The sequence below is a fragment of the Nomascus leucogenys genome, chromosome 10 (genome assembly GCF_006542625.1).
Source record: "Nomascus leucogenys isolate Asia chromosome 10, Asia_NLE_v1, whole genome shotgun sequence".
Classification (NCBI taxonomy): domain Eukaryota; kingdom Metazoa; phylum Chordata; class Mammalia; order Primates; family Hylobatidae; genus Nomascus; species Nomascus leucogenys.
The window spans coordinates 52,354,016-52,481,914 of record NC_044390.1 but is presented as its reverse complement, the minus strand read 5'-3'; the positions used below and the strand labels follow the sequence as shown (position 1 = coordinate 52,481,914).

The 127,899-nt window shown below is 55.9% G+C and overlaps 2 protein-coding genes across 5 annotated transcripts; one reads left to right on the top strand and one right to left on the bottom strand.

Annotated features, from left to right (window-relative positions):
* Positions 1-11,133: 11,133 nt before the first annotated feature.
* CRTC1 (CREB regulated transcription coactivator 1) lies at positions 11,134-110,786 on the top strand. 4 transcript variants are annotated; one of them, XM_030820380.1, is made up of 15 exons: positions 11,162-11,345; positions 71,045-71,161; positions 72,247-72,294; positions 73,954-74,091; positions 75,185-75,246; positions 77,892-77,986; positions 81,712-81,797; positions 87,763-87,803; positions 88,247-88,467; positions 93,626-93,750; positions 96,811-97,119; positions 99,866-99,970; positions 103,342-103,428; positions 104,084-104,264; positions 105,628-110,786. In XM_030820380.1, the coding sequence occupies exons 1-15, from the start codon at positions 11,220-11,222 to the stop codon at positions 105,837-105,839; spliced, it is 1,953 nt and encodes a 650-aa protein (XP_030676240.1). In that variant the 5' UTR covers positions 11,162-11,219; the 3' UTR covers positions 105,840-110,786. The 4 variants fall into 4 exon arrangements, with proteins under 4 accessions (XP_030676241.1, XP_030676243.1, XP_030676242.1 ...); XM_030820381.1 differs by lacking the exon at positions 72,247-72,294 and having other exon boundaries at positions 11,134-11,345; XM_030820382.1 differs by lacking the exon at positions 103,342-103,428 and having other exon boundaries at positions 11,160-11,345.
* Positions 110,787-111,241: 455 nt separating this feature from the next.
* On the bottom strand, positions 111,242-119,713 carry COMP (cartilage oligomeric matrix protein). The gene is made up of 19 exons (XM_030820379.1): positions 119,590-119,713; positions 119,249-119,334; positions 118,961-119,012; positions 118,345-118,517; positions 117,540-117,677; positions 117,222-117,296; positions 116,975-117,133; positions 116,793-116,897; positions 116,595-116,702; positions 115,916-116,075; positions 114,970-115,088; positions 114,677-114,729; positions 114,403-114,584; positions 114,110-114,288; positions 113,935-113,983; positions 113,355-113,551; positions 112,645-112,817; positions 111,523-111,662; positions 111,242-111,430 (listed from the first exon to the last, which is right to left on the bottom strand). Exons 1-19 carry the CDS (start codon positions 119,666-119,668, stop codon positions 111,384-111,386), a joined length of 2,274 nt encoding a protein of 757 aa, XP_030676239.1. The 5' UTR covers positions 119,669-119,713; the 3' UTR covers positions 111,242-111,383.
* Between the last annotated feature and the right edge of the window lie 8,186 nt (positions 119,714-127,899).

The window sequence follows — 127,899 nt, the reverse complement described above, 5'->3', positions numbered from 1 at the left end:
CTCGGGGCACCCAGCCATGGATCTCAGCAGCCTGGCGCCTAACACAGAGCCTGGCACAGACGGAGCATAGCTCGAATGTTTGCTGCACAAAGGAGAGGTGCTGGGGCGGGAAGGTGAGGGCAGCTTTCTTCACACTAGCAGCCGTGGGCACCTTCTGTGTGCAAACCCCGGGGAAAGGAGGGCACTAAGCCGTGCTCCACCCCCAGCAAGGCCCCTGCTTCATTCTTGTCTTCCTGTTGCTCTCATTCTGGTGGCCAGCCGGGCAGCCATTCCTTCCTCCTTACCATCAGATCCCTGATTTGATGCCAGCAGCAACATGCCCAGCCTCCGGAGTTAAAATTCAGCTGAGCCGTTCTTGGCAATGCCTTTTGTCGTGGTTGTTTGCAATCTGGGCATGTTTCCCAGCTCTGGCCAGCAAGCTTGAAGGGGTCGGGTGTTTCTGGACAAGGGAGAGAGAGGCCTTGTTGCCCCCTTCCCTCCCTTACTGCTTCTTATGAGGACACAATGCCAGGGGCTTCTGCAGCCATCTTGTGGCCAGGAGGAGCAAGTTAAGAGAGCACACTCAGGCTGGGCACAGTGGCTCATGCCTGTAATCCTAGAGCTTTAGGAGGCCGAGGCAGGAGGATCGCTTGAGTCCAAGAGTTCAAGACCAGCCCTGAGTGACATAGTGAGAACTTACATCTACAAAAAAAAAAAAAAAAAAAAAAAAAGCTGGTCAGTGTGGCACACGCCTGTAGTCCCAGCTACTCCGGGAGGCTGAAGTGGGAGGATCACCTGAGCCCAGGAGTTCTAGGCTGCAAGGAGCTGTGAGTGCACCACTGCACTCCAGCCTGTTTTTCTGAGCCTGGTTTTCCAGCCTTCTCATCACTTCTGTGAGCTACCAACCAATTTTTTTTTTTTTTTTTTTTTTTTTGAGACGGAGTCTACTCTGTTGCCCAGGCTGGAGTGTAATGGCACCATCTCAGTTCACTGCAACCTCTGCCTCCTGGGTTCAAGGGATTCTCTTGCCTCAGCCTCCTGAGTAGCTGGGATTACAGGTGCAGGCCAACTCCTGGCTAATTTTTGTATTTTTGGTACAGACGAGGTTTTGCCATGTTGGCCAGGCTGGTCTTGAACTCCTGACCTCAAGTGATCTGCCCATCTTGGTCTATCAAAGTGTTGGGATTACAGGCATGAGCCACCACGCCTGGCTTTTTTTTTTTTTTTTTTTTTTTTAATAGAGACAGAGTCTCACTATGTTGTCTGGGCTGGTTTTGAACTCCTGGGCTCAAGCAACACTCCTGCCTTGGCCTCCCTAAGTGCCAGGATTATAGGCATGAGCCATCGTACCTAGCCAACCAACCAGTTTTGCAATACACACATTGGCTATTGAAATTGTCCAGGCCAGATGCAGCGGCTCATGCCTGTAATCCCAGCACTTTGGGAGGCTGAGGCAGGCAGATCACTTGAGGTCAGGAGTTCAAGACCAGCCTGGCCAACATGATGAAACCCTGCCTCTACTAAAAATACAAAAATTAGCCAGGTGTGGTGATTCATCCCAGCTACTCGGGAGGCTGAGGCAGGAGAATTGCTTGAACCTGGGAGGTGGAGGTTGCAGTGAGCCAAGATTGTACCACTGCACTCAAGCCCGGGCAAGAGAGCAAGACTCCATCTAAAAAAAAAAATTTAAGTAAATAAATTATCTAGAGTCAGTTTCTGTTGCTTACAAGTAAAAACCCTGACATGAGATGGGAATACTCCAGCATCTGCCACATTTACATTATAATTTTGGAACTGTTTGGTGACAATCTGGCCATTAGTGTTTTCTGCAGTGCAGACATTATTTCTCATAACAAGGAGACTGGAGGTCAGAGGTGCCGGGATGTTATGACTGGTGGCCCATGATTTCTGGGAGGGGGCACGACTATGCATCTCTCTTTTTTTCTTTCTTTCTTTCTTTTTTTTTTGGTTTAGAGACTGTATTCCTAGCACGTTGGGAGGCTGAGGCAGGCAGATCTCTTGAGCTCAGGAGTTGGAGACCAGCAACACAGCAAAACCCCGTCTCTACAAAAAATAGAACAATTAGCCTGGTATAGTGGCATGCACCTGTAGTCCCAGCTACACAGGAGGGTGAGGTGAGGATAGCTTGAGCCCCGGAGATCAAGGCTGCAGTGAGCTGTGATTGTGCCACTGCACTCCAGCCTGGGTAACAGAGTGAGACCTTGTCTCCAAAAAAAAAAAAAAAAAAAAAAGAAAGAAAGAAAAACAAAGAAAAAGAAAAAAGTAAACAAGGGAACCAAAGGGGTGAGGCAGCTAGACCTTCAGCTGAAATTATGCCAGAGGACGATCCTGCCACCACTGCAGAATCCAGACGCCTCCGTTGGCACTGCCATCTGCCCTGGGCACTCAGCCACAGCTGCCCCTAGAAAACAGATGGCCCTGCCCTGATGCTGTTTCTCTGTAGCACTTGTGCCTGCATGGAAACATCCCGGAGGCCCAGCCAGTATCCCACGCCATTCCCCAGCTGTCCCAGAAGTGGTGAAAGTGAGTACATTCGTGTGTATTAGTCAGCCACTGCTGTGCAACAAACACCCCCAAGTCTCAATGGCATACAACAATAAGCGTTTGTTTTTCACATGTCTGTGAGTCAGCAGAGGTGGTGTCTGCTCTAGGCTGGCCTCGGCTGGGCAGCTCTGCTTCCAGGTGCAAGGATGCAGTGTGGCCCAGAGGCCCTGCTCCACGGGTCCAGCAGCTAGCCAGGGCACATTTTCCTCCTGCAGGTGTCTGAGGACAAGTGGAATCACGTGAGGCCTCATAGGGTCTCAATTCGGGACTCACACACTATCACATCTGCCCATAAGTCTTTTTTTTTTTTTTTTTTTTTTTGAGATGGAGTCTCGCTCTGTCGCCCAGGCTGTAGTACAGTGGCACAATCATGGTTCACTGCAGCCTTGACCTCCTGGGCTCAAGTGATACTCCCACCTTAGCCTCCTGACTAGCTAGAACTATACGCTCATGCCACCAAGAGCAGCTTATTTATTTATTTATTTATTTGAGACTGAGTCTCGCTCTGTCACCCGGGCTGGAGTGCAGTGGCGCAATTTCGGCTCACAGCAACCTCCACCTCCCAGGATCAAGCGATTCTCTTGCCTTAGCCTCTCAAGTAGCTGGGATTACAGGTATGTGCCACCACGCCTGGCTAATTTTTGTATTTTTAGTAGAGACGGGGTTTCGCTTTGTTGGCCAGGCTGGTCTCGAACTCCTGGCCTCAAGTGATCCACCTGCCTCGGCCTCCCAAAGTGCTGGGATTACAGGCGTGAGCCACTATGCCTGACCTGCCCATAAGTCTTTGGCCAAGCAAATGACATGGCTGAGCCCCACATCCGGAATGGGGAAGTGTCTTCCACCTGGAAGGAAGAACTGTAGAGGGCAGGGACGCAGGAATAGGTAGGAACCGGGGCTAATAGTTCGATGGGTCACCCTTGGCTTGGGGGCCTCTCTTGTTAGCAGGATGACCAACTTCCCTCTGTGGGGGGACTCCCCAAACTTGGATGGGGACCCTGATGCTGGCAACCATAAAGAAAAGCCCGTTCTGCATCTCCTTAGCAGCCACTGCCCCCTGGAGGTTGAGGTATCCCTCTCTTTTTTTTGGTTTCTTTCAGGTGAGTGGGGGCTGTGAGTGCCCCAGGCTCTTGGACAGCAGAATGTGGGGAGGTCAGTGGGGCCTTGGCTAAGTTTCAGGGCATGGACACTGTAGGTGTCCCTGGGAGCATGCCCCAGTCTCTCTATGTTGCCCGGGCTGGTTTCAAACTCCTGAGCTCAAGCAGTCCTCCTGCCTCTGCCTCCCAAAGTGCTGAGAATATAGGCACAAGCCAATGCATCCAGCCAACCAACCAGTTTTCCAACACACACTTCAGCTATCTACCCCTCAGCGCAAGAGGCTGGGTCCCTAGACTTGAGCCCTGGGTCCCCCGCCTGCCCAGTTCCAGCCTCTCACTACCCTCCTTGGCGGCCCACCCCATCCCACCCTCCACCCACCACTCAAGCCTGGGTGGGAGGACGAGGGGCCTGGGTCCTCCTGTAACCTTATCGTAAGGAGGGGCATTGCTGGCTTCTCTTGGGTCCTTTCCCTCTCTCTTCATGATCAGACCCGGCTTTTGCTTTGCCCTTTAAAAACTCTGTGCGATGAGAGCCTCTTTTGGAAGTCAAAGACAGACCAGGATTGTTTTCCTCTTTGCCTCTCAGCTCCAATGGCCCTAATTCACCTCCACACGACGTGGGTACCCCAAATCGACTAAGATCCCATATAAGGAAGAGCTGAGAAGCAAAGCATGAAAACTAACATCGCGAAGTAGCATTTTGCTTTCCTAACAGTTGCTGAGTGCTTGGATGAAGCAGGCACTGAGCTAAGTGCTTTCCATGTGTTATCTGTTTAATCTTTCCAAGAGCCTGCTATGAGGAGCACCACTGTCCACATTTAGCAGAGGAGGGCAGTGAGGCTCAGAGAGGTGAAGACAGTTTTCCATTGTCACACAGCTTGACAACTGATAAGTGTTGGACCCCACAGAAATGCTCAACAGTTTCTTGATCTCCCGGGTCAAGCGATTCTCCTTCCTCAGCCTCCCAAGTAGCTGGGTTTACAGGCATGCGCCACCACGCCCAGTTAATGTTTTTTTGCATTTTTAGTAGAGACGGGGTTTCACCATGTTGGCCAGGCTGGTCTCAAACTCCTGACCTCAGGTGATCCGCCCGCCTCAGTCCCCCAAAGTGCTGACATTACAGGTGTGGAGGTGGAGGTTGCAGTGAGCCAAGTTCACGCCACTGCACTCCAGCCTGAGTGACAGAGCAAGACTCTGTCTTTAAAACACACAGACGAATGAACAAAAACACGTAAGAAATCATGTGTGTCTGTGCCCTTTCCACATTCCACAGGCACACAGGGAACTCTGGCCTGGCCCTGGCCTCTTTGGGAAAGATGAACATAATCTCAGCTCAATCTACAAGGGATCAGATGAGACTGCACAAACAGCTGCCTTCAGAGAGTGGAATGATTCTGGGTCATGGGAAGAGACACTGGAGGTCCACTTCAGCTAGACCCTTCAGGAGGGTCTCTCAGAGCAGAGGCCTGCAAGTCGAGAAGGAGCCAGCCACGAAAGCATCTTGGAGGAGCGCAATCCAGGCAGAGGGAACAGCGAAGAGGCCCACGTGGCTGGAGCGAGAGCCGAGCTGAGCATAAGCATGTGGAGCCGCCGGGAGGAGGGTATTTTTTTTTTTTTTTTTTTGAGATAGAGTCTCAAATAAAGGCTGAAGTGCAATGGTGCGATCTCGGCTCACTGCAACCTCCACCTGCCGGGTTCAAGCGATTCTCCTGCCTCAGCCTCCCAAGTAGCTGGGATTACAGGCACCTGCCATCATGCCCAGCTAATTTTTGTATTTTTTTTTTTAAGAGATGGGGTTTCACCATGTTGGCCAGGCTGGTCTTGAATTCCTGACCTCAGGTGACCCACCCACCTCTGCCTCCCAAAGTGTTGGGATTACAGGCATGAGCCACTGCGCCAAGCCTTTAGATTTTTTTTTTTTTTAAAGTGCAATGGGAGTGTGGGATCTGCCCTGCTTTGCAAAGCCCGCAGGGCTGCTGTGAGGAGCAGTGTTGGACCACACTGGGTGGCAGCAACTTCCTTTGATGAAGGAAGAAAGTTAAAACCTCAGGGTTGGATTCTGCCCGGGTCACTGGACACTGAAGCCTTGCCCTTCTCAGGGCTGGGGGTCAGTGGAGCAAGAAGGGGGGCTTGGGCTGCTGTCTGGCCATTGCACAATGAGCGGGCTGGCTGCTTCCTCTGACTCATCACCAGGGTTTAGGATGGATCAAGTTTCACGCCAGGCGGGCCGCGGGGTGAATGGGGGTGAGTAGGAAGAGCAGCAGACTTACTTCTGCACATGCCCAGGATGGCTCCTTGCTGTAACCCCTGCTAGTCCCCAAAATCTTTTCTCTTCCATCTTCCTGTGTCTGGAAACTGGCTTAGTGCAGATATATGTAAGTGATCAGGGTAAATGGCATTTATGGAGCACCTCTTAGGAGCGAGACACATATTAACATATGTTAACATACTAACATATTAACGTATGTTGACACATATTAATTTCATTTAAAGCCTACAGGGCCAGGTGCGGTGGCTCACGCCTATAATCCCAGCACTTTGCGAAGCCGAGCCAAGAGGATCACTTGAGGTCAGGAGTTCGAAAGCAACCTGGCCAACATGGCAAAACCCCGTCTCTACTAAAAATACAAAAATTAGCCGGGTGTGGTGGCCTATACCTGTAGTCACAGCTACTCAGGGGGCTGAGGCAGGAAAATCGCTTGAGCCTAGGAGGTGAAGGCTGCAGTGAGCCGAGATCTCGCCACTGCACGCCAGCCTGGGCGACAGAGCGAAACTCCATCTCAAAAAAAAAGAAAAAATTAGCTAGGCGTCGTGGTACACACCTGCAATCTCAGCTACTCCGGAGGCTGAAGTAGGAGAAGAATTGCTTGAACCCAGGAGGCGGAGGTTGCAGTGAGTGGAGATTGCAACACTGCATTCCAGCTTGGGTAACAGAGTGAAACTATGTCTCAAAAAAGAAAAAAAAAAAGATACATGTACTTGATTAGGGTAAGTGGCATCAATTATGGAGCACTTCTTAGAAGTAAGGCAGTTGACACTTATTAACTTCATTTATTTTTATTTATTTATTTATTTTTTTTTGAGATGGAGTTTCACTTTTGTTGCCCAGGCTGGAGTGCAATGGCACGATCTTGGACATGCCCAGCTAATATTGTACTTTTAGTAGAGACGGGGTTTCTCCATGTTGGTCAGGCTGGTCTCAAACTCCTGACCTCAGGTGAGCTGCCCGCCTCGGCCTCCCAAAGTGCTGGGATTACAGGCGTGAGCCACCACACCCGGCTAACTTCATTTAAAGCCTACAAAACTCAGTGTGTGGAAGCAGCTGAGGTCGGCTGTGAGGCCTGAGTTTTGGTGCATAAGTTGCTAGGGCAGCTGCTGTCCCTGCTCTCTGTCTTTATTTCTTCTCTGACCTCACAGGATGCTGTCAAGAACTAGAAGCCGGTTGGGCGTGGTGGCTCACGCCTATAATCCCAGCACTTTGGGATGCCAAGGCGGGAGTATCATCTGAGGTCAGGAGTTTGAGACCAGCCTGGCCAACATGGTGAAATCCCGTCTCTACTAAAAATACAAAAATTAGCTGGGCATAGTGGCACACGCTTGTAGTCCCAGCTACTCTGGAGGCTGATGCAGGAGAATCACTTGAACCTGGGAGGTGGAGGTTGCAGTGAGCCAAGATCGTACCACTGCACTCTAGCCTGGGAGACCTAGCAAGACTCTGTTTAAAAAAAAAAAAAAAAAAGAACTAGAAGCCACATATGTAGCGGGCCCAGTCTCGCATTGGACTCACAGAAGCTGCAGTCTCGGTCAGAACCAGGAACAGAAAAAGGACTTGAAATAGATTTAGGCAGGCCAGGCACGGTGGTGCACACCTGTAATCTCAGCACTTTGGGAGGCTGAGGGGGGCAGATCACTTGAGCCCAGGAGTTTGAGACCAGCCTGAACAACAGGATGAATCCTGTCTCTACAAAAATCACAAAACATTAGCCAGGCATGATGGTGCACACCTGTAGTCCCAGCTACCTGGAAGGCTGAGGTGGGGGGATCACCTGAGCCTAAGGGTTGGGGCTTCAGTGAGCATGATCATGCCACTGCACTCCAGCCTGGGCAACGAAGTGAGACCCTGTCTGAAAAAACAAACAAACAAACAAGAAAACAAATAGACAAGCACAAAAGGGAATAAATTTTTGGCCTACATAACTGAAAAGGCAGGTGAGTCTAGCTTCAGGAATGGCTGGATCCAGAAGCTCAGGCTGGAGTACAGTAGTGTGATCTCGGCTCACTGCAACCTCTGCCTCCTGGGTTCAAGCTGTTCTCCTACCTCAGCCTCCCAAGTAGCTGGGATTAGAGGCATGTGCCACCATGCCTGGCTAATTTTGTATTTTTAGTAGAGATAGGGTTTCACTATGTTGGTCAGGCTGGTCTCAAGCTCCTGACCTCAAGTGATCCACCCACCTTGGCCTCCCAAAGTGCTGGGATTACAGTTGTGAGCCACTGTGCCAGGCCTGGCTCTGTTTTCCTCTGTGTGGGTCCACTCTTTTGGCCCAGCTGAACAAATCTTTAGTTTTTTTTGAGACAAAGTCTCCCTCTGTTGCCCAGGCTAGAGTGAAGTGGTGCTATGTTGGCTCACTGCAACCTCCACCTCCTGGGTTCAAGTGATTTTCCTGCCTCAGCCTCCGGAGTAGCTGGAATTACAGGCGTGTGCCACCACGTCTGGCTAACTTTTTTTGTATTTTTAGTCGAGACGGGGTTTCATCATGTTGACCAGTCTGGTCTCAAACTCCTGACCTCAGATGATCTGCCCGCCTCTGCCTCCAAAAGTGTAGGGATTACAGTCATGACCCAGTGCCGAGCCTGTTTGGTTTTTTTTGTTTGTTTTTGTTTTTTGTTTTTTTTTTTGAGACAGGGTCTTGCTCTGTCACCCAGGCTGGAGTGCAGTGGCATTATCATAGCTCACTGCAGCCTCCATCTCCTAGGCTCAAGCAATCCTCCTGTCTCAGCCTCCTCAGTAGCTGGGATTATAAGCAGGCACCACCACGCCCAGGTAATTTTTAAATTTTTAGTAGAGATTAAATCTCGCTATGTTGCCCAGGCTGGTCTCGAGCTCCTGGGCTCAATGATCCTCCTGCCTCGGCCTCCCAAGTGCTGGGATTACAGGCATGAGCCACAATACCCAGCCTGGCTTGAACCAATCTTGATGGCCAGCACAATGGGCTATGCTGATTGGCCAAGACTTCCACCTTAGGGAGGGGTGTTTGTGTGGTGGGAGAGTGGTGAGACCAGCCATTCACATCTCACAGACTGAAAGTCAGAACCAGTGTTCCCCAAATAAGGGTTGTTGACACTAAAAAGTTGAGGGAGTGGGGTTGGGGGACGGAATATGCTTGTTAGGCAAAAAGTATAGGAGTTTTACCAAAGTGCGCAAAATCATATCAAGAAGGAAGATGGCTGGGCACGGTGGCTCATGTCTGTAATCCCAGCACTTTGGGAGGCCGAGGCAGGCGTATCACCTGAGGTCAGAAGTTCAAGACCAGCCTGGCCGACATGGTGAAACCCTGTCTCTACTAAAAATACAAAAATTAGCCGGGTGTGGTGGTGGGTGCCTGTAATTCCAGCTACTTGGGAGGCTGAGGCAGGAGAATCACTTGAACCCCAGAGGCAGAGGTTGCAGTGAGCTGAGTCTGTGCCACTGCACTCCAGCCTGGGCCACACAGACTCCGTCTCAAAAAAAAAAAATCCCATAAAAATTAGCTGGGCATCATGGTGCACGCCTGTAATCCCAGCTACTTGGGAGGCTGAGGTAGGAGAATCGCTTGAACCTGAGAGGCGGAGATTGCAGTGAGCCAAGGTCGCGCCACTGCACTCCAGCCTGGGCCACAGAGTGAGACTCTGTCTCAAAACAAAGATAAAGTAGGGCAGTGGCAATGTCCAAGGCATTCCAAATGAAAATTGATATATATATATTTAACATGGCCATTTTATTACCTGTTGTAAAGCATGAATCAAAGCATGTTTGGAAGATGTCAGCATCCCCTCCAGCCATCCTCAGTCCAATAAAAGGTGTGCTTGTTGTGCCATTAGAGCCACCATGAATTCCCCCAGCTGACCTTCCTAGCTTCCACCCAGCCCATGCTCTGAAATCCCTGCAGCCTTCTGAATATAAACTTTCAATATTGGTGGTTGGGGGTCCCTCTCTTGAGGGAGGGAGGGTTAGAGTCCCTCCTGCTTCCCTGGCTTACCACCCTGCTATCGGGGAGTCTCTGCTCCTTCCTTCACTGCTGAGTCTTGATGGGATTTCTGGACCCTTCTGTTAGCACCTTGTTGCAAAATAGAGATCCTTGAACAAGACTGGACTGGACAAGTATGCAGAGGGAAGGCTGAAGCTCTGTAACTCCAGTTCTTTGGGCTCAGGTATCCAGAGAATAGCAATATGCCCATTGCAAGGGAATGGGAAAAAATAGTCGTTGGCTAGACATGGTGGCTCACACCTGTAATCCCAGCACTTAGGGAGGGCAAGGCGGGTGGATGACCTGAGGTCAGGAGTTCAAGACCAGCCTGGCCAACATGGTCTTTAGTCTCTACTAAAAATACAAAAATTAGCTGGGCGTGGTGGCGCATGCCCATAATCCTAGCTACTGGAGAGGCTGAGGCGGGAGAATGGCTTGAACCCGGGAGGAGGAGGTTGCAGTGAGCCGAGATCGCACCACTGCATTCCAGTCTGGGTGACAAGGGCAAAACTCAGTCTCAAGGAAAAAAAAAAAAAAAAAGAAAGTCGTTAAGGGCAACAGCTAGGTTTATGGACTGAGGGGTCTGATGGCAGGGTTCAGGTCTTAGCTAAGCTAACTTTCTGCCTCCCTGTCTGTGGTAGCTGCAGGAGCCTCCCTCCCTAATGTCGTTCTGTGGCTGGCCACTGGTCTTATTTACCGCATCACATTTACCTCCATCTGAAAAGTTCTTGGTTATTTGTGTGCTATGTCTGCCCCTTCTCTGACTGTACACTCCATAAGGGCAGGGATCACCTCTGCTTGTTCACGCCTGTACCCCAGTTTGCCTGGCACATAGTAGGTGCTCAGTAAATATTCCTTGAATGAATGAATGCATGAGTGACCAACGCCCTAGTCTGTTTTCAGAGCTCTTAGTCCAAACCCAGGTTCAACCTTGGGGTGCTACCAATCCTTGGGGGGGTGCCTGGCCCCACCCTTGTGAATTGGGAGGATGTGGGTCAGGCCGTCTCCCTCTTGGGGGCTCCAGTGCCCTAGCCGATCCGCGGTCCTTGTCCAACAGCCAGGCGGCCGCTGTCCAGCGTGCCAGGAGGCGGATCACTGCGCCGGCGCTGAAATTTCCACTCGCGCCCCACTGCCCTTCCCGCGGGCCCCGAGCGCGCGCCGGGGCGCGCGCATGCGCCTTCGCCCCCGCGCCGCGCGCCGCTCCCGTGCGCCTGCGCCGCGCTCACGACCGCCGGCGCGCCTGCGCACTGCTTGCCGCCCGTGGGCCCAGCCGGCGCTTGCGCGGTGGCACGGGCGAGTGGGGGGGCGAGGAGGTGGAGGAGGAGGAGGAGGAGGAGGAGGAGGTGGCGGCGAGAAGATGGCGACTTCGAACAATCCGCGGAAATTCAGCGAGAAGATCGCGCTGCACAATCAGAAGCAGGCGGAGGAGACGGCGGCCTTCGAGGAGGTCATGAAGGACCTGAGCCTGACGCGGGCCGCGCGGGTAAGGGGGCTGCCCGCGCCGACCCTTCAGGGCCGGCGGAGGGAGGGAGGGGGCGCGTGTCCGGCGCGTGCACGGGGCGGGGTGGGGGGGGCGCGGCGGGGGCGGGGCGCGCGCGGCGGGGGCGGGGCTTGGCACGGCCCGAGGGGGACAGGTGTCCCCACGCCCCGGCCGTCGTGGGCGGGACAGGTGACCCCACATCATCCATACCTGATGGGGTACAGGTGCCCCCACATCCCTGCTCCTCGGAGGAGACAGGGGCCTCTACATCATTACTACTAGGAGGGAACAGGTGCCAGTACCTCGTCGTTACCTGACAGGGGACAGGTGTCCCTACATCATTGTTACCCGAGGGGGACAGGTGCCCCACATTATTACTACCTGGAAAGAATAGGTGCCCCCGCATCATTGCTACCTGGGGGGCAGGATGACACAGATGTATGAACTGGGTGCTGCTTGCAAGCACCATTGGTAGCTGGGGGTGAGGGTGCAAGTGCCCCTGCATCCTTGCTACCTAGGAGGGACAGATGCCCTCCCATTCTTGCTACCTGAGGGGGACCAGTGTCTCTACGTCATGGTTACCTGTGCCTTTACTCCCTGGGTGTCGGGGGAGGAACAGATGTCCCCACTTGCAGAGCTGAGGTGGGACAGGGATCTCTCCCTCTTGGACAGCTGAGGGAATGGTCAGATCCTGTCCCCCAGGGGGTCCAGAGGGGGGCCAAGAAGGCAGATTGTGCTCAGTCCTGGAACTTGGAGTGGAGACAGCTGCCCCTTCTCCATGTAGCCCATATGGTGGGGACCAGGTGATGTTCCTCCCAGTGGAACAGGGGACGCTGACCACAGCCCCTGCCCTCTCAGGACCAGGGCAGAGGGCCAGGTCTGCCTCAGGTGGCTGGGCGCATTTGGTGTGCAGGGGCAGGCCAGGTTCTGCTAGGCTCCTGGCTGGCAGAGCAGATACCCTGCAAATCTCACCTGGGAAGTTGCTGTGGGCCGGGAGCAGGGGCTTGATTGGGGCTGGTGTCTGAGCACGGCAAGGCACCCGAGTTCCTCAGGCCTCAGTTTCTTCCCTTGTCAGGCATTCTAGCAAGACATTCCTCTTGGGTCAGGGTGGTGAGCACACTTTGCAAAGGTGATGCTGAATCTCCACTTTGTTCTTGCAGTGTGATGAGACCTCTCTCCTGCATCCTGGGGCCTTGGGTAGGGTTTGGGTGGGCTTTGCAGATGCTCATATCCCTGGTTTCCGGATTCGGCCACTGATGTGACTGGCTCAGGTGGACTTAACCCTCAGTCTCTGATTCCTCAGGTAGCACTTTCAGGTTGCGTTACTTTGTAACTAGTTGTTTGTTTCTCTGAGAAATTGTGACCTTATAGACTAGGATTTGTGTCTTCATTTCTGTGTTGGTAATGATTGGGAGCTCGCTGTCAGCCAGGTACTGCTTTAGGCATGCTCGGTGAGTGTGCCACATCTGTCCTCCCAGCTCCAAGCAGCTACATTCTTGCTCAGGATGTATGTAGAGAAAGAGATGGCTGGTGAATGAATGAATGAAAAAAAAAATAAGAAAATGGCCAGGCGCAGTGGCTCATGCCTGTAATCCCAGCACTTTGGAAGGCTGAGGCAGCGGATGACCTGAGGTCAGGAGTTCGAGACCAGCCTGGCCAACGTGGTGAAACCCCGTCTCTACTAAAAATATAAAAATTAGCCGGGCGTGATGGTAGGTACCTGTAATCCCAGCTACTGGGGAGGTTGAGGCGGGAGAATCACTTGAACCTGGGAGGTGGAGGTTGCAGTGAGCCGAGATCACGCCACTGTACTCCAGCCTGGGTGACAAGAGTGAAACTCCATTTCAAAAAAAGAAAATAAGAAGAAAGTGTGCAACTTGAGCATCCTTCCACATGAGTGTCCCCGACATATCAGGGCTTCTGAGGCAGGAGTGGCCACTTCTTTTTGTCTCCAGCACATGGTGTGTGCTGGCGTGCAGTTGTTGTCAAATGTTTGCAGTGTGACCGGAAGAAAGGGGTCACAGTAGGTTCATGGGTGTCATTCTGATTAGAAGTCCAGTTTCTGCGTGGGATTGGAAATAGATTATTGTTGTTGAAAACATCTCTTTAAAATAATAGCTTTATTGAGATATGATTCACACATCATACAATTTACTTGTTTAAAGTGTACAGTTTGGTGGTTTTTAGTATATTCACAGAGTTGTGCAACCACCCCTATTTTGTAATTCCAGAACATTTTTTATCCACCCAGGAAGAAACCCCGTCCCCATTAACAGTCACTCCCCATTCCCCCTCCCCTACCCCCTGGCAAGCACTAAGCTGTCTTCTGTCTCTGTGGGTTTTCCTATTCTGGGCATTTTATATAAATGGAATCACACAACACGTGGCCTTTTGTGACTGGCATCTTTCACTCAGCATCATATTTTCGAGGTTCATCTCTGTAGTATCATGGATCAGTGCTTCGTTCCTTTTTACGGTCAAGTAATATTCCGTTGTATGGATATGTTGTATTTGTTTATCCATTCATCGATCAATGAATTTAGAAAAATTCTGAGGCCAGGTGCAGTGGCTCACGTTGTAATCCCAGCACTTTGGGAGGCCGAGGTGAGTGAATGACCTGAGGTCAGGAGTTGGAGACCAGCCTGGCCAACATGGTGAAACCTGTCTACTAAAAATACAAAAATTAGTCGGGTGTGGTGGCACGTGCCTGTAATCCCATCTACTCGGGAGGCTTAGACAGAAGAATTGCTTGAACCTGGGAGGTGGAGGTTGCAGTGAGCTGAGATTGTGTCACTATACTCCAGCCTGGGCAACAGAGTGAGACTCCATCTCAAAAACAAAAACAAAAACAAAAAAGATTCTGAAGATATGCAGGTAGCAGTTATTTCAGCCCTGGAAACCATTTCCCATCTTCTTCATCACCTGGGGTCAGGGGAGCATGGGCTCTGGGCAGAGGCGAGCTCACACTAGATTTTTAGACACAAAGCATTGTTCTCCTTCTGGGGCAGGGGGTGATTCTGCCCCCTAGGGGACACTTGGTGGTGTCTGGAGACATTTTGGGTCATCATGATTAGGGGGTGCTCCTAGCATCTGGTGGGTGGAGGCTGGGATGCTGCCCAACCCCTTACAGTACACAGGATGGCCCCATCGTGTGGAATAATCTGGCCCCAGGTGTTGGCAGTGCCAAGACTGAGAAACTTTTTTTTTTTTTTGGAGATAGACTCTTGCTCTGTTGCTCAGGCTGGAGTGCAGTGGCGCAATCTTGGCTCACTGCAACCTCTGCCACCCGGGTTCAAGTGATTCTCCTGCCTCAGCCTCCCGAGTAGCTGGGATTACAGGCATCTGCCACCATGCCCGGCTAAGTTTTGTATTTGTAGCAGAGATGGGGTTTGTAGTAGAGACAGTGTTGGCCAGGCTGGTCTCGAACTCCTGACCTCAGGTCATCCGGCCACCTCAGCCTCCCAAATTGCTGGGATTACAGGCGTGAGCCACTGTGCCCAGCCAAGGCTGAGAAACTTTTGATTAGAGGTGTTAACAGTGAGGTGGGCCAGGGTGTGAGTTTTGCACCTGGTCAGGTAGAGTTCCATCCTTTGCACCCACCTGTATGGCTGTGCCATCTCTGGCAGGCTACGGCGAGGGTGAGCAAGCTTATTCCCAGCTTGACTGGCCACTGCACAGTCCAAGTGGCATGTCCGCCATGCCCAGAGCAGATGAATGAACCTATATGATGCGGGCTTCCCTCCTGCAGCCATGGCGCGCTGCCCCCCTTACTGTAGACAGCAGGGGTTTGGCCACACCTGCAGCCAGGTGAGGCATGGTCCGGTCGGCACCTGCTCTTCTCCTGTGAATTCCAAAGGACAGCATGTCACTCATGCGTGTCTGTTCACAGTTGCCGGTGGTGATGGCACCTGAGGTGTCTTGCTGCTGTGGAAGGCCAGTCAGCAGATGTTTGGCTAGAAGACAGGGACCTCGCCAGGGCACAAGCACTGAAGGGTCAGGGGACAGGGCGTAAAATCAGGAGGCTGTTTGCAGGTCTTGGGGCGGAAGGGTGGGTGTGTGGGCATTCCCTCCCATTCTTAGGCTTGGGTCAGCGTGACAGGCAGGGAAAACTATGGCGCTCTGCTGTGTGACACTGGATGGGTTTCTCAACCCCTCTGGGCCGTAGAATCCTGACTTGTAAAGTTGGGGCAGCGCGTTCATTCCATCAAATGACAATTTTCATTGTCTGGCATGTCTCAAGAGACTGTGGGGTTCTGGGGCTCCTGCAGTGTACAGGGCATATGGGGCTGTGTTCTTGGGGAGCCAGCATGGTTTTAGGGGGGTCAGGAGAGCATCGATGCGTCCGAATGAAGCAGATGCCCTCAGAAGGTGGCACACGCTGGGAGAGAAGTGGCACAGCCACGTGCTAGGAGTGGCTGGGACAGGGGTGACACAGCATCCCCAGAGAGCAGGGAAGAGCACTTCAGATCGGGGACAGGCACAGTCAGAGCCTTGTGGTGGGAAGGACTTGGTGAGTTTGAGAATGGGAGGAAAGCAGGGAGGAGGGCAGGTGAGGCTGCAGGAAGGAGCTTGGCTCTCCCCTGAGGGAGGGGCCTGGGAAGCCTCCCTGCTTGTTTTGTTTGTTTGTTTGTTTGTTTGTTTGTTCGAGAAGGAGCCCCCCGCCGTCGCCCAGGCTGGAGTGCAGTGGCGCGATCTTGGCTCACTGCAACCTCTGCCTCCCACGTTCAAGCGATTCTCCTGCCTCAGCCTCCCGAGTATCTGGGATTACATGCATGCACCACCATGCCCGAGTAATTTTGTATTTTTAGTGGAGATGGGGTTTCTCCATGTTGGTCAGGCTGGTCTCGAACTCCCGACCTCAGGTGATCTGCCCACCTCAGCCTCCCGGAATGCTGGGATTACAGGCGTGAGCCACGGCGCCTGGCCCCGCTTGTTTTTGTAACAGCTTTATTGAGATGTCATTTCCATGGCATTCCACCACTCAGTGGCTTTTAGTATATTCACATTTGCACAGCCAACACCCGTCAACTTGAGAACATTTCATACCCCTAGAAGGAGACCCTGTCCCCAACAACAGTTACTTCCGATTCCCCCTTGCCCAGCCCCTGGCAGCCACAAATCTGCTTTGCTTTCTTTCTTTTTTTTTTTGGAGACAGAGTCTCAACTCTGTCACCCAGTCTGGAGTGTAGTGGCACGATCTCAGCTCATTGCAGTCTCTGCCTCCCGGGTGCGAGTGATTCTCCTGCCTCAGCCTCCTGAGTAGCTGGGATTACAGGCAGGTGCCACCACACCTGGCTAATTTTTGTATTTTTTAGTAGAGACAGGATTTTGCCATGTTGGGCAGGCTGGTCTCGAACTCCTGACCTCAAGTGATTCACCCACCTCGGCCTCCAAAGTGCTGCGATTGCAGGCGTGAGCCACCACACCTGGTCTACTAATCTGCTTTCTGTCTCTATGGATTTGCCTGTTCTGGACATTTCATATCAACAGAATCCTACACAATGAGGCGAATCCTACACCACGAAGCCTTTTGTGTCTGCCTTCTTCTACTTAGCATAGTGTCTTCAAGCCTCTAACTTGGATCAGTGCTTCATTTCTTTCTTTCTTTTCTTTTTCTTTCTTTCTTTTTTTTTTTTTTTTTTTTTTTTGAGACAGAGTCTTGCTCTGTCTCCCAGGCTGGAGTGTAGTAGCACAATCATGGCTCACTGCAACCTCTGCCTTCTGGGTTCAAGCGATTCTCCTGCCTCAGCCTCCTGAGTAGCTGGGATTACAGGTGCCCACCACCACACCCTGCTAAATTTTGTATTTTTAGTACAGATGTGGTTTCTCCTTGTTGGCCAGGCTGGTCTTGAACTCCTGACCTCAGGTGATCTGCCCACCTTGGCCTCCCAAAATGCTGAGATTACAGGCGTGCCCGGCCTTCATTTATTTCTTAAAATTGGTGGCATGGACAGACGTAGTGGCTCATGCCTGTAACCCCAGCACTTTGGGAGGCCAAGGAGGTGGGCGGATCACCTGAGGTTGGGAGTTCGAGACCAACCTGGATAACATGGTGGTCCATCTCTACTAAAAATACAAAAATTAGCTGGGTGTGGTGGCACACACCTGTAATCCTAGCTACTTGGGAGGCTGAGGCAGAGAATTGCTTGATCCCGGTAGGCGGAGGTTGCAGTGAGCCGAGATTATGCCACTGCACTCCAGCCTGGGCGACAGAGTGAGACACCATCTCAAAAAAAAAAATTGATGGCTATATATATATGTAACATAACATTTACCATTTCGACCTTTTTTAAGTATAAAATTCAGTGGCATTAAGTATATTCCCAGAGTGGTGCGCTGTCACCGGCATGGCTCAGTAATAGTTCATGTCACATTCCATGGTGTGGGTCTACCCTGTTTTGTCCATTCATCTGGCCATGAACACGGGTTGTTTCCACCTTTGGCTGTCATGAATCACGCTGCTGTTGGCATCTTTGTCCACGTTTTTGGGTGGATGTATGTCTTCATTTCTCAGAGCATGTGCTGGGGAGTGGAGTTGCTGGGTCCTCTGGTAACACTCCATTTATCCATTTGAGGATGCCGTGTGTCTTAGGAGGATAGCTGTGGCTGTGAGTGGGATGGGTGTGGTGTGAGCAGCTGCTGCAGGTGTCCAGATCAGGGGGAATGATGGCTGGAGCAAGGGGGTGACAGAGCGGGTGGATTTGGTGGCATTTCTGCAGCAGAGCCACCCAGATGTGCTGGAGGATTGGATGTTGGGGGTGAGGAGAAGGGAAGGGGGCGTGTCGCCTGTTTGCCAGGGGTTCAGGACATTGGGGATTCCTCCTATGACTGATCATTGACGACCTGAGACAGCAACACCTGGGCCAGAAAAAGTACCCAGGCAAGACAGTCACGGTGGCACGGCCAGGGCTGAAGGAGGGCACTCTCCTGCTGTTACCTGCTGTGAAGCTGGAGTAAAACAGGCCCCTGGGCTGCAGGCACAGTGCAGTGGTGGCTCAGGTTAGCTGAGTGTGGAGCCCGCCCCCCAGTCCTGGCTTTGGCGCCGTTTGTTTCTGTGCTGGCTGCTTCAGCTGTCTGCTGCCATCTGCAGCCTCCGTATACAGGCAGGACTCCCTGAGCTGCTCCCTGAACAGAAGGTGGGGCAAGCCGCCCTCATCCTCATCACTTCCCCGGCCCCTCCAAAAACCTAAGCTGTCTCAGTACTCCCCAGGTTGTGAGCTGCACGCCCTGCAGCAGGCTGAATGGTGGCCCTTAAAAAACATCTGCTCACCTTCTAGCCCTGTAACCTGTGAATTGGACCTTAGTTGGAAAAAGGTTTCTGTAGATGTCATTAAGGTAAAGATCTGGAGATGAGATCGTCCTGGGGGGGTGGCCCTAAATCCAGTGACTGGTATCCTTATGAAGAGTGGGCCACGGCTGGGCTCAGTGGCTCACTCCTATAATCCCAGCACTTTGGGAGGCTGGGGTGGCCGGATCACAAGGTCAGGAGATTGAGGCCATCCTGCCTAACATGGTGAAACCCCGTCTCTACTAAAAATACAAAAAAATTAGCTGGGCGTGGTGGCAGGCACCTGTAGTCCCAGCTACTCGGGAGGCTGAGGCAGGAGAATGGCATGAACCTGGGAGGCAGAGTTTGCAGTGAGCCGAGATCACGCCACTGTGCTCGAGCCTGGGTGACAGAGTGAGACTCTGTCTCAAAAAAAAAAAAAAAAAAAAAAAAAGAAGAGTGGGCCAGGAGTGGCAATGCACGCCTTTAATCCCAGAGTTTTTGGAGGCCGAGGCAGGAGGATTGTTTGAGCCCAGGAGTTTGAGGTTACAGTGAATTATGATCACTCCAGCCTGGGTGACAGAGTGAGATCCTGTCTCAAAAAAAAAAAAAAGAAAAAGAAAAAGATGGAGGGGGACCAGGCACAGTGGCTCATGAGAGGCTGACATGGGACGATAACTTGAAGCCAGGAGTTTGAGAACAGCCTGGGCCACAAAGTGAGCTCATCTCTACGAAAAAAAATTTTTTTTTAATTAGCCGGGTGTGGTGGCATGCACCTGTAGTCCCAGCTTGGGAGGGTGAAGCGGGAGGATCGCTTGAGCCCAAGAGTTAAGGCTGTGGTGAGCCGTGATTGTACCACTGCACTCCAGCTGGGGTGAAAGAGTGAGACCCTAGGCTGGGCACAGTGGCTCACGCCTGTAATCCCAGCACTTTGGGAGGCTGAGGCGGGTGGATCACGAGGTCAGGAGATCGAGACCATCCTGGCTAACATGGTGAAACCCCGTCTCTACTAAAAATACAAAAAAATTAGCCAGGCGTGGTGATGGGTGCCTGTAGTCCCAGCTACTCCAGAGGCTGAGGCAGGAGAATGGCGTGAACCCAGCAGGTGGAGCTTGCAGTGAGTCGAGATCATGCTACTGCACTCCAGCCTGGGCGACAGAGCGAGACTCTGTCTCAAAAAAAAAAAAAAAGAGTGAGACCCTTTTCTCCAAAAAAAACAAGAAGAGAGACAAGAAAGAACACAGAGACACAGGGGAGAGGACCATGTGACAATGGAGGCAGAGATTGGAGCAATGTGGTCACAAGCCAAGGAACGCCCAGAGCCCCCAGAAGCTGGAAGGGATAGGAAGGGTCTTCCCCTAGAGCCTCTAGAGGAAGCATGGGCCTGCCAGTGCCTTTTTTTTTTTTTTTTTTGAGATGGAGTCTCACTCTGTCGCCCATGTTGGAGTGCAGTGATGTGATCTCAGCCCACTGCAACCTCCTCCTCCCGTGTTCAAGCGATCCTCCTGCCTCAGCCTCCCGAGTAACTGGGATTACAGGCTCCTGCCACCACGCCTGGGTAATTTTTGTATTTTCAGTAGAGATGGGTTTCATCCTATTGGCCAGGCTGATCTCGAACTCCTGACCTCAAATGATCCACCTGCCTCGGCCTCCCAATGTGCTGGGATTTACAGGTGTGAGCCACTGCGCTCGTCTTCCCCACCCCACTCTTAGGACACAGTCCAAACCCAAACACTGAGCTCCTACACTCCGACCCCAACCCTGTGGTCCTGATCCTCCACCCCAGGCCCTGCTCCTGCTGTCTCCCTCTGTCTCATCCAGTGTAGAGCAAGGGCCCCTGCTCTTAAAAAGGGCTGAATGAAGGGTCCACTCTGGGCCTCGGTGGTAACCCCACACAGAACCTGCGGAGCCAGCTAGAGCCGCTGGACTTATGCATCTGCAAGTGGCCACAGCCCTGTCCTGATGTGAAGTCCACAAGGTTACCTGGTACTATAGGCTCTGTCACGCCCGGGGGTCCTTGCCACTGGCTGAAGTCACAAATGACCACAAAGTGAGGGGCATGAAAAACAGAAATTAATTCCGTCACCGTCATCAATATGACGAAACCCCGTCTCTACTAAAAATACAAAAATTAGCTGGGCATGGTGGCATGCGCCTGTAATCCCAGCTACTCAGGAGGCTGAGACAGGAGAATTGCTTGAACTTGGGAGGTGGAGGTTGCCGTGAGCAGAGATCGTGCCATTGCACTCCAGCCTGGGCAACAAGAGTGAAACTCGTATCAAAAAAAAAAAAAAAAAAAAAGAAGAAGAAGTAGTGGTTAGGGTGTGCAGCGACCAGGTCCACCTGCTCTGGGGAATCTGGGAGGGCTTCCTGGACCCTCAGGGTGTGTGAAACCAGGGGCTGCAGGGCTGGGTGAGGAGCAGATGTCCCTGGCTCAGGAACAGGCGTGGCACTTGTGGCTCTGCAGTTAGAAATCCATTTTTCTGGGCCAGGCGCGGTGGCTCACGCCTGTAATCCCAGCACTTTGGGAGGCCGAGGTGGGTGGATCACAAGGTCAAGAGATAGAGACCATCCTGGCAAACATGGTGAAACCCTGTCTCTACTAAAAATACAAAAAATTAACCAGGCTTGGTGGCAAGTGCCTGTAGTCCCAGCTACTCAGGAGGCTGAGACAGGAGAATCGCTTGAACCTGGGAGGTGGAGGTTGCAGTGAGCCAAGATGGTGCCACTGCACTCCAGCCTGGGTGGCAGAGCGAGACTCCATCTCAAAAAAAAAAAAAAAAAAAGAAATTCATTTTTCGGCTGGGTATGGTAGCTCACGCCTGTAATCCTAGTATTTTGGGAGGCCGAGGTGGGCAGATCACGAGGTCAAGAGATCGAGACCACCGTGGGCAACATAGTGAAACCCTGTCTTTACTAAAAATACAAAAATTAGCCAGGCGTGGTGGTGTGCACCTGTAGTCCCAGCTACTTGGGAGGGTGAGGCAAGAGAATCGCTTGAACCAGGGTGGTGGAGGTTGCAGTGAGCCGAGATTGCGCCACTGTACTCCAGCCTGGGTGACAGAGTGAGACTCTGTCTCAAAAAAAAAAAAAAAAAAAAATTCATTTTTCATGGCTGCCAGCACCTACCACCAAACGTGCAATCAAGACGGGTTTTACCAAGGAGCTTAACTCTTTTTTTTTTTTTTTTTTTTTGAAACAGAGTTTTGCTCTGTGCCCAGGCTAGAGTGCAGTGGTGCGATCTCAGCTCACTGCAGGCTCCACCTCCTAGGTTCGTGCCATTCTCCTGCCTCAGCCTCCTGAGTAGCTGGGACTACAGGCGCCCGCCACCACGCCCGGCTACTTTTTTTTGTATTTTTAGTAGAGACAGGGTTTCACCATGTTCGCCAGGATAGTCTTGATCTGATCTTGTGATCTACCCGCCTCGGCCTCCCAAAGTGCTGGGATTACAGGCGTGAGCCACCACGCCGGGCCCGCTTAACTCTTACTGTTTGCAGGCACACTGATGTACTCTGTTTTGTTCTAATAGGAAAATTAGCCTGGGCCGGGTGGGCACAGTGGCTCACACCTGTCATCCCAGCGCTTTGGGAGGCCAAGGCAGGTGGACCACCTGAGGTCAGGAGTTCGAGCCAGCCTGGCCAACATGGTAAAACCCTGTCTCTACTAAAATACAAAAATTAGCTGGGCATGGTGGTGGGCACCTGTAACCCCAGCTATTCTGGAGGCTGAGGCAGGAGAATCGCTTGAACCTGAAAGGCAGAGGTTGCAGTGAGCTGAGATTGCACCACTGCACTCCCCAGCCTGGGTAACAGAGCAAGACTCCATCTCAGAAAAAAAAAAAAAAAAAAAAATTAGGCTGGCATGGTGGCTCATGCCTGTGGTCCCGGCTACTTGGGAGGCTGAGGAGAGAGAGAGGTTCTCTTGAGCCTAGGAGCTTGAGGCTGCAGTGAACTATGATCGCGTCACTTCACTCCAGCCTGGCCGACAGAGAGACTCCATCTCAAAAAACAAAAAAGAAGAAGAAACAAAGAAGAAAAAAATAAAAAGTACCAGTTGGGACCCACTGAATTGATGACTTACTAATCCAGAGCTCTGTAAGCTACGTCTCTTTATTTTATTAGAACATGGGCACAACCATTTATTCATTTTCTGTGGCTGCTTTTGTGGGACAACAGCATAGTCCCATGCAACAGAGATCATGAGGTCCACTGTGGCTTTGACCTTCTGGGCTCTAGTGATCCTCCCACCCCAGCCCCCTGAGTAGCTGGGACCACATGTGTTAGCCACCATGCCCGGCTAATTTTTTTATTTTTTGTAGAAACAGGATCTTCTCCCTGTGTTGTCCAGGCTGGTCTCAAACTCCTGTGCTCAAGCAGTTGTCCCATCTTGGCCTCCCAGAGTGTTGGGATTACAGGTGTGAGTCACTGCGCCAGGCGCATCTGGCCCTTCACAGAAGGGATTGGCTGGCCTCTGGGACTCCCACACAGTTTGAAACCCACTGACCTCAAGTGTTAAGGAAGATCAGCTGCAGGGGCTGGGGGTGGTTAGCAAGGAGAGTGAGGTTGGCGGCAGTTCTCCCACTTTCAGCGACTTCTTTTTTTTTTTTTTTTTTGAGAGAGGGAGTCTTGCTCCTGTAAGATCTTGGCTCACTGCAACCTCTGCCTCCTGGGTTCAAGTGATTCTCCCGCTTCAGCCTCCCAAGTAGCAGAGACTGTAGGCACGTGCCACCACGCCCGGCCAATTTTTGTATTTTTAGTAGAGATGAGGTTTCACCATGTTGGCCAGGCTGCTCTCCAACTCCTGACATCAAGTGATCTGCCCACCTCGGCCTCCTAAAGTGCTGGGATCACAGGCATGAGCCACCGCGCCCAGCTAATTTTTGTATTTTCGGTGGAGATGGGGGTTTCGCCATGTTTGCCCGGCTGGTCTCGAACTCCTGGTCTCGAGATCCGCCCGCCGTGGCCTCCCAAAGTGCTGGGATTACAGATGTGAGCCACTGTGCCCAGCCTGGGGATTTCTTTTTTTAAATGGGACTCCGTAAAATGCCATATGGACAGCATGAGTGGAGTCTGCCCTGGGGAGAGACTGGCCTGAACCCAGGGTCAGGGAAACATCAAAATCCACAGATTATTCCGTGCAGAGTAGGGGGCTCACTTGGGGCCGATTCTGCCCCCAGGGGCATTTGGCAACTTTTGGGGACATTTATGGTTGTCACGACGGGGGATGGGGTGCTACTGGCATCCAGTGGGCAGAGACTGAGGATACTGGTCAACACTACAGTACACACGGCCGGGCGCAGTGGCTCACGCCTGTAATCCCAGCACTTTGGGAGGCTGAGACGGGCGGATCACGAGGTCAGGAGATCGAGCCCATCCTGGCTAACACGGTGAAACCCCATCTCTACTAAAAATACGGAAAATTGGCTGGGCGTGGTGGCGGGCGCCTGTGGTCCCAGCTACTCGGGAGGGTGAGGCAGGAGAATGGCGTGAACCCGGGAGGCGGAGCTTGCAGTGAGCTGAGATTGTGTCACTGCACTCCAGCCTGGGCGACAAAGCAAGACTCCATCTCAAAAAAAAAAAACACTACAGTACACAGCACGGCCCCCACCACGGGGAATTATCCAGCCCTAAGTGTCAGCAGTGTCACAGTCCAGAAGCCCTGGTGTCAGGCCCTGTGTGTGCCGGGAGCATGCAGGTGCAGAGGGGTGGGTGGAGGCTGCTGGCTACATGAGATGCAAACCTGGATCCTGCAGTACATGACTGCCCCAGGCAGCTGGTGGTATCCTCCCGGGTTTACAGAGTGGGAGACAGGCCCGGAGAGCGAATGTCATAGAGCGCTAGAGTGGAGAGGCTGCCATCTGACCCAGGTTGGACTAACCCCGCAGCTTGTGTGTTTTTGCCGTGTCACGGAGTTCTGGGAGTTAGCCGACTGGTCAGGGTGGGGCAGGGCGGTTCAGGCTGCTGGAAGCCTGTGTGCCGAGGAAGTGGCCCTCAGAGCAGGTACAACAGTGGGTAGAGGGCCTGGAGCCAGGCCCTGCCATATGGAGCCATGGAAGGTTCTAGTGGGATGGCAATGTGAGTGACAGTGGGGGTCCAGGGAGTGGCAGGAACTGGCCTTGCTAGAATCCATGTATTTGTGCACAGTGGATTGTTGCAGTAACTCATGAGAAAGGGCCTGTTGCCTGCTCCCTGGCACAGATGAGAAATTGAGGCACAGGAGATCACATGGCTGAAGGTGGGAGGAGGAGCTGGGACTTGAACCTGTGTCTGACTCCAAGGCCCATGTGGAGGACCTTGTTGTACGCCGAGCCTCAGTTCATGTTCATCTGTTCAGAAGCATAGAGGTCGTCCCTGGTTTTTCTCAACCTAAACATTCCTTGTGTTTGTCCCAGTGCATGTACTGGGAGAGTGGGGGCCTCTCCAAGGTGCCTGCCTGGGAATGGCCTCACCTGTGTGTCCCTGAGCCCCCTGCAGTAGGGAGGAGGGCGAGCAGCTGGAGGTGTGCCACTCACGGAGGAAGACTCGGGGCATTTAGGAGGTGATGGTGACAGGGATTATTGGGAGGGTGGGTGGAGGACTCCCAGGCTGCAGCGTGGGAACCAGAATCACAGGGGAGGGGTGGGGGGTAGGAGAGTCCTGCTTCACCTTGGAGCTCATGGGATAGAACAGACCCCCACTTTATTTCTGGTTGGGGTATGTCTCTGACCTCCAACAGGTCCTGCGTGGCCCCTGGGTGGAGGTGGATGCCCTGTTCTTCTGGGTGTGGCTGTGGTGCCAGCAGCTGGATGGGGGTCCAGGTGTGTAAATAAGGAAGTGCCACGCGCCTCGAGGGCCAGGGATGCCCGAGAGCCAATGTTTATTATTTGCCAACTGGAAGCGAAGCGTGGCTGGGGCCTCCTCCTTGGGGTTCTTGCACTTGGTGGGATTCAGAAGCACTTGGCACTGGGGGGAGCAGCCCCATCGGTGCCCAGCCAGGGCCACACGGTCAGCCTCAGCCCCCACCTCACTTCTTTCTGGGCGAATTTAGACCTGGGAGGCCTCTTTTTTTTTTGGAGTGCTGTGGTGCAATCTTGGCTCAGCAACCTCTGCCTCTCGTGTTCAAGCGATTCTCCTGCCTCAGCCTCCTGAATAGCTGGGATTACAAGTGTACACCGCCATACCTGGCTAATTTTTGCATTTTTGGTAGAGATGGGGTTTCACCATGTTGGCCAGGCTGGTCTCCAACTCTTGACCTCAAGTAATTCTCCCTCCTTGGCCTCCCAAAATGCTGGGATTACAGGCATGAGCCAATGTGCTTGGCCCAACCTGGGAGGCCCTGCTGTCTTTGGTGAAGTAGGGGTCACAGTGGTCTCTGCCTCATTGGATCATGGTGAGATGTGAATGCGAAGGCATCTGGTGTATCTGGAATGGGGCCTGGCATAGATGCTCACTGTGTGCTCACTGCTGCCAAGATGCTGGAGGTGTGGCTGCTGTGGACACATGGTGTACTCAGTTGGCACTGGGCAGGCATTTGGCAGGCATCCAACAGGTGCTTGACGGGGACACAGCAGGCCTGCAAGAGGCACTTCGTGCCCACACAAGGAAACATTTAGCAGATGTTCAGTAGGTGCTCAGTAGATGCTCAGCAGGCACACAGTGTGTACTCAGCTGGTGTTCAACAGGCTAATGGTATGTACTCAGCTGGTGCTCAGCAGGCTCACAGTGTGTGTTCTGCAGGCGCTCAGCAGGCACACGGTGTGTTCTGCAGTGTGTACTCAGCAGGTGCTCAGCAGGCACATGGTGTATACTCAGCAGGTGCTCAGCAGGTGCACAGTTTGTGTTCTGCAGGCGCTCAGCAGGCGCAGCATGTACTCAGCAGGCGCTCAGTGGGCACTCAGCAGGCACACAGTGTATACTCAGCAAGTGCTTAGCAGGTGCACAGTGTGTACTCAGCAGGCACTCAGCAGGCACAGTGTGTACTCAGCAAGTGCTTAGCAGGTGCAGTGTGTACCCAGCAGGCGCTCAGCAGGCACAGTGTGTACTCAGCAGGTGCTCAGCAGGTGCACAGTGTGTAACCAGCAGGCGCTTGGCAGGCACAGTGTGTACTCAGCAGGTGCTCAGCAGGCGCACAGTGTGTACTCAGCAGGTGCTTAGCAGGCACACAGTTTGTACTCAGCAGGCGCAGTGTGTACTCAGCAGACACTCAGCAGGCACACACACAGTGTTTACTCAGCAAGTGCTTAGCAGATGCACAGTGTGTACTCAGCAGGCACTCAGCAGGCACAGTGTGTACTCAGCAGGCGCTCAGCAGGCACACAGTGCATACTCAGCAGGCTCAGCAGCCAGTGTTCCAGGCGCTCAGCAGGCACACAGTGCATACTCAGCAGGCGCTCAGCAGGCACACAGTGCGTACTCAGCAGGCGCTCAGCAGGCCACAGTGCGTACTCAGCAGCGCCAGGCACAGTGTGTACTCAGCAGGCACTCAGCAGGTGCACAGTGTGTACTCAGCAGGCACTCAGCAGGCGCACAGTGTGTACTTACCGGGCGCTTAGCAGGCACAGTGTGTGCTCAGCAGGCGCTCAGCAGGTGTAGTGTGTGCTCATCAGGTGCTCAGCAGATGCACAGTGTGTACTAAGCAGGTGCTCAGCAAGTGTAGTGTGTACTTAGGCACTTAGGCGCACAGTGTGTATTCCACAGGTGCACAATGTGTGTACAGGTGCTCGCAGGCGTACAGTGTTCAGCAGGCACACAGTGTGTATTCAGCAGGTGCACAGTGTGTATTCAGGTGCTGAGCGAGTGCACACTGTGTACTCAGTAGGCGCAGTGTGTGCTCTGCAGGCACTCAGCAGGTGCACAGTGTGTATTTAGCAGGCGCTCAGCAGGTGCATAGTGTGTATTTAGCAGGTACTCAGCAGGCACAGTGTGAACTCAGCAGGTGCTCAGCAGGCATCAGCAGGCTCTGGAATCTGACCTCCCTGTGGGCAGGCCTGTCTCCAGTTCATTCTGGAATCTCCTAGAAGCAGGTGCTCTCTAAGAGGGCCAGTACCATGTCACATGGTCCAATGTCCCCACTTCAGTCCTGGGAGGGGTGTGCGGGGTCTTCTTCTCAATACCTCCATCCAGGAACAGGTACCAGCTGTTGAGGGGCCCTAAAGTGAGAGAGTAGTTTGTGGTCTTCCTGGAGCTCACATTTTTCTAAGCAAATCCTGAGCCTGTATACCCGTATGGAACACAGTGTGTTCCAGAGTCAAATCCTCGGGGTAGGATGGCCCTGGGGCTGCATGGTGGTGCCCACCCAGCCCTCTGAGTGCCTGAACAAGAAGCACCAGGGTGGCCCGGTGAGTTCTCCCCACAGCAGTGAGGGTTTGGATAGGAAAGTCCATTCCTCGAGTCAGTTGGTATTTCCTGAGCATCTCCTGTGAGCTGGCCCTGGAGACGCCTTGGAGAGCAGGTCAGCTGGAGACTCTGCCCTAGGGAGTGACAGGAAGCCACACCTGTGCCAGCTGGCCCTGCCCCTGAGGTTGCGGCTCTGAGCCAAAGCGAAGAGCCTGGCCTCACCTGGCTCTGGGGGTGATGCCTCGTGGGCTGGGGTGAGGGGTTGAGATTGGTCCTGGGGTGAGGAGGGTTTTGAGCAGGGCAGTGATGTGGGATTTATGATTTGCAAGGATCCCATTGGCTGCCATGTGGGGACAGGCCTGGGAGGAACGAGTAGGGAGCAGCAGGAGGCCTAGGATGGGCCAGGGCAGGTGTCCCCCCGAGATAGTGGGCGCTGGGGCTCTGTGATGACCTGGGGCTTGGCAACGGCGGTCTTGTGACAGACTGAGCCTCATCTCGGCAGCTCTCACACCCATGGATCCTGAGCCTGATTCCCCAGGAGAGTTGGCGATGGGAGGGTTATGTTAAGTGGCTGCGTCTTCCATCTCAGGGAGCTCCACACCGGGGAAAGTCACCACTATAGCGGCTGAGAGGCTTTGGGTCCTCATTTACTACATAAAATTCCCCCTTCTCTGTACTTGGGTCCTGACACCTCTGCTGGTCCCAGGAGTTTCACTCCGTGGGGTGGGGTTGAAGGGTGGCATGAGGCCCAGAGGGGCTGAGTCTGCTTGGAAGGGTGGGCCTTCTCCCACTGAGGGTGCTAATACCCTGTGCCCATATCCTAGCCACCCTGTCCCTTATCCACATACCGCACTCTGGTATTTGAACAGCCCAGAGACCACCACGGTGCTCGGGGGCTCTCAGCAAGGGGGTGAAGCCTCCCTGAGAACTTCTGCAGGCCGCCCTTCTCTTCCCTTTACTTCCGGGGCTCTTGCTGCAGAGAAGCTCTCTGCCGCACTTTTTTTTTTTTAAATAAAAAAAATGAAAATAAAGAAATCATTTATGTTTCAAAACTTTGATTAAAATTGAAAACAGAAACACCACAGCACTTCCCGTTTCCTCTGCATCTGGCACCACTCACCTGGGTGCAGAGGGTGGGTGGGTGCATGCCAGCTGGTCATTCGCCCGGAAATCTCTGGGAGGAAGTATCAGCACAGCCTAGCAGGGCGCCTGGGACTGGCTCTGCGGGCTGGCCGTCCCTCTGGCTGGGGACACGGGGAGGCCGAACGTGTCCGCAAAGACACGCGAGCTGTCCGCCTTCCTGGGCTGCAGGGGTCTGCGGAACCTCGGAACCTTGGAGGGGCTCTCTGTCTGCTTCAGCGTCTCTTTCTCAAGTGACTGAAGGCAGAGGCTCCCTGCTGCGTTACACCATTGAGTCCTTTCGCATCTGTGCGCATCCCGCTTCCATCGCTGCGGGGATCCCTTCAGTCCTCCCAGGCAGGCGGGATTGGTGGCTGTAATTAGGACAGGAGTGGCTCATTATATCATCACAGAATAAATGCACAGACCCCGGGGATGGTTTATGGTCCCAACAGCCTATCTTTGCGTCCAGGCGGCCTCGGCCTCTGTTCGGCAAGGAGCCCGCTAATCCCTTCACTGCCGGCTCAGCCAGGGCAGAGGGAGGAGCCCGAAGGTCCACCGTGGGGTGGAGGCTGCCTGCTCGGGGGCCCGCCCCTGGAGCCTGGGGCTCATCACACTGCTCTGTGCACCTCTGTTGGCTCCTGCCAAACAGTCCCTCCCTTCTGTGCCTGAGTTTCCTGGCTGTAAAAAGGGGGTGCTCACAGAGCCCCCTTGAGGAGTCATCACATGGATTAGATGATGCATCCACGCAAAGTGTCTGGCCCCGTGCCCGGCCAGTGGTGGGTGCACACCTTGAAAGATGCCTGCTTGGCCGAGGCCAGCTGTTGAGCTGCTACTTGGGGCAACAGTGAGAGCAGGATCGCACCTTGTTCACCTCTGTGCCTTGGCCCAGAATATGACAGCTGCCACTCTGTGGCTTATGGGTCATCTGTTTAGTTTCACCTGGGGGAGTATTCATTGCTGTTAACTGTTTCTTATGAGATAGGATTTTTGTTTTTTGAGACAGAATCTCACTCTGTCACCCAGGCTAGAGTGCAATGGCGCCATCTCAGCTCACTGCAACCTCCACCTCCTGGGTTCAAGCGATTCTCCTACCTCAGCCTCCTGAGTAGCTGGGATTACAGGCATGCGTCACCAGGCCCAGCTAATGTTTTTTTTTTTTTTTTTTTTTTTTTTTTTTTTTTTTTTTTTTGTATTTTTAGTAGAGACAGGGTTTCACCATGTTGGTCGGGCAGGTCTCCAACTCCTGATCTCAAATGATCCACCCGCCTCGGCCTCCCAAAGTGCTGGGATTATAGGCATGAGCCACCGCGCCCACTGGTTTTTTTTTTGAGATGGAGTTTCCCTCTTGTTGTCCAGGCTGGAGTACAGTGGCGCAATCTCGGCTCACCACAACCTCCTCCTCCCGAGTTCAAGCACTTCTCCTGCCTCAGCCTCCCGAGTAGCTGGGATTATATGCATGTACCACCACACCCGGCTAATTTTGTATTGTTAATAGAGACGGGGTTTCTCCATGTTGGTCAGGCTGGTCTTGAACTCCCGACCTCAGGTTATTTGCCCGCCTCAGCCTCCCAAAGTGCTGGGATTACAGGCGTGAGCCACCGTGCCCAGCCTTTTTTTTTTTTTTTTGAGACAAGGTCTGGCTCTGTCACCCAGGCTGGACTGCAGTGGTGCGATCTTGGCTCACTGTAGCCACAATTTCCTGGGCTCAGGCAGTCCTCCTGCCTCAGCTGCCTGAGTAGCTGAGACCATAGGCATGTACCACCACACCTGGCTAATTTTTAATACATATTTTTTGTATTTTTTGTAGAGACAGGAGTCTCCCTGTGTTGCCTACGCTGGTCTCAAACTCCTGGGCTCAAGTGATCCTTCTCCTGCCTGGGCCTCCCAGAGTGCTGGCTTGAGCCCCATACCCGGCTTCTTAGGGGATAGTCTTTTTTTTTTTTTTTGAGGTGGATTTTCGCTCTCGTTGCCCAGCCTGGAGTGCAATGGCACAATCTTGCCTCACTGCAACCTCCACCTCCCAGGTTCAAGCGATTCTCCTGCCTCAGCCTCCCGAGTAGCTGGGATTACAGGCGTGCGCCACCACACCCGGCTAATTTTGTATTTTTAGTAGAGACAGGGTTTCTCCATGTTGGTCAGGCTGGTCTTGAATTCCCAACCTCAGGTTATCCACCTGCCTCGGCCCCCCAAAGTGCTGGGATTACACAGGAGATAGTCTCTTAGACTTTGATGGCCAGGAGATAGTCTCTTAGACTTTGTGAAAAGTTTTGGAGATAGTGCAGGGAATACCCATAACCCCTCACCTGTTTCCCGCATTGTGAACATCACACGTGACCTGGTTGCGACGGCCAGGCTGGGACCTCCAGTTGTCACAGTTCTTTTTTTTTTTTTTTGAGATGGAGTCTCGCTCTCGCTCTGTTGCCTCCATTTCCTGGGCTCAGGCAGTCCTCCTGCCTCAGCCTTCTGAGTAGCTGAGACTCGTCTCACTGTAAGCTCCACCTCCCGGGTTCACGCCATTCTCTTGCCTCAGCCTCCCGAGTAGCTGGGACTACAGGTGCCTGCCACCATGCCCGGCTAATATTTTTGTGTGTATTTTTAGTAGAGATGGGGTTTCACCGTGTTAGCCAGGATGGTCTCGGTCAGGATAGAGGTGGGGTTTCACTGTGTTAGCCAGGATGGTCTCGATCTCCTGACCTCGTGATCCACCCACCTTGGCCTCCCAAAGTGCTGGGATTACAAGCGTGAGCCACCACGCCTGGCCCAGTTGTCACAGTTCTATTAACTAGACTCCAGACTGTGTTTAGATTTCCCCAGATTGCTCCTTTAAGCACCTACTCTGGACTAGGGTTGTGTGTTGCATTTATTTACTTGTGTATTTATTTATGCATTTATTTATTTATTTATGATAGAGTCTTGCTCTGTCGCCCAGGCTGGAGTGCAGTGGCGTGATCTCAGCTCACTGCAACCTCTGCCTCCCAGGTTCAAGCGATTCTGGTGTCTTAGCCTCCCAAGTAGCTGGGATTATAGGCATGCACCACCATGCCCGGCTAATTTTTGCATTTTTAGTAGAGATGGTGTTTCGCTGTGTTGACCAGGCTGGTCTTGAACTGCTGACCTCAGGTGATTCGCTTGCCTTGGCCTCCCAAAGTGCTAGGATTATAGGCTTGAGCCACCGTGCCTGGCTCATTTTTGCATTTTTAGTAGAGATGGCGTTTCACTATGTTGGCCAGGCTGGTCTCTAACTCCTGACCCCAAGTAATCTGCCTGCCTCGGCCTCCCAAAATGCTGGGATTGCAGGCGTGAGCCACTGCGCCTGGCAACGTGTTGCATTTAGTCAAAGCATCTCCTTTGACTCCTCCAATCTGTGACGGTTCCTCAATGTCTCCTCATCATCCATGACCTTCACCCTCTTGAGGAGAGCTGGTCAGGTGTTTTGTGGAATGTCCTTATTGTGGTCTTGTGGAGGTTTTCTGGCAATTGGATTGAGGTTGTGGGATTTTGGTGGGGATCCCACAGAAGTGAAGTGCTCGTTTTCTTTTTATATTTTTTCTTTTTTTATATTTAAAATAGGGATCTCCCTCTGTTGCCCAGGTTGGAGTACAGTGTTCACTGCAGCCAGGAATTCCTGGGCTCAAGCAATCTTTCCACCTCAGCCTTTCAAGTAGCTGGGACTACACCATCACGCCTGGTTAAGTTTTAAAATCATTTTGTAGAGATGGGGGTCTTGCGATGTTGCCCAGGCTCAAGTGATCCACCCTCCTTGGTCTCCCAAAGTGCTAGGATTACAGGCGTGAGTCACCACGCCCGGCCTTTTTCTTGTTTTAAAATTTAGTAAAATACATGTAACATGTGGCCAGATGTGGTAACTCATGCCTGTAAGCCCAGCACTTTGGGAGACTGAAGCAGGTGGATCACCTGAGGTGAGGAGTTTGAGACCAGTCTGGTCAACATGTTGAAACCCCGTCTCTACTAAAAATATAAAAATTAGCTGGGTATGGTGGCGGGCGCCTGTAATCCCAGCTACTCAGGATGCTGAGGCAGGAGAATCGCCTGAACCCTGGAGGCAGAGGTTGCAGTGAGCCATGATCACACCACTGCACTGCAGCCTGGGTAACAGAACAAGACCCTGTCTCAAAAACAAACCAAAAACAAAACAAATACACATAACGTGTAAGTTACTGTCTTAACCTTAAGTGTGCAGTTCAGTGGCATTTAGTAAGTACCCTCACATTGTTTTGCAATCATCACCACCATCTGTGTTCAGAGCTTTTGCATCTTCCCACACAGAAACTCTGACCCCGTTAAACACCCACCCACCCCCCACCCCCTACCCCCCACCCCCACCCTCCTACTACTCTCCATCCTCTCCCAGCCCCTGGCAGCCACCATCCTACTTTCCACCTCTATGAGTCTGACGACTCTAGGGACCTCATGTAAGGAGAATCATCCAGGATCTATCATTTTGTGTCTGGCTTATTTCACTGAGCATAATGTCCTCAAGGTTCGTCCACATTGTAACATGTGTCAGAACGTCCTTCCCCTCTAAGGCTGTTATTCCACTGTATGGATGGGACATATTTTGTTTATCCGTTCATCTGTTGATGGACACTTGGTTGGTTTCCACCATTTGGCTATTGTGCATAGTGCTGCTGTGAACATTGGTGTACATCGCTTTGGGTCCCTACTCAGAATTTTTTTGGGTATATTCCCAGACGTGGGATTGCTGGATCACATGTAATTGTATGTTTAATTTTTTTTGAGACAGAGTTTTGCTCTACCACCCGTGCTGGAGTGCAGTGGCGTGATCTCGGCTCACCACATCCTCTGCCTCCTGGGTTCAAGCAGTTCTGCTTCAGCCTCCCGAGTAGCTGGGATTACAGGCTCGTGCCACCACACCTGGCTAATCTTTGTGTTTTTAATGGAGACGGGGTTTCACCATGTTCGCCAGGCTGGTCTTGAGCTCCTGACCTCAGATGATCTGCCTGCCTTGGCCTCCCAAAGTGCCGGGATTACAGGCGTGAACCACCACGCAGCCAGCATGTTTAATTTTTTGAGGAACTGCCACACTGTTCTCTGTAGTGGCTATACCATTTTAGGTTCCTACCAACAGTGCATAAGGATTTCAATTTCTCGGGCCGGGCGCGGTGGCTCACGCTTGTAATCCCAGCACTTTGGAGGCCGAGGCGGGCGGATCACGAGGTCAGGAGATCGAGACCATAGTGAAACCCGTCTCTACTAAAATACAAAAAATTAGCCGGGCGTGGTGGCGGGCGCCTGTAGTCCCAGCTACTCGGAGAGGCTGAGGCAGGAGAATGGCGTGAACCCGGGAGGCGGAGCTTGCAGTGAGCCGAGATCGGGCCACTGCACTCCAGCCTGGGTGACAGAGCAAGACTCCGTCTCAAAAAAAAAAAAAAAAAGGATTTCAATTTCTCCATATCCTCAACAACACTTGTTATTTTCTGATATTTTGATAGTAGCCATCCTAATGTCTACTAATATTTACTAATCCTAATATCATTTTTTTCTGCAAAAAATGATATTTTGATAGGGATTGCGGTTTTGGTTTGCATTTCCCTAATGATTAGTGATGTTGAGCATCTTTTCATGGGCTTGTTGGCCATTTGTCTGTCTTTGGAGAAATGTTTATTCAAGTCCTGTGCCCTTTTCCTTTTCCTCTCTCTCTCTCTCTTTTTTTTTTTTTAGTGCTTTTTAGTATATTCATACTTTATTTTAAATTGGGTTGTTTTTCTTTTTGCACTTGGAGATCCTGTTTTCCCAGAGCTATTTGTTGAAAAGACCATCTTTTCCCCATTGAGTAGTTTGGCACCCTTGCTGAAAATCACTTGACCATATATGTGACAGTTTATTTCTGGGCTTTCTATTCTGTTCCATTGGTCTTTTTTTTTTTTTTTTTTTTTTTTGAGACAGAGTCTTGCTCTGTCTCCCAGGCTGGAGTGCAGTGGTGCAATCTTGGTTTACTGCAACCTCCTCCTCCTGGGTTCAAAGCGATTCTCCTGCCTTAGCCTCCTGAGTAGCTGGGATTACAGGTGCCCATCAACACACCCAGCTAATTTTTGTATTTTTAGTAGAGATGGGGTTTCACCATGTTGGCCAGGCTAGTCTCGAACTCCTGACCTCAGATGATCCCCCCGCCTTGGCCTCCCAAAGTGCTGGGATTATAGGTGTGAGCCACCACATCTGGCCCCATTGGTCTTTATGTTTCTCTTTATGCCAGTATCACACTCTTTTGATTACTATAGCTTTGTAGTTAAGTTTTGAGATCAAGAAGTGTGAGTCTTCCAATTTCGTTCTTCTTTTTCAATACCGTCTTGGCTATTTGAGGTTTTTTGAGATTCTGTATGGATTTTAGGGTGGATTTTTTTCTATTTCTGCAAAAAAGGATATTTTGATAGGGATTGTGGTTTTGGTTTGCATTTCCCTAATGATTAGTGATGTTGAGCATCTTTTCATGGGCTTATTGGCCATTTGTCTTTGGAGAAATGTTTATTCAAGTCCTTTGCCCTTGTTTTTTGGCGCTTTTTAGTATATTCACATTTTGACTATTTTTAAATTGGGTTGTTTTTCTTTTTGTTGGTGGGTTGTAAGAGTTCTTTATATAGTCTACATATTGATCCTTTATCATCTATATGATTCGCAAATATTTTCTCTCATTCCGTGGGAATGGGGCCTTTTCACTCTGTTGATTACGTCTTTTGATGCACAAGTGTTTTTAATTTTGGCAGCATCCAATTTATGTATTTTTTCTTTTGTTGCCTGTGCTTTTGGTGTCAGATCCAAGAAATTATTGCCAAATCCAGTGTTATGAAGCTTTTCCTCTGTTTTCTTCCAAGAGTTTTATAGTTTTAGTATATATAGTTTTAGCTTTTATGGTTTTAGTTATAGAGTTACAGTTTTAGTTTTTTACTTTTATAGTTTTAGCTTTAGATCTTTGATCCGTCTTGAGTTAACTTTTGTATATGGTGTTAGATCAGGGCACAGCTTCATTCTTTTGCATATGGAGATCTTGTTTTTCCAGAGCCGTTTTGTTGAAAAGACTGTCCCTTCCCCGTTGAATGGTTTGGCCACCCTTGTTGAAAATCACTTGACCATATATGTGAGGGTTTATTTCTGGGCTTTTATTCTATTCCATTGGTCTTGATGTCTGTCTTTATGTCAGTACCACACTGTTTTGATTACTGTAGCTTTGTAGTTAAGTTTTGAAATAACAAAGTGTGAGTCCTCCAATTTTGTTATTTTTCAAGACTGTCTTGTCTATTTCAGATTCCTTGAGATCCCATATGGATTTTAGGGTGGATTTTTTTCTGTTTCTTCAGGAAATGGTATTTTGGTAGGGATTGCATTGAATCTAGACGGCTTTGAGTAGTATTGCCACCTCTAAAATATTAAGTTGTGGCCGGGCACAGTGGTTCACGTCTGTAATCCCACCACTTTGGGAGGCCAAGGCAGGAGGATCACTTGAGCCCAGGAGTTCAAGACCAGGGCAACGTAGTCAGATCCTGTCTCTGTTTAAAACAACAACAACGAAAAGAAGTCACGCTCTCCTCCTCCCAGCTATGTGACCCTGGGCAAGCCCATAATTGGCCCCTGCCTCAGTTTCCCCATCTGTAAGATGTACCATGAAGGGGGCTAACTCTGTCAATGCATGAACAGTCCTCAGGACTGTAGCTTGCACAGATGGTGCTCCATGAAGGGAGCCATGTCTCCTGGGAGGGCTGCCTGGAGGAGGAGAGCTCTGCAATGGGACATTAGGGGTGAGGTCCGAGTTGCCAGTGCAAGAGATGGGTAGGGAAGGGAAGGGTCTTTGGGTGGAGGAGGAACAGCATATATGGAGGCCCAGAGGCCTAGAGGAGGCAGGGAGGGAGGAATGAGAGAGGAGACCCAGATCTGGAAGGGCCCAAGAGCCAAGCTGAGGAGCTTGGACGTGATCCCACAGCCAGCTATGGGGTGGGGAGGGGTGACCCAGGATCAGCTTTGAGCTTTAAGAAAGGCTAGAGAGAAGGTGGTGGGGTTGGCGGGGAGAACAGGGGAGGGAGTTGTGGGTCCTGGAGGGGCTCAGGAACTGCAGAGGAGAGGTGACCCCAGGGTGCCTAAGAGAGGAACGGGTCCACCCTGGGTTTCTGGCTTCTGTATCAGCATCAGGAAGATCATGGCGCTGTCTGCCAGGGCCAGGTGAATTGGGCACGTGGGGTGGGGGAATCGGGGCCATGATGAGCCTGGTGAGGGGCTGCTGGGCTGGAGGAGTCTCCTGGGGCATCACAGGGAATGTTCTGGAAGCAGGGCTGGGGCCGCACTTGGGAGTTAGCTGACAGTAAGGAGTGACGTGAGAGGCACAGAGGCCAAGTCCTCGGGGAGCCAAGTTTGAGAGGAAACGGAGCGTGGGGACCGAGGTCAGGGCTCCTGCGGGGCCAGCCCTTCCCTTCCCACTGCTGTTCGGGACCCTGTGTTATCTTCTGTGGGCACTGGCCCTGCCCCCGGCTGAGCGGTGCCCAGAAGCAGGAGGACCCTGGTTTCCTGCCCCTACTCGGCCACCCTGCCCTCATACCAGCATCCCACGCTGTGGGAAGCCCAGAGCTGTGCTCAGTTCAGGCAGCCGTGTGGCCACCCTGGTGACTCCTCCCTGCCACTCCCTGCTGTCCTGTCCTCCGTGGGGTGCTGTCTCTAGGCCCGGGAGGAAGGCTGAGGGGAAGGCCTCATGGGTGCAGTGGGTAAATGTCTGCCCGGTACCTCCTCTGAGCCCGCATGGCGCTCGGAGGTGCAGGGTCCCAAAGGGCTGTTTCTGGAGCAGCAGGTGCCAGGCATGGCATGGGAGGAGCCCTGTGGAGCCCAGAGGCACAGGTGCACCTGGCAGTGGGCACAGCAGCTGCAGAGGTTTGGTGTTGGCAGGGTGCACATGAGGAGGTGGTAGCCAAGGGGACAGGGCCTCCCAGCCTGGTGCCCGCAGCCTCCCTCACACAGGGACCACCTTTCCCCTCACCTGGCCCCTCATCCTCTGTCCTGATGTCCCCTCATGGTGCCTTTTTACGCCCACCTTGTCCCCACACCTAACCCTCAGGCAGCAGGAGAAGGGCTGCAGCAGGGGGGTGTGGCTCCTGGTGTAGGGGACAGGCCAGGTGGTAGGAGCCAGGACAGCTTCAGAGGGAGAAGCCTCCAGGCCCAAATTGGGGCCTGGACAGGAAGGAGGGAGACAGCAGGATAAGAAGGGCAGTATCTGCATGGGACTGAGAGGGAGCAGAGAGGGCATCTGAGGGTGGCTGGGGGCTGTGTCTGAGCAAGGCCATGGATGGGAGTTGGGATGAGCCGCTGTACCTGCGGACACCCCTCCTGAGGTCCTCTGGGAAGCCGGCAGTGCACCTAGGTCTCCACCTGGGGGAGATGGGTCCCGTCTGCCCTGGGCGGGCTTCCTCATGCTGGGACCCCAGCCTGGAACGTAGCCAGGATCAGGAGCCCTAAAGTTAGGACCTGAGGGCTCCAAGGGCCGAGGCCGGGGACAGCTGCCTGGCATCCTCTGCCGTGGACGGGCTGCTGCTCCCATGTTGCCTGCCCTGCCCTGGCCCCTCGGTCCTGCCTCCTCCAGCAGCGGTGACTCTGCCACAGGGAGGACAGCTCAGGGCACTCCTGGTTAAATCCTTCCAGCGGCTTCTCATCCCACCCAGGGTGGGGTCCCACAAGGCTCAGCTCTCTTGAGGCTCTGAGCCCAGCACATGCCCCCCACACTTTGCCCACCCTGGCTTCCTTGGCGGGCCCCTGTCATGGTCACTCTGTGACCCCAGGGCCTTTGTGCTCACGGGGCCTCCTGCCTGAAGTGCTCTTCCCAGCTCCAGCATCACCTCCTTAGCCACCTTCCCCCCACCCCATTTCCAGCTTGTTTTTTGCACAGTCCCACTCACTCGAAAGTCCCGCACTTCCTTCCTCCATCTACCTGCCCAGCTGCCCAGCCCATGCCCATCTGAGCCAGCACAGCTTGTCCTGGGCCAGCAAGGACTTGTGGCTTCCCCTGCTGTGGACTCCCCGTTCCTTGACGTCCCTCCCTGGCCTCCTGTCCTACTGCCTGGGGGCAGTGTCTGGCCAGCAGATCCTTCTTGAAAGGGACCATCCCTCCGGGTGAGCTGGACATGCAGGGTTTTCTGGGGCTGCTGGAGGGGGTGGGAGCCAGGAGCCAGTGTGAGTGGGCGGCCAGCCGGGCTCCTGGCCGTGTTGAGCTGTTCCCTCCCATGGGGGCTTTGGATCAGAGGGTAACGAGGGTCACACCCTCAGGCACCCTTGACTGTTTATTTTTTACATTTATTTATTATTTATTATTTATTTATTTTTTGAGACAGAGTCTCACTCTGTCGCCCAAGCTGGAGTGCAGTGGCTCGATCTCGGCTCACTGCAACCTCCGCCTCCTGGGTTCAAGTGATTCCCCTGCCTCAGCCTCCTCAGTAGCTGGGATTACAGGCACCCGCCACTGTGCCCGGCTGATTTTTGTATTTTAGTAGAGATGGGGTTTGGGTTTTGTCATGTTGCCCAGGCTGGTCTTGAACTCCTGACCTCAAGCGATCCACAGCCTTGGCCTCCCAAAGTGCTGGGATTACAGGTGTGAGCCACCTCACCCGGCCTCACCCTTGACTGTTTAGAAAGCCCATGCCCAGGCTCGACCAGTCACCCCTCTTTCTTCACCCTGTCCCACCCCACAGTGCCCCCTCCCCAGGGCTTTATAGGCCTCCAGCTGATGGGGAGTCTACTGTGGCCAGGGCTGCTAACAGTTAACTGCTGGATGAGCTGCAGTAAATTTCCTTGGGGTTTTGCCTCAGGGTGAGACCCGCATTCCCAGCTTTGCTTGGCCACATGCGGCATCCTAGCACTGAACCTTCCCGTCCCAGGTGGCCTGCTTCTCAGGGAGGGGCCTGGGAGGACTTCTTGTTCGGGGGTCGGGGGGGCATCCTTCCCTCCAGGCCTTGGGTCAGCCCACACAGCTGCCGACCCAGAGTGAGGGGCAGTGGGACACGTTGGCCTTGGCTGCCCCGGGGCTGCCTTGGAGGGGAGCATGAGGGCACCGATCCTGTGCCTCCATGCCTGGGCCGGGCGGGAGCTGGGGATGCATCCATTGCCTGCCAGGAATCTGGGCCCCAAGTTGTCAGCACTTCCAGCATTTCAGGAGAAGCCAAGCAATTCTGATGTTTAAGTTAACTTAAAAGAAAAAAAAAGTAAAAGTTGGCCACCAGTTTGCATTTTTAAAAAAATGCTTCTCAGACCTCAGGAAGGCCACAGCTGCAGCCGGCCACGCTCCTGCTCCTGCCTGCCGGGTTACAGGCTCTGACGTGGGCCCGAGGGCCTCTGGGCTGTAGTGGGTGGGGCGGCCGTGCTGGTCCTGGGGTGGGTGCCGGGCAGTTCCGCCCATTCCCGGCTGCCTTGGGAGGGGGTGTGCGATGGCTAAGAAGCTTGTGGCCAAGGGTCTCGGATCAGCAGCTGACGTCTTCTTCCTTATACACATGTGGGATCGTGGTGGCTTCCTGGTTAGATGGCACTAGGGTGGTCTACTTTGGGCCCCTCCACCCACCCCCACACCGCCAGAACCTTGGGTATACGTTTTTTTTTTTTTTGAGACAGTGTCTTGCTCTGTTGCCCAGGCTGGAATGCAGTGGCGTGATCTCAGCTCACTGCAAGCTCCGCCTCCTGGGTTCACGCCATTCTCCTGCCTCAGCCTCCTGAGTAGCTGGGACTACAGGCGCACCCCACCACGCCTGGCTGATTTTTTTGTATTTTTTAGTAGAGATGGGGTTTCACTGTGTTAGCCAGGATGGTCTTGATCTCCTGAGCTTGTGATCCGCCCGCCTTGGCCTCCAAAAGTGCTGGGATTACAAGCGGGAGCCACCGTGCCCGGCCTATACTTTTTATTTCTCCTTTATACTTTTTTCACTGAGATAAAATACACATAACATTAAAAATCAGCCTTTTTAATTTTTTGAGACAGGGTCTTGCTCTGTTGCCCAGGCTGGAGTGCAGTAGTTCCCAGCAGCCTCAACATCCAGGCTCAAGTGATCCTATCACCTCAGCCTCCCAAGTAGCTGGGATTACAGGCGTGTGCCACCACGGCCAGCTAATTTTTAAAATTTTTTTGTGGAGATGGGTCTCACTATATTGCCCAGGCTGGTCTGAAACTCCTTCCTGGGCTCAAGCTGTCCTCCTGCCTCAGCCTCCCAAAGTGCTGGAATTACAAGCATGAGCCACTGTGCCTGACCCAATTAGACGTTTGTTTGTTTGTTTGTTTTTGAGACAGGAGCTCACTCTGTCGCCCAGGCTGGAGTTCAGTGGCGTGATGTTGGTTCACTGTAGCCTCCACCTCCCAGGTTTAAGTGATTCTCCCACCTCAGCCTTCCTGCTAGTGAGATTACAGGCACCCACCACCACACCCAGCTAATTTTTTTGTATTTTTAGTAGAGATAGGGTTTCACCATGTTGGCCAGGCTGGTCTAGAACTCCTGACCTCAGGTGATCTGCCTGCCGTGGCCTCCCAAAGTGCTGGGATTATAGGCATGAGCCACCATGCCCAGCCCTAATTAGCCATGTTAAAGTGTGCAATTTAGTGGCATTTAGTACCTTCTCAATATTGTGCAGTGATCACCTCTACGTGGCTCCAGAACATTTCATCCCCCCAAAAAGAGACCCCCCCTTAGCCAGGCGCAGTTGCTCATTCCTATAATCCCAACACTTTGGGAGGCCAAGGCGGGCAGATCACTTGAGGTCAGGAGTTTGAGACCAGCCTGGCCGACATGGCAAAACTCTGTCTCTATTAAAAATACAAAAATTAGCTGGGCATGGTGGCATACGCCTGTAATCCCAGCCACCTGGGAGGCTGAGGCAGGAGAATGGCTTGAACCTGGGAGGTAGAGGCTGCAGTGAGCTGAGATCGTGACACTGCACTCCAGGCTGGGTGACGGAAAAAGACTCTGTCTCAAAAAAAAAAAAAAAAAAAAGACCCCACCCCTTATCCCCATCAGCAGTTACTCCCCGTTCCCCTCCCCAGCCCCTGGCAGCCAGCAGTCTGCTTCCTGTCTCTATGGATTTGCCTGTTCTGGACATTTCAGATAATGGAATCTCACGCTATGTGGCGTTTTGTGTCTGGCCTCTCTCACTCAGCACCATGTCTTCAGGCTTCTTCCACGTCGTAGCGTGGATGAGTGCTTCCTTCCTTTCCATGGCTGAATAGCATTCTGCTGTATGGATGGATCACATCTGGCTGAAGCACATTCTACTGCATGGATGGAACACATTCTGTTCAGCCACTTGTCTGTTGATGGGCATTTGGCCTGTTTCCACCTTTTGGCTGTTATGAACAGAGCTGCATGGCCATGTGTGTTGCAGGGTTTGTGTGGACACTGTCTTCATTTCTCTTGGATCTATACTGAGGACTGGAATTGCGGGATCATGCAGTGACTCTGGGTTTAACTGTTTGAGTAGTGGCCGGGCTGTCTTCCCGGAGTAGACCGGTTTTGTAAGCTCCTTTTCCTTGTTCTCTGCCGTGACCCTTCTGTGGGAGCTGAGGCCCTGCACCCTTAGGCATCCTCCTCATGCCCCTCCTCCCTCCAATGTTACTGGGCCTGTTGTTGGGGTTTGTGGTGTTTCTGTACGGCTCTGCAGAGGCCACGCTCACTGCCGGTTGGCCTTAGCTCAAGGTCCAGGTTCATGTTGGCTGGGATTCCTGCCCAGGTCCATTTGGAATATTCCACTTGCACGTAAAGCAAAGGCCCAAGGATATGAAGTGGCGTGCCCAGGCACAGAGCCCCTTTCTGCACACCCAGCTGCACATGCGGGGAGGAGCTGACATCCCAAAAGGCCACGCAGAGGTGGGAGCTCGAGGACACAGCCCTGCAGTGTCTGCTGGGGTGAGCCCTGCACCACTGGCAGCCCGCTCCCCAGCCTGGTGGGTAGGGCTGTGTTGGGAGGGCCTGCAAGTGTGGAAACCTACGCTAAAAATAGCAGCCACATGCCTCCTGTGGTCGGCCCACGCTCACCTCTCCTGGCACCCTAGTGTGCCCGGAAGCAGCAGGGTGGGAGGGCACGTCAGGCCCCACGCAAGCCCATACTGTCCTCTCACATATGCGTGAGGCTGGGTGAGCCATGCACACCCAAGGCCACCCTCCACAGCCCTGTATCCCAAGCTAGGGTTCGGGGTGCCCCAGAAATCAGCAGGAATCAGAATAGCTCCATTTGCAGGAAGACATCACAGCGCACATGCAGCCATGAGGCAGTATCCCCAGTGGGTCTGGGCAGGCGCACTCCATCCACCTGCTATTCGCTTTGCAACAAAACCAACACTCTTTTTGAGACGGAGTCTTGCTCTGTCACCTAGGCTGGAGTACAGTGGCGCGATCTTGGCTCACTGCAACCTCTGCCTTCTGGGTTCAAGCAATTCTCCTGCCTCAGCCTCCTGAGTAGCTGGGATTACAGGCGTGCGCCACCACGCCTGGCTAATTTTTGTATTTTTAATATGTTGGCCAGGCTGGTCTCGAACTCCTGACCTTGTGATCCGCCCGCCTTTGCCTCCCAAAGTGCTGGGATTACAGGTGTGAGCCACCACACTCGGCCTAAAACTAATGCTCATTAAACAGACAAGGGCAGCTTCCCGTCCACCAGTCAGATGTGGCTACTGGCCAGCTTGTGCTCTGATCCCCAGAAAGGTCTCTCCAGAGCGTTCTCATTTCAGCATGGCAGGTTAGGGATTGAGGTGTCGTTCTCACCCCAAATGTTGATGACCCCCGGAGAACCTCGGGGAACCTCCAACCCTGTGGTCACATCCTGCTGTCTGCACCCTGAATATTGGGGCCTATATGCTCCCTTGCCCTCCCTCAGCCCTTTGGAGGACCTCTCCTGCCCCCCACTGGGCTCTGGGGCCTGCAGTTCCCAGCCTGGGCTTCGGGAAGGATTTCCATGCCTATTCAGGGACCTTTCAGGCACAGTTTTTATTATTGTCCTGGGGCTGCCACTACAAATGACCACAAAATCTGGTGGTTTAAGAAATGGAAATGTATACTCTCCCAGTTCTGGAGGCCAGAAGTCCAAGATCAAGGTGTGGGCAAGGTTGACTATCTGTAGAAGGCTCTAGGGGCGGATCCCTCCTGCCTCTGGGGGCTCCCAGCGCTCCTTGGCTTGTGGCCGCATCACTCCAGTCTCTGCCTGTCTTTGCATGGCCTGTGTGTCTGCGTCTCTTTCCCCTTCTCCTCTCTTTTTTTTTTTTTGTTTGAGACAGAGACTCGCTTTGCCACCCAGGCTGGAGTGCAGTGGTACGATCTCGGCTCACTGCAACCTCCACCTCCCAGGTTCAAGCAATTCTCCTGCCTTAGTCTCCTGAGTAGCTGGGATTACAGGTGCACACCACCACGCCTGGCTAATACCCCTTCTCTTCTCTTATAAAGGCCCTTGCCATTGGATTAGGGCCCACCCTACTCCAACATGACCTTAACTCAATTACAGCTGCAAATACCTTATTTCCAAGTAAGTTCCCATTCCAGGTGCCGGGGGTCAGGACTTGGACATACTTTTCTGGGAGTACGTCCCACAACAGAAAGTAAGTATTGTGGTGCAGGCCCCATGCCCAGCAGGGAGCTGCAGCCTCCCCTCAGCCACCTGTGGCCCTGGGGATGGGCCTGTCTTCCCCTCTTCCCCTGCTTCTCAGTGTGTGGACATCACGATGCTTTTGCTTTTGTCATTTGTGTGATCGCATCTTGGAACCAAGTGCTGTTCGCACGTGCAGGTGGGCTCCCAGGCTGGGCATCTCTCTGAGTTGGCCTGTTTGGAGGTTTGTCCCAGCCAAGGGGCCCGCCTGGCTGAACCCACCCTGCTCAGGGCTGCATCCTGTTTCCCTGTTGACTTTGCTGCAGTCCACGCTCCTTCCTGCCACTGCTTGTGGTTGGCTGCTGTTTGGAGCTGTCCCCGGCATTCCTGCACCCAGAGCCTGGGACAGGTGTATGCTTATGTGCTGGCAGTGCGGCGGGGAGGGGGTGTCGCCAAAGAGTGGGGATGCCAAGAATGGGCCTCATGCTGGTCTGCAGGTGGGGAGGGATGCCTCCGAGATTCCCAGAGTTACTGGTGGCATGTGCCCCCCACTGCCCTGCCCAGTGCCCCGCTCTGGGGACCCCGTAGTGAGTGCAGCAGCCACAGTCCATCTTTGTTGGGGGGTGTGGTCTTAGGATGGGGACATCAGCCTGAGGGTCATTATTGGAGGTGGGGCCAGAATGTGGCTCCCTCATGACTCTTTTTTTTTTTTTTTGAGATGCAGTCTTGCTCTGTCACCCAGGCTGGAGTGCAGTGGCATGATCTGGGCTCACTGCAGTCTCCACCTCCCAGGTTCAAGCAGTTCTCTGCTTCAGCTTCCCGAGTAGCTGGGATTACAGGCGTCTGCCACCACACCCAGCTAATTTTTGTATTTTTAGTAGAGATGGGGTTTCACCATGTTGGCCAGGCTGGTCTCAAACTCCTGACCTCAAGATTCACCCACCTTGGCCTCCCAAAGTGCTGGGATTACAGGTGTGAGCAACTGTGCCTGGCCGGCCCCTGCATGACTCTTAGCCCAGGCGCAGCCCAGCAAGCATTAGCGTGTGGAGAGCCCAGCGGGCATTAGTGTGTGGAGAGGGCACGGCCAGTATAGGGGCTAGTGAGTAGAGCATGCTGTGGGGTCTTTCCTGTAGAGCTGGAGTGACCTGCTCAGGTGGGAAGTTTGGAGAGACTCCAGCTGAGTGGTTTGGGCGCTGCATGGTTAACTTGAGACCCCAGTAGGAGGCTTCTGTATTTGTCCAGGCAAGAGAAGATGTGGCTTGGGACAGAATGAGGACAGAAGAGGCGAGAGGGCAGAAGAGGTGCTGGGACATGGGGGAGCCAGGTGGAGCATGGGGGGTTCCTAAGGAAGGGACAGGTTTGGGAAGTTGTGAATGTGCTCGTGTGCCTGCAAGTGAGTGGGAGCTGGCGTGCAGGCAGGACAGGAGTGCAGGCAGGACAGGAGTGTGAGCATGTATGTGTGTGTATGAGCATATGTGCATGCACGTGCATGAATGTGTTTATGTGACTATGTGCATTGCTGTGAGTGTGCACACATGTGGCTGGGTGCAGGTGTGTGAACACGTGTGATGTCTGTACAGCCTCCCTGAATGGGTGCAGTAATGACCACTGGGTAGTGGCCCTTGGGGTCAAGGGCATCCCTGGAGCCCTTACCATAGACGGTGAGCTGGAGCAGGGCTGCCACCCCATACTGTGCAGGAGCCAGTCCCTCCCCTCTGGAGCTGATCACCCCAAACACTGTCCCCTCAGAAGGGTTGTAGTGCTCACTCACAGGAGCCTGTGTTTCTGCCTGTGTGTGGGGCACTGGGGCCCAGAGAGGCAGACACAGATGCCTGCGGCCACCAGCTTTGATGCAGGACCCCTGGGCTCAAACACTGCCTTCCAGTCTTAGCCTACAGTGAGTAGGGGCAGGGCTGGAGGATGCAGCTCAGAGAGGAGGCTGCAGGGTTCCGGGGTGGGCCGAATGCTGGGTGGGAGCAGAGCAGGGCCGCAGGGACATGGGAGGGCCTCTCGCAGGACGGTTTTGCATGCCAGCCCTGGTCAAGGCAGCAGTGGTGTCCAGACACGGGGGGTGCGTGTGTGAGGCAGGAACAGTACAAGCAGAGGCCCCCTGGGGAGAGGGCCTAGGACAGCAGGAAGAGGACCTGGCAGTAGGGACAGGAGTGAGGGAGAAGAAAAAGACAGCAGGGCCTGGGCAGCGCCGTCATGGGGCCGGCTTTGAATCTTACTTATCTATTGTTGAGGTGAACACCACATAACATAAGATTCACCATCTGAAAGTGAACAGTTCCATGGCATTTGGCGCATTCACAGTATTGTGCAGGCATCACAGCTATCTAGTTCCAGAACATTCTCATCATCAAAAGGAGACCTTGTCCCCATTAGCAGTCCCTCCCCTTCTCTCCTCCCCAGCCCCTGGCAGTTACTAATCTGCTTCCTGTCTCTATGGATTTGCCTGTTCTGAGCATTTCAGATCGATGGAATCTCACACTCTGTGGCCTTCTGTACCTGGCTTCTCTCACTCAGCATCACATGTTCAGTTTCATCCACATTGTAGCATGGGTCAGTGCTTCCTTCCTTTTTTGTTGTTCCTCTTGAGACAGGGTCTCACTCTGTCACCCAGGCTGGAGTGCAGTGGTACGATCACGGCTCACTGCAGCCTCCACCTCCGGAGCTCTATCCAGCCTCCCACCTCTGCCTCCCAAATAGCTGAGATTATTGGTGTGCACCACCATGCATGCCTGGCTAATTTTTTTTTTTTTTTTTTTTTAGAAACGGGGTTTCACCATGTTGGCCAGGCTGCTCTCAAACTCCTGACCTCAAGGGATCTTCCCTCCTCCGCCTCCCAAAGTGCTGGGATTACAAGTGTGAGCCACCATGCCCAGCCTTTGTTCTTTTTCATGGCTGAATCCTATTCCACTGTATGGACGGACCAGTCTTATTCATTCATCCCTTGGCACACACATGGGTTTTCCCACCTTTTGGCTGTTGTCCATCGTGCTGGTACACACACTTATGTACGACTGTCCTCATTTCGTGGGGGCATCCGCCCAGGAGCGAGATTGCTTGGTCATACAGCAGCTCAGCATGTCACTTGTTGAGGAACCGGCACACAGATTGGGGGTTTATTTTAAATAGGATGGAAGCCTACTGGTGTGTTTAAAACAGGAGCATGACACGATTTGAGCTGAATTAAAAAAGAGAAGAAAATGAAGGTGTCTCAGCGGCCACTTGCAGAGGGAGCAGGGAGGCCTGGGAGGAGGTCACGCGGGTGTCTGGGTGCGAGATGACACGGGCTAGTACCAGGGATGGGGCTGACGATGGGCCCTGGAGGTCGAGCTGCTGGGAAGTGATCATGGGAGTGATGAGGCAGGCAGAGGAAAGGGACACCTCCAGCCTCTGTCCCTGCTTCCTCTACCCTGGCGGGTGCAGCCTCCAACTAGTGACCCCTCCTCTGGGCTTGGTCCTTCCCTGCATCGTGTGTGTCTGCTGGGCACCCCAAGTGTGGTGCCCGGCCCCACTAGCCCAGAAGGCGGCCTGAAGATGGTGAGACAGGCAAGGGCTGACCCCACCGGGTCCCCAGGGCCTGCAGCAGGTGCCACCTGGGGCCCGGCTAGGAGTTCGGGGGCCTGGGTGAAGCCTTTGGGACGGGGCTGTGAGGGCACTCAAGGGGTACCAGGTGGGCCCTGGCAGGCCCAGGATCTGGCCTCCCAAATCACAAAATGACTTTTGGTATTATGTAACTCCATAGTCAAGCTATGTCTAAAAAATGGAGCATAAAAGCTATTTTGGGCCCATGGTAATGAGGGCATCTCGCCTTTGTCTTAGCCGTCCTGGGGGGAGGCAGCATCGAAAGAGCTGCTCAGAGAGGCGGGTTCAGCCCAGACCCCAAGCAAGCCGTGTGTCAGCAGTCAGATGCCGTTTTCAAAAATCATTTGTTCCGCCTGGACCGGAGATGGCTTCTGGCAGATTGCCCCGTGGTGCTCAGAATCCCAGAGGCCCGCGGGCGGCTGACCCGGGGCGAGTGGGGCCGGGCCTCCTCCGCCGTGTCTGGGATCTGACTTCCCTGAGGTTAGGTCCGGCACCTGTCAGAAACCAGGCCTGACATTTTCAAGACGGGCACAGGCCCGCTCCGGGGAGGCCCCAGGCCCGTCCATGTGGGCGGCGTCAGCGTTGGGCTTCTTGCCCGGGACCAAGGGGCCGCTCTTGGGGAGGGAGACCCTGTTTCAAGTGGCCAGCATCCCCCGACAGTGGTTTGCATTATTCAGTTGGTGATAAGATTTAAAATTAAACCACAAAGGATCTGTTCCCCCAGCTACAAATAGAGACGTGTGCTTGCACATTCCAGAAGACAAGTGTGCACTGAGAGATGTGTTTTGAGTCAAGGTAGAAAAAAAGTGAGTTTTTTTGTTTTGTTTTGTTTTGTTTTGTTTTTGAGATGGAGTCTCACTGTCTTCCAGGCTGAAGTGTAGTGACACGATCTCGTGCTGGGATTACAGGCGTGAGCCACCACGCCCAGCCTAACTTTGGTACTTTCAGTAGAGAAGGGGTTTCACCATGTTGGCCAGGCTGGTCTCGAACTCCTGAGATCCACCCACCTTGGCCTCCCAAAGTGCTGGGATTACAGGCATGAGCCACCACGCCTGGTCTTTTTTTTTTTTTTTTTTTTTTTTTTAAGACAAGGTCTCGCTCTGTCGCCCAGGCTGGAGTGCAGAGGCACAATCATAGCTCACTGCAACCTCTGCCTCCTGGGGTCAAGGGATCCTCCCACCTCAGCCTCCTGAGTAGCTGGAACTACAGGCGTGATCCACCATGCCCAGCTAATTTTTGTATTTTTAGTAGAGATGGGGTCTTGCTATGTTGCCCAGGCTGGTTTCAAACTCCTGAGCTCAAGCAATCCACCTGCCTCGGTCTCCCAAAGTGTTGGGATTATAGGCGTGAGCCATGCACCTGGCCTCGACCTGCAGACTCTCCAAATATGGTCACATTCACAGATGGGGGGGTTAGGACATGGCTATGTGTTTCCAGGGGACACAGGCAACCCACATCAGACATTCTGCCAAGTCCATCATCACTGGCCCTTACTGAGGTCCCCCAGCCTCCTCTGGGTCTGTCCAGGAGGTACCGTGACATACTGCACCCCATGATCCAGCACATGGGAGTGCCTGGGTCACCGTGCAGCCGGGGTCTCAGCAGAGGCCGGAGTCTGCCCTGATTCACCAGAGGCTGTGGGTTTTGGGGACATGCACTGGAGACCCCCACACCTATGCATCCACGACTAAGTCCTAGACGAGATTCATCCCAGCCCCGCTGCCATCCTGCCAGGGGGAGCTTGTAGCCCTGAATGGGAGACGAGAAAACATGCCACGCAGTTATCAACTTGTCTGGGGCCCCTTGGGCGGGGAGAGGAGACCTGGGGTGTGGACGCAGGCTGCAGGTATGCCAGGTGCCTCCCAGCTGGCTTCAGAGATGCTGGGGGAGTGGATTGGAGAGTGTCCCCCAGACATATGCACCCATGTCCTAAGTCCTGGAACCTGTGACTCTGGCCTTATGTGGAAAAAAGATCTTTGGGGGTGTGATGAAGTGAAAGACCTTGAGATGAGATCATCTTGGATTTAGGATTGGCTCCGAATCCCATGACTGGTGTCCTTATTTAAAGAGGAGAAGACTCAGGCACACAGCGAGAAGGCCACGTGATGAAGGAGGCAGAGACCAGAGTGATGCGGCCACAAGCCAAGGAGGCCAAGGACTGCTGACGGCCACCAGTTTTTGAATGGACATGATGTTCACATAACAAAAAATTAAGCATTTTAGAGCATGCCGTGGTGGCGTGTAGCACACTCCCAGTGCTGCGCAACCTTCACTTCTGTCTGCACCCAGAACATTTCCATCTCCCCAGAGGGAGACCTCGCCCTGTAGGTAGTCACTCCCCATTTCCACCCCCAGCCCCTGGCAACCACTAATCTGTCTCTGTGGCATTGCCTGTTCTGGACATTTCATATCAATGGAAATCTCACACCATGTGGCCTTTTGTGTCTGGCTTCTGTCACTCAGCATCGTGTTTTCGAAGTTTGTCCATGCTGTAGCATGGATCAGTGCTACAATCTTTTTTTTTTTTTTTTTTGAGACGGGGTCTTGCTGTGTTGCCCAGGCTGGAGTGCAGAGGTGCGATCTCGGCTCACTGCATCTTCTGCCTCCTGGGTTCAAGCGATTCTTCTGCCTCAGCCTCCCAAGTAGCTGGGATTATAGGCATGGGGCGCCACTCCTGGCTAATTTTTGTATTTTTGGTAGAGATGGGGTTTCACCATGTTGGCCAGGCTGGTCTCAAACTCCTGACCTCAAGTGATCCACCTGCCACAGCCTCCCAAAGTGCTGAGATTATAGGCCTGAGCCACTGTAGTTGCCCGGCCTACAATCATATTTTGTTGTACAGATGGACCACATTTTGTTTATCCATTTATTTAGTGGGTTTTGTCTTTCGGGTGTTGTTAACTGTCTACCTGCCGTTTGTAAGTTTGTTGACATCTCATCTCCAATCTCCCCATGGGGAGAGACGGAGACCTGTCTCTTCCCATCTGCCTTAGCATCCTTGCTTCTGAAGACAGCTCTCAGGAAGTAGCAGGCTGTGAGGAAGGGATGAAGGGTGGGTGTCTGTGTCACCACAGCCCAGAGGTGCGGAGCCACGTGGCATCTCCATGCTTGGCTTAAAGTGTTGGAAGTTTGTGGCCAAGGCCGGTTCACCGGGAACCCCAGGTCCAGGATGGGTCTCCTAACGGTGGGCTTGCATCACATTAGATAAAGGACCTCAGAGAGAACTCTGGAGGGCAAGGGGGCATCTGGTTGGTCTTTCTGCCTGATTGCCATTTGTTTGGGGGCTGGAGAGGGAGCCTTAGCTGTGTGTTTCGATGTGGTCAGACGGCCTGTGGGCAACAGGGCAGTGGCCCTGTGGGGACACTGGTCCCAGATGGAGTGAGACAGCCTGTGAGTCGACCCACCTTGCTGCCTGTGCCAGCTCCACAGCAGCCTCATCAGTGTGGGGCACATTGCACATGCCACCGTCCTCTCAGTTGTCCCTGTGCGCCTGGAGCCCCCAGGAGGGAGGATGCACGTTGGCGTGTTAATGGCGATGGCATTCCACCGTCACCCCAGGCAGAAGCAGACACTGTGTGCTGCACTTATGAGACATATGAAACCTCCCCGCACAGAACAGAGCATCCCACATACGTGGTCATGGGAGTTGAGAGAGCGACACCGTGAGCCCAGGGCTTGTCCCCTGGGCTCCAGGCGGGAACCGGAGGGGCGGACGGGCTCCTCGGCAGCATCAACACAGCTCCCTTGTCCCCTCTGCAGATGGCGAGGCCCCAGGAGGGAGCAGTGACAGCTGATCAGTCTGTGGGGTGGGGTGTGTGGGTGCGTGGGGTGTTGTTCTCTGCACTCGCTAGGAGTCAATTTCATTTTCATCTTAAAAGAGAGAGGTAAGGGGTTGTTGCTGTGTGTGGGGGGATTCCATGATGAGCTGGCTCTAGGATCAAGGGACCTGGGGTGTTCGGGTTCTCAGCCCTGCCCTGGAAGGGGAGACAGCAGCACCTGTTGGGACTGGGGGGCCATGTGTGAGTTTCTGGTGGCTGCTGTAATATATTAAAGTACTACACCTGGGCTGCTTAGAAGAAGACTGTCTTCTCTCATGGTTCTAGAGCCCGGAAGTCTAAAATCCAGGTGTCGGCAGGGCCGAGCTTCCTCTGGAGGCTCTGGGGAGGAATCTTTCCTGCCTCTTCCAGCTTTCAGTGGCTCCAGCCGTTGCTTGGCTTGTGGCTGCATCGCCCCAATCCCGGCCGTCCCACTCTGCATCTGTGTCTCACCTTCTGTCTCTTAAAAGGGCAGCAGTCACTCGATGTAGGGTCCTCCCGGCTAATCTAGGATGATTTCTTTATCCCAAGATCCTTCCCTTAATTATGTCTGAAAAGACTCTTTTTTCAAATAAGGTCATACTCTCAGGTTCCAGGGATGAGGAGGTGGATATAACCTTTTGGGGACACTGTGAATTCACTCCCCAGTACCTGAGCTAACCTGCATCGAGCGCTTGGGATCTGCCTCTCACCCTCTTGGTTGCCTTGGCGGTTCCCTAAGGCCTCTGACACTGTCACCCTCTGCCTAGCTTCCCTCAGCACACTGGCCCCACCCAGGAGCGCTCCTGTTGGTCCGTCCCTTGGACCCGCCTGGAGCTGGGGGGTGTCCCCTTTGTCCTGAGTACACGTCCAGGAGACCCCTGTATGCGTCACCTTGGGGAGCTCAGTGACTTTTCTTCATAGCACTCTAGGCCATCGTCCCTGTGTGAGACCCCCTTGCTCCCTAGTGCCCCTGCCTGGCCCCTCATGGCAATGCTGAGGGGGAGGCCTCCTGTGACCTCTGACCTCTGCAGGCCTCTGCACCTCCAGCCCCTTCTCTCCCCCAGCTCGGGCCTGAGGTCAGCACCCCTTTAGGTGGCTTGATCCATCTCAGTTGTCCCTCCCTGTGGCCTCCAGGGAGCCCCTGTCCAGCTCCCAGAATCCTTGCTCTCTGTCATCGCTTGGTTTCTGGGTTCCTGCCTGTCTCTATCCTGGAGAGGAGGAGCAGGAGTCTTTAGTCCCCACCCAGAGCCTAGGAGGCCTCGGCCACCCTCCTGGAGCAGAGGTCGGGGTAGCCTGGCCAGCCGTCCCCACACACGGGCCCCTGGGTCAGTGTTGGAGAAGGCATCAGTGCCAGACCTGTGGCTGCGTGTGCTCACAGGGGCACCAGGCTGCCGGCTGGACCTGGCTTGGCCACTTGCATCCCTGGGGAGGCCTGGCCGTCCTTGGCGCCAGCGCCTCCTCCCTCTTCCTGAGCCTCCCACCTCTCTAGCCTGGGTCAGGGGCTTCTCTCTCCTCTTCTGAGTCTAATTCTCTCTTTCTCGCGTGGCTCAGGTATTCCGCCACCTTCCCCCAACACAGTCTGCGTGTTTCCCTCTCCTGGCTTACGGGGTCCGCCTCGGCCCTCCCGTGTTGTGGAGAATTCCTCTCTCCCCGTGTTTGGCGCTTCTGGGGCTGCCAGTCACCCTGGCTGCTCCTGCTGCCCAGATCTCCTTGGGGACATCCCAGGGACGGGGGCCACCCAGCCTCAGCCCAGGTCTGCCTGTGCCCACGCAGATCCGCAGTAAAGATGTTCTAGAAAGTGCTTCCTCCCGACTCATGTACCACGCCCTCGATCTTCTCTGGAGTTGAGGCCGGGCCCTGGAACAGGCTCCAGCTCCTTGTTCTCCCAGCTGGTGATGCAGGAACATCTTTTCGCATAAATCTGTGTTCTGGACGATTTCCCTCAGGAGAGCTTCCCAGAAGTGGGATTACCGGGTCAGAGGGCAGGAACGTTGCTCAGGCACTCGGTGGACGCTGCCAAATGGCTCAGCCGGCGCTCCCAGCCACCTGCCTCTCAGAGCCCCACGCATTTCCAGCACCACTGACGTGTGCCGGCCTCGCTTCACCCCTCGGTCCCCGGGGGACAGCAGAGGAGGCCCAGGCCCGGGAGGAGAGCTGGCTGCCCCAGAGGAGCCCTCAGGTGGCCAGCTACAGGGATGAGGTGAGAGCCATGGGCATCTGCTTCCTTGGGATGGTTCTTAGCGTGGGCTGGAGGTGACCTGGGGTTTGGTGAGTGTAGAAGGTTGAACAGTGTCCCCTTGAAAGTTCACGTTCATCCAGAACCTGTGAGTGAGCTCATTTGGAAGTAGGGATTTTACAGATGGAATTAAGTCATGATGAGGTCATTATGGAATAGGGTGGGCCCTAAATTTAGTGACTGGTGTCCTTATAAAGAAGACAAAGGCCGGGCGTGGTGGCCCACTCCTGTAATCCTTGTACTTTGGGAGACCGAGGCGGGCGGATCATGAGGTCAGGAGTTTAAGACCAGCCTGGCCAACATGGTGAAACCCTGTCTTTACTAAAAATACAAAAATTATCCAGGTGTGGTGGTGGGTGCCTATAATCCCAGCTACTTGGCAGGCCAAGGCAGGAGAATTGCCTGAACCCAGGAGGTGGAGGTTGCAGCGAGCCGAGATCGTGCTGCTGCATTCCAGCCTAAGTGACAGAGAAAGACTCCATCTTGGGGGAAAAAAAAAAAAGGCAGCAAAACAGGCCAGGCACGGTGGCCTAGGCCTTTAATCCCAGCACTTTCGAAGGCCAAGGTGGGAGGATCACTTGAGGCCAGGAGTCCAGGTCTAGCCTGGGCAACACAGCCAGACCCCGTCTCTGCAAAAAGTTAAAAAATAATTGGCCAGGCTTGGTGGTGTGCGCCTGTAGTCCCAACTACTCAGGAGGCTGAGGCAGGAGAATCGCTTGAGCCCAGGAGTTCGAGGCTGCCATGAGCTATGATTGTGCCGCTGCACTCTAGCCTGGGTGACAGAGTGAGACCCTGTCTCAAACAAACAAACAAGGCAAAACAGAGGCACAGGGACAAAAAGGGAAAAGGACAAGGTCAGGCACGGTGGTTCAGGCCTGTAATCCCAGCACTTTGGTAGGCCGAGGCAGGCGGGTCACGAGGTCAGGAGATCGAGACCATCCTGGCTAACATGGTGAAACCCTATCTCTGCTAAAAATACAAAAAATTAGTTGGGTATGGTGGCACGCATCGGCAGTCCCAGCTATGTGGGAGGCTGAGGCAGGAGAATCGCTTAAACCTGGGAGGTGGAGGTTGCAGTGAGCAGAGATCACGCCACTGCACTCCAGCCTGGGTGACAGAGCAAGACTCTGTCTCAAAAAAAGAAGAAGAAAGGGAAAAGGACACAAGCAGACAGAAGCAAAGAATGAGGCGATCCGTCTACAAGCCAAGAAGCACTAAGGATGGCCAGCAGCCGCCGCAGCTGGGAGAGAGGCCACGTTGCTTTTATTTTAATTTTTTGAGATAGAGTCTCACTCTGTTGCCCAGGCTAAAGTGCAGTGGCACAGTCTCGGCTCACTGCCACCTCTGCCTCCCAGGTTCAGGAAATTCTCCTGCCTTAGCCTCCCAAGTGGCTGGGATTACAGGCGCCCGTCACCATGCCCGGATAATTTTCTTTTGTATTTTTAGTAGAGATGGCGTTTCACCATGTTGGCCAGGCTGATCTCGAACTCATGACCTCAGGTGATCCACCCACCTCAGCCTCCCAAAGTGCTGGGATTACAGGTGTGAGCCACCGTGCCCGGCCTCCACCTCACTTTCAGAACCTCCAGAGCTGTGTGGGAAACATCTCTGTTGTGTCAGCCACCTGGTTTGTGCTCATTTATTACGGCAGCCTCAGGAGACTGATATCATGCCCAAGAGTTGGGGATGGACCAAGGGGGACTCTGGGGTCAGGACAAGTGACCCGCCCCTGGTGTCTTGGCCCTCCCGGTGAGGTTGCACAGAGGTTGAGGAAGTGTCCCGTCCTGGCCCATCTCTGCCTCCTTTCCACCCCTCCTTTTGTTACTAGGTGAAGAACTGTACATTAGCCTCATTTGAAACTTTATTCCCAGGCCTCTTCAGCTTCAGTTGCTGCCCGGGATGCATTGTGGGTCAGCAAAACCAGGACAATGGGCTTGGGCTTAAAAGTATCAGAAATCCTGATTTCATTCATTCCTGACACCAAGTCACTTGAAAAAGCAGTCGTAACATCACAGAGCAGCTCCAGGGAAGTTCTCCGTGCCTTATCCTCTTTTTTTTTTTTTTGAGACGGAGTTTCTCTTTTGTGGCCCAGGCTGGAGTGCAATAGTGCGATCTTGGCTCACTGTAACCTCTGCCTCCTGGTTTCAAGTGATTCTCCTGCCTCAGCCTCCTGAGTAGCTGGGATTACAGGCATGTGCCACCACACCTGACTAATTTTGTATTTTTAATAGAGATGGAGTTTCATCATGTTGGCCAGGCTGGTCTAGAACTCCTGACCTAAAGTGATCTGCCCACCTTGACCTCCCAAAGACCTCCCAAAGTTCTGGGATTACAGGTGTGAGCCACCTCGCCTGGCCTTTTTTTTTTTTTTTTTTTTTTTTTTTTGAGACAGAGTCTTGCTCTGTCGCCCAGGCTGGAGTGCAGTAGCGCGATCTCAGCTCACTGCAACCTCCACCTCCCGAGTTCCAGTGATTCTCCTGCCTCAGCCTCCCAAGTACCTGGCATTACAGGTGCCTGCCATCATGTCTGGCTAATTTTTTTTTTTTTTTTTTTTGAGACGGAGCCTCGCTCTGTCGCCCAGGCTGGAGTGCAGTGGTACAATCTCGGCTCACTGCAACCTCTGCCTCCCGGGTTCAAGCGATTCTCCTGCCTCAGCTTCCCGAGTAGCTGGGATTATAGGCGCCTGCCACCATGCCCAGCTAATTTTTGTATTTTTAGTAGAGACGGGGTTTCAGCACGCTGGCCAGGCTGGTCTCAAACTCCTGACCTCAGGCAATTCGCCCGCCTCGGCCTCTCAAAGTGCTGGGATTACAGGCGTGAGCCACCGCACCCAGCCAATTTTTGTATTTTTAGTAGAGATGGGGTTCCACCATGTTGGCCAGCCTGGTCTCGAACTCCTGACCTCAGGTGATCTGCCTCCCTTGGCCTCCCAAAGTGCTGGGATTACAGACGTGAGCCACTGCACCTGCCCGCCTTATTTTGTTTAGAAGTTGGTTCAGGCTGGCCGGGTGTGGGGGCTCATGCCTGTAATCCCAGCACTTTGGGAGGCCGAGGTGGGCGGATCACGAGGTCAGGAGATCGAGACCATCCTGGCTAACATGGTGAAACCCCGTCTCTACTAAAAATACAAAAAAATTAGCCGGGCGTGGCGGCGGCCACCTGCAGTCCCAGCTACTCAGGAGGCTGAGGTGGGAGAATGGCATGAACCTGAGAGGCGGAGCTTGCAGTGAGCTGAGATCGCGCCACTGCGCTCCAGCCTGGGCGACAGAGCAAGACTCCGTCTCAAAAAAAAAAAAAAAAAAAAAAAAGTTGCTTCAGGCTGGGTGTGGTGGCTCATGTCTGTAATCCTAGCACTGTGGGAGGCCGAGGCAGGAGGATCATTATTGGAGCTCAGGAGTTTGAGACCAGCCTGGGCAACATAGGGAGACCACGTCTCTACTAAAAATAAACAGGCTAAGCGTGTTGGCCTGCCGCTGTAGTTCCAGCTACTGGGGGAGGTTGAGGTGGCAGGATTGCTTGAGCCTGGAAGGTTGAGGCTGCAGTGAGCCATGATTACACCACTGCACTCCAGCCTGGGTGACACAGCAAGACCCCATCTTTAAAATAATAATAATAATAAGAAGAAGTTGGTTCAGTTTCATTTGCTTGGAAACCCCTTCAGTTCCCAGCCCCGCAGCCCTGTGGCCTTCCGCAGAGGTGGTGTCCACACTCCTTATCCTCGTTCTTGGCCCTGCTGGAGCCTGTGGCAGATTCCCGGGATTGCCAGTGAAGCCAGGAGCTGTGACTCCTACCTGGCCCTCAGTGATTATGGTGGGGTCATGCACTGGGTGCCAGGGTCTGCCACACTCCACCCAGGGGCCACTGCCCAGCAGCAAGTGCCCTTAGCCATGCAGCTCCCCACACAGATCGAGGTGGGATGGTGCTGGGTGCCAGCCATCCTGTGCTTATGTCCTGTCCAAGGCCAGCCGCGGCCTCTGCCGGCTTACCCCGGGAAGGTGGCCTGCACCTTCAGCTGGCCTTGCTGGTGGCATTCGTGGGGATGGGTTCTCCTGAGGGCCTCAACAGCCCTTACGACGTAAGGGCTTTTTGCCGTGTCTGGACCCCACGAAGCACATCACCAGCTCCTCACTCAGGGTCCCTCCTGCCTCCCCTGGATCTGCTGGGGCATGTCCCAGGCAGGGGGCGCCTAGTGAACACCGAGCCCCCCTGCTTCACGCGCTACCTGGTGCAGCCCCTGGACTTTGGGGTGGAGTTGGGGTCACATCCACAGGGCCTTCCGGGTAGGCGTGTCTTCAGGATGGGCCCTTCTCCCAGTGTACTGGGGCCCCCCTACTCCCCACAGGCCTGCCGTGGAGTCACTGGCTGGGCTTTCGCCGCTCCTTGTGCTGTCCTGGTTTGGGCTTCATCTGCACCCTCCCTGTCCCTCTGCAGTGACTACCATGAGAGGTGGCCTGGCCTGGTCTCTGCTCCCTGTGTCCAGCCTCCACTCCCACCCCTGCAGTTCCTGCTGCCCGACCCACTGCCTACCTCATCCTTCACCCCGGACGGTTCCTGTAACCACCCCTCCCAACTCCCCAGTCTCAGGATCCCTGCTCCCTCTGGGCCCTTATTGACCCTACTCTTCAGCCAGTGGTGCCCCCCTTGACCCCCCTACTCCTGGGGACCAGCCCAGAGGCCGCCAGTGGCCCCCGTGGCCATCTCCTCCTGGTGTGCCCCGAGTTGTGGCCTTAGTTGAGTCCCATGTCCAGAGGGAGCTTGGAGAGGGAAGGGCTTGTCCCAGGCCCTCCACAGTTCAGGGGCTGAGTATCCCTTCCTTCCTTCCTTCCTTCCTTCCTTCCTTCCTTCCTTCCTTCCTTCCTTCCCTCCCTCCCTCCCTCCCTCCCTCCTTCCCCCCTTCCCCCTTCCTCCCTTCCTTTCTTCCTTCCTTCCTCCCTCCCTTCCCTCCTTCCTTCCTTTTTTTTAAGAGATAGCGTCTCGCTGTCACCCAGGTTGGAGTGCAGTAAGTGGTACAGTCTTGGCTCACCGCACCTTCCACCTCCTGGACTCAATCAGTCCTGCCTCTGCCTCCCGTGTTGCTGGGACTACAGGTGTGTGCCAACGTGCTCAGCCTGGGCTAATTTTCTTAGGCTGCCATAGCAAAGCACCACGAATCAGGTGGCTTAAGACAATAGAAATGTGTTGTCTCTCATCTCTGAAGGCCAGAAGTCTAAGATCAAGGAGTCAGCGTGGCTGGTTCCTCCTGAGGCCATGAGGGAGGAGGGAGAGCCAGTCTCAGGCCCCTTTCCAGCTCCTGGTGGCCCAGCGATCCTCGGCAGGCTCTTGACTTGTAGACGCAGCACCCCGATCTCTGCCTTTGTTGCCGCTTGACCCACTTTCCTCAGTGTCTCTGTCCTCCCCTCTCATGGGGGCACCAGTCATTGGATGCAGGGACCTCCTTAATTCCAGGATGATCTCATTTCAAGATCCTGCACTAATTACATCTGCAGAAACTCTCTTTTCAAATAAGATTACATTCCAAGGTTTTGGTGGACATGAGTTTCAGGGGAGCTGAGAGTCCATTTAGCACAGGACCCGATTCATCCTGGGCTGCCTGGCCTTGAACTCTGGGCCGCTCCTGCTACCTTGTGCTGCCTCCAGCTGGACGGCAGGCCCCCCGCTAGCCCGTGAACCCCACCGAGCAGACACATTGCTTATCTTCGGGAGACTCATTCCAGAAACACCGCCCACAGCTTCCTGCTCATCACACCTCGGCTGCCTGGCTGCCCCGGGGGATGGGGGGCAGGCACTGCTGATCACCTTTGTACCACAGACACTTGGCCCTTCAGGGCTAGGGCACACTGGAGCCCCCTCTCCTCACCCACCCTGCACCCCGGGGGCTCCTGCAGGGAGAGTCCTGGGCTCTATGGGCTTCGCCTGGGTTTGGCTGCCTGTGGTTGCCCCCCTGACGACTTGGGATGTGGGGCGATTCTGGGCTGCCCAGTTTCAGATACACCTGTCTATGGACAGCTCCTATAATTCCTGGGGGTGGTTCCGGGCCCCCAGGGTCAGGGCATGTTGGCCTGCAGAAAGACACAGGCAGGCGGCTTATTTGTGAGCAGGTGCCACAGACTGAATTGTCTCCCCCAAACTCACACGTTGAAGCCTTCACCCCCAGCGAGGCTGTATTTGGAGATGGGGCTGTTAGGAGGTAGTTAAGGTTAAACCAGGCCATAAGGGGGGGTTCTGATCTCTAGGACTGGAGGCTTCGTAAGAAGAGGAAGAGAGATCTCTAAGCACACACAGCTGGGAGAGGCCAGGGCCAAGAAAGGCACTGTACCTGGAACCTGGTCTGGGTACTGCTGGACCCTGATCTTGGACTTCCAGCCTCCAGAAGGAAGGCATTCTGTCCAGGGGAAGACATTTCTGTCATTTAAGCTGCTTGGTCTTTGGTATTTTATTATGGCAGCCTGGGCTGCTGAGACAGAGGATTATTTTGGATGCAGCGGTTGGGTGTCCGGCAGGGCTTCCTGGGGAGGTGGTGCTTGAACTGAGTCCCAGATGATGAATGGGAACCGTTGTGGAAGGTTCCAGACAAGGGCTTGGTGGGTGCAGGGCCCAGCAGCAAAAGGCAGGGGAGGGCCTTGAGTGCCGCCAGTGGGGAGTCGGGGTTTGCCTCTGGGGGAAGGAAAAGAGAGCTTTAAACCTGGGGATACTCCAGAAGCCTTTCAGAATAATGACAGGAGGCCGGGTGTGGTGGCTTATGCCTGTAATTCCAGCACTTTGGGAGGCCAGGCATGAGGATCACTTGAGGCCAGGAGTTCAAGACCAGCCTGGGCAACATAGGAAGACCCCATCTCTGAAAATAAAAAACTTAGCTGAGCGTGGTGGTGGGCACCTATAGTCCCAACTACTCGGGAGGCTGAGGCAGGAGGATCATTTGAACCCAGAAGGTGGAGGCTGCAGTGAGCCATGTTCACTCCACTCCACTCCAGCCTGGGCAATAGGGCAAGACCTGTCTCTTAAAAAAAAAAAAAAAAAAAAAATGATGATAAGAGACAGCCCTTCCGGCTGGGGAAAGAGCCTGGATTGTAACTGAGGCCCCTTCTGTCTTCCCTTAGTGCCTCAATTTACCAGCTTGCAAAATAAGGGTGCAGCTGTGTTTCCCCCACTTAGGACTGCCGCAAGGCCCCACCCAGGGTGGGCGCTTGGCCAGCTGGCAGGGCTGGAGTCTCCTTTGTGGGGAGGGAGGCCCCTGTGAGCCAGCTGTGTGCGCTCAGCCCCCGAGGGACTCTTCACACATCCCAGCCGCCACCTACAAGAGAAACAAAACGTGCTCACGGCAGACCCTCTGTTCAGCTGGGTCTGGAAATTTGGCAGCAGCAAACATGCCTGATAAAAGGCATTCCGAGGCGGGCCTGGTGTTTGTGTATGTGGTTCTGTATTTACACGAGTGGAGGGAGCAAGGAGGCAGCAGGGGAGTGTCTCCAGGGCCCAGGAGACTCAGCCTGGAATCCACGTGCCCCTGATCATCATTCCTTATCGCTCCCCAAGCTTGGCAGGTGTTTACTGAGGAACTCTGGTGGACCAGCCAGGCAGCGAGGGTTCAGCTTGGCTCTTCTCACCAGGCCCTCAGTAAACGTGGGGACCCACGGTATGGAGGAACTGAGGCAAAAACAAAGTTGACAGCCAGAATGAACTCAGAATGGACCAAAGACCTAAAAGCAAGAGCTAGAAGTGTAAAACTCCTGTAAGAAAACAGAGGGGCTGGCCGGGCGCGGTGGCTCCTGCCTGTAATCCCAGCACTTTGGGAGGCCAAGGTGAGCGGAGCACTTGAGGTCAAGAGTTCAGGACCAGTCTGGCCAACATGGTGAAACCCCATCTCTACTAAAAATACAAACATTCGCCAGGCATGGTGGTGCGCGCCTGTAATCCCAGCTGCTTGGGAGGCTGAGAATCGCTTGACCCCGGGAGGTGGAGGGTGCGGTGAGTCAAGATCATGCCACTCCACAGCAGCCTGGGTGACAAGAGTGAGACTCCGTCTCAAAAAAAAAAAAAAAAAAGTCCAGAACAGATAAATCCACAGAGACAAGAAGCGGATTAGAGGCTGCCAGGGGCTGGGGAAGGGGAATGGGGAGTGACTGCTGATGGGGATGGGGTTTCTTTATGGAGTGATTGAAATGTTCTAGAACCAGACAGAGGTGATGGTTGACAGTGTACTAAATGCCTCTGAATCATTCATTTTCAAACAAGATCATGGTAAATTTTTTATGTGGATTTTATTGCAGCTTTTTTGAAAGCATATTTTTCACGTAAAAGATTCAAAAAAAATAAAAAGAAACAGGACACAGAGAGAAACCAACGATGGGCCAGGCACACTGGCTTACACCTGTCATCCCAGCACTTTGGGGGCCAAGGCGGGAGGATTGCTTGAGGCCAGCCTAGACAACATAGGGGGACCCTGTCTCTACAGAAAAAAAAAAAAAGGCCATGGTGGTGCACACTACTCCCAGCTACTTAGAAGGCTGAAGTGGGAGGATTGTTTGAGCACAAGAGGCTGCAGTGAGCCCTGATCGTGCCACTGCACTCCAGCCTGGGCCACAGACAAAGACCCTGTCGCAAATAAAAGAGAGAGAAAGAAAACAGATGCGGGATGTCAGTCTCAGGCTGTGGCCTCGCTGCTCCGAGCTGTGTTCCCACACACACAGTCTCCAGAGGTGGGCAGTGGCAGCTCCCTGGAGAGGGTCCGTCAGGGCTGGCAGCTCCTGCTACACAGCAGGCGATCCCCTCAGTCACTAGCCTGTCCTGTTCCCCTGGGACCCAGCACCTGGAGGTGGGCAGCAGCTCCCACATTCCCTGTGTACCCTGCAGCCATTACCCAGCCCTGGCCTCCGGGAGAATGAATCGGTCAGGGGATGCCAGGCATGCATCCCTTACCCCTATGGCGAGGCGTCTGGGCAGAAAATCGTCCCCCACAACAGGCACAGGTGATGGCAATGGGCATCTGAGCAAAATGTGTGAGATCTGGGGCTCTTTGCTGGGCCCTTGGAGGAGCACAGGAGGAGGCTTGAGGGTCAGACGTGGGAAGTTCTATGTCCACAAGTCAGGGGCAGAAGGCTTTGCCGCAGCCTCCGACATCACTCGGAGCTTTGGGGTGCCTGCCAGAGACTTGGACGCCCTAGGGCTGGGCAGAGGCCTAAGGGCTCTTGTCCCTGTCTCCCTTCTCACACTGGCATCAGCCCCTCCTGGCACTGGGGATGCCGTCCCTGCTGGCGCGTCTGGTTAAAAGCCGGCCTGGAGGGTGTTTACCTCCTTTGTTCTGTTTGATCCAGGGCAGTGACAAGGGGAGCCCCCGGGGAGCGGGGGATCCTGAGCATGGCACTGGATCGAGGCGTACGCCAGCTCCTGCAGGCCTCGTTTTGAAGCTGAGGTCTCAACTGCAGGGAGCAGATGGCATGTCCCCCGGGAGTGCTGGGGCAGGGGCGGTGACAGGGCTGTGGGGCCGGCTCTGGGCAGCATGGACAGGTGAGGCCTCACGGTAGAGGCCTGGAGCCCTCAGGGGAAGAGTCCTGCTCTGGCTGTTGATGGTAAGTGGCTCCAGAAGCTTCCGTTCCCTCAATGACCGTATTTCACCCCTGGTGGCCCATCTCAGACCCTATGAGCTCCCAGTCCTGGGCCTCTGCACCTGCTGTTCCTCCTCCCCTGCAAGGCTCCCCAGTGCTGTGTCTCTGCCAGTCCACAGCCGCACAGTGGCTCAGGCTGAAGCTCCCACAGTCACCACTTGCCTGGAGAGCTAATGCTTGCTGCCCGCTCTGGGCTGTGGGCTCGTGTGAGCAGTGCCCATCTGGCTGGCTGGCTGCCACGTCCACCGAACCTAGAACCATGCCCACTACTGGGCAGACTCTTGCCTTGAGTCTGTCAGGGGAGGTGGGGACATTGCCGTGGTGGGGCGAGAGCCGGGCTGGCTGAGCGGGTGGGTGCCTGAGCCTTGGTTGGTTCTCAGCTATTGGCCCAGCTGGGCTTCATGCCAGCAGCAGGGGTTCCAGCCAGTGTGGACATGGGAGGATGAAGGCTCTTGCCCTGTGGGGGCGTCCTTCAAGTCAGCACACATCCCTGCCTGTGGCTGCTGGGACGCTTGGAGATCCCTCCAAGGCCCAGGCCTCCTTCCCCATTCCAGGGTCCCTCTTGGGAAGCCCCGAGTTATGGGGCTACAGGGTCAAGGGGTGCAAATCCCCGGGGTCCTGGTCAGCTCCCAGGATCCAAGATCCAGGTGCGTCCTGTGCATTCGCTGAGCTGGAGAGAGTGTTCGCTCCCCACCTTCCTCTTGTAGGGCCATGCCTCAGGCTGAGGTGCATGCTGCCTCTGCACTCAGGCAGTCTCTGTGCTTTCTTGAGCCTCAGTTTCCCCATCTGGACTGTCAGGGGAGGGGCCGTGCAGAGGGCAGCCCCTTGGGAGAGGCTCAGTGCTGGGCAGCGATGGGCCCAGGGGGAAGAGCCTTCTAGTACAGGCAGCACCTGTGCAAAGGCCCGGAGGTAGCGACTGGTGGCTCCGGGAGAAAGCATGTGAGCTGGAGCCTAGTGGTCATGGAGAGTGGGGACTAGACTTGGAAGCCTAGAGGTGGGGAGGGGGGAAACTGAGGCCTGACTGGCACAGACAGCGCCTCCCTCCCTGGCCCCCCACAGGGAGGCCCTGGGTCTGCCACAGCTTTGCAGGGCCGAGCTCAGCCATCAGCCCACCTGCTTCCCTCAATCTCATTAGAAGGTTGGCCGGTTGCCATGGCAATTGCTTCTGGGCCTGACCATGGCTGGCCAGTCTGCAGAGCGAGCCCCAGGAAGGGCCGGCAGGTGGGGGTGTCGCTGTGCCCTGTGCAGGATTCCTGGGAGACTGAGTGCTGCCCCAACATCTCTCCACATCCTGGAGAAGTAGCCACAGGCTCATTACACTGGGGCCACCTGGCCTCCATTCCCCCACCTCGGGGCCCCTGCTCCATCCAGCCCTGTGGACGCTGCCTGGACAGGGCAGGGGGCATAGACTCAGCAGGAGCGTGGATGTGGGCACAGACAGAGGCAGAGGTGGGTGTTCTCCAGGGCGAGGGTCCTGTCAGCAAGCGGAGGCCTGAGAAGCCACTTTTACGTAGGGCTCTATAGAGGGGTCAGGTGGGGAGGTAGGACTTTGTGTGAGGGGGTCCCGGCACAGGCTGTATCAGGAGCGGGGGTCCCTGCAGTCAGCTTGGTAGTGTCAGAGCTTCTGGGTCCACATCTGCCTCCCACGTGCCTCCATTGATGCTGGTGAGCTGTCATCTGAGATCGGGTGGCTTCAGTAACACTTGTCCCGGGTGGGGCCATGTGACTTCAGGCATGCTGGTCACGCAGAGGTTAAGTTTCAGGCATGTGGGGCCTCAGTTTTCCCATCTGGAGAGTGGCATGTACTGGTACCCCCTCAAAAGCCCTGTAGAGGGGTGAATCATGTCCCACAAAAAGATATGTCCACACTCTCATTCCTGGAACCTGGGAAGGTGACCTTACAGTTGACTCTTGAATCAATGGTTTTGAGCCACGCATGTCTACTCATGTGGATTCTCTCCCGCTTCTGTCATGCCTGAGACAGCAAGACCAAGCCGCCGCCCTCCTCCTCCTGCTGCTGCTGCTGCTGCTCCTCCTCCTCCTCCTCCTCCTCCTCCTCCTCCTCCTCCTCCTCCTCCTCTTCCTCCTTCTCCTCCTCAGCCAGCTCTACGTGAAGGACGGTGAGGACAAAGACCTTTGGGATAATCCCCATCCACTTCACAAATAGCAAACATTTTCTCTTCCTTAATGATTTTCTTAGTATCATTTTCTTTTCTTTAGCTTTATTGTAAGAATACAGTATGTAATACGTAGAACATACCAAATCTGTGTTAATTGACTCATATTATCAGTGAGGCTGCCAGTCAACAGTAAGCTATTAGTTAAGTGTTGGAGGAGTCAGAAGTTATACTGGAGTGGGGCACTGTGGCTCATGCCTCTAATGCCAGCACTTTGGGAAGCTGAGGTGGGAGGACTGCTTGAAGCCAGGAGTTGGAGACCAGCTGGTCAACATAGTGAGACCCCATCTCTACAAAAAATTAAAAATTAGCCAGGCATGGTGGTTTGTGCCTGTGGCCCCAGATACTCAGGAGGCCAAAGCAGGAGGATCACCTGATCCTGGGAAGCCAAGGCTGCAGTGAGGTGTGATTGTGCCACTGCCCTCCAGCCTGGGCGACAGAGTGAGAGCCTGTCTCAAAATAAATAAATGAATAAATAAATAGAAGTAAAAAGTATAAAAAGAAAAAAAATTATACTTGGATTTTTGGCTGCATGAGGGTCGGCTCCCCAATCCCTGTGTTGTCTCAGGGTCAACTGTAGTTGGAAATAGGGTCTCCAGATGAGACCATCCTGGATTAGGGAGGGCCTTTCTCTTTAACTGTAAGAGAAAGGAGAACTGAGCCAGGCCCAGTGGCTCACTCCTGTAATCCCAGCACTTTGGGAGGCTGAGGCAGGTGGATCACCTGAGGTCAGGGGTCTGAGACCAGCCTGGCCAACATGGCGAAACCCCATCTCTACTAAAAATACAAAAATTGGCTGAGTGTGGTGGCACGCCTGTAATTCCAGCTACTCAGGAGGCTGAGGCAGGAGAATCGCTTGAACCCAGGAGGCGGAGGTTGCAGTGAGCCGAGATCGTGCCACTGCACTCCAGCCTGGGCAACAAGAGGGAGACTCCATCTCAAAACAACAACGACAACAACAAAGCCAGAGGCTGGTGCGATTGTGACTTAGGGGGCTGCTTCTGGAGCAGGGGTGTTGGGGATGCCCCTCTAAGGAGGGGCCATCAGGCCTTGCATGGGGGGTCAGCAGGGAAAGGACAAGCTGGGGGCACTTTGGGGCTTGGGCGGCTGGAGGGAGTGAGGCTGGGGAGGCTGGAGGCAAAGCGTGGTTAATGGGACACCCACCCGCCCTCAGCAGGGCCCTCCAAATCGCCAGTGGGGTCTACTCTCACGGCCGGGCAGCCAGGACCAGATGCCCATCTATCTGACCCACAGGCCATGAGTGAGGGGCACCCTGGGAGCTGCAGCTTTCCTGACTCCTACCAGACGCCTTCTCCAGGCCTCAGCTGTTTCACCTGTGGCCCCGCTTGTTGACAGCCATGAGGATGGTGTGGAGACAGGACACCTGAGTCCCAGCTCAGCCCCGAGCCTCTGTGTAGGGCAGGCTGGAGCTGCTGTGGCATCCCAGGAGCTCCCTCCAGAGCTAGCCGCTGGTTCCAAGTGAGGGTTACACCTTGAGGTGGCTTGTGTTGCCTGGGCCAGCTAAGGAAGGGGGTGGCCAAGCTGCCCTCTGAGGCCTCCTGGGTTTTAATCTTAAGTGCTTGTACAGCCTCCAGACGGGCCTGTCACCTGGCTTGTGAAGTCAGCTGTGGAGGGGGTGCAGCAGCGTTCATTCATTCATTCATTCACCCCCTCACAGCTTTGTTCACTTGTGGATTCCGCTGGCAGGCGCTGCTGAGCAGCGGGCCCTGGGCTGGCTGCTGGGTTCACAGAGCTCCTCCTCAGGGTCTCAGTGGTTTGGGGAGCACAGCGTGGTGAGGGGCAGGGGACTGTGACGTGGCGATGAGAAAAGCTGTGATGTTGCCTGCAGTGCAGTGACATCTGGCAGTTCTTCCAGCTGAGGCCAGAGGTCCGCGGGGGCAGAGCCCAAGCTGGCGTCCCACCACCCTGAGACCCCAGAGAAAGGAGGACCCTGCTCCCAGGGTTTTCAGCCAGGCTGGGGAGGACAGTCAGCTCCTGCAGACTCAGGAGTCTCCGTGCCCACCCTCTGGCTAGAAAATTCACTGGAAGGACTCCCCAGAAGCCGTTTTGTTCATGCTTATGGTTTATTGCAGCGAAAGGACACATTAAAATTACCCAGGGGAGACTGGGTGTGGTGGCTCACACCTGTAATCCCAGCATTTTGGGAGCCTGAGGCAGGCGAATCTCTTGAGGTCAGGGGTTCGAGACCAGCCTGGCCAATGTGGTGAAACTCTGTCTCTACTAAAAATACAAAAATTAGCTGGGTGTGGTGTTGCATACCTATAATCCCAGCTACTCAGGAAGCTGAGGTGAGAGAATCGCTTGAACCCTGGAAGCGGAGGTTGCAGTGAGCCGAGATAGCATCACTGCACGCCAGCCTGGACAACAGAGCTAGACTCCGTCTTAAAAACAAAATCACCCAAGGGAAGAGGCAGATGGGCAGGGTCCAGGAGAAACCAGGCCGGAGCCTCCAGTCAGCCCCTCGTGTGAACAGTGCGTAATTCTCCCAGCATGGAGCACTGCCAGCCGCAGAAGCTCCCCTGGCCTGCATGTCCAGGGTCTGTACTGGGGGCTGGTCCTGTAGACATGGCTGACCACGCTCATGGCCAACCTGTCTCTAGTCTCTGCAGATGTCAAGCTGATGTGCCCAAACCCCCACCCTAAAACCACAGTGTGAGCAGACTCTGCCATAGCCCAAGGCCTCAGGCACACAATGACACTCTTATCAGGCAGGATATTCTCCTGCAGGTCACCTCCCAGGAGCTGGGGACAAAGGCCAGACCTCTCTTGGGGCCGGCTTAACCCTTTACTGTACAACTCCTCATGCAAAACCAAGAATGAGCATGGGGTTCCCAAAAGAAGAGCAGAGGCCAGGCGCGGTGGCTCATTCCTATAATCCCAACACTTTGGGAGGCCGAGGCGGGTGGATCACTTGAAGTCAGGAATTTGAGACCAGCCTGAGCAACATGGTGAAAAACCCTGTCTCTACTAGAAATACAAAAAAAAAAAAAAAATTAGCCAGGCATGGTGCCTATAATCTCAGCTAGCTGGGAGGCTGAGGCAGGAGAATCACTTGAGCCTGGGAGGTGGAGGTTGTAGTGAGCCAAGATGGCGCTACTGCACTCCAGCCTGGGCAACAGAGCGAGACTTCATCTCAAAAAACAAACAAACAAACAACAACAACAAAGAAGAGCAGAGTCCCCACTCAGTGTCCACTCCTGGCCTGGGGGCTGTGCTCCGAAGCCTGAGTGCCTCCAGCAAAGTGGACAGGAGCTGGGTATTGTGGGCAAGGTTTGGACAGAGATGGGGCTTGGGAACCATGAGAGTTCTGTGCATCCCCAGTCCTGTAGATTGTCCCCGCATCCCAGGTTTCCTGTGGCCCGGGGACATAGTGCAAACAAAGCTGCTTCAGGGAGTTCTTGCCCCTGATGTCTGGCCTCCTGGGAGCTGGCGGCTCAGCCCGTGAAGAAAGCACATGTGGCATGAGTACCTGCTGTGTCACACGTCATGTGTCCCTCTCACACCCACCTGTAGCACTCACTCTAGGTGGGGGACACAGGTCCAGGAGGGGTCACAGCCTTTAGGGCCATACAGTCAGTGAGAGGTGAACGTAGCACAGGTTTCTGTCATGCTACTTGGACACAGAAGAGGGTGGATAAAGTCACAGGAGGCCACAGGCGACCTATGCCCAGGTAGGTGTGGAGTGGGAGCTGTAGGACCCCCACCCTGCACCCCCTCCCCTTGCTGCAGCCCGGAGCTGGCCTGTTTCATCTGGTGTGACTGCTGGGAGGGACACTGTGGATGTTCTGGCCAGCGGCCACCAAGGGCTCCCAGCACAGACCCTGGGCCGGACCCCCAGGCCCTCGAGAGCCACCCAATAACACACAAGGTTAATCTTACCATCGGCTCCACTTCAGCTCACAGGAAACAGCTGTTTACCTGGGCGAGGTGTTCAGCCGGGCAGGCGGCCAGTTCCCGAGCTTTACTTCCGCCTTCGGTGTCCAGGGCCCCCCAGGAAGCTGGGGTGGTGGGGCAGCCAGCTCTCCACGCACTGCCAGGAGCTGTTTGTAAGGAACGAGTCGGCCTTGTTGTGTACACAGTATCCACCCTAGCAACCGCCCCTGCTGGGCCAGAGTGGACAACCACCCCTCCTTCCTGCCTGCCCAGTGCTGCCTTTCCTCACAGTGGCTGCCTCCCCCAGTTGCATGGCGGGCATCATGGACCAGCATCCCCAAGGGCCTCGGGTCGTGCCACCTGGGTCAGGGGCCTCTGATACTGGCAAATCAGCATCAGCCACGTGAAGGGGAGGAGGCCAGGTTCCAGCCCTGTTCAGAGTCAGCGTGACCGGTCAGGGAGCTCCTGGCCCCTGGTTCTGTGCCCCGATGCCATCAGGGAGTGGGAAGCAGGGATGGAGCCGAGATGAAGGCGCTCAGCTGGGCCCAGCCCCCAAGAGGCTGGGAGGGACCACGAGGAAGGAACATGGGGCTCAGGACCCTCTAGAACTCAAGCTGGGTCTGGGGGACTGACTTGGCTGCTCTGGCTCTGTGTGGGCTGCCATCGGGATCACAAGTCCCATGCTTTGAAGGCCGTCACCACGCTTCTGAGACAGCTTCCTCCAATTCAGGCCAGTGGAAAGCCGCCTGTCCTGCCAAGTCACAGCCTCTGGCCGTGATAAGAAATGGCTCCCCTGGGCTGGTGAGGGGCCTCCTTGGCAGGCTGCAGGCCCGCCAGTGCCTCTCTTGCTCATTCACTGACTGGCCGAGTCAGCAGCAAGGCAGCCAACTCCCCAGGTTCACAGTCATGGGTTTCTGCATGGTGCATTGCCCCGCCTGGGGAGCCGTCCTGGCACCTCGGGTTTCTGATTCTGCCATTTTTGGTGGAGGGACACCTGGTTTCCTTAAGCATCTGGGTCATGAGGTCCTGCAAACTTCTGCACTTAGGCTGTCAATCCCACCACTTGGGTCTTTTTGTGCCTTTGGGGCTGGCACTCTGAGGTGAGCCTGGGAGGTGACCCCTCCCGCAGCTGCTGGCTTCTCTCTCGCAGCTCCAGCTCCAGAAATCCCAGTACCTGCAACTGGGCCCCAGCCGCGGCCAGTACTATGGCGGGTCCCTGCCCAACGTGAACCAGATCGGGAGTGGCACCATGGACCTGCCCTTCCAGGTGAGTGCCCCACCCCCTGGCCCTGCCCCCATTGTGGGGAGCTTCCCCCAGCCTCCCACTGGGGGCCAGACATTGAGGACAGCTGGGGTCATCAGACATTTGGCGGAGCCCACCCAACCCCTGCCTTCTCCTTGTCTGTCCTGGGAACCAGAGGAAGCAAAGTGGCCCCACCAGGGTGCACCAAGATCCCCTGCAGCCCATTCCCCATCAGCAGACCCCGAGGCGAGCCCTCCATCTGGCCTCCAGCATTTCGGCAGCCGCTACACCTGTTGGCCGGCTGTGCGGCAGCGGGAACCGCTCGGGGCCATTGGGGCTTGGCTCTGTCCTGCCTCACTAATCCGCAAGCCCAGCAATTCTCAGAAGGAGGCCCGGCGGCCTGACCCCACTTGTCTGCAAACGTTTCTTGGCAGAGGCCCACACAGCGCGGCTCCCGCAGGCCGCACAGCCGCCGTGCACAGCCTTATCGTAAACAGGAGATAAGGCCCACAGCGGCCCTCTTCCCTGTCCCTGGTCTGCGGGTGGAAATGGAGATGAGGTGGGGCCGAGGGAGCTGGCTTATGAATCAGGGCCACCCCCAGGACGGTGTCTGGGCTCTGCATGGACAGGTCCCCCTGGGGGGGTCACACCTACTCTATGGCTGAGAAAACCACCTCGGACACAGCCATGGCCACTGACAGGCCAGATGGAGCCGGGGCCCCTCCCGAGTCACCCACCAGCTCCACCACCACCTGCACCGCCGCTGGACAGGGCAGGGATCCTTGGGCTGGCTACCACGGTGCGCCTCCCCGGCATACACTGAGTGCGGGCCGTCACTGATGCTGGGCGTGTTCTTTGTCACAGCCCTTCCCAGCCGGGTTTTCTCCCCTCCTGCCCTTCTCTACCTTTCCTGTTTCTCCTGTCCCCTCTTCCCTGGAGGAGAGTCTCTCTCTGGGCAAGCTCAGCCTGAGTGGGGCTGAGGGGCACAGGACCCTGTTGGGTGTCTGTTGCCCGAGGCCCACAGCCTGGGGAGGGGGGTCCCACGCATCCCGCCTTTGGGGCCAGGCAAGGCAGCAGCGTCTCAAAGTCTCGGTTCTTTGCATTTTCAGCCCAGCGGATTTCTGGGGGAGGCCCTGGCAGCGGCTCCTGTCTCTCTGGTAAATGAGCCCCCAGGCTGAGGCCGCGGCGTCCCCGGCGCCAGCCTGCAAGACCCCGACCCGTGTGCGGGCGCTGGGGATCCCTGAGCTCCCCAAGCGGCCGCCCCTGCGTCTCCCAGGGAGGTGGAGGTGTCCCGTCCGCCAAATGGAAATGGATCCACTCCGCACCCCGATCTCGGGAAGTGCGTATGGTCGCGTCGAGAGGCCCTGGGGACTCTTGGGGTCCATCTGGGGCAGATGCCACAGCCGCGCATCCCCATCTGGGGTCCAGCAGAGCAGAATCCAAGCATGTGCCCCAAAGCTGCATGGTCCGTCCCTACACACACACACACACACACACACACACACACACACACACACACGTTTACGCATCTCCCAAACCAGGCCAGCAGGCAGGACGTGGCGAGCCCGGGTGTGGCCAGCCCCCGCTTCATTCTGCCTCTGACTCGGCTTTGGCTGCCTCAGTTTCCCTCTGGGCTTCAAGGCATCTCTGGAAGGAGATGAATGGCCCCTGCCCTGAGGAGCCTGTGCGCTGGACAGCACAATTCCCACCCTAATCGTCACAGGCCCACGTCTCCCATGCCCACAGCCTTTTGGGGGCAAGAGCCACAGAAAGACCCAAACCAGCAGAGTTCATGCTGGATCAAAGAAAGACTTGGGGGTCCCCAGGGCTGGGGACAGTAGTCAGCCTTGAACTCTGGCCGAGGCTGGGACAAAGCAGCGATCCTAGCCATGGACAGGCTTCTGGAGAAGAGACTCACTTTAGTATCAGAGTCTCATTTTGCCCGGCTGCCCAGAGAAGGCACAAGGGCTCAGGGTCCAGATGGCCAGACCGGGGGACTGGCTGCATCCAAAGCTGGCAGAGCCTGCTGATCTCACCCCGGTCAGATAGCAAGTGGGCAACACAGGGTCAGGGCGGGCTCCTGGCAGCCCCGGGGGCATGAGGCCAGGCATGTAGCAGGGCCTGGGGAGGGCCAGCCTGGTGCCAGCCCCAGGTGCTGGGAGGAAGCCCCGTCCAGCCAAGCAGTGGGCCATGGCTCCGGAAGGCGCCTGTACTTGGCTCCGGTGGTGCCTGGAGTGCCTGGAGGAGGCTGCGGGGGAGGGTGTGTGGGGGCCGCGTCTCAATCAAGAGCAGCCCTGGGCTCCACAAGGAAGCCTCCCAGGAACTCGCGCTTGGCCAGGTGGGCCCCAAAACAGCCCTGGGCTGGAAGCCCCTGGGCCGTCTCTTGGCAGGCCCCTCCAGGGATGACGTAGGTGGGGGTAGGAGGCCGTCCAGGCCCAGAGAGAGAGGGCGGAGGCCTGTCTGCACCTGGTGAGGCTGGGGAGGAGGGCTGCCCAGGCCGGCTACACCCCTGGCACCCGGCGGGCGCTGGCCCCGAGCTTGTGCCGCTCTGCCTGGCCTGTGCATGCCAGCTGCACTGCACGCCCCTGCCACCCTGGCTCCCGGGACCCCAGCTCACACCCCCTCCCTGCCCCCCAGTGCTTGGAGAGCCGAGGAGCTGGGGCTGAAGGAAGAAGCCCATCCCAGGCTGTGGAGCGATGGCCGAGGGTGCTCCGGAGTGGGGGGCCCTGCGATCAGACTCTGGGGCCAGCGCTGGGGCCACAGCTGGTAACCATTGTTTGGGTTTCTCTCTCTGTTTCCATCTCCTCCTCCCCCAGACCCCCTTCCAATCCTCGGGCCTGGACACCAGCCGGACCACCCGACACCATGGGCTGGTGGACAGGGTGTACCGGGAGCGTGGCCGGCTCGGCTCCCCACACCGCCGGCCCCTGTCAGTGGACAAACACGGACGGCAGATATCCTTTTCCCCAGAGGATGAGGGTGGGGGCCAGGCCCTGTCAGTGCCGGCAGGACCCCAAGTTTACCCAGCAGGTTCTGACACGGCTGCCTGCTTCCAGCCCTGGGAAGAATCAGGGCAGCACCATCTGGGAGGCTTGATCTCAGGGCAGCTTGGGGGACTTCCTGGAGGAGGTTGTTCCACAAGCCCTAGAGCCTTTGGCCAGACTTGGGGGCTCAAGGGGCACAGAGAACAGCTTCCAAGGCAGGAGTTGAGGAAGGTGATACCTGACCACAGAGGGCTTAGACACCTGGCAGGGCAGTAGGGCCAGGAAGGCGGTGAGCAGGGAGCCCACACAGTCAAGGCTGTGAGCTGATGAGGCCTCTCCTATGCGCTGCACGGAGGGCAGCCCAGCCAAGGCAGTGGGGCTAAGGGGGTCTGTGTGAGATCCGGACGCACCCAAGGGAGGCTCCATCTCTGTAAGACAGGAGTAAAATTCGCCTCTCCGACTCGGTCAAGCAGAGATCAGCCAGAGTCCCCCACTCCCCTCCAACTCAGCCGCCCCTTGGTACTCAGCCAGCCGGGCCCCACAACACCAGAGTCTGAGCGGCCTCAGGTTGCTCCCGGGATACCCCGGCTCTCCAGAACAGAGAAGCTTGTTCTCCGGTTCTCATTTCCGTGGGCTGGGGGAGCTCGACCAGCTGGGCCCCAGACCAAGCCCTTGGGCCCCAGGAGCCACCCCGTCTGCCCAGGATGGAGAGTCCAGACCAGGGTCAGCTGAACTCAGACTCCCCAGCGCCCCCACAGGCCCTACTTTCACAGCCCAGAACCCCCTCCCTTGGAAGAGGTGCAGCCCGCACGTGCGCTCACAGAGCAGAGTGCTGAGTGCTAGGTGGACAGGGCCGTACCCCTGGAGAGCCCCTGGAACGGGGGCTGCTTGTAGCCAGGCAGGAAAGACCGGCAGGAAACGCCCCCCGCCCTACTGGTCCCAGCTGTTTGCAGGCCCCAGGCCGACCCCAGCCAGCCAGCCGGGGCTTCCTGCCCTGGGCTGAGAGTGTGTTGTTGGAGGCGGGGTCTCAGCCAGTGGCACTGCCCCCTTAACTCACGCTCACGCCGACAGCTGCCCCTATGGCACCGTGTACCTCTCACCACCCGCGGACACCAGCTGGAGAAGGTCAGTGGCTGGAGCCCCCCCGCCTCCTTCTTGTTGGAAACAAAACCAGACTCTCAACATGGTTACATGTGGAAAAGCAGGACACAGTCGCTTAAAAAATGACCGAACTAAGATGCATCCAGAAGTTTCTAGAAATTAGCCTTCACCCTGAAACAGGAGTTCCAGCTTTGGGGGGTCTTCTAACATTTCCCTTCCTTCCGTTTATGACAAAAAAAAAAGTGGGACCAGGAGTGGTGGCTCAGGCCTGTAATCCCAGCACTTCGGGAGGCCGAGGCAGGCAGATCACTTGAGGTCAGGAGTTCGAGACAGACCAGCCTGGCCAACATGGTGAAACCCCGTCTCTACTAAAAATACAAAAATTCACCAGCATGGTGGCACATACCTATAATCCCAGCTACTCAGGAGGCTGAGGTGGGATAATTGAACACGGGAGGCGGAGGTTGCAGTGAGCTGAGATCGAGCCACTGCACTCCAGCCTGGGTGACAGAGTGAGACTCCATCGCAAGAAAAAGAAAGTGGGACGAAACCGCATATTCAGCACTGTAGCTTGCTCTTTCCTATTTAATGCTGTATTCAGAGCACGTACCCATGTTACTCAACAGCCATTAAAAATGTGATGATAAAATTATATTAATACATTTAGGATGGAAGATTAGGAAAAATACAGGCCAGGCACGGTGGCTCACGCCTGTAATCCCAGCACTTTTGGAGACCAACGCAGGCGATCACTTGAGCCCAGGAGTTGAAGACCAGCCTGAACAACATAGAAAGATCCCATCTTTACAAAAAATGAGAGAATTAGCCAGATGTAGTAGTGCGTGCCTGTACTCCCAGCTACTTGGGAGGCTGAGGTGGGAGAATTGCTTGAGCCCAGGAGGTCAAGGCTGCAGTGAGCTATGATCATGCCACTACAGTCCAGCCTGGGCCACAGAGTGAGACCCTGTCTCAGGGGCCTAAAATAACAATAATGTAGTTAATATAAAAACATACAATAATATAGATTATGGTTGCACAACAATGTGAATGTACTTAATGTCACAGAACTATACACTTAAAAACAGTTAAAACTATACATGTATACACACATATTTACATACATATGTATACAAACGTGTGTGTATATATATAATTTTTTTTGAGACATGGTCACACTCTGTTACTGAGGCTGGAGTGCAATGGTGCGATCACAGCTCACTGCAGCCTCGACTTCCCAGACTCAATCGTCCCACCTCTGCTTCCAGCTAATTTTTTTTTTTTTTTTTGGAGAGACAAGATCTTGCCACGTTACCCAGGCTGGTCTCAAACTCCTGGGCCTAAGTGATCTACCCATCTCGGCCTCCCAAAGTGCTGGGATTACAGGACATGAGCCACTATGCCTGGCTGTTATATATATTTTACTACAATAGAAATATATGTAACAGGCACAGTGGCTCACACCTATAATCCCAGCACTTTGGGAGGCCGAGGCGGGTGGATCACTAGAGCTCGGGAGGTTGAGGATGCAGTGAGCCATGATCGTGCCACTGTACTCCAGCCTGCGGGGCAGAGTGAGACCCTGTCTCAAAAAAAAAAAAAAAAGAAAAACCATATACATACATACATACATATGCGCGCACACCACACACATACACACACGTTAGTAAACAGAAGAAAAGTAAGCAAGCTGTTCAAAATATATATGTATACTACAATATTAAATTCTCACCAAGCCCATATCATAGGTCGGGCCCTGTTCCTATCATCACATTCATTAACTTACATAAAATGAATGGAGCTTTATGGAATGGGCAGTGTGTTCATCTCCATTGTAGTCCATTTTAGACATGAGGAAATTGAGCACAGAGAGGTCAGAACACTTGCTCAGAGACACATAGCTGGTGGTGGCTGTACCCATACTTTGCCTCGCAGCCAAGGAGGTTTTCTGGGGACCCACTCTTGAGGCACCTGCAGCCAGGAGCAGATTGGGTGGGCTTGTGCCTTCTCCCCATCAGTTCCCAGAGGGAAATGGGGTCCCTGGAGGCAGAGGGAAGAGCCTCTCCTGGGCTGGTTGAAGGAAGACCTCCTGCCTCAGGTTGGCTTCCCAACCACGGGGGCCTCTAAGTGGCTTCATTCCTTCCGGTGCCTTCTAGCCCCTTCCACCTGTCACACTGGGTTTGTGTGACACTGAGCATCCCAGAGGGCACAGTCACCTGATTGTGTTTGTCACTAAGAGGGGACCCGGTGGCAGGCTGGAGGCTCATACCCCAAGGCTGGGCACCTGTGGGGCTCCTTCTTTGGGAGGTTTCAGCAGGAGAGCACCGTCCTTTCCCCAAAGCCAAGAAGCCTTGCTCTATTGCCGAGGTTGGTTCTTGAATTCCTGGGCTCAAGTGACCCTCTCACCTCAGCCTCCTGTGTCGCTGGGACCACAGGCGTGCGCCACCTCGCCCGGCTGCTTTTTGTTCTTCACGGGCTTTGCAGATGAACACCACAGTCACTCTGGTGGCTCTTTTTAGAATGAGGTCCTGAGACTTTGCTCAGGTACAGCAGGTCACAAAAATGATCTACAGCTGCCACCCTGTCCATCCAGCATGTCCCAGCTGGGATCAGGACTGTCGCGTTGTCTGCCTTGGGCTCAGGCTCATTGTCTCTTCCTCCCTCCCCACCAGGACCAATTCTGACTCCGCCCTGCACCAGAGCACAATGACGCCCACGCAGCCAGAATCCTTTACCAGTGGGTCCCAGGACGTGCACCAGAAAAGAGGTATGGACAGGGGACTCGGGTGTCTCTGCTGAGGTGAGGCAAGTCCAGCAGGTAACCCCTGTTCTCCAGGAGGTCACAAGCTTGTGGGCAGATGGCCCTTCAAAGGAAGATTCAGACCATGCTGAGGGATCGGGGGAGGGGATCGGAAACTTTCAGAGGTGGTGCTACTTAAGTTGGGTTTTGAAGAGTGCATAGGAGTTTTCTAGGCAGAGAAAACAACCCTGCAGGCACACGTTGGCTCCCATTCCTGGATTGAGGGCGTGGCCATCAAGTCTGGGTGCTGCACAGATGCTTGTTTCAAATGTAGCGGCAGCAAGCCCATGCAAAGGAGCATTTGTCAGCTCACGACAGAGCAGGCCAGGGGTCGACCTCAAGCCACAGGTTTCAGCTCCTTCCACTGCCTCCCACTGGACTTTCCTGGCTCTGCTGCTGAGAACTCTCCTCGTCTGCAGCCCCTGGGCCCGTCCTAGCTATAGCGAGTGAGAAAGAGGCCATCTCTTCCCAACTCTTGGCCAGAGTGTCGCCTCCAGCTGAGCCATGCACACCCCTGCGGCGGGGGCAGATCTGTACCCAGGTCCTTGGCTCCAATTTGAAGCCGGGTGTGGAGGCGGCACTCTGGGAACCTTCAAGGAGGGCATCTGCTGTCTTAAAAACTGGGGTGGTGCCATCAGAGAAGGGAGCTTGGAGGCTGTGAGGCCAGCCCCAGGGAACCTGGTGTAGCCCAAGGCGCTGAAGCCAGGGAGTTGCACGTGCTTAGGGCTCACATACCTATGCTTGTATTGCTGCTGTTCACTGAGTGGGTGGTTAACACGCAAGGGAGATTCTGCTGATAGGAGGAGGAAGAGGAGGAGGAGGAGGACTGTTGGCCAGAACCTCACTCCAGGGTTCCGGCTCAGCGTGCAGCAGAGACGGGAGGGAGAATAGAATGTCTCCATAATGAAAATGAGGCTTCTGGAACACCCAGGGGTGCTGAGGATGGCACAGTGCCTGGGGCTCCCCTGCTATTCCTAATGAGCAGGCTGTTCTGAGACTGCTGCCTGTCCTACTAGGTCCCCACAAACACAGGACGTCTGAGGGGTGGGCACCAGGATGTCACCATCCCCTGGGACACCATAACCCGGGAAAGGAACTGTGACGTGGGACCCCTAGTGGCCTTGGAGTGGGGGCTTGGTGGGGACACATCATCTATCCCCGCTCTCCTAGGAGGGCCTGAGGTGGTGACAGGGCTGGGGTTGGCCTGGCTGCCTCCTCGCAGCCTGGCTTTCAACAAGGAAGGGTTGGCCTATCTGGCTGTGCTCATCATGGGTCTCCCAGTTACAAGTAAAAAAAATGAAATGTGCAACAGGCATAAAGAAAATGGGGAAATGGGCTGGGTGCGGTGGCTCACGCCTGCAATCCCAGCATTTTGGGAGGCCGAGGTGGGCGGATCACGAGGCCAGGAGTTTGAGACCAGCCTGGGCAACATAGTGAGACTCCGTCTCTACCAAAAATACAAAAAAATTAACTGCGTGTGTTTGCACATGCCTGTGGTTCTAGCTACTCGGGAGGCTGAGGCAGGAGGGGGAATTGTTTGAGCCTGGGAGGTGGAAGTTGCAGTGAGCCAAGATCACGCCACTGCACTCCAGCCTGGGTGACAAAGGGAAACCCTGTCTCAAAAGAAAAAAGAAAATGGGGAAATGTTTACTCTTACCTTGACTGAAAGATCCAAGGAAAGGCACCTTCAGGCCCAGCTGGTTCCAGAGCCTCGACTGATGCCCATCCATCCCGTCACTCAGACTCTCCCTCTCCACTTCTTGCTCTGGGGCTGGCTGACATTGTGGCCGACTCATGGGGCCGCTGCTGCCACGAGTGCACCGGTCCCACCTCCATGAGCATTGAGTGACAGGGTCTGAACCCCTGTGCTTGGTGCCGGGGGCTCAATAAAGGTTCAGCCACTGGGTGCCAGCAGCCCAGAGCAGGAAGCAAGATCAAGTGGTGGATGCGGAACACAACATGCAAGCTAAGGCCAGGCGTGGTGGCTCACGCCTGGAATCCCAACACTTTGGGAGGGAGGCTGAGGTGGGCAGATTGCTTGAGGTCAGGAGTTTGAGACCAGCCTGGCCAACATGGAGAAACCCTGTCTCTACTAAAAATATAAAAATTAGCTGGGCGTGGTGGCACATGCCTGTAATCTGAGGCTGAGGCAGGAGAATCTCTTGAACCCAGTAGGCGCAGGTTGCAGTGAACCAAGGTGCCACTGCACTCCAGCCTGGGTGGGAGAGCAAGACTGTCAAAAAAAAAAAAAAAAAAGAAAAGAAAGAAAGAAAGAAAAATATACACACAAGCTAGGCAGCTGCTCTTGGGAGAGATTCTTGGCTGTTCTCTGTAGCCTGACGCCTCTGAGGCCCACGCTGGTTCAGCCTCTTCTGTGGGAAGCAGAATTCACACATCCTTAGGCTCCAGAGCTGCTGTTTTATATTATTTTATTTTAGAGACAGGGTCTTGCTCTGTCACACAGGCTGGAGCGCCATGGCATGATCACAACTCACTGCAGCCTCTACCTCTCAGGCTCGAGCGAGCCCTCCACCTCAGCCTCTCGCGTAGCTGGGACTACAGGTGAGCACCACCACACCCGGCCAACTTGCTTATTTTTTGTGGAGGTGAGGTTTTGCCATGTTGCCCAGGGTGGTCTCAAACTCCTGAGCTCAAGTAATCTGCCTGCCTTGGCCTCCCAAAGTGCTATAATTACAGGTGTGAGCCACTGTGCCCAGCCTTGTTTCCCTCTTTCTTTCTTTCCTTCCTTCCTTCCTTCCTTCCTTCCTTCCTTCCTTCCTTCCTTCCTTCCTTCTTTCTCTCTCTCTCTCTCTCTCTCTTTCTTTCTTTTCTTCTTTTTTTTTTTGAAACAGAGTTTCACTCTGTCACCCAGGCTGGAGTGCAGTGGCGTGATCTCAGCTCACTGCAACCTCTGCCTCCCTGGTTCAAGCAATTCTCCTGCCTCAGCCTCCTGAGTAGCTGGGATTACGAGTCCCAACCACTGTGCCCGGCTAATTTTTGTATTTTTAGTAGAGACAGGGTTTCGCCATGTTGGCCAGGCTGGTCTCAAACTCCTAACCTCGGGGATCTGCCCACCTCAGCCTCCCAAAGTGCTGGGATTACAGGCGTGAGCCACCACGCCCGGCCTATTTTTCCTTAAGTCACAGATTCTCTGACTCATTTAAAGCTGATGGGCCGGGCACGGTGGCTCACGCCTGTAATCCCAGCATTTTGGGAGGCCAAGGCGGGTGGATCACGAGGTCAGGAGATCGAGACCATCCTGGCTAACACAGTGAAACCCCATCTCTACTGAAAATATAAAAAAAAAAAAAAAAATTAGCCAGGCGTCGTGGCGGGCACCTGTAGTCCCAGCTACTCGGGAGGCTGAGGCAGGAGAATGGCGTGAACCCGGGAGGTGGAGCTTGCAGTGAGCTGAGATTGTGCCACTGCACTCCAGCCTGGGTGACAGAGCGAGACTCTGTCTCAAAATAAATAAATAAATAAACAAACAAATAAATAAATAAAGTTGTTGTTGTTTGTCATGAAGCCCTTTTTTGTGGTTTTAGTACAGTCCACAGAAGTTCCCGTTAGGACAGTTGCAGTCTTACCATGGCCGTGACTCCGTGTGTCAGGGACGTGTCCTCCTGGTGCCACCATGCGGCTGCAAAGAAATTTCTTCTCTGATTCTCCTTCTCCCCCTCCCACCTCCCCAGTCTTACTGTTAACAGTCCCAGGAATGGAAGAGACCACATCAGAGGCAGACAAAAACCTTTCCAAGCAAGCATGGGACACGAAGAAGGTAAGAGCCTATGAGCTTTCAAAAACTTTTTTTCTTCTTTCTCTTCTCGGGCATCACCTGGGCAAAGGTGACAAAATGGCAGGTTGGGGTGGCTTCACCTTCCCGAGACAGGGAACCTCACTCTGATTTTTCCGTCTTCAAATTCAGAGAATCTGTTAGGTCTGTTGATCACTAAGATCACTAACAGCAGGCCTTATCCAACAGGCCAGAACTGCACAAAGAATTACAACCCAGGCCGGGCGCGGTGGCTCACACCTGTAATCTCAGTACTTTGGGAGGCCGAGGCAGGCGGATTGCCAGAGGTCAGGAGTTCGAGACCAGCCTGGCCAACATGGTGAAACCCTGTCTCTACTAAAAATACAAAGAATTAGCTGGGTATGGTAGTGCACGCCTATAATCTCAGCTACTTGGGAGACTGAGGTAGGAGAATCGCTTGAAACCTGGAGGCAGAGGTTGCACTGAGCCGAGATTGTGCCATTGCACTCCTGCCTGAGCAACAGAGCAAGACTCCATCTCAAAAAAAAAAAAAAAGAGAATTAAAGCCCGTTGCTGGTCAAGTTGCAGCAAAAGGGACAGCAATGCGAATTACTCCTCCCCTATGGGAAAGTGAGGCACCAGCCTGTGCCAAAATCCTTTCAAAAGGGTTTGCTCCAGGCTGTGCATGGCTCACGCCTGTCATCCCAGCACTTTGGGAGGCTGAGGTGGGAGGATTACTTGAGCTCAGGAGTTTGGGAGCAGCCTGGTCAAAAAAGTGAGACCCTGCCTCTACAAAAAATGAGCCAGGCATGGTGATGTGCACCTGTACTCTGAGCTACTCAGGAGGCTGAGGCGGGAGTATCGCTTGAGCCCAGGAGGTCAAGGCTGCAGTGAGCTATGACTATACCATTGCACTCCACCCTGGACAACAGAGCAAGACCCCTTCTGGTGGGGGAAAAAAAAAGTATTTGCTCCAATAATTTCTTCTTCGGGAATTCAATCATTGAGAGTTGAGGAGCGAATAAGGAGGGATGTGTTTTTTAAAGGTATTTTCCAGAGCTTTTGCAATAAACTAGAAATAGCCTGCACATTTCAGGAGTAAGGGATTTGTTGAGGAAATAGTCCTCAGTCCCTCGAGGAGATAGGATTTTGAAGAAATTTTAAACTCATGAGAGACACTCCTGATACTATTGTCATGTGGACAGAGTAGGATAAGAATATTGGAAAAGGCATAAAACATGCAGAGATGCAGCTGCACAGATACCAGCAGGCAGACCTGACTGAGGGGTGTCTCACAAGGGTTGTGCGTCTTCTGTCCTGGTGAGTGTGAGTGGCGCTGTCAGCCCTTTATATCCATCTGTGTATTTCTTTTTCTTTCTTTTCTTTTCTTTTTATTTTTAAATTTTATTGTATTTGTTTTAATTATTTTTATTTTTATTTATTTCTTTTTTTTTGAGAAAGAGTCTTGCTCTGTTGCCCAGGCTGGAGCGCAGTGGCGTGATCTCGGCTCACTGCAACCTCCACCTCCCGAGTTCAAGCGAAGTGATTCTCCTGCCTTAGCCTCCCGAGTAGTTGGGGTCACAGGCGTGTGCCACCATGCCTGGCTAATTTTTGTATTTTTGGTAGAAACAGGGTTTCACCGTGTTGGCCAGGCTGGTCTCAAACTCCTGACCTCAAGTGATCTGCCCTCCTCGGCCTCCCAAAGTGCTGGGATGACAGGCTCTTTTTCTTTTTTTAGAAATAGGGTCTCTCTTATGCCTAGGCAAGAGTGCAGTGGTGCCACCCTAGCTCACTGCAGCCTTGGAGTCCTGGACTCAAACAGTCCTCTGCCTCAGCTTCCAGAGTAGCTGGGACTACAGGTGCATGCCACCATGCCTGACAAATTTTTGTATTTTTTGTTTTTTTGAGGCAGGATCTTGCTCCGTTGCCCATGCTGGAGTGCAATGGCGGGAACACGGTTCACTGCAGCCTCAACCTCCTGGGCTCAGGCGATCCTCCTGCCTCGGCCTGCTGTGATGCTGGGACTATAGGAACGTGCCACCAAACCTGACTTTTTTTTTTTTTCTTTTTCTGAGATGGAGTTTCACTCTTTCGCCCAGGCTGGAGTGCAGTGGTGCCATCTGGGCTCAATGCAACCTCCGCCCCCCAGGTTCAAGTGATTCTTCTGTCTCAGCCTCCTGAGTAGCTAGGATTACAGACGTGAGCTACCGTGCCCAGCCAATTTTTAAATCATTTATAGAGACAGGAGCTCACTTTGTTGCCCAGGCTGGTCTCGAACTCCTGGGCTCAAGCAGTCCTCTGCCTCAGCCTCCCAAAGTGCTGAGATTACAGGCATGAGCCACCTCGCCTGGCCTATTTTTTAATTTTTGTGAAAGACGGGGGTCTCACTGTGTTGCCCAAGTTAGTCTCAAACTCCTGGGCTCGGTCTCTGTGTTTCAGTTTGGCACAAGGAGTCACTGAGATTTCCACTCTTGCAGGGAAAAAAACTTTAAAAAAAGAACCCTAGGCCAGGTGCAGTGGCTTACGCCTGTAATCCCAGCACTTTGGGAGGCCGAGGCGGGTGGATCACCTGAGGTCAGGAGTTTGACACCAGCCTGGAGAACATGGTGAAATCCCGTCTCTACTAAATACAAAAAATTAGCCAGGTGTGGTGGCACTTGCCCGTAATCCCAGCTACTTGGGAGGTTGGGACAGGAGAATCACTTGAACCCGGGAGGCGGAGGTTGCAGTGAGCTGAGACTGCGCCACTACACTCCAGCCTGGGCTCCAAGAGCGAAAACTCCATCTCAAAAAAAAAAAAAAAAAAGAACTCTAGGCTGGACGGACACTGTGGCTTATGCCTGTAATCCCAACACTTTGGGAGGATAAGGTGGGAGGATTGCTTGAGCCCAAGAGTTTGAGACCAGCCTGGGCAACATACTGAGACCTGGTCTCTGCAAAACATTTTAAAACAGTTAGCTAGTGTGATGTGTGTGTGTGCCTGCTACTTGGGAGGCAGGAGGATCACTTGAGCCCAGGAGCCCAGGAGTTCAAGTCCAGCCTGGGCAACAGCAAGACCCTGTCTCTAAAAAAAAAAAAAAAAATTCTAACAACAACAAACAAAACTAGAAAACAAATGTCCAGCAGCAGGCCACGGTGCACCCACACAGCTGGATGTTCTGCCGTTACTCAAGAAAAGGAAGATGGCGACAGTCACCTTGCAGAGGGAGACACACCCCTGATAGTGGAGTGGGGTGGTGGGTGAATTTTTAATACTGCTCAGAAATCCATTAATGTCTCCATAATGTTGGTGGAATGCTTTTCAAAGTATTCTTGAGAACGTGATCGCCGGCGTGCTTTGCAGAAATCCGGTAATGAAGCGAATGTTTACTCTCAGAATGAAGGAGGCTCTGGCCAAGTAGAAACCCGTTCAGCCGGCATTCCCCGCAGAGGCTTAACGCCCGCCGGTCGCACGCCACCCCTCGGGCACCCCAGTGGCTGCGGGTTGGGCATTGCCCCCTCACGGTGTGGGCATATTGAGGCCAGCCCCACCCTCTGCCAGCGCGTTCGCCTTTTTCATCTGATGATCCTGAAAGAACTCAGCCAGAAGTGTTTGCCCCAGGGCCCCAGGGGCAGAAACATGTCACACTGGGAGGCCTCATCCATGGCTGGGGTTCTGTCTGGTCATGCCTGCCAAGAGCAGAGGACGGTCCTGCCTTTGTCCTTGAACAGGAGTCTCAGGGGGCCCTACCTGGAGCCTGTAGTTCCCCAGGGCCTGCAGTGATCCCATGTCTTGGCTGGTGTTAGTGCCCCCAACTCACAGGAGAGGAAACATTGGGTCCTCCAGGAAGGTTTTCCTGGACACCCCCTCCCCAGGGCCAACTCACCAGACTCTGTCTGTGAGTGGTGGGGACTCGGAGGCTGCCCTGCTACCCTACTGTGTCCTCACAGCCAGAGCCAGACCCCACCCTGCCTCAGAAGCCCTCGGAGGTACCCGGCAGGTCTTTCTGCCGGGATTATGATTTTCTTTCCCGTTGCTGTGAAAGTCCATACTTCAGTCCGGGTGCCATGGCTCACACCTGTAATCCCAACACTTTGGGAGGCCGAGGCAGCAGGATCGCTGGAGCCCAGGAGTTTGAGGCCAGCCTGGGCAACACGGTGAGCCTCATCTCTTAAAAAAAATTAAAAAACAAAAATTAGGCTGGGCGTGGTGGCTCATGCCTGTAATCCCAGCACTTTGGGAGGCTGAGGTGGGCAGATCATGAGGTCAGGAGATTGAGACCATCCTGGCTAACACGGTGAAACCCCATCTCTACTAAAAGTACAAAAAAAATTAGCTGGGCATGGTGGCAGGTGCCTGTAGTCCCAGCTACTCGGGAGGCTGAGGCAGGAGAGAGGCGTGAACCTGGGAGGCGGAGCTTGCAGTGAGCCGAGATTATGCCACTGCACTCCAGCCTGGGCAACAGAGCCAGACTCTGTCTCAAAAAAAATAAAAATTAAAAATTAAAATTAAAATTAAACATTTCTTTTAAAGGCGGAGGAGGCCGGGCATGGTGGCTCACGCCTGTAATCCCAGCACTTTGGGGGCCGAGGTGGGCGGATCACGAGGTCAGGAGATCAAGACCATCCTGGCTAACACGGTGAAACCCCGTCTCTACTAAAAATAGAAAAATTAACCGGGCTTGGTGGCGGGTGCCTGTAGTCCCAGCTACGCGGGAGACTGAGGCAGGAGAATGGGGTGAACCCGGGAGGCGGAGCTTGCAGTGACCTGAGATCCTGCCACTGCACTCCAGCCTGGGAGACAGATTGAGACCCCGTCCCTAAAAAAAAAAAAAAAAAAAAAAAAAAAGGCAGAGGAGCCCTTCCCGAGACCCTGAACTTCAAAGGCTCTGTGGGCCACTGTCCAAGAAGAGCCTATTGTGGGCCCTTTCCTTACACCATGTCCACGTCCCGAAAGTGTCCTGAGAGTGCTCCTCAGCCAAGCAGAAAAACCAGTGTCATGCTGAGGGCCACCCAAACCCTAGTCAGTGGAGGATGAGTGTGGCTGCCCACAAAGCAGAGGGATGTCTCGGGACTCTCAGGAAGTAGCAGACCCTGAGGGTCCCCGGGGAAGTCACATGTCTAGGTCTCTGCTGCAAAGCTGGTCAGCCCCAAGACAGGGGCAGTGACCTCTGAACTGAATTTAGGGCATCAGGTCCAAGCCTCCTGGGTCTCCTCTGACTCAGTTCTTCCCTCCTTTGGGCCTTGGGCTTGATTCACTCCCTGGAGACTGGTGGCTGCTCATAAACTTGCCCGGTGGGCACTGGACAGAGGCAACTCCTGCCCCCCGAACCCCTACCACCATGATCTGGAACGGCATGGATGGTTGGGGACAGCTCTAGGGACACTTAGCCTCGGGTACCAGGGCTTAGAGCGGCCAGCTTAGCAGAGGCCCCTCTGCTGTGCTGGCTGCTGACTGCTGTGGTACAGCCTTGGGAGTGTCAAGAGGCGCTTTACACAAAATTTAAAAAGCAGCCAGGCGTAGTGCAGTGACGCGTGCCTATGGTCCCAGCCACTCAGGAGGCTGAGGCGGGAAGATCACTTGAGCTCAGGAGGTTGAGGCTGCGGCGAGCTGTGATCACACCACTGCACTCTAGCCTGGGTGACAAAGTGAGATCCTGTCTCTATGAAATAGAATACAAATTTAAAAAGATCCACATACCACGTTCTCCCCAGACTCCTCTGAAAAGAGACTGCCCACTGAGGGCAGGAGCAGGGGGAGGGGACCCATAGGGAGACCCTCTCTGTGCAACTCTTGGCTTCGCCCTGGGCATGTCTGGGGCCCGCCCCTCCACCCTGGGGGGTGCCCCGTCCTCCATCTGTGGGGCTCTGTGGCCCCAACAAGCTTGGTTCTCATGGTGCATCTCTGGGCTTTGTGGGAAGATCAGCCGTTTCAAGGAGGCCCAGTGCCCAGGAGGAGGGCCCCACAGGGTGTGCCGCAGGGCTCAGGCTCTCCTGTCTTCTCTTTCAGACGGGGTCCAGGCCCAAGTCCTGTGAGGTCCCTGGAATCAAGTAAGTCTCCACGGGGCCAACCCCGCACACCGCAGCTGCTGCGCTGCTCCGTCCACCCCGGGGCATTCTGTCCACTCTCTTGAGGTTGCAAGTCCCTGCAAGAGGGACACCGTGTGGCCAGAGGCCAGTGACAGAGCCCCCACATGCCCACCCCTCAGGCACCTCGTTCCCAGGGATGATGCCCTCTCAACCTCTCCTGGGTTCAGGGAGGTTGCTGCCCCCGGGCCCCCACCGTCCTCACCGGGTGATAGGCTGCTTTCCAAGGTCCCAGCCTGGTGCCAGCCGACAGTGGTTTCCCAAGCACACAGCACCTGATGGGGGGTGTCCTTTTGCACCCGCTGATTTTCTCCCGCCAGACCCCTGTCCCCGCCGCCAGCCCCCTGTCCCTGCCGCCAGCCCCGCCCCTTGAGCTCACATCCTGCCTGCCTCTGGCCTTTTCCCAGCATCTTCCCGTCTGCCGACCAGGAAAACACTACAGCCCTGATCCCCGCCACCCATAACACAGGGGGCTCCCTGCCCGACCTGACCAACATCCACTTCCCCTCCCCGCTCCCGACCCCGCTGGACCCCGAGGAGCCCACCTTCCCCGCACTGAGCAGCTCCAGCAGCACCGGCAACCTCGCGGCCAACCTGACGCACCTGGGCATCGGTGGCGCCGGCCAGGGTAAGGCAGGGACAGTCCGCCCTCGGACAGAGCACTGGCTTGTGGAGACAACCCGGCCATCTGCAGGATGACTTGGCAGAGTCCCGTCCCAAATACCAGGGCATGGGGGACAGGACTGGGGGGCAGCCGACAGGCTGACCCAGCGGGCACAGGCATCCCAGGCAGGGGTGGGGCCTGGGTGCAGGCCTGGTGGAAAGGAGCGTGTGGTGCCCCCAGACACCAGAGAGTGGGTTTGAGGGTGTGTGATGGTGCTTTGGGGAGTCCAGGAGGGAAGCCCTGGGGGTTTTAACCCAGCTGGGGTGGGCCAGGCCTTCCCTCCGCCCCTCCTCGCCCCCAGCCCCTCATTGGGGGGCAGGACCAGGCCTGACCTGCTTCCTCCACCTGACATCTGACAGCGACCACCTACTTGTCACATCCCAGCACCACCACCCCCCACCCCTGTCTCCAGCTCCACACTCCTTTCTTCCTCAACCACATCCACAGGGACGTCGCATAGGCCCCTCGCCCATCCCAATAGCTCCTGGCGCTGCTGCCGCCCTGCTACCCCTGGACCCCCCTCCTGTGGCTGCACTGATTGCAGAGGCGTCCCCCAACTCCTCTGTCCTTTCCCGGACCTGGACCTGACCCATTGTCAGCGTTTCCTGTCAGTTCCGCCCTCAGGACCTGGCCTGACCTGGTCCCTCTCCCCAGGCCCCCAGCCCCCTCCCCACCGAGAACAGCCACCAGCCATGGCTTCCTCCACTTGGGACCTCGCACGGCCCCCAGCTCCCTCTCAGTGAAAGCCTGAGGCCTCCCGGGTCTGGGATGTCCACCCTGGCCCACCCTCCACCCTCTGACCTTAGCCCCAGTCCCATCTCAGGGCCTCTGCACATGTAGTCCTTCCTCTCCAGGAGGCTGCAGGCCTCCCTCCCTCCCCTGCCCTGCCCTGCTCAGAGCTAGTCCCCTTGGCAAGGCCGTCCCGGCCCTGGCCTCTCCTGCCACGTTGCTTTCCTGCATCCCTGCCCTGGCCCACGTTGCTGCTCCGTCCTTAGCTGTTGCCTGCATCCCCATCGGCTGTGCAGTGTGTGACCTGCATCCCGGGGTGGCAGGCACCTGGCTTCCAAGGAGGAGAAGTGGTGTGGCCCCAACTAGGCCTAGGGGGTAGGACAGGCTGGAGGGGCCGTGGGGGATGCATTGGGGGTGGGGGTGACAGACGCCACCTCACTGTGCTCTGTCCTGCCCCAGAGCTGGAGAATGAACCGGCCCCGGCCCAGTCCACCAGCCCATCCTGCCTCTGCCCCAGGCTGGGAAAGCAGCACCAGGCAGGGCTTTCTATGAGACAGTCACATGCTTACATTTGTAACTGGCGGAGTCCCCCTGGCTGCCCTGGAAGAAGGAGCTGTTGGGAGGGGCAGCCGCTGGAGCAGGACAACACCCCAATCGGGGGGCTCTGCTGGGAGACTCCAGGGTGAAATTGGCCAGCCTGGGAGCTGGGTTGATGCAGGGAGTGAAGGAAAGGGAGGAGCCTGGAGGCGCTCCTGGCTTTGGTGCCAGCAGGGCCAGGGGTAGGCAAGGGGCGTGGAGGGTGACGTGAATGCTCCTGGGTTTTTTGGAGGAGGGCATGGGGACCAGAACAGTGAAGAGGGGACAGGGCCCCAGCCCGAGTGCATCAAGGCTGCGTTCTGACTCCCACACCTGGGCCCTGGGCCCGCAGGGCTCTGCCACTGGACAGAGGGCACCAGAGAAGGCCCAGAAAACAGTGGATTCGGAGGAGCCCTCTTCATTCATTGTCTCCAGATAAACAGGGCCAGGCAGGTGGCATCCACAGGCACCTGCGCAGAACCAGAAAGCCGAAGGCCAGCGCTGGGGCTGCAGGTACCCCTGCCCTGCATAGAAGCCGCCATCTCCCAGCCCCTGCTTTTCCCCTCACATCTCTTCATGGCCACCAGAGCACATAGCCCCCTTCCCGCTGGAGGGTCCTTGGCAAGTCCCCAGTGCCCGCCCGGGAGCTGCGCACCTCCAGCCGGCGCCTAGTCTAAACAAGCACAAGGAAACACACAACATATGTGGAAGCTGGAGCCGGCGCTGGCCGGAGCAGCCCGGTAATGCCTGACATGTGTTGGGTTGTTTGTGAACCTGCCGCCCAAGCAGCTCGCCTGGCGGGGGCTTTGCTTTCTGGACGCCTTTTAAATCAAGCCAAGCTTTCGGCCCCTGGCACACACAAAGGTGGCCCCCTCCCTCCCTGCAAGCCCACCCGCCAGTCAGAACGTGAACTCCCTCAGAAGGAAGACAGAGGCCTTTGCAGCCGGGGAGACAGTACTCCGCTTGGCTCCATCTACATTTCCCGTATCCCTGGCTGCTTCCCAGAGTGCAGGAGGAGGGCAGGTCCTGGCTCCTCCTTCCTGGCCCAGCTTTGAGGCCGGGCGGGCCCTGACACCTGGCCCGCCCTCCCCTGGCAGCTCTCCCTGCCCGCTCCAGACTTCCCCTCCAGCTGGCTCTGTGCCTGTTCCCGAAGGTGAGCTAGGTTGCCAAAAGGAATTCAACAGCAAGGCGCCCGTCCGCCCTCCTGGGCCAACTGGCCTCTCTAGGGGTGGCCGAGAGCTCACTTTGCAGCCGGTGGAAGATTAAAAACCCCCTTGTGTTCAGGGCAGACGTTAGAGACTGGCAGCCCAAGGGCCAAATCCAGCCCATGGTATGTTTCGTGTGGGCCCACAGTTGTGCATCTGTGATACAGCCACACGCCACATCTTGACATTTCTGATGACAGCAAACCACATATTCCTGCATGGCCCCATCAGAGTATAATGCCGTGTCTTACTGCTCCTTTTGTAGGCTTAGACACACAAGTCCTTGTGCTACAGTTGCCTACTGTTTTTTTGTTTGTTTGTTTTTGTTTGTTTTTTTGAGACAAAGTCTCACTCTGTCACCCAGGCCGGAGTGCAGTGGTATGATCTTGGTTCACTGCAACCTTCACCTCCCGGGTCCAAGCGATTCTCCTGCCTCAACCCCCCAAGTAGCTGGGAGTACAGGTGCCCACCACCACACCTGGCTAATTTTTGTATTTTTAGTAGATACAGGGTTTCACCACATTGGCCAGGCCAATCTCAAACTCCTGCCCTCAGGTGATCCGCCTGTCTCGGCCTCCCAAAGTGCTGGGATTACAGGCGTGAGCCACTGTGCCTGGCTGACGGTATTCAGGACAGTCACCCTGTACAGGTTTGTAGCCTGGGAACAAGAGCCCTACCATCTGGCGGAGGTGTGCAGAGGCTCTGCCATCCAGGTTTGTGTAAGTTGCCCTGTGATCCTCATGCACAGCCATGAAATCGCCGGACAACGCGTTTCTCAGAAGTCACCCCCATTGTTAAGTGATGCGTGACTGTACTTAGAATCAACGTTGAAAAACCAGGGGAATGCCAGTAGAACACCAGATTTCTGGCTTCTCTTGAAGAATCAGACAGCCCAGTGGCCATGGCCGATGTCTTGCACCTCGAGACGGGCCACAGTACTCTGGTTTGCCTCAGGCCCCACCCGCCCCTGTCCCACATCCGTACCCTCACACGCTCCTGACATTTGCCCCTACTTTGTACCAAGCCCGACCTCTGCTTCTGACCTGGCACCGAGCATCTCTTGGCCTGCTGGATGCACGAAGTGGCAGACACTCAGGAGAAGATGAGGGAGTGGCCCAGGGTCGTGACTCTGAGTGTGCTCTGAGCAGGCTTCCCCCACATCCTCCCGCCCAGGCCTCTGTTGATGCCTCCCTGGATGCCAGGGTCTGCAAAGGGCGCTTGCTGCCTGGGGAGCAGTTGACAGCACCAGGCTTCCTCCCACAGTGTGCAGCCAAGCAGAGCTGCCAGGGCATCCGAGGGGAAGTGCAGGCGTGACCGAGCTCGCCCCGGTGAGCAGCTGCCCTGGGCACGGACAAGGCTGTCTGTCATCTCCCCTTGGCGCTTGTTGGGTGTGTTCCCACGGGCCCACACACCTGCCGTCTCATCTGCCGGAACAAGGTTAATCTGGTGCCCGGATCTCCTGGGGTGAGTCAGGCGGCTTCACCCCCACCTTGACTGCAGGCCAGATGCTCTTTAGAGCCTGCTCCTGACCTCACCAGGGCCTCACTTTGAACCGGAGAGAGCGGCTGTTATCGTCGCCATCTCACCAACCAGGGAACCGAGTCTCCAGAGTGGATGGGGGTCAGGCCAGGCCTGCAGGGCTCCCCCTGCCATCGAGGGGACTGTTGCCTGCCTGGAATGGTGCCCAAAATAACCCAGCCAGCCCCAGCTACTACCACATTGAACTTGACCTCACCCAGCTTCATCACTGCAGCAGAATCCAAGGATTTGGTTGCTCAGGGCAAGGGCCTTCGGGGCTGGGGTGAGGGAAGGGGTGAAGAGGTGGCCCCTGGCAGGACCTCTAGCAGGAATGATGTGTCAGACCCCAGGGCAGAGAGGGGGAAGGATGTTGAGGAGTGACATTCTTTAGTTCAGACAGCCTGATGGGTGGCACTGCAGCCCGGGGAATGCACCAGGTCTGGGCAGGAGGAAGTGGATGGGGGACAGCAGGTGCTCGGGTCTGGGGGCCAAGAGAAGCAGCTACAGGAATGGGCACATTCACTGAAGGAGGGCAAGATCCACGAGGTGGTGGGCAAAACCACAGCATTGGGCAGGGCCTGCTGGCTTGCAGCTAACCACAACTCAAGCCATTTTCAGCCAAAAAAACCCATTTATTGTCTCCTGAAAGTGGGAAGCAGGCTCAGATGCTGCCTCTCCCCCACAGCCCTTCAGCTGGCTCCTCGCCTTGCCACAGGATGCCCCACATACGGCGTCAGACAGCCCTTCCTGGAATCCCATCCAAAGTCCCTGGGAAGGCTCTCATTGGGCCAGCCTGGTCACATGCCCATCTGGGGGCCAATATTATGCTCCAGAGATGGGGACGTGCTGGTTGGCTGGCTGTGAGACACCCCCTTCCTGGAAGGCAGGAGAACAGACTGTGCAGGACTGTGGGATCCTCAGGTCAGGGATCAGGGCCTTTGGGGGGTGCCCAGGTTTGGCAGTTGGGACATGTCCATGGGCTTCTGTCTGAGCAGTTGAGCTATTCCCATGCAGTGTGACTGTGGGTGTACAAGCAGCCCTTTCTCAGTGATCAGTCTCACACCCACTCTCCCTCCCTCCTACTTCCTTTCCAGGAATGAACACACCTGGCTCCTCTCCACAGCACCGCCCAGCTGGCGTCAGCCCCCTGTCCTTGAGCACAGAGGCAAGGCGTCAGCAGGCATCGCCCACCCTGTCCCCGCTGTCACCCATCACTCAGGTGCGAGGGCAAGGTGGGGGGCAAGTGGGAGGGGGAAAGGGAAAGGTGGAGGCCTGGCTCTACCTCTTGGAAGGCCTCCTGCTCCTTCCAGGAGGCCACAAAACCTTGAGAATGCTCCCAACATTTTTAGTTTTTATTATCAAATTTTCAAGCCAGGTGCCGTAGCTCATGCCTGTAATCCCAGCACTTTGGGAGGCTGAGGCGGGCGGATCACTTGAGGTCAGGAGTTTGAGACCAGCCTGGCCAACATGGTGAAACCCCATCTCTACAAAAAATAGAAAAATTAGCTGGGCGTGGTGATGTGCGCCTGTGGTCCCAGCTACTAGGGAGGCTAAGATGAGAGGATCACTTGAGCCCAGGAGGTAGAGGCTGCAGTGAGCCATGATCACACCACTGCACTCTACCCTGGGAGACAGAGTGAGACTCTGTTTCAAAGAAAAAAGAACAAACTCAAGAGGTTAGCTTTTGATTTTTCAATTTGCTGTATTTGCTTATCTACTTTTTTGGGTAGTTTTTATGTGTCTAGGAATTTGTCCATTTCGTCTTTGCTATCCAACTTGATGGCAGAAAATTTTTCATAATACTGTTTTGTAATCCCCCCTCCCCGCTTTTTTTTTTTTAAGACGAAGTCTTGCTCTGTAGCCCAGGCTGGAGTGCAGTGGCGCGATCTCGGCTCATGGCAATCTTGCTTCCTGGGTTCAAGCCATTCACCTGCCTCAGCCTTCCAAGTAGCTGGGACTACAGGCATGCGTCACTATGCCTGGCTAATTTTTTTTGTTTTTTTTGTATTTTTAGTAGAGATGGGGTTTCACTATGCTGGCCAGGCTTGTCTCGAACTCCTGACTTCAAGTGATCTGCCTCCTTTGGCCTCCAAAAGTGCTAGGATTACAGATGTGAGCCACCGCGCCTGACCGTAATCCCTTTTTTTAAAAAATTTTTGAGACAGAGTCTCGCTCTGTCACCCAGGGTGGAGTGTAGTGGCATGATCTTGGTTCATTGCAACCTCTGCCTCCCAATTTCAAGCAATTCTTGTGCCTCAGCCACCTGAGTAGCTGGGATACAGGTGCACGCCACCACGCCTGGCTAATTAAAAAAAATAATAATAGAGATGGGGTTTTGCCATGTTGGCCAGGCTGGTCTTGAACTCCTGGCCTCAGGCAATCTGCCCACCTCAGTCTCCCAAAGTGCTGGGACTACAGGCACGAGCCACCGCACCCAGCCTTATAATCCTTTTTATTTACGTAAAGTTGGTAGCAAAGTTCCCATTTTCATTTTCTGATTTTAGTAATTTGAATCTTCCCTCTTTTTTACCTAATCAATGCAGCTTCATAGAATGAGTTAGGAATGTTCACTTCTCTTCTATTTTTTGGAAGTATTTTTAATTCCTCTTTAAATGTTTGGTAAAATTAGGCAGGTGTAATGGCAAATTCCTGTAGTCCCAGGTACTTGGGAGGCTGAAGTGGGGATTGCTTGAGCCCAGGAGTTTGAGTCCAGCCTGGGGAACATAGTGAGACCCCATGTCTTAAAAAAAGAAAAAAAAAAAAAAAGAGTTTGGTAAAATTCACCAGTGCAGCCACCTGTGTCTTAGCTCAAATCTGTTGGGAAGTTTCCAATCTCATCTCCTTCTTATAAGGCTATTCAGGTTGTCTGTTTTTTCTTGAGTCAGTTTTGGTCATTTGTGCATTTCTAGAAATTTATCCATTTTGTCTTTTTAAAAACAAAAAAAAAACCCTAACAGAGAACTTGGACATTTAAAAATTTTTTTTTATTTTAATTTAATTTTATTTTTTTGAGACAGAGTCTCACTCTGTTGCCCAGGCTGGAGTGCAGTGGCATGCACTTGGCTCTCCTGCAGCCTCTGCCTCCCAGGTTCAAGCAGTTCTCGTGCCAGCCTCCCAAGTAGCTGGGATTACAGGCATGTGCCTACCACACCCAGCTACTTTTTGTATTTTTAGTAGAGACGGAGTTTCTCCATGTTGACCAGGCTGGTCTCAAACTCCCGACCTCAAGTGATCACGCCGTCTCAGCTTTCCGAATTGCTGGGATTGCAGGTGTGAGCCACCGCGCCTGTCACTTGTTTGTTTGTAATGTAACCACAGTGGCATTGTCCACCTACAACAAAGTTAATGGTAGTTCCTTGGTACCTGGCAATGCATTTCTGGTACTGGACTCCATTTCTCCCTGCCCCTCGGCCCCCACGTCTCCTGTCCGCTTACAAAGTTGTCTTATTCAGATCAAGATCCAGACAGAGCTGTGGGCGCTGGCTCCTGGCAGCTGTGTCTTCAGCCACTTTGTGAGCTAGGCTGTCTTAATCTGACACCTGCCCCTTCCCTGTATCTGGAAACTCCTTTCTCTTCACAAATGACCCACTGGTCCTCAGAGGCCGGGCATCCTGCTAAGTGGTTTTTGTTCCATAGCCCCTGGGCATGCTCAGCCTTTCTTAGAGGGCAGGGACCCCACCTTTCCCAAGGACTGTCAGCCTGGTAGCCCCTGGCTGTGAATTTCCACACAGACAGCGAACATCACACACTTCCCTTGTATTGATTTTCCTCTTTCCAGCTCTGCGAAGGCCTGAGCCAGCCCTTGGTGAGGGGCCATGCTGGTTATCTCCAGCAACTCCAGCCTCTCCAGCATCCCCAGAGTGGGCAAGGCTTCAGGCAGGGGGGTTTGGGAAGCCGAGGCAAGTGGATCACTTGAGGTTTCCCTGCGGCACCCACAGGAGCTGGGAGCTGGCTGCTCACTGAGCCACCAGGGATGGCCATCCTGGGCTTGCCCTGCAGCTGGTGGACTGGCCTGAGCTGCGCGGCGTGTAGTGCGGGTACAGGCACAACAAGCGGAGGTCAGGTCCTGCCCAGCTCCAGCTGACCCCCTGGGGCCCTGGATGAGGCCCACCCTCTCTAGCCTGGGTTCCCTCATTGTGAGGAGCACCCAGCCGAGGGGCTGCCTGTGATCACAGGGCCCTTCCACCTCGCCTGCTGAGCATTCCAGGCTGTGGGGGCCTGAGGGGACTAGGCGCTGACAACCAGGGCCCGCCCTGCCTGACACTCTCCTCTCCTGCAGGCCGTAGCCATGGACGCCCTGTCTCTGGAGCAGCAGCTGCCCTACGCCTTCTTCACCCAGGCGGGCTCCCAGCAGCCACCGCCGCAGCCCCAGCCCCCGCCGCCGCCTCCGCCCGCATCCCAGCAGCCACCACCCCCGCCACCCCCACAGGCACCCGTCCGCCTGCCCCCCGGCGGCCCCCTGTTGCCCAGCGCCAGCCTGACTCGTGGGCCACAGCCGCCCCCGCTTGCGGTCACGGTACCGTCCTCTCTCCCCCAGTCCCCCTCAGAGAACCCTGGCCAGCCATCGATGGGGATCGACATCGCCTCGGTAAGCCCAGGGTAGGGTCCCTTGGGGCCTGGCTGGGGGTCTTGTGGAGGACAGCCCGGGGGCTACAGAACAGTCGGGTTATCTGCTGCATGGGCCAGGGGTCAGGACCCCAGCGAACACTGCCCAGGCCCAGCTCTCCACGGGGCTACCCCTTGGAATCAAACTGAGACTGTTACTCCCCGTAGAGATGGAGAAACTGAGGCATGAGCAGGTGGCTGGCCCCAGACTCCACCCAAGGTGGGCCACCCCATGTTTAACTGCCGAGCACCCCCTCTTGGCCTCTCTGGCCCCTCCCACCTGAAGCCAGGCTTCCTAGGAGGCAAGAAGTGTACAGCGTTCTCAGGGCCAGGGCGCAGGTGGGGGGCCGGGGGTGACATGAGCTTATCAGAGAAGGAAAGACGAGGCCAGCCCGAGAGGCGGCAGCCCGTTGGGCACAGCGCCTGGGGCCCAGGGCTGGGGGCTGCAGCTCAGACCGTTGGACCTTCTGCCCAGGGCCAGCTCAGGCAGACAAAGGCTGGGCTTTGACCCCGTACCCACAAACCTTCCTGACTGTCCAGACCACCTGCTTGCTCCAGTGGTGCGGGCTGGGTGGGAAACAGCTGCATTGGGCTACATCCAGGGAAACAGGGACTTGTGTTCGGGGCACAATGAGTCCTCCCACTTGACCCCAGCTGCCAGCCCCAGGCTAAATGTCCTCCAAACATTGTGTGCTCTGCAAAGAACAGCCGCCTGAGCTGGGCGGGACAGGCAGGTGAGCCTGCGGGTAGAGACCCATGTTCCCAAGTTGCTCTGACCTCACGGAGGGGACCACCCACGGCCCCTGGGTGGAAGAGTGCCCAAGTCCTTCCTTTGGTGGAAACAGAGCAGGTCCTGGGGGAGGCTCTCAAGGTGGGGCCTCGCCTTGGAGCTGGGTGGTTCTTGGAGGCACAGAGTGTCTGGGCCAGGTGCAGGGACGGCCCCTCTAGGGCTCTTGGGTCAGGCTGTCCATGCCCAGCACCCCCCCCCCACAAGAAAGACGGCTTCCTGCCCCCACTTCAAGGACTTCTAGCCTCCTGGGGTGGAGGGGGGACTCTGAGTTTCTGCACAGACTCACCCAAATGAGAATCTCCCTTTGATCCCTTTGTCCTTTCCAACTCCAGGAAGGCCCAAGTCAGTCATCCCTAAGTAACAGTGCTGGCACCTCCGTCACCCACGCAGGCGAGCTCACCGCCATCCCCCGCCCTACCCCACCCCGTCCCACCTGGACTCAAGCCCTACCCCAAACTGCCCAGAAGGCACCACCAAGGACATGGGGGAGACAGCAGTTAAAGGCCTTGGACCGGTCAGGCTGGGCCTCATTCAGTGACGGGCTCAGACAGGTCAGGCAAGTTGTCTGCAGGCACACAGCATGGCTGGGCCGTGCTAGGACAAGAGTGTGGTCTGAATCCAGGGCCTGGCCTGGCCCAACCTGCCTCTGAAAGGTCTGGGTCATAGCAGTGAGATACCCCGGCCTTTCGTCCCTCGATCAGGTGGAGGAAGTGACTGCCCCTTGCAGGTCTCAGATGGCATAACCCAGGCAGGTTTGTCCTGCAGCAGGGCAGGGATACTGACTGCGCCATGCTAGGAGCCTGGGTTACCAGCAAGATGGCCTTCACTCAGTCCCCACCCCCAGAGGCGGGCCAGACCTGCTGGGCTGCAGACTTAGGGGCTTAGAGAGCCAGGGGACCTGCCCAGGGCACACAGTGAGGGAGAGCAGGGAACAGGAGGCAGCCTTGGGTTTTCCCTGCCCATGTGGGGGTGTGTGTGGCTTGTGGGTGTGCACAAGTGGGTGGGTGCAGGTGTGTGTGGTGTGCACCTGCATGGGTGTGCATGCATGTGGATGTGTGGACATTTGTGTGTGGATATGTGTGCGTGTGTGGGTGTGTGCACACGGTGTGTACATTTTGGTGTGTGAATATATGTGCATGTGTGCATGTGGGTGTGTACATGCGTGGGTGTGTGCATGTGGGTGTGGGTGTGCATGTGTGGGTGTGTACATGTGTGGGTGGGTATGCATGTGGGTGTGGGTGTGCATGCGTGGGTGTGTACATGTGTGGGTGTGTGTGCATGTGGGTGTGGGTGTGCATGCGGGTGTGGGTGTGCATGCGTGGGTGTGTACATTTGTGTGCCTGTGTGTATTTGTGGGTGTGTACGTTTGTGTGTGGATGTGTGCAGCTGTGTGTGCATTTGTGGGTGTGAGTATGCGTGTGTGTGCGTGTGTGGGTGTGCATGCGTGGGTATGTACATTCATGTGTGGATATGTGCACGTGTGTGGGGGTGTCCGTGTGTCTGTGGGTGTGTGTGCATGTGTCTGTGTGGGTGTGCATGTGTGGGTATGTGTATTCTAGTGTGGATACATGTACGCGTGGGTGTGTCTCTGTGTGGGTGTGCGTGCATGAGAGTGCACACGTTGCTATCTGGCTCTGAGCTTGCTGAGTCAGGGCCAACTCTCTGATCACCCTCCTGTAGCTCCAAGAAGGAGGGCAGTTCTTCACCCTCCCCGCCGTTCCTTCCTGGGTTTGGGGGCAGCTCCCCCAAGGGCTCAGGGACCCACCTTTCCTGCAGGTGTCCAGGCTCCTCTGCCTACCAGTGGGGTGGCGACCATCACCAAGGTGTGAGGGGTGGGGGGACCTGCCTGGGGGCTGATGAGGTTGCTCCCGGGAAGCAGGGACTGGAACCCGGGCTTGGGCAGCTGGGCTGCGGCGTGCTGACCTGTCTGTCATCGCAGGCGCCGGCTCTGCAGCAGTACCGCACTAGCGCCGGCTCCCCGGCCAACCAGTCTCCCACCTCGCCAGTCTCCAATCAAGGCTTCTCCCCGGGGAGCTCCCCGCAAGTAAGGGGCGCCGCCTCCCCCTTGGCCTGTGGGCTCCACACTCGTCTTGTTCATGCCCCGTGTGTTCCCTGCCCATTGTCTGTCCTCATGCATCGCTCCTCATGCATGTCCTCATACATCCCATCCCGTCCATGCCATCGGACCTGAGCTGTGCACCCACCAGGCTGCACCAGGGCAGGAACCCCACAGGCCCCTTCCCAGGAGCCGCCAGAGCCTGCCTCTGCTGAACACTAGGTGGGGGTGTGCGTTAGTGACGTTAGCGATGGCTGTGGCCCTGCGGTGGCCCTGCCTGGATGTCCGCATTGAGTGGCCCAGGGACAATGCCCTCCACACCCAGTGTGCCACCCAGAGCGTGAGCTGGAGCTTTAGGGGCCCCCCCGATTTGGGGGTGCAGCTGAGATGGCTGGCCCGTCCACAGGGAAGGCGCTGACTCTGCAGCCCTGCTTTCCCCTTCACCCCGTAGGCTGCTGTGTTTCTCCAGAACCACTGGCCCAGGAGGCTTCTCTGAGCCGCTCTGCAGTGTCTCAGGGCCCTTGTCCCCATTCCACAGACGGGAGACTGAGTCCGGCCTCAGACCTCACCCATCAGCCCTGGGTTTTCCTGCTGCACTCAGCACCGTAGGACCCTGGCTTGCTGATGCCCCAGCCCCTCCCAGGTTCAGGTTCCTCGGAATGCCCCTTCGTTCTGCCTGGCCGGTGGAAGCAGCCAGCCTGGTTCGCCACTCAGCCTCCTCGTGTTTTACTTGGACATCAGGTGTGGCCAGTAGACCCCACATTCCATCTAGAACATTTGTCCGGGAGAAGGGGTGCCCACAAGGCCAACATCCAGCCCCCAACTTTTTTTACCCTGGCAGCAGAGCCTCCCCAGAACCCCACTATCCTGGGACCATCTCAACCCCGAAATTTCACCAAGCTGAGAAGCCCCTAGCAGCCACTGCTGTGCCCAGGGCCCTGAAGCCATCCCTGTCCCTTGTAGAGGGGATGCTCTCGTCCTACTTCCCAGCTAGATAGAAGAGTCGCCCCTCCAGGGCTGAGGTCGGACTCTCTTGTCCCAGGGCAAACTGTGAGCGCCACAGACAAGGACAGTGAAGCCCCTCTGCCCCCATCTCCAGCTCTCACACGTGTATAGGGACATCTGCCCCATCAGCCAAGGGCCATCTGGGACCACTGCCTGTAGCCCTGTGTTCTGGAGACGAGTTGGTGGGCAGCAGTGGTCTCGGGGAGGCACGGGGGTCAGCCTGGTGTCTGCGCATGCTTGGTCTGCCCGCACCGGCTCTCTGAGCTCTCGGGCTCTGGCAGCGTGTCTGGTCTCGTCGTGTGGTGGTGCTGTTGGGGATGGGGCTGGAGGGGCTGGAGAAGCGGCAGGTGAGGCCTGTCCCAGGTGGGCAGCCTAGGTGGGGCTGGTTCCTGAGTGAGGTCCCTTTTGCGTGTGTGACAGGACAGGACAGGAATTAGGGGTCGAGCCAGTTTCTCTCAGGAGAGAGTCGCTGGAATGGTTGGTGAATTTTTGGGCCCCAAGCCAAAGCGGGTTAGTCTGCTGGGCAGCGAGCAGATGGCAGTGTTGTCAAGCCCATGTCTGTGTGTCTGGTGTCCGTCGTGTGCTGATGCGGGAGGCAGGCGGCTCATGGAGGTGTAGGGACATCAGTATGGGGCTCTCGGGCAGATGGTTCTAGGTGGAGCCCAGACCTGCCTTCCCTCTGCACTGGGTCTCCGAGCACTCACCCATCGGTCCCACAGGCCCAGACCACCCCACACCTGCTGTGCCCTGCCTTGAGTAGGCACTGTGTGCACCCCAGCCAGGCCCTGGGCCGCAGGCAGCTACCATTTGGTCCAGTTTGTGACTCTCTCCCGACTTCAAGCTCACCTTTCTGGCAAGCCCTCATGGCAGGCTCACAGGGAAATCTCAGCCTGTGTTCCCCTGTGTATGCCAGGCCTTTTTGAGCCCAAGCCCACAGGGACAGGATCAGGCGCTGTCCTGGAAGCCTGGTCTCACCCCACACCCCGAGCCCCAGGACAGACCCAGCTTGGGACCAGCTCTACGGCAGCCAGGACATTACCTATTTCCTGCCTCCCTCGCCTCGGGCAAACCAAGCCCAAGCTTGCGGTCCTTGTTGCCAAAACCCGAAGCCGTTGATTTTTAGGGCCAAGATAGCATTTTTGCCACACGTGCTGGCCTTCCCTTCCTTGGCTCATCTTTTTACCTCTTCTCTGGTGTTTGAGTGGGATGTCCAACCTCACAAGCCCCCTCGCCCCAGGGTGAGCGTGTCTGTCTCTGGTGTCTGCCCACTGACCACCAGGAGCAGCCGGTGGGTTTGTGGCCGGCCCCTCTCTGGGATTGAGGCCAGAGACTCAGGCGTTGGGATCTTCCTGGAACAAAGGGGATTGCTCTAGAACAAAGCTCAGATGGGGAGCTCCAAGGGAGAGGGCCAGGGCCTCGGGTCTGTGGAGACATTCACCTGGATGCCTTACAGGGCACATGCCTTTAGCTATAGCTCTGAGAATGGCTGTGGAGCAGTGGCTTCCTGGGGACACCAGCCAGAGCTCCCAGCCCCCTGGATGCTGCCAGGCCTCTGGCAGCTGCAAGGTCACACTGCAGCTGGGGTTCCCGAGGCCTCGTCCACAGCCACCCTCTCCTCGCCTCCACACCCCAACCAGGCCTCATCCCACCATCTCTTGGGCACGGGCTCCAAGTGTCTCCTTTCTAGCGTCTCCACCACCCATAAGGTCCCCTAGCCCCCTGCTCCTGTCACAGGGACAGCCCCTGTCACCCTGCCTCTGAGAGCCCTGCTGGCCTCAGATAGCAGGAGTAGGGCCCCGGATCCCGCAGGCCGGCAGTCCTGGGCAGGAGCTCTCCCTGTGCTTGCCCTGTGCTCTCTCAGCTGGTGGCTGGCTCTGCGCGCCCATCCTGTCCATGTACGTGGCCTGCGTCGTGTCCTTTGTCTTCTGTCAGGAGTCACCAAGTGCACTTTCTGTCCTGAATGTAACGTCTGGGCACTGCCCGCCTTGGCCCCGGTGACAGGTTCTCCTCTGGGGCCTGTTGGGTGGGGGTTCCTCATCCCTGTGGCCCCCAACTTCCCTGTGATGGAAACGGAGGCTCCCTTACCCAGGCTTGAGGAGAGGAGATGGGGATGGGGCCTTGAGAAGGGGCTTTTGGGTTGCAGAGGCCTCCCAGGGGCAGGTGGTGGAAAAAAGTCATCCAGGATTGGGGGCACTTCTGGAACCCCAAAATAAGCATCATCATCAGCCTCTTGCCGTCCCAGGCGCCGTCTGGGAGGTTCCAGGGGCCTCTTGTCTTCCAGCCGGGCTTGGGAGGTGCCGACTTCCCGCCTGGCCTCGGGCCGTGACCACAGCAGGCCTCTCTTCTGTCTGCAGCACACTTCCACCCTGGGCAGCGTGTTTGGGGACGCGTACTATGAGCAGCAGATGGCAGCCAGGCAGGCCAATGCTCTGTCCCACCAGGTGAGCGGGCGCCCAGGCTGCCAGCCAGCCGGTGCCCAGGACAGATGCTTGCTGGGACCCTTGCTGGGACCCGGGCCTTGCGAGTCAGAGCTGCACGTGCTCGGGGGGCCCCTGCCTGCCCCTCGGCTTTGCCCCTTGGCCCCCGCCCCATCCCATCTGCGGGCTACGGAGGCTGAGTCCCCGGCGGGGGTGGCCTAGCGCTGCCTCCCCTGGCATCTGTGCCCGCCCACAGAGTGGAGGCCGAGGGCAGAGGGTGAGGAGGGGCAGGCAGCAAACACCGGGCCAGACAGGGATGGGACCGTGGCTGTGGACGCGGCGCCTCGGCATGGACCGTGCACGCGGGTTTGCCGGGAGGTCGTGCTGGCTTTGCGTGGAGTCCAGGATCGGGGGCATTCAGGGGGCTTGGTGGCAGCCTGGAGCTGCTCACTCATTTGCTCATCCATTCATCCATTCATCCAGCCAGTCTCCAGGGTGGCGGGGAGGCCCCAGGTGGCGGGCGGAGCGGGGTTCGTGCTTGGCAGCCTGGGTGCCGAGCATCCTGCAGGGACAGAGTCCCCAGCTGCCGGCAGGCCAGCCACAGCAGCCAGGGGGCCTGGGGTGGCCAGCCGGGTAGGCCCGCGGTGGCCCTCACAGCCCGATGTGCCTCCCTTCCCAGCTGGAGCAGTTCAACATGATGGAGAACGCCATCAGCTCCAGTAGCCTGTACAGCCCGGGCTCCACACTCAACTACTCGCAGGCGGCCATGATGGGCCTCACGGGCAGCCACGGGAGCCTGCCGGACTCGCAGCAGCTGGGATACGCCAGCCACAGTGGCATCCCCAACATCATCCTCACAGGTGAGGCCAGGCCGGGGGCGCGTGTGCGGCGCCCCAAGGGGCCTCAGCCCGTGTGGAGATAGCCAGTGACTGCTGTCTGCAGCAGGAGGGTTGACAGGGCTGGGGCTGTGACCCAAGCTTGGTAGGGGCCCGAGGAGGCCACACCCCATCTCCCCCAAATTTGACTCACTCCTGGGCTTCGGGCCAGGCCAGGCCAGGGAGATGCCCCTGGACCAGACATCCCGTTCATAGGATAGAGACGGTCACTCTCCCCTCTCGGCGGCCTCCTGTCTGGCTGAGCAGCCCGAGTAAAGGTCAAGCAGCCAGGTACACGGTGCCCACTGCCCAGGCCACTGACCTGTCAGCTGAATGTGCACCAGGCTTAGGGACGGCTGTGGGGTGGGCCCTGTCTGGTGAGCCCAGCCCGGGCAGCCAGCTAACAGGTCAGGGCCGTGATGCACCGTGACAACTGCACCCAAGCAGTCTGAGCATGGCGCCTGGGCTCCTGGGGACAAGCCAGCCCCGTCCTGCATGGCACGTATCAGGAAGACCTGGCTCCATCTAGCACAGAACCCAGACCCTCCCACGGCCACCCAGACCCTGTCTCCCTGCTGAAGAAGGCAATTCCCTTATGAGTCAGGGCTGCCGGATTGAGGGTGATGCCCCCCTTGGCAGTCCTCACTGGCCTCTTCCAGGCTGGAAGTGTCCGTATTTAGTGCCCCCCACTGTGGCCTGGGCTCTGAGTGCAGAATCCAGCACCTCCTTCCCACCCCACGGGTGTAGGCAGCAGCTGGCCAGAAATTCAGGGGTGGACGCGCCAGCCTCAGACTCAGGAGAAGAATCAGAATCTGACCCCCGCAATGGCCTCAAGAGCCCAGAAAGACAGGGCCTTTCAGACCCATTTCTCAGACCTGGAAACTGAGTGTAGGTGGAAGCCTAGGTTTGAACCCGGGTCTTTGTGGGGAAACTGAGGATTCCCTCCAGCCCTATCAGCAGCTGGGTCGCCACGGTCACTCCAGCCTGCTTCTCAGTGACTCGTGCTGAGCAGACCTCATGGCAGAGCCGGGGAGGTCCCCGCTCCCGCCAGGTCACGCTGACGTGCGTCAGTGACGCAGCCCTTGGCCCAAGGCTTCTCCTTGGTGCCTCTGACACCTGGAGCTGACATCTGGGGCCAGACTGGCCTCTGGGGTCCAGGCACTGTAGGGTGCTGAGCAGCATCTCGTGTGCTGGCCCCTCCCCAAGTCATGACAGCTGGAATGTCCCCAGACATTGCCAGCAAACCCAGGGAACAGAGTCACCCGGTGGGCATGCCTGGTCCGACGCATGGATGCGAGCGATGGAGCCAGGGCTAAGCAGTGCCTTTTGTCCCCACCCCATCCCCCAGTGACAGGAGAGTCCCCCCCCAGCCTCTCTAAAGAACTGACCAGCTCTCTGGCTGGGGTCGGCGATGTCAGCTTCGACTCCGACAGCCAGTTTCCCCTGGACGAACTCAAGATCGACCCCCTGACCCTCGACGGACTGCACATGCTCAACGACCCCGACATGGTTCTGGCCGACCCAGCCACCGAGGACACCTTCCGGATGGACCGCCTGTGAGCGGGCACGCCGGCACCCTGCCGCTCAGCCGTCCCGACGGCGCCTCCCCAGCCCGGGGACGGCTGCGCTCCGTCCCTCGCCAACGGCCGAGCTTGTGATTCTGAGCTTGCAATGCCGCCAAGCGCCCCCCGCCAGCCCGCCCCCGGTTGTCCACCTCCCGCGAAGCCCAATCGCGAGGCCGCGAGCAGGGCCGTCCACCCACCCGCCCGCCCAGGGCAGGGCTGGGATCGGAGGCCGTGAGCCCCCCGCCCCTGCAGACCCTCCCTGCACTGGCTCCCTCGCTCCCAGCCCCGGGGCCTGAGCCGTCCCCTGTAAGATGCGGGAAATGTCAGCTCCCGGTGTGGCGGGCAGGCTCAGGGGAGGGGCGCGCATGGTCCGCCAGGGCTGTGGGCCGTGGCGCATTTTCCGACTGTTTGTCCAGCTCTCACTGCCTTCCTTGGTTCCCGGTCCCCCAACCCATCCGCCATCCCCAGCCCGTGGTCAGGTAGAGAGTGAGCCCCACGCCGCCCCAGGGAGGAGGCGCCAGAGCGCGGGGCAGACGCAAAGTGAAATAAACACTATTTTGACGGCTGTCTTTTATATTTCTGAGCACACACAGAGCCCTGGCGTCCACCGGGGCAGGCGCAGAGTGGACAGAGCATTCAGGGCAGTGGACCCCCCACGACCCTCCTCGCCCTGTCTCCATCCCCTCGAAGCCCCGCCTTACCCCAGGCAGGCCCATTGGTGGCCACCTTTGCCGAGAAGTGACCGGAAGGCCCCGTGAGGGGTCGCACGCGGAGGCAGGGGTTACCTCTTGGGGCTTTACAATCCGTGGTTCCTCCTGTCCTGCACTGTGGTCACCGGTCCTGTCATAGATGCTGTTAATTTAAGGTACAGGCAGAGGTGGCCAGGGGAGTTTCATTGTGTTTTTTTTTCCTTTTAGTTTCTATTTACATTTTGGTTGTAGATGAGTCGCTTAATCTTTTAAACCAAAACTTGCCTGAGAGCATGTTTTTATTTCAGAAATCCAACTTCACCTATTTTTTAAGCTAACTGGAAATGGAGGCCATGCGCCCCAAAGCAGCCCGCCACCCACCTGAGTCTAAGCAGTGAGTCTGGCTTTTGGGTTTCACCCCAAGTTATCTCAAAACAAAAGGGCTGGTCGGGCCGGGCAGGGAATTGTCAGGAGCTCACGGTAGGCAGAGGTGCCTCTGCCAGGGTCACAGAACAGACTTCCGGGAAGGGGCCTTGGCTTTTATTGAGGGTCTCTCGAAGACCCAGCCCCGCTGGCCTCTCCCAGAGGTGCCTGCTAGTCCTTAGAGTGTGTGTGCGAAGATGCCATGACCAGTAGCAGCCTGAGACCCCTCTGCCCCAAGAGTGTGGGGGACTGGCAGGGAGCGAGGGTCCCTGAGACGAGGACCACGGTCCTCCCTGAGAACCTGGGTGGAGCTGGCATTTCATCCCCTCTCCACCTGACCCTCTGGCTCCTAGCCCACGCCCCCTCTTTTGGGCAGCGTGGTCTGCTGGCCACCCCTTCTTGGCAGCTCTGGGTCGTGGCAGGTGGCCTTGGAGACACACAGCAGTGTGCGTTTTAGTGGCAGGTTTCAGGAGCACCTCCAAGACCAGGGTGACAGGGTACTTGGGAGCTGTCCTGGACCCTCCATACCACGGGCCTTGCAACGGAGGCATCAGGGCTGGCTTTGTTTTCTGCTGTTCTTGGAATAGGAACCGCTGTTCTGATCTCCCCAAAACTGCATTGCGGCTCTCGCTCGCCCCTGCCTGCCTGGCCAGCGCCTTCTGCTGAGTCTGTTTATTTGTGGTGTCATGGCCGCTGCTTTCACTGGGGTCCTGGGCACCCTGGCTTCTGTCCTCAGAGCTGGGTTTGATCCTAGCAACCATCCCTCTTTCTCTTTGCCCGGCAATGCCTGTGGCATGTGTCTGAGCAGCCAAGTGGCCACTCATAGGAGAAGGCTCCCTGGTCACGTTGCTCCTGCTGCCGTCTTGTTCCAAGGTGCGGGGGGTACACTGTCGGTCTGTCCAGGTCAAGGTCCCTTTCTCTCACCATGACGGAGGCTGGGGGCAGACAGTGGGACTTTTTTTTTTTTTTTTTTTTTAAGAAAAACTACATGTACATAGGAGAGTTTGATTACCATTAGACTTGTATGTAGGACTTTAAAAAAAAATGGCCTTAATAAAATTACAAGCAACCCGCCTGGATGCGGTTTTCAAAAGAAGGCATTGAGGACCACGCTAGGAAACCTCATTCCCCATCCGTCCAGCCTCCGACGGGCGCCACTGCTTGTCCCCTGGTCTTCGGTGTAGACAGGAGAGGAGGGATGCCCACCTCGGAGCATCCAGGGCCCGTGGCCCATTTTCAGCATCCTGAAGCCAGATTCACAGTGACATTGTGTTAACGTGACGACCTTGGTCCATTATGGAGTTCTTCTTCCAATGAGAACCTGGTGGACCAAGGTCCGAGCTTGCCAGGGAAAGTGGGGCCCACACGAGTCCCTGGGGCCCAGCCAGGAGCCAGCAGCCAGGCGTCCCTGTGTTCCAGAAGGATTCATGCCCCTCCTGGACCTGGGCGGGCCTCCCAGGGTCTGTATCACGGCCTTTTGTGTGTGCGTACATGTGGTTTTTTTAAATATCACTACTACATATTCTTGAATTGCCAAGACTTTCTGAAACAAGACAGCTTAAGGGAATCAGCCTTTTGCTTTGTGATGTGAAAATACTGTGATTTGACGAGCCGCTTCCTGAGGGGCAGGCCCACGTGGGGAGGCTGCGGCGTGTACATAGACCCGCCGTCTGTGTCCTTGGTCAGGCCCGGATGCTTGGTCTACGCTGGGTTAGAGGCTGCTCTCCCCACGCACCCATGTGCTCATGGCTTCTGCAGACCCTCTGCTGGGCACACCGGTCCTCTACGGCAAAGTTCAGCCAGGGCTCTCCCTCCTGAGAGCGTGGCGTCCCCACCTTCCTGTTTCGCCGACGTCACTCCCCAGGGTGGCAAGTCTTGCAGGCAGAGGGTGTAGCCCAAGTTCAGCCTCTCTCTGTGCCCTCCAGAGAAGAGGGTTCTTTGCCCCTGTCAGGGCCCTGCTTGTGGGTTTTCGGCTCTGGGGAGGAGAGTGTTGGCATCAGTGTGTTTGGCCTGATTTCTTCAGGGGGCCAAGCTCCCGGGAGGACCCCTAGCCAGGAGGGCCCCCCATGTTCATCCATCCCTCCTGCTGGGGCTTGGATGTCAGGCTTGGGGGCTGTGAGCTGGGACCTCGCCTGAGCCGGGTCAGGTGGGACAGGAGCCTGCCAGAGGCCCATGGGGGGCCAGGCCGGGTGGCTTCTATTTAATTTTTTAGAGATGGGGTCTTGCTGTGTTGCCCAGGCTGGTCTCGGACTCCTGGGCTCAAGCAGTCCTCCCTCCTTGGCCTCCCAAACTTCTGGGGCTACAGGTGTGAGTCACTTCTGCCCAGCATCCCAGGCCTGACCAGCCTTGGCAGGACCCGTCCCTAGAGGGGGCTCTGGTGCCTCCCTTAGGTGGGCCTTGAGCTGGTTTTTAACCAAACATCCTTCCAAACTCGGGCTGCGACCTGCTTCCTGAGTTTTCTGTATTTCCAAGGAGCCCTCCAACCAGGGAGAGGCTGGTGGAGTAAGGTCCAGCGGTATTCGGGGGTCCTTTGTCACCTCGCCCTGAAAACAGCAGCTCCCATCACCTTCACTGGGTCCCGATGGAGCCGTCTCAGAGGCCGAGGGGCCTTCCGTGTGGGGGTGGGACGCAGGGGCTCTCAGAGCAAGGGCCACAAAGCCGATGGCACAGATGTGCCCCTGGGCCTGGCCTGTCACCTGCATGTGGTGCTCTGGGCCAGGGTGTGCGGGCGCCAGAGCCTTCCCTACACAGCCTAAGAGCAGGGGCAAGACTCGGCCCCTTACTCACCCTGTTAGGCCTGCCGGGGCTACATGGACACCTGGGTTTCTTTCTACCCCCATTCATCATGGGCCAGGGGCCTCCATTTCCTGAGGGGTCTTGCAGCATGTGATTTGGGAGTCCCTGGGACGTTCCCCAGCCAGCTCCACCTGAGCCAAGTGTCCTGTTCCCTGTGGCCCTTGGCCTTCCAGGGTCCTGGCCAGGCAGGGGTCAGGCACCCCATACCCTTCTGCGTGGCACATGTGTTTACCCACCCCCACTGGCCACAGACACCATTCTCCCCCTGGGAGCAGGAGGTGGAGTAAGTTGTACCCCCAGGCCTGGGTGCTGGGGAGTTCCTGAGGGCATGGGTGGGGCAAGAGTGAGTGCCTCGTGATCCCAGCCTCAGTTTCTCTCCTGTCACTTTCTCAGACCTGCAGGTCTCAGGGCCCCCGGCTCCTCCTGGGCAGGATGGGGGGCAGGGGCTGGGCCTTGGGGTGGTGCTGGCTCTGACGATTCCAGAGGCTGTATCCACCCTCTGGGCTCCTGGCCAGCATCCCACCCCCAGGAGCCAGGGACAGGTGGCATGTGTTGGGGTCCGGGGATGGCCCCCATCTCGAAGTGTTCTGGAATCTGGGGGCAACCCTTGCCCAGCCCAGCCATCAAGCACTTCTGACCTCCTGCCCCCCAGGAGGGGACTTAGCCATGGCCTTGGCCAGCAGGCCTGGGGAGGGAGGGCTTTGGTAGCCAAAGTCCACTGGCCCTGCCGTGCCCCGAGTAGGAAACTGTCCCCTAGGGGCTGGGTGGCCCCACTGATATATGCAAACCCGCCGGTCCGAGCCCTGTTCCTGCCTGTGCCCCTCTGTGCCCAGGCGGCTCTCCCCCAACCCCAGCATGTATACTCTGCCACGGACGTCCCGTGGGCCGTGATTGTGGGCGGCCACAGTGGGCGGGGGCAGGCGGCTCAGGGCACACTCGGCCGTCCCTGCCCCATCCTCTGGCGTGGCCGCTTTTGTCTTTGTACCTTTGCATCCTTTGTAATGAAACGTAATAAAAATCCAACGTTTTCGTCACTGGCTCTTCCTCTTTTTTCTGAGCCCCTCCCTCCTCCCTCAGGGATGACACATGGGCGTGGCACGTGCACTGGCAGGTGCCTTAGCCCTTCCGAACACACACACACACACACACACACACACACACACACACACACACCCCAGACCAGGCAAAGGAAGGGATCCACAAAGCTGGGACAACTGCGAACCTGCCCCCCAGAATCCTGGGGCGGACACCGTATCAGGGGTCTCAGCTCTTCCATGGCTGGCATCCAGGCCTGTGACCATGAGGTGTTGGGTCGTGGAGGCGGACCCAGGGGCCTCCCCAAATCCCAAATCACAGTTGGACAGTCCCTGGCAAGCCACTGGCACTCAGCAGCAGCTGCAGCACCGAGGCCTTGGTTTGGTCCCTGGCCCGACCCTCCCTCAGAGGCCCATCCCTACTGTCTCCATGCAGCAACAACCACAGCCGCCACTCCCCGCACACACACTTTATTTTGTCCTCTCTGAGCCCTTCTTGCTTCCCCCTCAGGACGGCCACCCCTTGGGGCTGGGTGCAGAGCCCCCATCCAGCTGCGGTGAGGGTGGCTGTCATCCGGCGGGTCCTCACCCTGGTCCCTAGGCTCGCCGCAGCTGATGGGTCTCATAGTCCTCTGGGATGGTGTCTGCAGGGAGAGGGCGGGTGGGTGAGGGCTGAGAAGGCCGGCAGGGCCTGTATGCAGACTCCCCGCCCACAGCCCGCCGGCCCTCGGCTCACCATTGCAGCGGTAACGTAGGTTGGCCCAGATGATGTTCTCCTGGGAGAAGCAGAAGACCCCCAGGCGGCCACCCCGCATGGTTGTGTCCAAGACCACGTTGCTGTCAGCCACCAGCTCAGGGCCCTCATAGAATCGCACCCTGAGGGTGAGACATGGTGAGGGGTGGGGGACCTGGGCCAGACCCTTCCCTCTCAGTGCTTCAAGTGGCCAGCCCTGGAAGATGGGTACCCCTGACTGGGCTGCACTGGGAGCAAGTGAGGCCTCTGCCCTGGGCCTCAGTTTCCTGGTGTGGTGGACATCAAGGGCCCTGGACATAGTTGGTGCTAAACAGAGCACCTGGGCTTGCTAGCAGCATGGAATGGAGACTGAGAAATGGACTGGGTGAGGCCCCATTTCTAGCTGGATACACACTGTGTGCTGTGTCCTGGCCAGGGTCTCGCTCTGTCACCCAGGCTGGAGTGCAGTGCTGCAATTACTGCTGCCTTAACTCCCAGACTCAACTGACCTCAGTCTCCCTAGTAGCTGGGACCATGGGCATGTGCCACCATGCCTGGCATTTTTTTTTTTTTTGAGACAGAGTCTCACTCTTGTCATCCATGCTGGAGTGCAATGGCACGATCTCGGCTCACTGCAACATCCGCCTCCCAGGTTCAAGCAATTCTTCTGCCTCAGCCTCCTGAGTAGCCGGGATGACAGGCCCCCGCCACCACACCTGGCTAATTTTTGTATTTTTAGTAGAGACGGGGTTTCAACATATTGGCCAGGCTGGTCTCAAACTCCGGACCTCAGGTGATCCATCCGCCTCGGCCTCCCAAAGTATTGGGATTACAGGCATGAGCCACTGCGGCTGGCCTAATTTTTTTCTTTTTTGTAGAGACAGGGTCTTACTATGTTACCCAGGCTGGCCTCGAACTCCTGGGTTCAAGCGATCCTCCCATCTTGGCTTTCCAAAATGATGGGGTTATAGGTGTGAGCCACCGCGCCTGGACCAGCATAATTTCATTCTAACTGCCCTGTATCTTTCCTATTGTATAGATAAGGGGACCAGGGTCACACAGCCCCTGCCTGACCTGGGCCTACGTGTCCCCAGCCCAGTGCACCGCAGAGGGTGGAGTCCCCACCTGATGTAGCCCACTTGGGGCCGGTGCTGCAGGAACCAACGATAGGACTTCTTGTCCTTCCAACCCACGTTTCGCGGGTCCTTCCACAGCAGCCGCACCTGGGACTCTGTGTCTCCTGTATGCCACAGAGCGTTCCGCAGCTGTTCCCCGGGGCCTGTGGAAGACTTCACAGCCTGCCAATACCCAGGAAAAGTGGTCAGAGACCTCGCGGGCCACCGGAGCCCCCCTAGACACCTTCCTGGAGAGACAGTTGGGAGCAGCAGGTGGTGGGTGCCCGGGAGGGGGGGGTCTGGATGAGAGACCCACAAGGAAGCCTTCTTCAGGGGCCAAATGGCAGTTTGTGGATGGGTGATAGGGGGCAGCAGTGGTCTGCAGGTTCGTGAGAGGATTTGGGAGTCTGTGGACAGGTTCAGGGTCTGGGAGGATGGGGGACTCTGCAGAAGGACTTGGAAACTAAGGAAAAGTTTAGGGCTCTGCGAGAGGGTTTAGGGTCCATAGGAAGACTGGGGGGCCCTGAGAATGTTTGAGAGCTTGTGCAAGGGACTGGGAGGATTTGGGGACTGCAGGAGCCCAGAGGAGGGCTGGGACAGCTCTGAGGTCTATAGTATGAGGCTGGGGGGCTGGGGGGCTCTAAGGGCTGTAAAGGGTTGTAGGGAGAGGCATGGGAGGGCATGAGGACCACAGAGGTCAGGCACGGACGGCCCTGGCACCTTGAGTTGGATGCCGGGCTCGGCCACAGCACGGAAGGGGTTCGCCTGCCAGTATGTTTGCTCCATCTGCTTCCACATGACCACGTAGAAGCTGGAGCTGTCCTGGTAGCCAAAGATGAAGCCTGCATAGTCGTCATCCGTGACCGTGTTCACATGGAACGTGCCCTCGAAGTCCACGCCATTGAAGGCAGTGTAACCTAGGGATGGGGAGAGAGCAGTGGCCTTTCCGAACGCCAGCCCCAGCCCCGGGAACCTGGCACCCAGAATCCAAACCTGCCCCCTGGGTCCCGATCTCCCTGCAGACCTGCACCATCCCCACTCACGGTGCCCAGACTCAGCCACGCCCCCATCTACCATTGGCCACGCCCCTCCAGAGTCCAGCTCCACTCGGCCCCGCCCTTCCCGAACCCGCCCCTCCTCTGGTCCCCGCGCCTTCTCAGCCCGGGCCCGCCAATATAACCCCGCCCCTCTGGCCCCGCCCCCTTCTGGCCCCCCCCATTCTAAGCCCGAGCCCGCCCCTTCTCTGGCCCCTCTCCCTGAGCCAGCTCCGTGCAGGATTGCGCTGCTCCCCGCTTCTCACCCACAGCCAGGCCTGGGTCGCTGTTCATTGTCTGCACGATCTCTCTTCCCTGATGGGGTCAAAAAAAGGAGGGCCTCAGGCTGGCCGTGACAGCCCTAGGCACCCCGTCCTCAGCATAGGCCTCATTGTGGGGGTTCTAGGGTCCCATCACCCCCCACGTGGACTCCGCTCCCACCTGGTTGAGCACCACCCAGTTGGGGTCAATCTGCGCGTCACCCTCCGGGTCCAGCACAACTGTCTGGTAGGCCCGGAAGTCGGTGAGGGTGACTTCAGCGTTCTCCGGACACACGTCGATCTTGTCTACCACCTTGTCTGCATCAAAGTCGTCCTGGCACACGTCGCCCACGCCGTCCCCTGAGAGGTGGGAGACCCCCTTGGTGGGCTCAGGTCAGGGCCCGCCCACCGTAGACCCCACCCCAGGAGCCCCCACTGGCCTTGCCCCCACCACAGGCCCCGCCCCCGCCGTACTGTCCGCGTCCTCCTGGCCGGGGTTAGGCACCAGGCGGCAGTTGTCCCGACTGTCAGGGACTCCGTCATTGTCGTCGTCGTCGTCGCAGGCATCACCCTGGCCATCGTGGTCTGAGTCCTGCTGGGCGCTGTTAGGCACCGTGGGACAGTTGTCCCGAGAGTCCTGATGTCCGTCTCCATCCCTAGAGTGGATAGGTGGGATCCAGAGACAATGAGCTCTCCAGAGCGTTTTGTCAAAGGCTACCCGGACGCCCACCCCGGGTGGCCTCCTTACTGGTCTTGATCGCTGTCACAAGCATCTCCCACAAAGTCGTGGTCCACATCCGCCTGCGGGGGGCAGCATGCGGGGGTCCACAATCAGACAGAGGAAATCAGAAAGCCTCCCACCCAACCCAGCCGCACAGCCAAGGTCCTCGTGACCCCAAGGAAACCCCCACCCCAGGCTGCTCGGACTGGGAGGTCATTTCTCTGGCAGTGTGAAATGCTCTAAGCTGGGCTGTGGGCTGGGTAATCCAACTTGCAGTTCACCCAGCGGGCTTACCCAGCTGGAGTCTGGCCTGCCCTCACCTGATCCGGGTTGCTCTTCTGGGGACAATTGTCACAGGCATCCCCTATACCATCGCCATCACTGTCCTTCTGGTCTGAGTTGGGTACCCTAGGGCAGTTGTCGGCCTGGTTGCGGATCCCTGCAGAAATCCACAGGACCAGAGCCCCAAGATTGGGACCAGGCCAGGATGACTTCATTAGGATGAGACCAGCCTGAGGCTGGCCTGGAACAGAGTCCCAACTTCATAGAAGCTTTTTTTTTTTTTTTTGAGACAGTCTCATTGTGTCACCCAGGCTGGAGTGCAGTGGCATGATCTCGGCTCACTGCAACCTCCACCTCCCGGGTTCAAATGATTCTCCTGCCTCAGCCTCCCGAGTAGCTGGGATTACAGGTGTGCACCACCACGCCCAGCAAATTTTTGTATTTTTAGTAGAGACGGAGTTTCACCACGTTGATCAGGCTGGTCTCGAACTCCTGACCTCGTGATCCACCTGCCTCAGCTTCCCAAAGTTCTGGAATTACCGGCATGAGCCACTGCGTCCGGCCCACAGGAACTTTAAGAATGGATGGTCCCATCCAAGGAAAGGCTAGTGAGGGGGACGGGCTCTCACTCCCAGGGTGGCTCAGCTGGGTGCCCGTGTATGCCACCCTGAGCCCCTATGTCCCCATCTGTAAAGTTGTCACCTCCCAGGTCCTAAACCCCAGGCTCGAATCTCTGTCCTCTTAATTCCTGCCTGCGGCATTTGACACAGGGACCACCTTCCCTTCCAAATATTCCTGCCTTTTTCCTGGCCTTGCAGCCTAGCTTGCATTTTTCTGGCGCGCCACCATGGTCTTTGGTCCAGGGCACCCTAGTCCAGCTTACCCTATCCAGCTTCCAAAACCAGCCAAGCCCGGCCCCGGAGCCGAATCCCGCCCTTCGGTGCACGCCGCCTCTCCTCGCCCCCCAACCCCCATCGAGCTCACGGTCGCCGTCGATGTCGTCGTCGCACGCATCGCCCCGGCCGTCCTGGTCTGTGTCCTTTTGGTCGTCGTTCTTCTGGGACCGGCAGTTGTCGCACGCATCGCCCCACTTGTCCTCGTCCGTGTTGCGCTGGTCTGGGTTCCGCACCAGCGGGCAGTTGTCCTGGATGACAGGGTGGGTTAAGGGTGAGATCAGGTCGGGACGGCAAAGGTCACACTCCTCAAATTCCCAAATCTCCGAGGTCCCGTCTCCTCCTCAAGGAACCTTTCGCCCCTCCTAGACCACGGAGGCCACGCCCCTCATCCAAGCCACGCCCCATCCCATTTCCCTAGGCCCCGCTCACAGCTCTGCCTTTTCTTTTTTTTTCTTTTCTTTTTCTTTTTCTTTTTTTTGAGACGGAGTCTTGCTCTGTCTCTAGGCTGGAGTGCAGTGGCGCGATCTCGGCTCACTGCAACCTCCGCCTCCTGCGTTCAAGCGATTCTCCTGCCTCAGCCTCCCAAGTAGCTGGGATTACAGGCGTGCACCACCACGCCCGGCTAATTTTTGTATTTTTAGTAGAGGAGGGGTTTCGCCATGTTGGCCAGGATGGTCTCCATCTCTCGAACTCGTGATCCGTCCGCCTCGGCCTCCCAAAGTGCTGGGATTACAGGCGTGAGCCATCGCGCCGAGCCGCAGATCTACCTTTTCATTGGGGACCCCGTCCCCGTCGGCATCCGGATCGCAGGCGTCTCCGATGCCATCGCGGTCCACATCCTCCTGCCCTGAGTTGGGCACAGTCACGCAGTTGTCCTGGGGGCGGGCACAGAAGGTGTGAGGGGCGTGGTCATGAAGTCCCGCCCTCCCTCCTGCCCGGGCCCGCCCCGCTCCGCCCCCACCCACTTTACGGCACTGGCGCTCCGGGCAGCGCAGCTTCTCGTCCGGGAAGCCGTCCAGGTCAGTGTCGCGACCACAGAGGATCCCGTTGCCGGCCCAGCCGACGGCACACTGCGGGAGAGTGTAAGTGGGTGCCCTGGAGTGGCAGCCCCCCAACCCCACCTCACGCCCAGCCCGCCCGCACTCACCACGCACGACCGCGAGCCATCGCGCTCCAGGACGCAGTCTGCATGCTCGTGGCACTCGCTGGGCGAGCCGTCGGGGCAGAAGCGCTGTGCGCGCCGCTGGCAGCCGGACGCCTGGTCGCCCACGAAGCCGGGCTGGCACGGGCCGCACTGGAAGGAGCCCTGCGCCCGAGCCGCCGGAGGTCAGCGCAGGCCGCCCGCCGCTTGCCCCACCTCCCGCGATCCTTTCTTCCTCCCCAGCGGGCCTTACCCGGGTGTTGATGCACACGGAGTTGGGGACGCAGTTATGTTGTCCGGTCTCACACTCGTTGATGTCCGTGCAAACCTAGGGAAGGGGAACTCAGAGGTCACCACCCCATGCAGACACCCCTGGACCTCCCACCTCCTCCACACTTCCTCCGCATCCTGCCTCTCCCCTCCATCCTGCCCCAAACCGATCAGCCCTGGCGCAGCGGACCCCTCCTCTCCCCACGCCTCCCGCTGGAAGGAGGCTGGAAGAGTTTACTGGTAAACAAAATGGACGCCCCCTTCCCTTCTGCTGCAAAAATGGGGCCCCCACACCCCTCACCTGCTTGTTGGCCTTGGCGAAAGCCAGCCCCACGCCCTCGTGGGTGGGGCCGCTGTATCCCGGCGGGCAAGCCTCGCAGCGGAACCCCGGGCTGGTGTTGATACAGCGGACTCGGGGGAAGCAGGGGTGGGCGTTGCACTGGGGGAGGAGGGGCCACAGAGGGTCAGAGGGCTTCGAGCTGGGCCCTGGGGGCCGCACCTCGTAGTGTCTCGGATGTGGAAAGTTCAATGGCCATATGCCAGTGCTTGGAGCCGTTCGCCACGTGAGATGGAAGCAATTGTCGCAGGGGTCAGGCACGACTTTGCCTTGATGACGGCAAGGGCGCCACCGGGAGAGGAGAGGAGAGCGCCTCCAGCGGGCTGTTCCCTCATGGGCGAGGCGAGGAAGCATGAGGGCGGGCATCCCCAGCAGAGGGGGGCAGGGGTCGTCGGGGCGTGCGTGCCCGGCGGTGGCGGGGGGGTCTGGGCGTGCGTTCCCTGGCTGTTGAAGGGTCGTTGGGACTGGCGATCCCCTGCGGCGAGGACGGTAGCTGGGGCGGACCACCCCTGGCGGTGAGGGAGTCGTCGGGGAGGGCGTCAGTAGCTATGGAGGGGGTTGTGGGGGCGGGCATCCCGGGTGGTGACGGGGATGGTCCTTGGGTTGGGCGTTCCCCAGCGGTAAGGAGATAGTCTGGCCGTGCGCCCCCAGAGGTGAGAGGCTCGTCGGGGCGAGCACTCCCAGTAGAGGAAGGGGTCTCCCGGGCGGCGAGAGATTGGGGGGCGGTAGAGGGAGTCATCAGGGCGGTGGAGTGTCGGGGCCAGCGCACCTCGTTGACGTCGGTGCAGTGCGAGCCGTTGCCCGTGAAGCCCGCGGGGCAGGGGCCGCAGCGCGCGCCGCTCTCCGTCTGGATGCAGGCCACGCCGGGGAAGCAGAAGCCGGGCGCGCAGTGGAGCAGGGGCCGCACGCTGGGTAGGCCGGTGCGTACTGACTGCTGCATCCCTGCCGGTGGGGAGAGTGGGGGAAGGGGCGGGGCTGATCAGGGGCTCGCCCGGGGGCAGAGCCTATCATGGCCACGCCCCGGGGCTGGAGGCTTCCCCTTCCCCCTCACCCCCAGCCCCGGGGCGGCCCGAAATCCTGCGCTCTCCGCGATCCCGCCCCAGAGGCTGCGCGCTCTGACCGCAGGGTCTCCCCGGTCTCTCTCTGAGTCTCTGTCCTGCTTTTCTGCCCCGTGTCGTCTCTCACTTCCCCAAAACTCTCGCACCGCCTCTGTCTCTTTTTGTCTCTGTTTCTACCCCCACCATTCCCGTTCGTCTCTCCGCCTCTCCGTCAGCCTCCATCTCCTTCCGTCTGTTTTCCTCCCCAGCTTTCCCTGGCTCACTGTCTCTGTGTCTGTGTCTCTGTCTCTCGTCTCTTCTCTCTCCCGACCGCCCCGCCGCGCTCACCGCACGCGTCACACTCCATCACCGTGTTTTTCAGGAACGTGATCTCCCTGACCTGAAGGGGTGGGGTGGAATCAGTGGGGTCCCAACATCTCCTCGTCCCTCGGGTCTCCCCTGTCTCTACCCCGAGGTCCGTTTCCACAGCCTCTTTTCGCCGAGGACTCCCTACCCGCCGACCCCCTTCCCTCCCCATCTCCTCTCCACCTTCTCGGGTACTTCCTCTCTCCTCGCTGGGAACTGAGACCCCCTTCCGTTCCCTGGCACTCCCTGCCCCACATCCGGGCCCCGCACCTGCTGCCGCAGCAGCTCCCGCACGTCCTGCAGCGCCGCGTTGGTTTCCTGCAGTTCCCGAAGCATCTGCGGGCCCAAGTCTGAGCCTGCGGCGAGAGGGGACCGGGTGAGGCGTCATGGGGCAGGGGAACCCCACCACCGACTCCCACCGTCGCAGCGAACCCGGACCTCCGACGCCCCACTGCGCTCCTCTAGTCTCGGTCCCGCCACCTGCTTTCTGCGCCCGGCACGTCCCCTACGAACAGTCCGTGAGCCCCAAACAGCCTGGATCCCGGGCCTCTCACGGGTCCTACAGTCCGTTGTGGGGTCGTGGGCACGGCGCGGGTGCTAACGCGGCTTACCCAATGGGATCTGGCTCTGTCCGGATGCGCCGAGGGCAGCCAGGGTGAGCAGAAGAACGCAGGCGGTTTCGGGGGCCATGGCGGTGGCGGGGAGCTGGGTGGCTGCTCACTTTCTACCGCCCACGAGGTCCGTGGGGCCTATTTATCCCCAAGGCACGGCCGGCCCCAGGGACGGCCCACCACAGCCCTGCCCAACGTCCCAGCCTCAAGGTAAACAGATGGCGCTGGCCCCTGCGTTCAAGTCCCCGCCCGGAATGCCCCGCGAAGTCGCCCGCGGCTGAATCCGACATGGTGGGGAAACTGAGTCCCGGGGTCTGTGGAGAGAGCTGGTGGGGCAGGGAGTCAGGGGGTACTGCCCCCACTTTCATTCACTGTGTGTGTGCGTCTGTGTGTGTGTGTGTGTGATGGGGTGTGGCTATATCGCATCCTCTTGCTTCAGTCTCCCATGTAGCTGGGACTACAAGCGTGCACCACCAAACCCAGCTAATTTATTTTTATTTTTATTTTTAGAGACCAGGTCTGGCTATGTCGTGCAGGCTAGTAGTCTCAAACTCCTGGCCTCAAGCTATACTCCCAACATAACTGGGATTACAGGCTCCAGCCATAGCATTCAGCTCATTGATTGATTGATTGATTGAGTGCTTGCTGTATGCCAAACCTGAGTTCCGGTTCCAAACAAGGCAGGCTCCATGGCCACGCCCTCAGCTCACACTTGGGGAAACTGAGTCACCAGTGTCTGAAAAAATAGGCCCACCCACTATGGATCAGACTGACTGGCCCTCCACTCCTCCTGAAGTGCTTCAAAACTGGGTAAATTGCGGGGCACGGTGGCTCACACCTGTAATCCCAGCACTTTGGGAAGCCAAGGCGGGCAGATCACCTGAGGTCAGGAGTTCGAGACCAGCCTGGCCAACATGGTGAAACCCCATCTCTACTAAAAGTACAAAAATTACCCAGGCGTGGTGGTGGGCGCCTATAATCCTAGCTACTCTGGAAGCTGAGGCAGAGAATCGCCTGAACCTGGGAGGTGGAGGTTGCAGTGAGCCGAGATTGCGCCACTGCACTCCAGTCTCTGCGCGACAAAGCCAGACTCCGTCTCAAAAAAATCAAACAAACAAACAAAAAAAACTGGGTAAATTATGCCTGTGCCTCAGTTTCCTCCCTTGCACAATGGAGGTAATAAGTTAATAATTATTAATTAATGATTAAAAATAATGATGATCATGATGATGAATGGAAAATAGGGGAGGGGCAGTTGAGACCGGGGACTCTCAATTTTCTTGCCTCTGTCCAAGGAGGCTGCTTCTGGCCCCAATGCTGGAGGGCTGCAACTGACTCCCTCCGACCCAACTCATTGCTGATGTTCCCTCCCCTCCCCGTGGTCCCTCCGCTGGTGGAGGAGGGGACAGCATTCAGGATCTTGCCCCACCCCCTGTCCAAGGGGACAGGCCCACTTGGTTTTCCAGTCTGTGCAATGGGGTGTGAGGCCCCCATCTGGGGGGGAGCAAGTTAAAGCGCTCTAGCAAGGGGAGGTCCGAGGGTGGAGGCCGGGGCTTCTGTTTGTCCAGGCTGTGCCATACCTTCCAAACTCTGCTCCAGCTGCTGTGGGAACAGCCTGTAATAAAAATAAAAGTTACCGCTAACTGGCCAGCCACACTCTGGAGCTACAAAACCCCTTAACCTCCTGGAGTCAGTTAACCCTCTCCACTCCCACCTTCCAGTACTCACAGCCTCTATTCTATAGACAGGGAAACTGAGGCCCAGAGAGACGAAGCGACTGGCCTAAGGCCACTGCCCGAGGGCAGGGGTGAATCTAGACTCAGAGCCAGATATGTTTTCTGGGGAGCCTACAGAGAAGTCACCGAGGGCTTCCTGGAGGAGGTAGCAAGGAGACAGACATAAAAGAAAAGGAGGACTTGGATCAGCAGAGGGAAAAGGTGAGGGCAGTTTTGGTGGAGGGAAGCGTGTGAAGCTTGGAGGTGGGGACATTTCCAGACACATTAATTATTCCACAAACATCAAGGACTGTTGTGTGTCATGTCTCCTGTGCTGGGCAATGGGCACACAGGGTGAAGAAGTCAGACCCTGTCTCTCCTTCAAATGGGGAGCCCAGTGGGCTCATGGCTGTGATGGGAAACACAGACAATGGTAGGAGCCCCCAGGAAATTGATCTGTTTGAAAGGGGATGGGTCAGGGCGGGCTTCTGGAGGAGGAGGGACCGCCAAGCTGAGGACCGGATGATAAGGAGGACACAGCCAGGCAGAGGTAGCAGAAAGGCATTCCAGGTAGAGGAAACAGCATGGGCAAAGGCCCTGAGGCAGGAACCAATCTGGCCCGTTGGATGGACTGACCTCAAAGTGACAAGCTCTTGGGGCTCAGTGAGAAGCAGGAGATGAAGCTGTGAAAGGGCAGTGCTGGTGGTGTGGGGCTCCAGCGCTCTCCCGAGGGTAATGGGGAGCCACAGAGGATGAAGAGAGACAGGCCTATAAGTGGAGTGTGGGTGGAAGCAGCCGGTCCCAGCCAGAACATTTCCAGTGAAGCCTGTCAATAGCGCCTGCCCTGCCTGCTGCCTGCATTGGGGCCATGAGCTCACCTCCTGTTTTCCTTGGCCTTCAGCACACCTGGGGGCCGCTCCCGGCAGTGCTGGAATTCTCGGGAAAACCACAGCTCCAGTGGGGCCTGTGGGCTGGCATATGCTGCACACAGCTAGGACAGGAGCACATGGAAGCCAGGCCCCTGCTACAGGCTGGTCACAGTGCTGGGGCTGGACACACGTGGCCTTATCCATGGCTGGGCCACGGGGAGTTAAAGGGAAGAGCATTCCAGGCGGAGGGAACTACAAAGGTGGAGTTCCTGAGGGTGTCCCAAGATCGGACAACAGAGGCCCGGATAGGGGCTGTCTGGGGTCACACTCCTGCCTCCTGGATCTCGCCAGCCCTGAAATCCCCCTTCTAGGCAGCAGTCCCCTCCTCCTGTGCACACCACACTTGCCTCACATTACAGCATAACTCGCTCTAGGTGTCCTTCTGGGCCTTTGTACCTGCCGTTCCCACCACCTCGTACAACCTCCTCCATCCTTCAAGGTCCAGCTATAATGCCCCCTCCTCTAGGAAGCCTTCCCTGCTGATATTCTCCGGAAAACCCTCCAGCCTAGCCCTGATCCTGGGGACTGTGAGTGTCTGTGGTTTGCTCTGTCCCTCCGAGCCTGAGGGGTTCCCACCCAGGGGCCTGGACTGGTGTAGAAAGGTTAGGTTGGAGGGTTTGGTGAGCTGGGACAGCATCCCTATGATTCGTGTTCATTACTATTCTTTTTTTTTTTTTTTTTTTGAGATGGAGTCTCACTTTTGTCGCCCAGCTGGAGTGCGATGGTGCAATCTCAGCTCACTGCAACCTCCGCCTCCTGAGTTCAGGTGATTCCCCTGCTTCAGCTTCCCGAGTAGCTGGGATTACAGGCGCCTGCCACCACGCCCAGCTAATTTTTTTATATTTTTAGTAGAGACAGGGTTTCACCATGTTGGCCAGGTTGGTCTCGAACTCCTGAACTCAGGTGATCCACCCGCCTCGGCCTCCCAAAGTGCTGGGATTACAGGTGTGAGCCACCGCGCCCGGCCATTACTGTTTTTTATAATTAATGTAATGTCATTACTATTTTTTTTTCTTTTTTAAAATAGAGATGGGGATCTTACTATGTTGCCCAGGCTGGTCTCGAACTCCTGGGCTCAACGGATCCTCCTTCCTCGGCCTCTCAAAACCCTGGGATTTCAGTCACTGCACCCAGCCAACATTATCATATTAATCCTAGTAACCCCTGCCACCTCTGTACTTGATATGGCAGGGAAGGGGGCCACATAGCCTGGGTTCAAATATTGGTGAGCATGGCCTTACTGTGTGACCTAAGACAAGTCACTTAACCTCTCTGTGCTTCAGTTTTCTCACCCATAAAATGGGGATGATCACTGTTGAGAGGATTGAATGAGCTGACCCATGGAAATCCTTCAGCCCAGCACCCAGCTCCAGCGCTACTAGCGTGCTTATTCCATATGAATTTACACACCGTGGGCCAGTGTGGTGGCTCACACCTATAATCCCAGCACTTTGGGAGGCCACGGCAGGCGGTTCACCTGAAGCCAGGAGTTCGAGACCAGCGTGGCCAACGTGAAACCCCATCTCTGCTAAAAATACAAAAATTAGCTGGACGTGGTGGCGCGTGCCTGTAATCCCAGCTAATCAGGAGGCTGAGGCAGGAGAATCACTTGAACTGGGGAGGCAGAGGTTGCAGTGAGCTAAGATCACGTCACTGCACTCCAGCCCGGGCGACAGAGCGAGACCTTGTCTCAAAAAAACAAAACAAAACAAAAAAATTTATACCCTGTGCCTGTCGCTTATACTTCAGATCGTTCTTATTTCTATCTTACTCAGAGAGGAGAGGAGACGGTCTGAGGTCACACAGCCAGAATTAGAACTGAGGCATGCAAGACCCTCAAGCCCTTCATACCCGCCCTCTCTGCCCTTGCCACAGAAACAGAATCCAGCATTTCGCTGGCCCGAGCCCCTCATTAGCTGGGATGTCTTCTCGGCCCAGGACCTCCTGGCCGGAGTATCTGGCCGGCGCCCCAGCCAGCCCCACACCAGGCCCCGTGGTTCCAGGAGCCCGGCCAGGCTGGGGAAGAGGGACGGGTGCCTGCATGATGGGGCCCCAGGGCCCTTCCTGGCAGACGCCTGCTCAGCCAGGAGACGTGTGGGCGCCCCGGCTCCCTGCCTCCCGCCCCCCCCCCCCCACGTTGCCTGCCTTTGTGAATGCAGAAGGAAAGTATGTTGTGAAGGCAGCCGCCCTGCCCTGGGCGTGCCCGGCTGTAGGCCCCCAGTCTGCGGAATTCATCAGGGCGGCAGGGGAGGGCAGCTTGGCGACCTCTGCATCCTCAGCCTGCCTTGAACTGGGAGAGACATACTGGAGGCATCTCTCTAGAAGGAACAAAAGGCAGGGGTGGGATCGGGGGCTCTGAGCATTGAAGTCCAGGAGACACCCCCCCGACTGGCTGTGTGACGTTTGGCAGGTGCCACCTCCTCTCCCATTCTCCCTTTTTTTTTTTTTTTTTGAAACAGGGTGTTGCTGTGTTGCCCAGCCTGAAGTACAGTGACAATCATAGCTCACTCATTGCAGCCTCTAACTTCTGGGCTCAAGTGATCCTCCCACCTCAGCCTCCCAAAGTGCTGGGATCACAGACGTGCACCACTGCGCCCAGCCCCATTCTCCTTTTACTCACTCGCTACCCCCATTGCATCCCAGGCTCTACTGGATGGCAATAAAGGAAGAAGACAACAATAAATATAGTGGCTACAATTTTCTTGAGCAAGTGCCAAATGCTTGAAACCTTGCCACTCAGCCTTTGTGGGTTTTCTCCTTCTGTCATCCCTGAAGTCACAGAAGACAGGAATTTGTCATCATGGGAGACAGTGGGGCACAGTGATGAAGGTCTCAGTCTCTGGCATCAGAGCCTGAGTTTCATATCCCAGTTCTGCTGTGGTACATGAGGCAAGTTGCTTAACCTCTCTGTGCCTCAGTTTCTTCTTTTTTTCCTTTATTCTTTTTTTCTGCCACCTTCAAAAGTTTCTTATAATGTAAAATTTTACTTCTCAGGTTACTATACTGAAGAGTTGCTTCAGGAGAGAAAGAATTTCACAAGAGGCCAGGGCGTGGTGGCTCACGTCTGTAATCCCAGCACTTTGGGAGGCCAAGGCGGGCGGATCAGCTGAGGTCAGCAGTTCAAAACCAGCCTGGCCAACATGGTGAAACCCTGTCTCTACAAAAGTACAAAAATTAACTGGGCATGATGATGGGTGTCTGTAATCCTAGCTACTTACTCAGGAGGCTGAGGTGGGAGAATTGCTTGAACGCAGGAGGCAGAGGTTGCAGTGACCCAAGACTGCGCCATTGCACTCCAGCCTGGGCCACAGAGTAAGACTCTGTCTCAAAAAAAAAAAAAAAAAAAAAAAAAAGAATTTCACTAGGAACAGATAGGAATTTCACAATATTCAATAGATACTGGTTTCTTTCTTTTTTTTCTTTTCCTTCCTTCCTTCCTTCCCTCCTTCCTTCCTTCCTCCCTCCCTCCCTTCCTCTCTCCCTCACTCCCTCCCTTCCTTCCTTCTTCCCTCCTCCCTATCTCTCTCTCTCTTCCTCTCTGTCTCCATTTCTTTCTTGTTTTTGAGATAGGCTCCCGCTCTGTCACCCCAGGTGGAGTGCAGTGGTACAAACACAGCTCACTGTAGCTCAAACTCTTGGGCTCGAGCCGTTCTCACACCTCAGCCTCCTGATTAGCTGGGGCCAAAGGCATGTGCCACCACACCTGGCTAATGTTTTTTATTTTGTAGAGACAGGGTCTTGCTATGTTGCCCAGGCTGCTCTCTAACTCCTGGGCTCCAGTGTCCCTTCCATCTTAGCCTCCAGGGTAGCTGGAATTACAGGCATAACACCTATATTTAATGAAGGTTTTGTGCAGTCAAATGAACTAGTGTCTGTGTTCTGAGGGAAGGAGGGTGCCTTCAGGGCTAACTGTAGAAGCTTTGTTCTCTCCTTCAGTCTCTCTGTCTAATGAAGTAAAAAATGGAAATGTGTAAAGTTTTTCGCAAGGTAACGGTAGCAGTAAAAATCAAGGTGAAAATAAGTACGAGAAGAATCCTCACCTCTTAGCGTCAGTGTAAGAATTGAATGAATTAGCGCCTAGAAAGTGCACAGCCCTTACTCGGGAGGCGGAAGTGGGAGGAACGCTTGAACCTAAGAGTTCAAAACCAGCCTGGGCAATATAGCAAGACCCTGTCTCTAAAAAAAATATATATATATATTTAAAATTAGCCAGGCATGGTGGTATGTGCCTGTAGTCCCAGCTACTCAGGAGGCTAAGGTGGGAGGATGGCTTGAGCCCAGAAGTTTGAAGCTATTATGAGCTATGATTGTACCACTATACCCCAGCCTAGATAACAGAGTGAGACCCTGTCTCAAAAAAAAAGAAAGGCCCGGGCGTGGTGGCTCACGCCTGTCATCCCAGCACTTTGGGAGGCCGAGGCAGGTGGATCACTTGAGGTCAGGAGTTAGAGACCAGCCTAAGCAACATGGTGAAACCCCATCTCTACTGAAAATACAAAAATTAGCCAGGTATAGTGGTGCAGGCCTATTAATCCCAGCTACTCAGGAAGCTGAAGCACGAGAGTTGCCTGAGCCCAGGAGGCAGAGGCTGCACTGAGCTGAGATCATGCCACTGCACTCCAGCCTGGGATGACGGAGTGAGACTGTCTCAAAAAAAAAAGAAAGAACTGAGCCCTCAATCAATGTCAGCTATTAACATCCCCATTTTACAGGTTGGCAAACTGAGGCTCAGCAAGTCTGTCCTGTCTCCTCAATTTGGTCACTGGATGCTCAGAGAGGGAAGTCACCTCCTACCCCTGCCTAAGGCTGCAGGAGAGGGTCTCCCAACCAGGCTTCTGCAGTTCCCGCTGGAGAAGGTGGGGTGGGCTGTCAGCAGAGAAAGCGGAGAGTGCAGGGACCAGAGTGCTGCTGCAGTTCCTCAGTACTCCTCGTGCCCCTCCCAGCCCCTACCTGGGCTCATTAACAGGAGGCCCTTGTTCAGGGGAGTGGTGGATGGCGTGGGAGGCAGAGGGCGGGATGTGTTTACCCACCGGCGGCTGCAGACAGGAGCCCAGGCCAGGGCCGGGCCAGTGGGGGAGGGAAGCTCCCAGGTAGGGAGGAGCCCAGCCCCAATACTGCTGCATGGAAAGCGGCCAGCTGGGCCCCTTCTGGAAACAGAGGCCAAGGGTCAGGGAGGCCATTCTGCTGGGGAAATTGGTGCCGAGAGTTGAACAAGTGAACAGGTGCCGGCAGAGCAGAGCCCCAGGCAGAGGGCACAGCAGGGGCAAAGGCCCAGAGGTGGGTATGTGCTTGATGTGTTGGAGGTTCCGCGAGGCGACAGGAGTGGCTGCAGCAGGCGGGGAGGGGAAATGGAGGAAATGGAGGAAATCTTCCAGCTTGAGCCATGTTTAGGCTCCGTGGGCATGTCCATTCCCACATCTTTCTGCACGCCAGGCCCTTACCTGGGCTGTGACTCCTCCCTGGTGCCCTGTCTCCTTTCACATGACTCACTCCTCGCCCCAGCTGGGTTAGAGGCTCCCGCTGGCCTTCACAGGCCCTTGGTGTGCTCCATCAGAGCTGTGACCATGCTGTATGGGCACTGCCAGGTTACATGGGTCATGGGGCTGCCTCCTCCATCAGACTGAGCTCCACCATCTTGTTCCCCTCTGTGTTCCCTGCATATACAC

Bases quoted from the DNA above. Each gene is read 5' to 3' on its own strand.
- CRTC1 (XM_030820380.1), top strand. From the start codon at position 11,220: ATGGCGACTTCGAACAATCCGCGGAAATTCAGCGAGAAGATCGCGCTG. The intron at 74,092-75,184 runs ATATCCTTTTCC...ACTCACGCTCAC, and splicing joins TGGACAAACACGGACGGCAG to GCCGACAGCTGCCCCTATGG. The intron at 104,265-105,627 runs GTGAGGCCAGGC...CCCATCCCCCAG, and splicing joins CCCCAACATCATCCTCACAG to TGACAGGAGAGTCCCCCCCC.
- COMP (XM_030820379.1), bottom strand. From the start codon at position 119,668: ATGGCCCCCGAAACCGCCTGCGTTCTTCTGCTCACCCTGGCTGCCCTC. The intron at 116,076-116,594 runs GTAGATCTGCGG...CCTGTCATCCAG, and splicing joins ACGGGGTCCCCAATGAAAAG to GACAACTGCCCGCTGGTGCG. The intron at 111,663-112,644 runs GTGGGGACTCCA...TCTCACCCTCAG, and splicing joins CCCCAAGTGGGCTACATCAG to GGTGCGATTCTATGAGGGCC.